The 138665-nt window shown below is 47.6% G+C and overlaps 8 protein-coding genes across 13 annotated transcripts in view; 5 read left to right on the plus strand and 3 right to left on the minus strand.

Moving 5' to 3' along the window:
* Positions 1 to 1596: 1596 nt before the first annotated feature.
* Positions 1597 to 12750, plus strand: USP30 (ubiquitin specific peptidase 30). 2 transcript variants are annotated; one of them, XM_080355212.1, is made up of 13 exons: positions 1597 to 1708; positions 1951 to 2060; positions 2886 to 3068; positions 3602 to 3705; positions 4488 to 4586; positions 5062 to 5104; positions 5371 to 5465; positions 6173 to 6232; positions 6825 to 6911; positions 7513 to 7593; positions 8649 to 8868; positions 9546 to 9654; positions 9853 to 12750. In XM_080355212.1, the coding sequence occupies exons 1-13, from the start codon at positions 1635 to 1637 to the stop codon at positions 10115 to 10117; spliced, it is 1530 nt and encodes a 509-aa protein (XP_080211338.1). In that variant the 5' UTR covers positions 1597 to 1634; the 3' UTR covers positions 10118 to 12750. The 2 variants fall into 2 exon arrangements, with proteins under 2 accessions (XP_080211338.1, XP_080211339.1); XM_080355213.1 differs by having other exon boundaries at positions 5065 to 5104.
* A 1169-nt stretch (positions 12751 to 13919) lies between these two features.
* ALKBH2 (alkB homolog 2, alpha-ketoglutarate dependent dioxygenase) lies at positions 13920 to 15415 on the minus strand (the record flags this gene model as incomplete). The annotated part of the gene is made up of 3 exons (XM_080355571.1): positions 13920 to 14229; positions 14372 to 14570; positions 15193 to 15415. The coding sequence occupies 3 exons, from the start codon at positions 15413 to 15415 to the stop codon at positions 13920 to 13922; spliced, it is 732 nt and encodes a 243-aa protein (XP_080211697.1).
* Positions 15416 to 15722: 307 nt separating this feature from the next.
* UNG (uracil DNA glycosylase) lies at positions 15723 to 19188 on the plus strand (the record flags this gene model as incomplete). The annotated part of the gene is made up of 7 exons (XM_080355051.1): positions 15723 to 15812; positions 16413 to 16613; positions 16711 to 16806; positions 17479 to 17576; positions 17999 to 18087; positions 18341 to 18519; positions 19048 to 19188. The coding sequence occupies 7 exons, from the start codon at positions 15723 to 15725 to the stop codon at positions 19186 to 19188; spliced, it is 894 nt and encodes a 297-aa protein (XP_080211177.1).
* A 2412-nt stretch (positions 19189 to 21600) lies between these two features.
* On the plus strand, positions 21601 to 45104 carry ACACB (acetyl-CoA carboxylase beta; the record flags this gene model as incomplete). The annotated part of the gene is made up of 52 exons (XM_080355638.1): positions 21601 to 21914; positions 25140 to 25272; positions 25713 to 25851; positions 26130 to 26239; positions 26418 to 26499; positions 26945 to 27043; positions 27345 to 27454; positions 27666 to 27776; positions 27960 to 28169; positions 28415 to 28585; positions 28876 to 29037; positions 29136 to 29299; positions 29745 to 29895; positions 29975 to 30078; positions 30728 to 30809; positions 31324 to 31469; positions 31546 to 31696; positions 31848 to 31982; positions 32245 to 32391; positions 32889 to 33077; positions 33430 to 33530; positions 33615 to 33703; positions 33784 to 33908; positions 34023 to 34136; positions 34215 to 34328; positions 34714 to 34803; positions 34904 to 35022; positions 35136 to 35273; positions 35598 to 35697; positions 35789 to 35896; positions 36088 to 36144; positions 36542 to 36583; positions 36661 to 36876; positions 36948 to 37103; positions 37370 to 37573; positions 38118 to 38273; positions 38652 to 38774; positions 38991 to 39260; positions 39587 to 39684; positions 39851 to 39971; positions 40059 to 40169; positions 40686 to 40829; positions 40913 to 41033; positions 41184 to 41280; positions 41470 to 41566; positions 41823 to 41958; positions 42244 to 42421; positions 42869 to 42981; positions 43519 to 43673; positions 43909 to 44079; positions 44714 to 44850; positions 44978 to 45104. Exons 1-52 carry the CDS (start codon positions 21880 to 21882, stop codon positions 45102 to 45104), a joined length of 6759 nt encoding a protein of 2252 aa, XP_080211764.1. The 5' UTR covers positions 21601 to 21879.
* A 3167-nt stretch (positions 45105 to 48271) lies between these two features.
* On the minus strand, positions 48272 to 60853 carry FOXN4 (forkhead box N4; the record flags this gene model as incomplete). The annotated part of the gene is made up of 9 exons (XM_080355516.1): positions 48272 to 48522; positions 49240 to 49629; positions 49815 to 50022; positions 50112 to 50208; positions 50572 to 50699; positions 50840 to 50953; positions 51051 to 51166; positions 52148 to 52311; positions 60771 to 60853. 9 exons carry the CDS (start codon positions 60851 to 60853, stop codon positions 48272 to 48274), a joined length of 1551 nt encoding a protein of 516 aa, XP_080211642.1.
* Positions 60854 to 91589: 30736 nt separating this feature from the next.
* Positions 91590 to 108041, plus strand: MYO1H (myosin IH; the record flags this gene model as incomplete). The annotated part of the gene is made up of 31 exons (XM_080355639.1): positions 91590 to 91742; positions 91871 to 91986; positions 92393 to 92591; positions 93112 to 93192; positions 93629 to 93808; positions 94225 to 94323; positions 94650 to 94763; positions 95122 to 95193; positions 95740 to 95859; positions 96212 to 96279; positions 96601 to 96706; positions 96880 to 96960; positions 97415 to 97506; positions 98892 to 98986; positions 99200 to 99246; positions 99477 to 99557; positions 100024 to 100129; positions 100380 to 100497; positions 100781 to 100894; positions 101150 to 101226; positions 101606 to 101674; positions 102317 to 102401; positions 102984 to 103143; positions 103672 to 103755; positions 104216 to 104309; positions 104820 to 104875; positions 105342 to 105477; positions 106177 to 106244; positions 106601 to 106698; positions 107671 to 107770; positions 108018 to 108041. Exons 1-31 carry the CDS (start codon positions 91617 to 91619, stop codon positions 108039 to 108041), a joined length of 3066 nt encoding a protein of 1021 aa, XP_080211765.1. The 5' UTR covers positions 91590 to 91616.
* On the minus strand, positions 105921 to 119836 carry KCTD10 (potassium channel tetramerization domain containing 10; the record flags this gene model as incomplete). 3 transcript variants are annotated; one of them, XM_080355517.1, is made up of 8 exons in its annotated part: positions 105921 to 106224; positions 108412 to 108496; positions 112272 to 112562; positions 113134 to 113329; positions 113785 to 113837; positions 114509 to 114598; positions 115086 to 115255; positions 119629 to 119836. In XM_080355517.1, 6 exons carry the CDS (start codon positions 119834 to 119836, stop codon positions 112344 to 112346), a joined length of 936 nt encoding a protein of 311 aa, XP_080211643.1. In that variant the 3' UTR covers positions 105921 to 106224; positions 108412 to 108496; positions 112272 to 112343. The 3 variants fall into 3 exon arrangements, with proteins under 3 accessions (XP_080211643.1, XP_080211645.1, XP_080211644.1); XM_080355519.1 differs by lacking the exon at positions 108412 to 108496 and having other exon boundaries at positions 106203 to 106224; XM_080355518.1 differs by lacking the exons at positions 105921 to 106224; positions 108412 to 108496 and adding an exon at positions 109069 to 109731.
* Positions 119837 to 121590: 1754 nt separating this feature from the next.
* The window catches only part of UBE3B (ubiquitin protein ligase E3B), a 21905-nt gene continuing 4830 nt past the window's right edge, over positions 121591 to 138665 (plus strand). For all 3 annotated transcript variants that reach the window (XR_013922977.1, XR_013922978.1, XM_080355331.1), the window contains exons 1-25: positions 121591 to 121676; positions 122357 to 122453; positions 122539 to 122621; positions 123160 to 123329; positions 123413 to 123533; positions 124209 to 124268; positions 124678 to 124782; positions 124885 to 124981; positions 125489 to 125574; positions 126251 to 126333; positions 127281 to 127386; positions 128063 to 128183; positions 128813 to 128990; positions 129380 to 129549; positions 130218 to 130385; positions 131171 to 131342; positions 131776 to 131894; positions 132545 to 132659; positions 133069 to 133168; positions 133426 to 133545; positions 133877 to 134053; positions 134143 to 134253; positions 134807 to 134944; positions 135378 to 135443; positions 137317 to 137375. Coding sequence is in view for 1 of the 3 variants with exons in the window: in XM_080355331.1 (XP_080211457.1) it covers positions 123169 to 123329; positions 123413 to 123533; positions 124209 to 124268; positions 124678 to 124782; positions 124885 to 124981; positions 125489 to 125574; positions 126251 to 126333; positions 127281 to 127386; positions 128063 to 128183; positions 128813 to 128990; positions 129380 to 129549; positions 130218 to 130385; positions 131171 to 131342; positions 131776 to 131894; positions 132545 to 132659; positions 133069 to 133168; positions 133426 to 133545; positions 133877 to 134053; positions 134143 to 134253; positions 134807 to 134944; positions 135378 to 135443; positions 137317 to 137375 (2633 nt within the window). In the remaining 2 variants the exon portion in view is untranslated. The remainder of the gene's footprint in view (positions 121677 to 122356; positions 122454 to 122538; positions 122622 to 123159; positions 123330 to 123412; positions 123534 to 124208; positions 124269 to 124677; positions 124783 to 124884; positions 124982 to 125488; positions 125575 to 126250; positions 126334 to 127280; positions 127387 to 128062; positions 128184 to 128812; positions 128991 to 129379; positions 129550 to 130217; positions 130386 to 131170; positions 131343 to 131775; positions 131895 to 132544; positions 132660 to 133068; positions 133169 to 133425; positions 133546 to 133876; positions 134054 to 134142; positions 134254 to 134806; positions 134945 to 135377; positions 135444 to 137316; positions 137376 to 138665) is intronic.

Here is a 138665-nt window from a genome sequence, read left to right on the forward strand (position 1 = left end):
TTAAAATTTAAAATACATTTGACAAATTGGAGAAATGGCCTGAAATCATCAAGACAATGTCAAATGAAGACAGGTGAAAAGTGCGACAGCGAGGAAGAAGAATTAAGTTGAACAAATTCAGGTCATAGTTCAATACTTCCGCTGATCCAAGAAGTCTGCTCTGTTTCATGGGGTAAAATACTGCAGATAAAGTCAGTACAACTGCAGGATTTACTGGCTGATACTTCCAGAGCAGATCAGTCATCATGGGCCTTTATCAGAGAGGTCCCAGCAGAGCAGCCTCTTGGAGTTCCAGGATGAGGTTTATCCACAGAACATTCACAGAGACTCTGGGTCACTTCTTCCAAAAGCCTTATAGAAAATGGCATTTTTTGAGTGGAGTTTTAGCTTATACATTAATTGCACAAGCAACAACTTTTTAGAATATTTTTTTAATAAGCAAGGTCCGATTTTCCAGTAAGTTAAGGATGTGAGATTGGGTCATCTAAGCACACTGGTTCCTTTGTCACAGGTATTTAATGCACATGAGACAGCTCTGAGAATGGTACATTGCTCCCATACACTGCAGCTGTCAGGACAAAGTTATTTCTTCACATTCTTCTGTCCATGGCTCCCCTGTCTCTCGCAGCCTCTTGCTGTCTGGTCCCTTGCTCTGCAGACTCTCCTCTTAGGTTCCAACAAGGACTCGGCCAGAAGGACACAGAGGGTGTACTTTGCTAACAAAGGTCGTTAGAATTAACGCAGGGAGGTGTGAAGGGGGAGCCCGTTACCCGCCAGGCCCGCAGACATGATCAGCAGCTGCCATCTCGAGGTGCTCTCAAAAGCTGCACGTGTCAGTCATTCTGCAAGCGCTCCCGGATGCCTCCTCTCCTGGCACTGGCATGAAATGTGTCTTGCTCTAAAGAGTCCTCAAAGTGCACCAGTTAAAAACAAAACCTAACAGCAGCAGGGGGAGAGCAGACAGAGAGGAGCCCTCAGATGGCAGGTGCAGCGGGAAGGGGTGTCGGGGCTATGGAGGAGCCTCGCGGCTCGCATGTGCCATGGGAGGAGAGCTGTTCTCTCTCCACAGGGCTTGGGTGGTTTCATAGACCATTTAGGTTGGAAAAATAACTTTAAGATCACCGGGTCCAGCCTGTTAACCTGGCGCTCCCAACTCCACCACTAACCCGTATCCCTGAGATCCTCATCTCCATGCCAGTTCAACCCCTCCAGGAGTTTCCAGAGTGCCACAAGCCCTTCCCTGGGCAGCCTGTTCTAATGCCCGACAACACTTTCCATTAAGAAATTTTCCCCAATATCCAACATTAACCCCGCCTGGTGCAAGTTGAGCTTGTGGGATTTAAGCCCCGGCCCCACCCCTCCTCCTCCGCACAGCTTTGAGCCAACCCCCCGCAAAGGTCGTCCCCTCTGGGGATCAAGGTGCTGCCAGGGGATGGGCAGCGCCGGCACCCATGTCCGCTGCACCCGCCTTTGCCCGGCCCAGGCCGCTGTCCCCGCGGCCTTAGCAACCGGCCGCCAGCGCCGCCGCCCGTCGCTAGGGGCGGTCACGCGGTAACCGGGCAACCCGCGTCACTTCCGGCGCTCCGCCGGCCGCTCCGCCGCGCCGCCCGCCCGCGGGTCCCGGTTCCGGGGGGATGGTGATGCCCGGCGGCGCCGCGGAGGCGGACGGGCCGGTGCGGCGGCTGCTGCGGGCCGGGGCGGTGGCCAGGTCAGTGGGGGCGGCCCGGGGACCAGCGCGGGCGGGAGTCCCGGCGCTGGCAGCCCGGGCGGGAGTCCCGGCGCTGGCAGCCCGGGGACAGCGGCCTCCCCTGCCCCGGGCACCGGGAATGACAGCGGGACCGGCGGGAGCCTCCTGGGCCTCCCCCCGCGTCCGATTCGCGTCCCCTCACCCGGAGGTAGCGACTCCCCGGTTGTTTGGGTTTTATTCTTATTTTCTTTCTCCCGTTTCAGGTACAAGGTGATGAAGAACTGGGGCGTTATCGGGGGGGTGGCGGCGGCCGTGGCCGCGGGGATGTACGTGCTGTGGGGACCCATGACCGAGAGGAAGCGGCGCAGGAAAGGTACGGAGGGCCCGGGGGCGGCCGGCGGGTCCCGGGCACCGAAAACACGCGAAAAGAGCCCAAAATGCGACTCCCGTGTGTTTCCGTTTCGTGTGAGCGCTCGCCTCGGGGTCAGACATGCACCCGTTTCGCTTTTGTAAATTAATTTCTCTTGCTAGAGATAAGATTTTGGTCACTGTCCTGTTCAGAAATTAAAAAGTACTGACCAAAGGATTTCTGTTACTGACGCAATGTGTTAATTACGTCAATTGACGTTTCACACTTTATTTGTTTTGCGTTCTGGATAGCAAACCAAATGTGTTCTTATTGAACCAAAGTACAAGAGAAGGGAAAGTCTCGCTGAGCAGAGTCCTACAGAAATACCTTAATTAGTCCTTGGAGGTTTTCTTAACAACGTCCTGATGAGAGCGGCAGCAAAAGCTCCATGGGGAGCCCAATGGTGCGGCCGTCACCTCAGGGGCAGCTGTGACCCTGCACAACGAGGGGCTGCTACACCATATATCGGAACCAAGAATTTTAGCGTTTATACACTGAATAATCCTGAACCTCAGTGTTACTGGTTGGAACCTCTTCCTCTCAGATAAAAAAGACAATTTAAAAAGCTTTTCCAGCACTGTAAGTCACAGAGACCACCAGGATATAAACACTTCACAATATGCTGATGCACGTACCAGGGTTTTCTAGTTTTCGATGGGTGCTAGTAGCAAATAAGCTGAAATAAGTGAAGTTTTGTGTAATTTTAATACCTAACACAACACTTGCTGCTGAAAATAGGAAAGTTTTCTTACACTTCACGCTGTAAACTCTGACACTTCTAATTCGCAGGGCTTGTACCCGGCCTTCTGAACTTGGGAAACACCTGTTTCATGAACTCTCTGCTGCAAGGTTTATCCTCCTGCCCGTCCTTCATCAAGTGGCTGGAGGAATTTACAGCCCAATACAAGACAGATCAGAACCCGTCCACTAAGCATCGCTACTTGTCAGTCACTCTGCTGCATCTCCTAAAAGGTACTTTAACATTTTCATGCTGCAATAAACTAGGAATAAAATATTAGTGTAAATGTCATCATTTCCAGCCTCCTTTCTTAAAAGGGAGCTTGTGTGGTCTTGTCTTTATTGTTCTCAGAGTGTTAACGGTTAAAACGGTATGAAAATGGACTTGGTAAAATTGAAGAAACAGAAAAATATGATCACAATTAAATGTGTGCTCAGGATATATTATAAAATGATTTAAGCTTTTTCTTCCAAGCTTGCTATCTTACCCAAAATATGTCCGATTAAGTCAGATCCTCTGTATGATGTTGGATACAAATATTAAAGCCTCTGAGCCCAGTTCAGTGACCAGTTTCAGACTTGCCTCTGTGCTAAATTCATATATCAGTTACATCCTACTTAAGCAAATAAAATGTTTAAGCAATCTGTCTTAATGAAAATAATCAATTATATGGCGCTTAATTAACATACAGTCTAAAATAAAACAGATTTGGGTTCTCACTGTTCTCTGAGGCTCCTTCTAACATTTTTCAACACGATGTCTCCAGCTCTGTCCTGTCAGGAGGTGACAGAAGACGACGTCCTGGACGCCAGCTGCCTGCTGGAAGTGTTACGGATGTACCGGTGGCAGATCTCTTCCTTCGAAGAGCAGGTGATTGCAGAATTCTGGTTACATTGCCCGGCGTACACCTCAGTGCTTAGATCTGGAAGCACAGAAAATTGAAGCTACGGTTGATGATTTGATTGATGAATAGTGTTTTCAGTTTGCTTGGATATTTGTCCTGGAAACCCTCACTGCTTCAAACCCTCATACTTAATTACCGTCAGATTTGGTACAATGGAGCCAGTAATGTTAAAATAGAGGGGATACAGCCCTAATTTTGCTCTAGATAATGGGTCTCTGCTAACGTGCCATGCTGCTTCCAGGGATGGACTCTGCTGACATATCCAGATTTAGTGATGTGGAACATACAAGATTTCTAATCTTATTTTCAGTATTTTCAGCCCCTAAGTGGAGCTGGCCCATGAACTCAACCAATTATCTCACTCAGGAAATATGGTTCTATCTTTGCTGTTTCAGAGCCAAAGCAAACAGCAGAGATTTCAATTATGCTTTTACTGAAATCAAGGAAAGCAGGCATTTATGCATTCATATTTTTTTCTCCCAGTATTTTAGTCTCTTTCGAGTTTACATGGCCCGGAATATTTTTAATAATGTGTGCTGTTACAAAGTTCAGCTTTATAGAAAAAGCTTTTTGGCAAAATGGCAGCAGATGCACAAAAAATTATTGCTAATACATAAGGTGGGCTCTAAGCAGTAATTTTTCCTTTAATTTCCTACTAAATGACATAGTCATGTGTGTATCAGTACTCCTGGCGTATGTTTTGATGTCTGTTTTCGCTTCCTCTTAGTTTTTTATCTCTATCTAATAGGATGCTCATGAACTCTTCCATGTCCTCACATCTTCATTAGAAGATGAACGAGATCGTCAGCCACGTGTGACACATCTGTTCGATGTACACTCGCTGGAGGTGACTCCTTTATTCATGTTATTTCACTATCAGAAGTTTCTGTAGCCTCCCTAGATTCCCAAGTGTGGCGAGTGTCAAGTGTCTGATGTTCACAAAGCTGTTCCTTAGTACTCTGATAGAAATGAAGCTGTAGGCCAGGCAGTCAAAAGAATAAATACATTTGTTAGCAAATGTATTTGAATTAACAGTGATCCCACTTTCATGAGCGTTTTTGCATTCCTAAATCCATGGAATATTGGGATTGGAATACTCGGACGGACACTGTTCTGTGCCAGCAGTTACTCTAATCTGTGAGAGGTGACACATGAAAGAGGTTTGAAAGCTGAACAATGGACATTTATGGAATAGTCCATTTGGAGGTGAAATTTATATAAAGAGACACTAAAACTCCCACAATTGGGATGAAATAAGAACATATTTAATACTTATTGGTTTCTAAGGTAGGGTTAATGAAATCTTTTATCTTCCTCTGTAGCAGCCAGCAATAACCCAAAAGCAAATAAGCTGCAGAACAAGAGGTATGCTTTTTTCCATTCTGAAATATGAATATTCGTAGTGTAGTCACTTTGTTTATTAAGGGGATAATATTAATTGACTGTTGTCTGTGTTGGACTGAAATACATCTATTCAACTGTAAAAAAAAAAAAAAAGTTAATTATTTGCCAGTGGGACAGAACATGGTTTAGACCAGTTACTTTTGTTACCATGATCCAAAAATGTGGGATTGTGGTGCTGAACACAAATGTCCTGAAAATAAAAGGACAATTTCAACTCTGTGTTTCAGGGTCTCTTCCCCCCGTGTCAGATCACTGGAGATCTCAGCATCCTTTTCACGGGCGGCTGACCAGCAACATGGTTTGCAAACACTGTGAACACCAGGTATAAGAATGTGTGTCTGGTGATATATGTGCATGAAAAAGGATGTTCTGAAACCGTCATCCCTTGTTGCTGACATGGTTGGTTTAAGCTCCAAAGGTTTGCAGGACTGACAGCTTAGACTGTTATTTTTTCAGGTACTTATTATTATGGTGTTGGTGATGAACGAGAATGTGTATTACTAAATATACTAAAGAAAATGAAGTGTGAGCCACTTTTGGGGGATAACAGCTGTCTTGTTATACTTAATATTCAGTACAACAGCTCTCATAGACTTGACAATCTACTCACATGGGCAGTGGTTTAGGACGAGCTATACATTCAGCACACAGTATTGAGATTGCACTTCCAAAGCCAAATTAAGTTGCAGTCCAGTTCTCCAGAGTTAGGAGATGAAGATAACCTGGGTAAAGAAAAACATACAGAAAATAAAATTTATAGATCAAACTGTAAGAGTACATTCAGTACTTTTACTTTTCAAAACTTGCAAACAAATGTAAGTGAGCAGGGGCAGCTTCCGCAGAAACACGCTCAGCAGCACCTTGTGCACCCGCCTCGGGGTTTCCTAGCGCGGCGTTTGGGAAAGTGGGTGGGTTTGACCTTCTTACCCAAATATTTGTGGACAGCAGAGGGCACCGAGAGGTTAGGCAGGGTTGTTTTGGACTGTCATCGGTTTTACCTCACTGGATATGTGAAATACTTTCTTGCAGAGTCCTGTGAGGTACGACACCTTCGACAGTCTCTCACTGAGTATTCCAGCCGCTGTCTGGGTACGTAACCCACACCAAGGCATGACCTGCCCGATGTCACGGTTTTTCCTTCACTAGAGCCTTTTTAAGATGCCACAGCCTATAGTGTAAATAAGTAGCTACCGTTTATTTTCTGCCTTTCCATAAATTAGCCTGTTGTGCTAATACAGTACCTGATGACTAACGTGTTAGTGCAAATTACCAATTAGCACAAGCATGACTTTGTTGACACCAATAGAGTTTTCTGTTTCTCCTGGTGGAATATTTGGTCCTTCCTGCGTAATTTGAACCGAGCAGGTCGTATCCCAAGGGCTGGGTGTTCCTGGCAGCCTTGGAAGGTGACCTTCGGGTGCTCTGTGCTGAGAGTACACAAGTTACCCCACATAGGATTGGAAATTGTTTCTGTTTCTTTTTGGCTGTCTGAAAAACTTCGAATGACACAGCACTGTAGATTTTTGGAGAAAAATGTACAGCACATTTTTGAACTATAACATTTGTTACTTAATGTCTGCTGGAGGTTTGTTTTTCCAGACAAGTAGAACCTACTTTTACAAAATCAAGTGGTATGCACCTGAAAATTACTGCACATGATTTTGGGCTTTTTTGTACTTAGGGTCGTCCTATGACGCTGGACCACTGTCTCCATCATTTCATCTCCTCTGAATCTGTAAAGGATGTTGTGTGTGACAACTGCACTAAAGTATGTCATTTTAATTTATGTAACCCTCTAGCTCAGTTTTAAGCCTGCTGACAAAATTATGGCTTCAGTTCTCCTTTGTGACTTCAGGAAAGCCTCTAGCCTGCCTGGGATTTCTTATATTTAAAATGGAGGTCTTATCTCACAGAATATTTGGAAGTTTTGTTTATTACTAATATTACAAAAATTACAAATATTTTATTCTATAGTTACCAGGTATTATTTAGATAATATGTGGGATATTTTTTTCTTGTTCTGGTATTTTAAACAGTATTTTACAGCTGCCTGTAATTTGATGATAGCACAGAGCTAAAGTGACTTGTTTGAAAATGAACAGAACTGGCAAATGGCTACTCATAAACCTGGAGATGGGGCTTGTTCTGGAAATGCTTGTTTCTGGTTGATTTTGGTCTAGAATTCTGATCCACTAGGACAGGCCACCAGCCTCTTAAGAAAGTTCCTAGAAAACTGTAGGTGTAATTAATTTACTGAGCAGAGTTCTGCTAGGTGATTGCTTTTGTTTCCAGTGTGCAGACCTGCACTGTTGTGTAATCTCATTCAGCCGGTAATCAAATGGCTTTATTTTTTTTCCCTTTTATTTCAGATTCAGGCAGAAGGGACTCTGAATGGACAGAATATAGAAAACCAGAGAACAACATTTGTTAAGCAATTAAAGTTAGGAAAGGTGAGGCAAGCTAACCCTGCAAATCTGATTTTAAATCCTATCACGCAGTAATTTCTTTCTCTGGTCTCTCTGCTTGATGCCCACTTCTTGCTATTAGACTACTTCAACATTTTACTGTAAAAAGCAAGCTCATTTGTCAAATACTTGTAGGCATTAAGGCCTCAATTCAGCAAAACATCAAAGTCTATAGCTTAAAGAATGTGAGAATTCTGCTCAAAACAATTCAGCAAAACACCTAAACATGAGTTTGGCTCAGCAGCAGTTTATGTCTTGCATTATTTCTCTATTTCCTTGCTAAGTGAAGTGATTCATCTATACAATGTTTGTAGGATCTCTAGCAATTGCTCACTTCAAAGAAATTTAAGTGTTCTAAAATCAGCTGGTTTAGACAAGTGAATATGTTGCTAAACATCAGGTGTAGTTTATATTAGAAGCTTTTATAATTTTTTGCTCTGTAATCACATGATGCAGAAGACATCAGAGCACTGCTCTGTAATTAAAAGCCTCAGGTACCATTAATAATAATACGTACTTATTGCTAGAGGTTAACCCTGGCACGACTTTGAATGTCAGATATTTATAACTACTTGACCTTTTTTCCCCGGTGCTCTCACTGTGCAAAGCCATTACTTACTGAGTATCAGCAAATGTCTTACAACAACTCGCTCCAACAAATTCCAGTTGTCACTTCTACCTCACAGATTGACAAGCTAAATAAGATTGACAGGTGGGCCTTTTAGGAACACAGATGTATTTTTATTGATTTTTCTTCCATTTGGAGAAAACTATTCATATTAGCTATTCTGCTGCCTCCTGAGGGAGCAGTAGTGGCATTATCGGAAATCTCAGGGGACACGTGAGTTTGTGTCATGTCCTATGGTACTATAGCCAATAACCTTATGCACAGATACAGCAGCACATAAGGGAACAGTTCGTGATGCATTTCCTTACCCACCACACTAAGCAGTTCCGTTTGTACGCTTTTCACTCAAACAGCCGTTTCTCTTCTTCTAAAATCTATTTTGATTCTCCTTTTCTATGGAACGTCGCTGAAGCTCCCTCAGTGTTTGTGCATCCACCTGCAAAGGCTGAGCTGGTCAAACCAAGGCACTCCTCTGAAACGGCACGAACACGTCCAGTTCAACGAGTTCCTCATCATGGACATCTACAAATATCGCATTCCTGTGCATAAATCAAGCCAGAATGAGCTGAACCAGAAAAACTCTGAAGAGGCAATGCCTGGAACAAAGGATGGGATGGCAGTAAAACCATCAGGTGCTTATTTTGAAAATAAGATTTATTCATCATTTCTATGTTTCAGTGATAAAACATTCTAATCACAGAATAAACATAAGAGCAGCATCTGTATGTGAATCTGCGCAAAAAAAGACGGGTAGAAACCCCTTTTGCAGGAAGCATTAGGATACCCCGGTCCAAGTTTACAGTTCAGTTTTAATAGTTGCATTTGATCCTACTAAATATTAAAAAAAAAAAAAAAAGCTTAGAAACAAGCAAAAAAGTCCCAGATAGCATAGAACTCACACATTTTACGTCCAAAGGATGCAGGAATGTTGAACTTGGGAAGTCCTGGGGATTATCTTGTTAGTGATCTCTTCTAAGGCTTCAGGGCAAGCATGAGAAGAATGTGGGAATGGTGTCTTCTTAAAAACCAGTCAGAAAAAGTAGCTGTAGTGGGTCTGTCATTTAGGCAGCTCAATATTCTATTTAGTTGGGATTTTGTAAACACAGTCCTTTTCAAATTTGTGTCATGTAAAAGCAATTACTACTGTCTTTGGATATTATACTCCTCTGCATTTCTTAAGTGATTGTGATATATAATGAATTAAAATAAGGAAAATACCTTCCAGTTCTGTGATGAAAGGTACTGCTGGAACAGAAGCTCTGTCATTAGCATTTGAGTTAAATTACTGAATGTCTGCTTTCTCTTGCAGATGCAGAACAGCCGTCTGGTCCTAAGCCACTCTTCATGAATGGTGCCTGCTCCTCTTCATTTTTAACGTCCTCGGGAACTTTTCCACTTGCTGCATTCCCTGAGTGCAGGTAAGTTAAGAGATTGTACCCTACCATGGAATTTCTGTCCCTTCAAATTATGTCTTGCTTTATTCTGTTTTTATTATGAGGCTGCATAGTAGCTGCTTTAAAAATAAATTGCAGCTGAAGATGGAGCAAGTGGGGCTGTTTGTGGGACATGTGGTCCCCAAGGGCTGCTGACCCTCTCCCTTCTCATTTGTCCCCCAGTTCCCCCGTGTACCTCTACCGTCTGATGGCAGTCGTGGTTCACCACGGAGACATGCACTCGGGACACTTTGTGACGTACCGCCGCTCGCCGCCTTCTGCGAAGCACCCGCTGGCCGTCAGCAGCCAGTGGCTGTGGATTTCGGACGACACTGTTCGCAAAGCCAGCTTGCAGGAGGTCCTTTCTTCTAGCGCTTACTTGCTTTTCTACGAGCGTGTTCACTCGAGGGCACCGCAACAAAGCGTGGAGCTGAGGGCTGAAGAGTGATGATGAGAGCAGAAGGACAAACACTGACAAAATTCCTCTAATGAAATCTACGTTGCACCTCCTGTCCATTATGCAAGTAACCCACAACAGGCCCTTTAACGCCCCCCTCCCTCTGGCAATGGCTGGCTCCTGCTGGGAGTGTTTTGTACCAAAATTACGCTGCCCAAAGTTGGTCTGCTAACGTTGTGCAGTCCGAAGTATATCTGCATTAAAGGAGCGTTCGTTCTGTTAAGTAGTAATGTTGTAAGCATCACGGCTCTGAAACAGACTTTTCACACAGACTTCCTAAGGATATTTTCCATATTCTGATGCATACGTACGTTTTCCAAGGGAGATGCTTTATACACATTTCACTGCAGACCTTTCTGAACAGGGGAGCCCTAGAAGCAGTCAATGGGAAGCTGCTGTTATCAAAGGCAATGATTTAAGAAACAAAGTGCCTTGAGCTTATTCAAAGAGCTACATCACCATTGTCTGAGTTCACCGTGTGTCCGTTACGTTCTGATAAATGCCTCAAGACGATGGGATGAACTACTAAAAGAATCGGATTTCTCTTGGTATCCCAGCTAATCAACAAATAAGGCTTCTCTACATGCACGATCCAAAAAACAACTTCCCTGTTCACATGATTTCCCTAATATTTTAGTTCTTTATACATCACAGAAGTACTTTTGCTGATTTAAAGTGATTTCCTTTTTCCAGGAGAAAAGAGAATTTTTTTAATCTATTAAGAGCCGAGACCCCAATTTATTGCTCTATATCTTTGGAATAGAGCTGAAATGAAGAGCCAGAAGCATTTGCTCCCAATCAGTATTGTCATTTCCTTTGTCACTATGAAACTGTTGAATATGGTTGCTTGTAGGATCGACTACAACTTTTAATGCTGTGATTTCAAGGCTACTGTTATTGGTGTTCTAGACTCACCCTTCCTATTTTAATGCTGAAAACTACCATTTCTCATCAGCCATTCCAACACTTGAGCTTACAGTCGAGCTTTGGAGCTTGTACCGGTCGTGATTGTGAGCTGAGCTGTACAGCAACCCCAGCATCCTCGTTACGTTGGAACACACACAGTTACGTTGGGACTAGTGGCACTTTCTTGCTGCTGAACTACTTCCCAAGACCTGAGAAGATGAGTGTCACCGCATTAGATAAACAGATTGCCAAATCAGTACAAGTAAGGTGTCCTTTGCTGCTCTAGATTGTTTTACATGTTAAGGAAAAAAAAAAAAAAATCCAAACAAAGGGAGGGAGAAGCAGCAAAAATTATCCTTTTGGCTGCTTTTAAATGACCAGGAATAAAATATATAGGCTATTTTTAGCTCTTTTCTATCCTTGCAAGCTTGGAGTGAAAGATTACTACATCAGACAAGCTTTTTCAGTGTAAAACAGCAACTAAGTTTTCATATGGTAACAACTGTCTTAATAGTTTTTTAGGGCAACTCTGTGCCTCAGACATTCACATTGCTGGCCAAAGCTCATAGGCGTTCGGAGCTCCGCTCATAACCAGCCAAAATCAGAGTGGTAATACATGTTTAGGAAAAACTATTTACACAGCTCATCATTCCAGAGTATGGGTCACAATTGCTGCTCCAAGTTATGCTTATAGCACATAAGAGGCTTTACAAATCCACTGATGTTCCTGAGAAGGAAAAACATCTTGCAAAGCATCCAGCTCCAGCAGGTCGAGCATTTGTACCTCTACAGTTCAAAACATTTCCACTGCCAGCAGTGTATATTCTGCACTACCTGTCCTCAACAGGGCCTGTTAAAAGTTTTTAACTCTGAATTTTTGTGAAGTTCATCTGAACAGGTCACTTTGTTTAGAAAGCAGTAACGCTGGAGGTTGGTCAGGCCATCCGCACGCAGTGGAATAAGTCTTAAACTCATCAGCTGGTAACAGAGACGTGAAGCCATATATTACCGCAAAATTGCTTTTTCAATATATTTTGATTTTCCTTTTGCGTAGAGCTGCTTTCCAACGGGGGCCAGTTTGAGAATGAAAGCACAGTCACTATAAGACACAGATAAACTGCTCAGTTTACTCTGAAAGCTTCCTCAAGGGCTATAAGGCTGAGGGTTGAGTAGTCAGCATTTGTTCTAGCTGTCACCGTTAGGAAGGAGGAGAAGGTCGTGGCTTAGCCCTCAGGGTGGGGAAGCAAGCAAGTATCAGCACCTTGGTCCTGGTCCTGAGCTGTTGTAGCTACTCCCAGCCTACTTGGAACATCCAAGACCTCTGCAGGTGTTGCCACCCAACGCTCGCCTGAAGTCATGGGCTTTGTGCAGGCAAATGAGACTCATCAAACTCGCAAGCTTCCACGGTGGAGAAGGTGGTAATAAAATGTAAAGGCTTTAAAAAAAATCATATAAGACCTCCAAGATGACATCTCTGTGTTTGGATTATTCTTGTCTTATTTTGTGCATTATTTAAAAAATGTATGATACTATAGTCAAACTGCTGCACCGCTGTTTGAAGTTGCATTTTCACTTCGGGGTATTTTTGTAATTGTACAGTAGCAATAAAAGAACAAACTTATTAGAAAAAGTAGCTGTCCACGTGCGGTAATGTCTTAAAAGAAAGAGCCAAGCTATAAGCCAAACAACACGCGGTATATGAAATAGAATCAGCACTTCACATTCACTGGATAAGAAGAATTTGTGCAGGAACTCTTCATGCTCTATATAGTATTTTCTGGTAGTAGCAGAGGGTGGGAAGTACCAACTCCACATTGCCTAAACAGACATTAATTCCACAGCCCTAACAGACCCACTGCTGAAGGACAGAGCCTATCACTAATTAAGATATTTGTATCCTGGTTACACAGGGATCCCGTTCTCTCACTTACCCCCGCTTGATTCCCCAAGACCCACTGGTGACTTTGGATGGTCGTTCCTCATGTCAGCATGGTTCACTGTCAGCACAGAAGGTGATGGCTTTTGGGGAGTCCAAATGGAATCCCTAGGAATAATTATTTAGAAAAACAGATACTCTCAGAAGATATAGCCTTTCACACTACATTGCCCATATCAATGAAAAAGCCCAATCTTCCCCAAAAGGTCATTTATGCTCCCAGGTTTGTGTACAAAGGACCTGAGGAAGAAGACCCTCCCCGTGCAGTAGCACCATGGGCTTCCTCCTGCCCCATCTAAAGAACATAGGCTCCTGCATCTGCAGAGGAGGTGGAGCAGCAGAGGAATGTACACAAACAAAAGTCACAGTGACTGTAAAACATGCAGCCAGACACATTGCATTCACTACATTCATATCTTAGCACCCCTCCTTTTCTTGTCCATCTCATTTGTATTTTATTTAAAACAAAACAAAACAAACAAACCATAGCTCACTGACAGAGCACAGAAGAAAAGTGTCACCTGTTGAACAGTGTCAGCTTCCAGGCTCCCCTCTAAATTATTAGATCTTGTAGTTCATAGTATTTCTAAACAATTTATGTGCTATCTCAAAGATATAAGGTATCTTGATATTTTTGGAAAACTGGATAGAGTAAGATCAGCTGGGAAGAAACTTCCTCCTGAGCAAAACAAGGATATTACTCATTAAAAATATGTATCAGTAGGACTACAGCAACAGTTCACGGAGGCAAAGTATTCCTGGCATTTAAGATCAGTAGTCACAGTCTTTATTAACAAGTTACCAAGTATACTATCTCCTCTCTTGGTTTAATTTGCTCATCTGGTACCCTGGATCATCAAAGACAGTGTTTCAATGAGAAATTGAGTTATGTCAGGGAAGAAAGCTGCTATTTTCAGAGTCAAAGGACCTGCTGCTTAATTGCTGAATACTTCACTTCTTGGCTAGAGTCATCACTTTCCGAAATGTGAGGTTGATTCTTGGGGCGAGTACTTTCTTGCGGATGGGCAGGCTGTGGTACCAGTACACATTGGTGGGGTACTTCATCATCAGCAGGCTGCCGTGGGCAAGCTGCAGCTTGATGGGCTTCATGTGGCGTGTTGCGTTCTTCCCCCTGGAATCACAGTGCCTGAAAACAAAGTCCCTGCAAGCTCCAAAGGACACGGATGCAATAGGACTGCGTGGAACCAGTTCCCTTTCATCATCTCGATGTTCACCTATGTGGTCCCCTCCATCTTTATATCTGTACACAGAACAGATTAATTAGTTCACTACTAATCCAATTAAATGCATGTAAAACAATTTGTCAGTGATCTGTCAATAATGTTGCTCAAGCAATTTTTCATTTGAACAAGCTGCTTGATGCGATTGGAAATCAGACACACCTGTTAATAAGAACAAAGTTAAAAGTATATCCTGTGTGCAAAGTGATGCGGTCTCTGATACGGCTGAGAACGGGGATCCAAGGCTTAGGCGAAAAGGTAACACCTGAGTAAGTGTATGTTAACTCAGGGTCTCCATAGGTTACTTGCTTCCTTGGAATATTGTGCCATTTGCCAAACACGTGTAATTTTGTCATTTCACCTGTTTAAACAAGAAATGAGAAGGATCAAACCCCACTCTGTATTGCCTCTGCATTTCATACATTCAACATTCTCCTTGATTTGGAGCTTCTGCAAAGCTCCAGTGGGACAACAGAAATGACAATGCTGATGACAACCCAAGAGCTGCCAACCACGTTCAAGTGCTTCTGTTCCAACAAAGTGCTAAACTCCCAAGTTTTACAGTGCTTTACTATCCCCCTTGAATGGGATGAACAGGATGAACACCCCCATCTTATTCTGTCATTGAATTAATGTGACTGGGGATATCTCTCTCACATCTACCAGCAAACCCGTCACTCTTCCAAGACTACCCCGGTTCTTTGGAAACATTAAAACACGAATGAAACCACCTGATACACACTTCAAGCTAAACCAAACTAATGCTGCAAGATCAGACCTGCGCCTGCGCTTCACTTCGCAGGGCTGGATGTTACAAACACCCGGGGCCTGCAGAAAACTCTGCACATCGGGCAGCTCTGCCCAGGCCACGGGCATCACCCTGGGGCTGCCCTGAGTGGGCCGGCAACACCCCACCGGGCCGGGCAGCAAACACCTCCCCGGGCACAGGGACGTGCGGGGCAGCCGGAGCTGGGTCCTGTTACCTTCGAAGTACTCCACCTCTTCTTCCAGCTGCTGGAAGATCTCATCAGCCTCGGCCCTGCCGAAGAGGAGCCGGTAGTCGCAGTTCAGGCCCTCAGCGCGGATCTCCTGCCAGGGGGGGTCCCCTGAGGCGGGCTCCCCTGAGGCGGGCTCCTCCGGCCGCGGTCTCTTCCCACCGCCACCTCCCGCCTCCCTGGCAGGACGTTTCACCACGTATCTGTCCATCGGAGGCCCCGAGGGCGGCAGGCGCCTCCTCCCGGCAGCGAGCCGGGGCGGGAACGGGAGCGGGAAACCCCGGCTGAGGCGGAGAGCGACGCAGTGCGCGTGCGCCTGGGCGGGGCGTGCGCCCCCTCCCTCCGCCAGGCCCCGCCCCCCACGCACGCGCGCGCTTTTGGCGCCAAGTCCGCATCCCGTGCACCGGCTCGCGCGGCGCCGCTGTCGCATCTCAGCGCTGCCTCTCGCCCGCTCCGCTGCCGCCGCCTCCTCTCACCGCCGCCTCCTCCTCTCACCGCCGCCTCCTCTCACCGCCGCCATGATCGGGCAGAAGACGCTGCACTCCTTCTTCAGCGCCGCGCCGGCGAAGAAGCGCGGCCGCTCCCCGGAGCCGGGTAGCGATGCTGAGGTAACGAGCGGGGGGCTGAAGGGCGCCGGCGGCCCCGGAGGGGATAGAGGAGGCTGGCGGGTAGGGGGGAGGCAGCTGTGTGGGGAGGTCTCGCGGCGCTGGTGGCCGTTGGGGAGACCACGCGCCGCGCGACCGCTTCCAAAAAAGCCCGCGCTCCTGTCACGCCTGACTGACCTGCCAATCGAGGCCACGCTCCGCCGCTTGCCCAATGGGCGCTGAGAGTCGCTGCGGCGTCAAGGTTGCTAGGCAGCTGGGCTCTCCGCCCGTTGCGGCAAGCCAATAGGAAGGAGCGTGATCTTTCTCGTTGTCCAATGGAAAGCAGGAGTTTAGACTCCCGTTTGTGGGCGTGACCCTCTTGGCTCTTCGGCCAATGGGGACGGAACCATTGTTGTTTTGCCGCGAAATACCCGCGTGCGGCGCGGCCGCCCCCGGAGGGCGGTGCATGGCCGGGCCATGGCGGCAGCTCGGCTCCCGCTGCTCGCCCTGAGGCTGGGCCGCGCCGGCCCCCGCCCGCTCTGCACCCCCCGCCCGCTCTGCACCCCCCGCCCGCTCTGCACCCCCCGCCCGCTCTACAGCTTCCGCTTCGCTCGCTGTTTCCAGGTCAGTGCCGCGAAGAAGGCGAAGGCAGCGGGAGATGAGGCGGGAAAGGCCTCGCCGCTCAGCGCAGAGCAGCAGGAAAGGATCCGCAAGAACAAGGAGGCGGCGCTGCAGCGGCTGGCGGAGCGGAACGTGCCCCCAGGCTTCGGGGAGAGCTGGCGGCGGCAGCTGGCCGGGGAGTTCTCTAAGCCCTACTTCATGGAGGTAAGCGAACCAAGCCTGCTCCGGGTGGTGGGGCTGCGTGGCCGCTGCTCCCCGCTGCCCCCACTCTGAACTCTCTCTCCCCTTTTCCCCCCCTCAGCTGATGGCGTTTGTGGCAGAAGAGAGGAAACGCTACACGGTCTATCCGCCCCCCGACCAAGTCTTCACCTGGACGCAGATGTGCGACATCAGGGATGTGAGTAGAGCTGCTGGTGCTGGGGAGGTCCCTCCAGCTGCTATTGCACTTAAAACGATGAAGGCGTGGAGTCGGGAGCACAAACACCATCACTGGATGTTTGATCTCTTAAGCCTCAGTCCCACATGATGTGGATGCTGTTGTTCTTCTCACCTAACTTGTAAATCCTGGCTTCTCTTTCATCTCTGATACTGAAACAGGGTTTTATTGTTTTATTACCTTTATTAGCCACAGAATTTACTTTAGAACTTGAGTTGGACGTTTGACCTTATTTCAGTGTTAACAGCTTAATGTAGTACTTGATTTTAGGATCTTGTACGTTTTTTTTTTTAATTTATCTGTAATTAACTATAATTAAAATAATGACAGTGTTTAAGGTAATTCCATTGCCAATAAGCTCTGTCAAAAATACCACAGCAAGTATGGCATAAAACTAAAATGTGGGGCAATTTACTTGGAAAAGACCTTAACAAGGTGCTTTGTTGTGGCTCTTTGAAAACTAATTAGATGCCAGTGCTATAACTTCCATTCTTGGGACTTTTGGTTTTGTGTGGTGTTTTTTAATCTGTGTGTTTGTTTTAGGATAAAGCTCATTTGTATGCCTTTATTTTTCTTTTCTCTTTTGGGAATAATACTGAGTATAACCCAGTGCTAACAGAGGTCTGCTTTCAGGTAAAGGTTGTCATTTTGGGACAAGATCCGTATCATGGACCTAATCAAGCTCATGGGCTCTGCTTCAGTGTCCAGAAACCTGTTCCACCTCCCCCCAGGTATGACTGTGCTCAATTTGCAAAATCCCTTTTGTTGACAAATGACTTACAGTTCTGTGTTACTCAGGGCTGTGAGACAGATAATAGACACAAAGTGTGTTGTGACTGTTTAAATTTGAGTTGTGCATTGCCTAGAAAAAAAAATCACTGCAGAAGTATGAATAATTCTATGTAGTTTAGTGGCATTCTGAAGAGCATGCTGGATGTAAATTTGCATTTTCAGTTGCGCTGAGACCTCATTAAACTTCCAGTCAGACACACAAAGGGGGGGTCCTTCCTGCCCTGCTACTACAAACGGCTTTATTATCTTAAATGATAAGATTAAAATCAATACTCTTGTCTAGTGTAAGAGCAGTAAGTGGTGCTGTTTGGTCTGATCTTTAAATGTGGATATTTAAAATCTTCTGATGTTTTCATTGCAGTTTAGAAAATATTTATAAAGAACTGTCTACGGATATTGAGGACTTCACTCATCCTGGTCACGGTGATCTGACTGGCTGGGCCAAGCAAGGTGAGTTAATAGGCACTCAAGTAATGTGTCCACTATAGCTTATAAAGATATCTATCTACAAAAAAGATCCATGGTTGGAAACAGTCCATCTGTAAAAGAGAAAATAAATTCTAAGTGCCTGTTGCTTAGCAGGTACCTTAGAACAATAATTTGATTTATCACTTTGTAGGGGAAGCAGGAAAAAGCAGTTAACGCTCGATTTGTTCTTTTGTTTGTCTTGTTTCACCCTCTGCGTATCCCCTTTGTTTGCTAGGAGTGCTCCTGCTCAACGCCGTCCTCACCGTGCGAGCTCACCAGGCCACCTCCCACAAGGAGAGGGGCTGGGAGCAGTTCACGGACGTGGTGGTGTCCTGGCTCAACAAGAACTTGCAGGGGGTTGTCTTCATGCTGTGGGGAGCCTACGCCCAGAAGAAAGGCAGCTCCATTGACAGGGTACAGCTTCCTCCTCATCTCTTCTCCCATCACTAATTTTTATTTCGTTTTGGTGGACACTAGAGGGCACTTCCCTTACAGAATTGGGGTTTGCTCCCTGCTTGAACTCTCCTGGCAAACTTAATTCCCTGTCTGTTCCAGCTTAGCCTTTGCCAGAATTAAGCAACAAAAGTGGAGCAAGTGTAACTTTGTGCTGTCAGAAAAGCCTCCAGTTGAGGACAGAATTGTTTTGTTTTGTTTTGTTTTTTTCTAGGAAAAAGGCTCATAAATAAGCGTAGATTTTCTGTTCAGGATTATAGCAATTGAAAACTGGCCATGGAATTACTGCTGCTTTACGTAGTCCATCCTCCTCTGCTCAGTGAGACAAAAGTCTTGGTCCTCATGGCCACTTCTTTGGGTCTCCAGGCTGGTGGCTGAGGAGGTGTAGAGGGTAAACCACCCCATCTGGGTGGGGGCAGAGCAGCCAGCCGTGTCCCCAGAGCTGAAACCATGCAAATCTAACGAGCGGTTTCCTCTAACGCTTCACAGAAACGCCACCACGTCCTGCAGACGGTGCATCCCTCGCCTCTCTCCGTCAACAGAGGGTTTTTCGGCTGTCGGCATTTCTCGAAGACGAACGAATTGCTCAAGAAATCGGGCAAGAAGCCCATTGACTGGAGCGCGCTCTGAGCTGCGCGCAGAGGCTGGTGGGGTCTGATGGTTGCAAACAGCCCCTGGTTCAGCGGTTGTCTCGTTTCTGAAAAACTTTTGCTGCCATGAGGATTAATGCTTGGATGTTGATCAAGGAACAGAAGACCAAACTTTCAGAGATGTTATATTTCTTTTTTTAAAATGCTTTTAAAGAGCAGACTGGAGGGTTGCATGGACAACTGCTCTGCTGTTTGAACAGGTCTCAACCTAGTTTGAAGCAAAGAAAAAAACCAGAGTTCTGTGTTAATTTGTGTTGTTGGAATGTATGGTCAGGCTCTTGTGAAGGGATGTCAGTTCTTAGAGGTGAAGCTGTTGTAAATACCCTGGTGTGCCTCCCCCAACTCCTTTGCTCCCTACTGTGCAAATCTGTATTTCTTACTTGCCGGTGGGGAGCTGACTCCATGGGAGAAAAGGCACATGCTTTTGTTTTTAGCTTTTTGCTACAGATTACGAGATTTATTAGAAATACAGACTGTTTGGACTGTAAAGACCGTACACTGTCAGAAGTGTTACTTGGTGTATCTGTACTCTTTGAGATTTTGGGGTTAATCCCCCCAGCAGTCGAGGGGAGACAGTGACAGAGACTCTGGTCATGCTCTGAGCTTTTTGTTGGTGTTTAGAGAGGAAAATCCTAAACTGTTAGATTCTTCCTTGCTGTGTTAATCACTTGGATGACCCATGGGCTGTGATGACCATGAACTTTGTGGTACCTGCCCATGGCAGCAGCGAAGGTTTGTTCATCAGGATCTGCCAGCGGATGAGCTGATGGTTGCAGATCGTTTAAGATCTTTTAAGGTCTTGAACCAGAGGGATATTTTTGCTTTGCCTTCATGGCAGCAAGTCCAGGTTTGTAGCCACTGTTGGGACTTCCAGGCTGAACACAAGGTTGGGTTTCGCCCTTCTGGGTTTCCAGCTCAACTTTGTAATTCCTTTAATGGAAGTGAAGTGCCTTTGGAAATTGTGTGTTTGTAGAATACCCTTGTAAAACCTCCCTTCCATGTTTACTCTGATGGGTAACACTAGTACAAGTGAAGTTTACACTTCCTCTGGCTGTGTTATATTTCTTGTTTGATTTCGTGTTGCTTTGTTTCTTTTCCACAGTTTGTTTGTTTTTTAAATAAAAATGACCTTGTTTACGTTGTGATCTGACAGTGGCAGGACCAAGGCTGGGAGGGAAGGGGGCCTGAGGTGAGGCCCTGGCTCTGTAATGGGTGCTGTCCCCTGGGTGGGGTCCCTGCTGTCCCCTGGGGGGGTTCCCCTGCCCCACCCGGGAGGCAAAGCTTCGGGTGCCAGCGTTTCTCCTTGTCCCTGTCACCGGGCGAAGCGCCAGGGCACCTTTGTCCCCCAAGGATCGCGTGTCCCCGCCGGCCATGCCAAGGCCCCCCCGCTTCCTCCACCCCCCCACGTCGCCTCCACCAGAACTTTTCCAGACGCTTTAGGGGGAAATATTTGTGCTTGACGTTACCGTCACGTGCGGAAACGCGACCGCGACGCGACCGTGAGGGTGAGGGACAGGGTGGGGGGGACAGGGGGGTCGGGGAGGCGCTGCCCCCTCGGCGCGGCCCTGGCACCGCGGCCCGGCCGGGGCGGGGGAACCGGCCGTGATCGGCGTCACCCGGAGCGGCCGCTGTTTGTCCCGGCAGCCGCCGGGGGGGACACGCAGGGCTCGGCGCCGATGGTGAGTGGCCCCTCGGGAGGGGGCTGGGGCTGGGGCTGGGGGGGCACGGCGGGGCTGCGGCGGTTCCCCCCGACCCAGCTGTTACTGCGTGTTGAGATTTGAGGTTCGGTTTAAGTCCCCCCTCTGCGAGGAGCTGGCCGTGGCCTCAGCGCCACCCTTGGGGGCCATTTCAGCCCCCTCAGGGCTGCCTGAAGGCCGAGCAGAGCTGTGCCCCTCCTGTTTTGGGGAGTAAAAGTATCAAAATAGCTCCAGCTGAGCCTGCAGTTGCCCAACGGGAGGGGTCTGGCTGGGGGGGGGGGGGGCTGTGGGGTGGGGAGCACTGCAGGAGGGTCTGGGTGTTTTGGGGGGCTGCTCCTGGCCCCCCGGACTGGTTGATGGATGGGGTTGTCCATGATGGAGCGTGTCCGTGCGTCTCCCAGGGCAGGTGAATGCTGCTGGCCACCCTGCTGCTGGTGCGGCTCATCTGGGCCAGGGTGCCCAACCTGCAGCCCAAGGAGGAGGAGAAGCCGGAGCAGAACACAGAGGAGCAGAACACGGTGGAGAAACCGGAGCAGAACCCAGAGGAGCAGAACCCGATAGAGAAGCCAGAGCAGAACACGATGGAGCAGCCAGAGCAGAACCCGGTAGAGATGCCAGAGCAGACCCCAGCAGAGAAGATGGAGCAGACCCTGGTAGAGAAGCCGGAGCAAAGCCCAGCAGAGACGATGGAGCAGACCCCGGCGGAGCAGCCGGCAGCTCCCCCCGTATCCAAGCCGTCATCACAGCCGAGCCCCCCGGCACCCAGCTCACCACCACAAGCCTGCAAGTCTGCGGTGGGGGAGCAGAAGCAGATCGCGGTGTACAACCCCGCTGCTCTCCGCCGGCCGACCCTGGCCAAATTCGTGCTGGGCTCCTTCGATGACAACTCCTTCAATGATGAGCTGGTGACTGCGGCCTTCAGGGTGGGCAGCCGGCGCAGCAGCCTCACCGGGGCAGGTGCTGAGCTCCCTGCCATGCCCGCCACAGTGGAGCCCACCACTGGCATGAGGTAGGACACGTGGGGTCAGGAGTGGTGGTGGAACAGAAATAACCTTGTTTGGGGCAGGCAGATGCTTTTTGAGAGTGTGTTTCTCAGGGACCCTGTTGTTAAAATCAGGGTGTGCATGCATGACTGGGTGCTCCTTGGAGCCCCAAATCAATGCCCCAGTCCTACCCCCTCTGACTTGGTGTTGCATGAAGAACCCTGATAATAAGATTATTGGCAGAACCCTGGGAAGAACAGACATATCCAAGCACTCTGTGTGACAGCAGTGCCATATGCACGGGTGCAGCAAGGACTGTGGCAGGGGTTGCTCTGTTACAGAAATTTTAGATGTCAAAATACAGGGTAGAAAATGTTTTTAGCATGCATGGCGATTCTTCGAATGCAATCCCCGGCACTGCAGCCAAATTGCGCAATGACTCCCGTTTTATCACATCTTCCTCTCTCATTTTTCTGCTTCTCTCTGTTCTTGCACCGTCTGCTGGTGTTGAGAAAAGCTATGCTGGTGTACCAGCCACAGCAGTGGCTGGCACGGGGTGAGGTTGCATTGGGGAGCAGAGATTTTCTTGCATGGCAAGACGAGATTGGGGTCGTTTGCAGTGGTGATGGTGCATTCAGGCAGTGGCAGGAGCTTCTGGCATTTGCCTCGTGCTCGCTGTCCTGATGGGTGAACATTTTGTGCATCAGCATCGCTGGGGACATATCCTGGGGTGTGTGTAAACCTGCGAGCTGAGCTGAGCCTTTTGACAGGGCACTTGCACGTGCATTTGCACATGAAAATATTGCCCTATGCCCCAGGGCTGGATCTCACGAGGACCCGCTCCTGCTGCTGCCTGCGCTTTGCTTCAGCTCCCAGGGGGAACACTCATGTGCTCCTGATATTGCACATGGGGAAACGCAGCGTCCCAGGGGCGTGGAGTTATGCGAGGTTCTTGTTTGCTGCTCCTGCCCTTTCTCTGCCCTTGCAACTGCTGCAGATAAATTATTAAAGGCAGAGAAGCAGCTCTTTGCTGGTTTTGCAATGAAAAGTGCATCAGCTTTGCTCCATGGGCAGTTCTGGAGAGACTTTTGCTCAGCACTGGTGCTAGTGTGGCCATAGAGCAGCTCGCTGCTGCCACTGCCTTGTACCAGGCTGTTTCCTGTGCAAACCCGGCTGACGGCCCTTATAAATAACTGGAAACAATGCGCTGCTGCCCATCTCCTCCTGCCTGCTTCGCTCCCGGTTAAAAATAAAAGACCTTTGGCTGCAGGGATGTGTTATGAAACTTGACAGCCCAATGGTGTCTTCTTCCCTAGCTGGGGTTTGGGACGGTTTCATGCATCTTGCTGCTGGTGGGGCATCGCTGCTGCTCATCTCTGTTTTAACATGAGAGGAATTTCTATATATCACCACCCGAGTCACGTTGTAGACGTGGTTGCTGCTGTTTGCAGGATTTGCAGGAGGCTTGGGGCTGCGGGAGAGAGGCTGGAGTGTGCGGGGGATGCACTGGAGTGTGAGAAACCTGACGCTGCTCAATGCAGGGCTCTTGCTACTTGGAAAGTACCGAGTACGTGGAGAGATTGGGATGTTTCCCAACCTCTCGGGGTTTTGACACATTTCCCCTTAAAATAAATGTGCCAAGTGCTATTTGTGTGAAATCTGCCCTTTCTGCGGGGGGATGGAGGGGAGAAGGCTAATCCTTCTTCCTTTGTTTATTTATAGCTCATCCATGGAATAACAATCAAGAGTTCAAAATCTGGCTGAGTTATGAGGGGGGGAAATGTGAACCTGCTAATTAAAATAGAAAGTTGCCTAAAACTCTGGGCAGGGCCATGGGAAGGCACGTGCCTGGCTGCCGGGGGGTCCCCGCCTGCCCGCGCCGGCCGTGGCCGAGCCAGGGGGCGGGAGGCGCGAGGGCACCTTATAGCGCAGCTGGGGCCACAGCCCTGCAGACAGACTGCCTGTCTGTCTGTGAGCCAGCGCAGCCCGCTCCAACCTGCCCGCTTTGGGAATGCACGATGGGCTGTGGAACAAGGGATAGACTCCGGAGGGAGTGGAAATGGCTTCAGTGGAAAACCATGGTAGGGGTGAGCCTGGGAGGGGATTTGGGGTGGTGGAGCCAGCAGCGCAGCAGGACGGGGTGTGATCTTGTGAGGAGCTGCAGCTGCTGTCCTTGGAGATTCCCAAGGCTGGGAGCAATGCAGCACAATCTTTGCAGGGTTTTTCGCAGAGCTCTGCCCTCTCTGTGCTCCCTCTTTGGTGACCTTGCTGCAGCTCAGGGTGGTCTTGTTGGGGCACCTCTGGCTGCACCCTTTGGAGATCTGATGCTTGCACCATGGGGATGGAGCCGGCAATCTTGCTCACCTTGCACAGGCACCGGGAAAGGGACGCTCTGTGCCGTCCCGTGTACCTGTTGCCTCTTCTGCCACCCTCACTCGTGGCATCCTTCAGGGCTATGAGGGACGAACACAGCTCTGCGACAGGGTTTAGTGCGAACCAGGAGCTGCAGGGCTTTGCAGCGGACCTTGGTCACTGCCAAGGGGCATTTGTGCATGTAACAATCCCAGCAGTGGGAGGGAGGGTCTGTGCTCAGTGCTGCGTTTTGGCCCCCCAGGAGTCTCTCCGTTCCTTGGCCCTCGGAGCAAAGCATGGCACGTTTCCAGCTGCAGCCAGGCTGGGCTGGCCGTGCTGCAGTGCTCCGGACACAAGTGTGCTTCCGAAAACCCTGAGCAGCTCTCTGCTCCCTGCAATGCAAACCCTGAGGCTTTTAATTGTCATGGTGGAGTCTTAGTCCTGCCCTTGTGGCTGCAAATCTGCTTATTGCGGTGTTTGAATCAATGTGGACTCACAGCTGCTGTGGAGGGGAGTGTTGTAATTGTAAAACACGCTCTGTTGACCCCAAATTGCTTGCCCCATATAACTCAGCCAAAACCAGTTTTCCTCTGTGGTGTTGCAGTGAGTGTTAAAAGTCCCTGGAAAGATCCTGGTGCACAACAGGGAGCTGGTAGCAAGGAAGGTGAATCTCAGTGTTCCCTGTGTGAGTCAGCAGGGTGATAGGTTTTTATGGCTTTCCTTGGAAGAATCCGCAGAGGGGGCACAGTCTGGTCTTCAGTGCCCGGCGCTGTGGGCTGCTGGGCTCCCTGCAGACCCGACCCTGCCAGGGAGCCCGAACCAGCGGCAGCACGTGGCTCCTGCCGAGGGTTTGCTCACCGGACTGCGGGCTCGTTGACGGCTGTCGTGTCCCACCGCAGGCCTAGCATGTCCGGACTGCACCTGGCCAAGAGGGGCCGAGAGCACAGGAAGATGGATCTGCAGCGGGACTTCACCGTCGCCTCGCCAGCAGAGTTTGTCACCCGCTTCGGGGGCACCCGAGTCATCGAGAAGGTCTGTCCCCACACACCTCTGCCTTTGCCCGGGTGGTGGCTCATTGCTTTTCACAGCAGCATCCTTGAGCATTGCTCATGTCTCCTGTGCCTGCCAGGCTCAGACTGATGACAGTCTGGGGTGACCCAGAGTTGTTTGTCCCGAGTGTCACCCATGCTTGTGGGCCAGAAGAGGGAAGCCCTCCAGACACTGCTGTTGCATGAGGACTGCTTGCAGAAGCTTTGCATGGCGGGCACAAATGAAGGCCAGAGTCCTGTCCTTTGCTACCACAGTGCTGGCCATCAAAGCTGCTATTAAGGAGCCTCCTTGTAGCACTTACAACCAGCTGCTCTGCTCTGCTCACCACCTGCACTGCCCTCCCTTGGGGCCGGGCCCCAGCCCTGAGCCGTAGCAGCAAGGAGAGGTCCCAGCCTAATACCCCACGTCCTCATCTCCCTCAGGTTCTCATTGCCAACAACGGCATCGCTGCTGTGAAGTGCATGCGCTCCATCCGCCGGTGGTCCTACGAGATGTTCCGAAATGAGCGTGCCATTCGGTTCGTGGTCATGGTGACCCCTGAAGACCTCAAGGCTAATGCGGGTAATTCCTAAAAGCATCCCAGTGAAGGGTGTTCCCCCATCATGGGGTTGAGCTGGGGCTGCCCTTTTGTTCTCCCTGTACTGCTGCCTGGGATGGGCGGCTTTGCACAGCATGGGGTCACGCATTTTCCTCCTGAGCAGCCAGATCCAGAAGTAAGTAACTTTTTCTCCCCTCCAGCCTTGAGATGGAGGGTTTGGGGAGGGGGCATGAGGCGCAGCATGTGAGTGGGGTGCGGCTCAGGGGACTGGCTCCCACCACCCCCGTGTGCTGTCTTTCAGAGTACATCAAAATGGCAGATCACTATGTGCCTGTCCCTGGGGGGACCAACAACAACAACTACGCCAACGTGGAGCTGATCGTGGACATTTCCAAACGGATCCCAGTTCAGGTAGCAGCCGCTCGCGGGCCTCCCACCCCTTTGCCGAGGGAAACGGGTGGTGCAGAAGGGACACTCAGAAATGGGGTGACATCTCTCTGTGTGGAGGAGCCGGGTGCGATGCTGTGGGCAATGGGAGGATGCCAGTGCAGGGAGGTATCAGTTTGTGCTGCTCCTTCTCTTGTGCCAGGCGGTGTGGGCTGGCTGGGGACATGCCTCAGAAAACCACAAGCTACCAGAGCTGCTGCAGAAAAACGGGATAGCTTTCCTAGGTAAGGTCTCACCACCTTCCCAGTGGGATCAGGCTGACTCCCCAGGGCCACCGCGCCAGCCAGTGCCGGTTTTGTGTGTCTGGCATGTCCACCCTGCAGTGCAGCAGCTCCTGGGCTGGTTTCCTGGAGTGTTCCCAGGAATCTTGCTGTTTTCTGGGTTTTCCCTGTAATGCTTACTCAGGCTGATGAAGCATTCACAGAGGAACATTGATTGGGTGGGAGCAGACCTCGTGTGCTGCCCAGCCAGGGGGCAGCCTCAGCTTCCCCTTGGAGAAAGGTCAAGCTCCATCCCAAACAGGGCAGTGGGTTTGGGGGGGTTTCCCATGCGCCTACTCTTTGCAGAAGGGCTGAAGGTGCCAGCTCAGTGGGGAGCAGCTTTCTGCAGCATCCGTGCAATGGGGACAGGAAGAGTGGCCCAGCTCACCCCTTCCCTTCCTCTTCCAAGGTCCCCCCAGTGATGCCATGTGGGCACTGGGGGACAAAGTTGCCTCCACCATCGTGGCTCAGACCGTCCAGATCCCCACGCTGCCATGGAGCGGGAGCGGTAAGAGCCTCCTCTGCAGCCCTACGCACCCTCCCTGGTCCCCCATTTCTTTCCTCCCTACCTCTCCTTCTCCCCAAAAGCGAATGCCAGGGTTGGGGTCCCTGGCCCAGCTGGCTGCAGGGTGGGTGCAGATATCAGGGACCCCAGTGCAGCTGAGCGGCTGCTGGCTTGGGCAGAGGGCTTTTTGGGATGGGGTGCATGGAAACGTGGGCAATGACGTGCCACCGCGGGGTCCCCAGCTCCCCATGCCATCCCAGCCGTGCCAACCTGGTGGTGACTGTAGCCCTGGCTGTGCTTGCAGGTCTGGTGGCCGAGCGGTCTGAGGAGGAGCAGAAGCACCAGCGAACAATCAGCATTCCCCTTGAGACATACGAGCAGGGCTGCATCAAGGATGTGGAAGAAGGCCTGGAGGTAAAGCTGAGCCCATGAGCAGCTCGTCTCTTGTCCACATTGTCTCTTTTCCACCATTATTCCTCTTTGGAGCCCTTTTGGGCTCCCAGTGAATGTGACAGAAGTTCCTCCTTCTGCTTGGAGCCGTCCTGCCCAGGGCTACATGGTGCTGGGGCTGGGTGAGGAGTTGGGGTCCAATGCACATCAGTCACCTCAGTCCTTGTCTCCTCAGGTGGCCAAGAGTATTGGCTACCCAGTGATGATCAAGGCAGCAGAAGGTGGCGGGGGCAAAGGCATCCGAAAAGTGGAGGCTGCGGAAGAATTTGGCACCTGTTTCCGGCAGGTGAGAGGTGCCAGAACCCCCGTTCCCATCCCCATTCTTGTCCCATCCTGTGGCACACGGTGGGGTCCTGCTCCCACCCCGGCTGTCTCATTCTTCCCACCTGGGCTCGCCGCAGGACTTGCCTCCATCCTGGGATGAATTTTGGGGGATGAAGCTGGAGCACGACCCTCTCCTTCCCCACAGGTGCAGGCAGAGGCACCCGGGTCCCCCATCTTCCTGATGCAGCTGGCACAGCATGCGCGGCACCTGGAGGTGCAGGTCCTGGCTGATGAGTACGGCAACGCCATCTCCCTCTTTGGTCGTGACTGCTCTATCCAGCGCAGGCACCAGAAGATCATCGAGGAGGCACCTGTCACCATCGCGGCTCCGTCTGTCATCGAGGTGATGGAGCAGGTGGGTTGCCCTGGTCTTTGAGCAGCACAGGGTTCTAGGGAGAAACTGGTCTGTTGCTAGATGGGTTTATTGTGGTTTTTGGCACCTGAGGTTCCTAAGGAAGGGAGGGACCCCTCGAGCTGTGTGGGGAGCCCCCGCCCTGCTTGTCTCCTTGGATCCATGCGAGGACACTTGGTGTTTCGCTCAGGACACCCTGGTTCTGCTGCGTTCATTACTCCCCGTGATGGTCTCACCCTCTCATGCAGTGTGCAGTCCGCCTGGCGCAGATGGTGGGTTACGTGAGCGCGGGCACCGTGGAGTACCTGTACAGCGAGGACGGGAGCTTCCACTTCCTCGAGCTGAACCCGCGCCTGCAGGTGGAACACCCTTGCACAGAGATGATCGTGGATGTCAACCTCCCCGCTGCCCAGCTCCAGGTACCTGGGTGCACAGGGGGACTTCGCAAGGTGTATTAGGTGAAGCAGTTTTGTAATTTAGGGAGAAGTGCTGGGCTGGGGCCTGGCAGAGGGAAGATGTTGCATATACCAGTGTGTAGGGTGTGGGTGGAAGCAAGGTAGCATCCCTCCTTTGCCTCTACCTCCCTGCCAGGAGCAGTGTGGTGCCTCTTCCCCTCGCTCTTCATTCAGACCATTTAGCAATGTCTTTCCATTGTAATGTTGATGCTAAAGCCTTGTCCTGCCAGCTAAAGTCCTTGTTTTTCGTGCAGATTGCAATGGGCATCCCCCTGCACAGGATAAAAGACATCCGGGTGCTGTACGGGGAGAGCCCCTGGGGCGATGCACCCATCTGTTTCCGCAGCCCCACCAACACCCCCGTGCCCAGAGGCCACGTCATTGCTGCCCGGATCACCAGTGAGAACCCCGAGGAGGTCAGCCGGCAGGACAGGCCCTCAGGGACCCTTCCCTGTTGACTCCACATGAGTCTCCAGCCTGGTTTCTCCATGTCTTCTGCTCTGTCTTTGCTCAGGGTTTCAAGCCCAGCTCGGGGACGGTGCAGGAGCTGAACTTCCGCAGCAGCAAGAACGTCTGGGGGTACTTCAGCGTGGCGGCAGCCGGGGGGCTGCACGAATTTGCCGATTCCCAATTTGGGCACTGCTTCTCGTGGGGAGAGAACAGGGAGGAGGCCATCTCGTGAGTGTGGAGAGGGGGTGTCCTTGGGAAGATTTGCAATGGGAACATGAGCTGGGAAAAGTGGCTTTTATCTGAGAGGACCAGAATGCTGCTGCTGTGCTGAGCAGCTTGTTCGGACTGCAGAGACTGGCTAAAGCCAAAGACTGCGGTTGTGTAACCATTCCAGTTCATCAACCTGGTTCTTAAAGACACATTGTAGTGATCTGCTAAGCACCTGCTTAGTGCCAGTGAGCAGCATTCTGTAATTGGGCAACATGTGACGAGTCTCTTGGGTGTTTAGGTGTTTTGTTCAGTCAGTGCTGACTGTGGGGCTGTTTTATCCAAGCAGGAGGGTGCCCAGGGCTCAGGAGCTCATCACCCTGGTCCCTGCAGTTGCCTGGTTTCCTCTACTGAAAGCCAAGCAATGACTCATTGGTCATTAATGGAGGGTTTTGCTCCCTAAAAGGAACATGGTGGTTGCCCTGAAAGAGCTGTCTATCCGTGGGGATTTCCGGACAACAGTGGAGTATCTGATCAAGCTGCTAGAGACAGACAGCTTCCAGAACAACGAGATAGACACTGGCTGGCTGGACCACCTGATTGCCGAGAAAGTGCAGGTGGGGGACAGTGGCCACCCCGGGGTTGCCGCTCCCCTTCTGGTGTAAGACCCAAACCCTGTTATTTCTGTCCCCCAAGGCAGAGAAGCCGGACACGATGCTGGGTGTTGTCTGCGGTGCCCTGAACGTGGCGGACGCTGCCTTCAGGACGTGCATGACCGACTTCCTGCACTCGCTGGAGAGGTGCGGAGCTGGGGCTGCCCGGTGGGGGGTTGGCTGTGCCGTGGGTGCTGGGGTCACAGGTCCTAAAGGGTGGTCCCCAGCAGCTCGTGTGGCTCCTGCAAGCCTGGAGACTTGAGTTTTTCTGTCCTTTGGCCATCTTCCTTCCCCCTTTTTCTGCAAAAGCTTTTCAGATCCAGAGGCAGCGCCCATGGCACTGCTACGGCATGGGAAACTGGTATCTGCTGTGACTGACAGCTCCAGCTTCTCGGCTGCAGCCTTATCTGGAGAAGGGAAAAAATTTCACACAGTTGGGAAAACAGCTTTCAAGGGAAAGTGGCTTGGCTGAATGCAGCTTGCTTTTGTTTTTGCACTTGAATGTCAAGGTTATTCCTCCAGCATTGGAAGACGCCGGGGCTCTCCCCTGTGCCCTTATCTGAGCGTGTTTTGCTAGTGTCTGGCCTGCCTCCGGATGTATTTTTGCAGGGCGCTCACGTGGGTCATTTAAAGCAGATGCTTGTCCCCTCCGGTCACCTTCGCGCCCTCCCACAGTCGGCTGAGAGCCCGCATGGCGCGACGCCAGCAGCTCCGCTGACATCTCGCACACTTGGCTCCCCGCCGGTGTGCAAGACGAGCGATACTTGTGCTGCCTGACCCGTCTGCTGTGTTTCAGGGGGCAGGTGCTGCCAGCAGCCTCCTTGCTGAACATCGTGGATGTGGAGCTCATCTACGAGGGTGTGAAGTACATTCTCCAGGTGAGGGCTGGGCTGCGCTCCTCCCGAACCAGGTGCAGCACTTCTCACGAGGACAGGGGCATGCGCTTCTGTCCTGAAGGAGGAAGGTGCAATAAATATGAAGTTGCCCTTTAAAAATGTGCAACATAAAAGTGAGGTTAATAACTTCATTTTAAGTAGACAGACATTTTTTCAGACATCTTGTTGCCCTGAGTTTCATGAAGGACATGCTTTTCTTACTTTCAAACTCAATTAGTTGAACTTCATGCAAAAACTCCCTACTCACAATGAAAGCAGCAGGTGAGCCGTGAGTTAAACCAGCTGCGTGTTGAACCAGCTCTTCGGGCACAGCCTGAGGTCGCTGCCTCTGTCCCTGCACAGCACAGCCCCGTCCCGTGGCAGCATGCTGCTCCTGCACTGTCCCTTGCACTGAAGATGATCCTCAACCCCTGTCCTTCCCACCAGCCCCTGGAAAAGCCATTGGACACATTTTGGGGGGGTTGCACTGAGGGTTCTCCCCTGTTGCTGCCCGCAGGTTGCCCGCCAGTCCCTGACAATGTACGTCATCATCATGAACCACACTCACATAGAGATCGACGTGCACCGGCTGAACGATGGTGGGCTGCTGCTCTCCTATGATGGCAACAGCTACACCACCTACATGAAGGAGGAGATCGACAGGTACCTCTCCAGAGGGCCCCCACCGGCCTCTCCGCTGACCTGCAGCCGGTTGGTGAGACCTTTCCCTCTCCTTGAGGTACCGGATCACCATAGGCAACAAAACCTGTGACTTTGAGAAGGAGAAGGACCCAACGGTGCTGCGCTCGCCCTCCGCGGGGAAGCTGCTGCAGTATACAGTGGACGACGGTGGCCACGTGGCCCAGGGGGACGTTTTTGCAGAAATCGAGGTGAGTTTTGCGGAAGAACCTGGTGGAACCCCGTTCCTGCAGCGCTGGTGGATGGCAAAGATGGAGCCCAGCAATACTGCTGCGGTGCTCAAGTTGCGCTGCAGCATGCGGGCGCTGCTGGCTCGGTGACCGTTTCTCTGTGCTCATGCAGGTGATGAAGATCATCATGACGCTGGTGGTGGAGGAGGCCGGGCGGGTGCACTACATCAAGCGGCCGGGCACGCTGCTGGACGCGGGCTGTGTCATAGCCCGGCTGGAGCTGGATGATCCCAGCAAAGTGAAGCCTGTGAGTCCACTGGGGGCTGGTCGTGCTGCTGTCCTGTCCCAGCTATAGCACTCTGCCTACAGCTCCAGTTTTTCTGCATTGTTTTTATGATGAGGCACTAGCAGAGTCGTGAAGCTGAGTGTTAGGTGCTTCCTCTGTGTCTGACCAAAAGCAGACACTGGAGGAGTTGTGCTGGTTTCTCAGGGACAGCTGCAGCTCTTGGGAGGCTCCGTCCCATGTCAGCAAGAACCCAGGCTAGCCCACCTCTCTCTGCTCTCTCCAGGCGGAGCCATTCATGGGAGGGCTCCCGGCCCAGCAGACCCTCCACATCACTGGTGAGAAGCAGCACCAGGTTCTCCGCAACGTACTGGAGAACCTCACCAATGTCATGAATGGGTACTGCCTGCCTGAGCCCTACTTCAGTACCAAGGTGGGTGCTGGTGTCCTGCCCTGTCACCTTGTGTTTGCTGTGATGGCAAGACAGGCAGCGCTGGAGAGTGTGGGCAGAACCAGCTTCTGGAGCACAAGTGTGATGGAAGCGGCTGAGGGACCTGGGTGGTTCAGCTGGAGAACAGGAGCTGAGGGGAGACCTTCTGATCTCTGAACTGCCTGAAAGGAGCTTGGAGCCAGGGGGGTCGGGCTCTGCTCCCCAGGAACAAGCGCCAGGAGCAGAGGAAACGGCCTCAAGTTGCACCAGAGGAGGTTGAGGTTGGATCTGGGGAACAATTTCTTCCCCAAAGGGCTGTGGGGCATTGGAACAGGCTGCCCAGGGCAGTGCTGGAGTCACCATCCCTGGAGCGGTTGGACAGACACGGAGATGAGGTTCTCAGGGATGTGGGTTAGTGCCAGGGGTGGGTTAACAGTTGGACTCGATGATCTTAAAGATCTTTTCTAGCCAAAACAATTCTATGATTCTGCTCCTCACAGGTGAAGGAGTGGGTGACACAGCTGATGAAGACCCTGCGGGACCCCTCCCTGCCACTCCTGGAGCTGCAGGAGATCATGACGAGTATTTCAGGAAGAATTCCCCTGTCCGTGGAGAAGTCGATCCGGAAGGTGATGGCGCAGTACGCCAGCAACATCACCTCTGTGCTCTGCCGCTTCCCCAGCCAGCAGGTGAGTGGTGCAGGGGCTGCGCTCCCCAGGTGGGCATTCTGTTCTTTTTTAGCTAGAGCTAGTTAGGAGTTTCTGTCTGAATTTGTCCTGCCAGGAGATGTTATAAAAAATAAAATGAGTGAGGGAAATCTATTTGGTTTTATGCTTGTGTTTTTATGCTTATGCTTTTGTATTTGTGCTTTTACATTTGCGTTTCTATATTTATAACTTTGCATTTTGCACTTGGGGAAACAAAAAACAAAGCAAAGGGCTCTGCGTGCAGCAGCATTGTCCCCAGGCCCACCAGGGAGCTGGCAGCCCTACGGCCAGACTGCCCCTGAGCTGCACCGGACCCTGTGTCCTCTCCTTGCAGATTGCCAATGTGCTGGACACCCATGCGGCCACGCTGCAGAGGAAGGCTGAGCGGGAGGTCTTCTTCATGAACACACAGAGTGTGGTGCAGCTGGTGCAGAGGTGAGACTCACGCTGTCCCTGGCCCTCCTGATTCCCCTATCGCTGCCACCTCTTCGCAGCACACTGGGCTCTCTGCTTCCCCAGGTACCGCAGTGGCATCCGGGGCTACATGAAGGCAGTGGTGCTGGACCTGCTAAGGCGCTACCTGCAAGTGGAGACACAGTTCCAGCATGGTGGGGGCACAGAGGGGTCTCCAGAGGTGTCTGTGGGGCTCTCTGGGGGTCTGCAGGGCTCACCATGCTCTGCCTCACAGCTCATTATGACAAGTGCGTCATCAGCCTGCGGGAGAAGTGCAAACCTGACATGACCCCCGTGCTGGAGAGCATCTTCTCTCATGCCCAAGTGGCCAAGAAGAACCTGCTGGTGACCATGTTAATTGTGAGTACAGCCCATCACCTGAGACACCAGAAGGAAAGGCTGGTGGTGGGGAAAAGCCCATCAGCTGAGACAAGCTCTGCAGCGTTTTTCTGCTCCTCTGTGTGTGCATTTCAGGACCAGCTCTGCGGTCGTGACCCCACACTGACGGAGGAGCTGACAGCCATCCTTCAGGAGCTGACGCAGCTCAGCAAGACCGAGCACTCCAAAGTGGCACTGAGAGCCCGGCAGGTCAGCGAGCACCATCGCTGTCCCTGTCCCCATCCCCATCCTTGTCCCTTACACTGCCAGCTGCCTCTCCCTTTGCAGGTGCTCATTGCCTCTCACCTGCCCTCCTACGAGCTGCGGTACAACCAGGTGGAGTCCATCTTGCTCTCTGCTATCGACATGTATGGACACGAGTATTGCCCTGAAAACCTGAAGGTTTGGAACTGCTCATTTTTCTGCAGAGGGGATTTTGGTGGCTTTACTGAAGAGGTCTGGCTGCAAGTGGCTTAGTCTTAAAAACAGCCAAAAAAAAATCAATTGAAGCCTTGCTGCAGGTTCAGTGCCTGCATGGAGCGTAGGAGGGGTTATGCCCCACTGCTGCCTGTACCAGTCCCCTGCTCCTCACCCCATTTGGCAAGGGACTGACGTGTGGGTCCATGTCTGGGTCTGGTGGTGTCCCTGTAGTGGGCTGGGTGTCCCATGACACTGCAATGGCCATTCCTACACAGCCCCGCGTCGAGAGAACATGGCTCCCCCATTCTGCGATGGGACAAGGGGGTCCCACTTCATCCTTGCACTAAATTTTGCTTTCTCCCCCTAGAAATTAATCCTCTCAGAAAACACCATCTTTGATGTACTTCCCGTCTTCTTCTACCACACCAACCAGGTGGTGTGCATGGCAGCGCTGGAGGTGAGGGCTGGGGGAGCTGTGGTGGGCTCGTAAGCTCTGGGGGTGGTGTGGATGTGTGTGGAGGTGCAGGGGCACAGCGGTACCTCCTGCCCACCCCCAGGTGTATGTGCGACGTGGGTACATCGCCTACGAGCTGAACAGCCTACAGCACCGGCAGCTCTCGGATGGCACCTGTGTGGTGGAGTTCCAGTTCATGCTGCCCTCCTCCCACCCAAACAGGTACGCCCCCCCCACGCCTATCCTGCTCCCCGGACATGGGCCTCTTTGCAGAGCTGTTGGGATTGTATTGTGTGTTCCATGCAAAACATGGGGACCCTCCCTCCCCCATGCAGGATGTCCATCCCCATCAGCATCTCCAACCCCGACCTGGCCCGGCACAGCACCGAGCTCTTCATGGACAGTGGCTTCTCCCCCCTCAGCCAGCGGATGGGAGCTATGGTGGCCTTCAACAGATTTGAGGACTTTGTGAGGTGGGGGTGCAGGGATGTACCTGGCCAGTCATGCACATACCTTTTGGGTGCCACTGCCGTTGTTGGAGAGCAAAAGCGGGTGGAAGAGACAAAGCTGGTGGCAGCTGGGCAGCACTCAGGGCAGTTCCTGTTCGTCCCGAAGCTGGAGGTCGGGAGTGAGGGGTGTTTTCAGTACAACAGTTACCTGGTGGGGGAATGGCATGTCATTTGGGTACATGTGGAGCCTGGGAGGAGCTTTCCTGGCAGGTCCCTGCCTTCTGTCCCCTCAGGCAGGGGGTGGGCATGATGTGCTGACTTGTCACCCCATTCCCACCATTTGGGCAGGAACTTCGACGAAGTGATCTCGTGCTTCACTGTCCCACCTTCGGAGAGTGTGATCTTCAGCGAGGCACATGCCACCATCTACGAAGAGGAGGATGCCAAGGTGGATATGATGCTATTGCTGTCCCCCCAGCGTGGTGCTGGTGTGGCAGTGGTGCTGCTGGTCAGGTTTGACTGGAGGGTTTTCTTGCCAGAATGTCCATGAGGAGCCGATCCACATCCTGAATGTCGCACTCCACTCGGCTGACCACATGGAAGATGAGAAGCTGGTGCCCATCTTCAGAACCTTTGTCCAGTCCAAGGTCTGTTGCTGGGGTCGGACCCCCTTTGTGCAGACCCTGCAAGCCAGGGCACTGTACCCCAAGGCGCTGCCTCATCTCCATGCACTGCTCCCCAAAACGCTGCACCCACAGCAGCTGCTTGGCTTTTGTTTGCTCCCTCGGTGGAGGTGTTTAAGCTCTCATGACTGGTGGAGTCTTCTGTTCCCATGTAGAAAAACATCCTCGTCAGCTGTGATCTCCGGAGAATCACGTTTCTCATTGCCCAGCAGGTGAGTGCAGACTGAGCCGCCAATGGGCAAAATGACTTTAGACACATTGTGCTTCTGCCTCCCTAAACACCTAGGAACATCTGTAAGTGCCTTGTAGAACTGGGTGATGGATGTAGCTACTGTGCATCAGGAGCTGGGAATTAATTAATGAGGGATTCAATGAGTGATTTATCTCCTGTGTTATCTTCTATGCTGCCAATGTGTCCAGTAACTCATGGTTCCTGCATGACTGCTCCATAGCTTTAAGTTGCCTTTAAAAGGCATCGATTACTCCCAGCTTTTTTCCCTTTGGGGGAGGAGGAAGCCTGCAAGGTTTCTTTTTAATGGATGAGTGGAAAATCAGAAAAATCCACTGCATGCCAGGATTATTCATGTTGTCCTCTCTGCTTTCCTCTAGAGAGAATTCCCAAAGTTTTTCACGTTCAGAGCCAGGGACGAGGTAAGAGCTGGGGTCAGAGCAGAGTCTGTCCAGCGTTGTCTGTCCGGCTGCTCGCTCACCCCCCGATGCCACACCAGTTTGCAGAGGATCGAATCTACCGGCACCTGGAGCCGGCACTGGCCTTCCAGCTGGAGCTGAGCCGCATGCGCAACTTCGACCTGACGGCCATTCCCTGCGCCAACCACAAGATGCACCTTTACCTGGGGGCTGCCAAGGTGCAGGCGGGTGCTGAGGCCACTGACTGTCGCTTCTTCATCCGCGCCATCGTGCGCCACTCGGATCTCATCACCAAGGCAAGGCGGCGCTGTGTGGGAGGAGGTGGGTGCGCTTTGAGTGCCACCCCTGACCCCCCCGGGCCCCGCAGGAGGCTTCCTTTGAGTACCTGCAGAACGAGGGCGAGCGGCTGCTCCTGGAGGCCATGGATGAGCTGGAAGTGGCCTTCAACAACACCACCGTCCGCACCGACTGCAACCACATCTTCCTCAACTTTGTCCCGACGGTTGTCATGGACCCTTCCAAGGTACGTTTCTCCGTGTCGTGCTTCCCGCTGTGTCCCACTGTTGTGTCCTTCAGGAGGACGTGAGGCACTGTCTTTCCCTCTCCTCAGTGGAGAAGCTGGATGGCAGCATCAACCCCCAGGGATGGATAGAGGGAAGGGGCTTGTCCAAAGCAAATCCAAAATGGCTTTTTAGGGTCAAGATGCAGCAGAGCTGCTCCTGCTGTGGCAATGGGGACAATGGTGTCCCCAGGGCCCACAGAGCCACCTATGTGCTGTGCCATGCCCAGATCGAGGAGTCGGTGCGGTCCATGGTGATGCGCTATGGCAGCCGCCTCTGGAAGCTGCGGGTCCTGCAAGCCGAGGTGAAGATCAACATCCGCCTGACGCCCACCACGGCCGCCATCCCCATCCGCCTCTTCCTCACCACCGAGTCCGGCTACTACCTGGACATCAGCCTCTACAAGGAGGTGAAGGACCCCGGCACCGGCAGCGTGAGTAACTGTGGGCTGCTAGCAGCTACGGCAAAGCTTTGGGGTGATTTCTGCAGAAATCCTTGTGCACCTGCAGTGCTGATCTGTCCCAAAGCCCCCAGGGCTGTGCAGCACCATTCCCAGGGCTGGCTTCATTCTCCTCTCTGCTGCATTGAGTTGGGAATCCTGGGGTGACACTTGCCACAAAATGGCGCTGAGCCCCAGGGGTGTTGCTGGTGCATAGCTGGACAGTTTTTGATCTGGGAGGTGAATCATAGAATCATTTTGGTTGGAAGAGACCCTCAAGATCATCGAGTCAAACCATTAACCCAACACTGGCACTAACCCATGTCCCTAAGAACCTCATCTATGCAAGGTTAGTGTTGGGGTGTCGCTGGTACTTGCAGCACAGCATTGTTGCACTCTGTCCCCTCAAGAGCAAAGAGCAGGGTGGAAAATCACATTGTTTGTTCTAGTAGAGCCATGGGCACAAGCACCTTGACCAGGTAAGGCTCAGCAGTGCACATACGAGGAGTGGCCGCCAATGCTCTGCCCTTCTCTCCAGATTATGTTCCAGTCCTACGGGGACAAGCAAGGGCCACAGCACGGGATGCTCATCAACACCCCCTATGTCACCAAGGACCTGCTGCAGGCCAAGCGGTTCCAGGCGCAGTCGTTGGGCACAACCTATGTGTATGACTTCCCGGAGATGATCAGGCAGGTGAGTCTGGCTGAGCAGAAAGAGGCTCCAAATTACTGCATTTGCTTTTCTTCCCCACCCTCCTCAGATATTCCTATCTGGGGAAAAGACTCTTTTCCCTTCAACTGGCAAATGAGAGAAAGAAAAGAGCCCAAGCCCTAACATTTTTAGTTATGTGAAGCATTTCTAAACTGATTCCTTGCTCTTGCAAATTGCTGTAGTTACACTCACAGAGGTTGGGAACCAGAGAGCCTCATACAGGGATGTCTGCAGTAGGATGGGGGCTCTAACGCCAGGTTTCGGTCACCCTAAGTCCCAGCCTGTGCAGGATTGTGTGTCTGTGCTCGCAATAGCCCCTGAGCTGCCCTGTGCTTTCAGCTTGTCCTGTGTCCCCTGCAGGCTCTCCTCAAGCTGTGGGGCTCCGAGGAGCTGTACCCCAAGGATGTCCTGACGTACACTGAGCTAGTGCTGGACTCGCAGGGGCATCTGGTGCAGATGAACAGGGTTCCTGGAGGAAATGAGGTAGCAGGGGATGATTTGGGAGTGGGGCAAGAGAGCGGGGTTGGGGGAAGCTGTGCTGTGGTACGTGGGAATAGCTGGTGGCTTCCCCAGTCCAGCTGTGTTTAAAGCCCAGGAAATGCTCCTCAAGCGTTTTTTCTGTTGGTTCATGCAGTCTGCAGCTCAGACCCCATTTCGCTGGAGGAGCCTACCCTGTGACCTTGTGCTGTTTTGGGGCAGGTGGGGATGGTGGCTTTTAAAATGAAGCTGAAGACTCCTGAGTATCCGAAAGGCCGGGACATTGTCCTCATCTGCAACGACATCACACACCAGATCGGCTCCTTTGGACCGGAGGAGGATCTGGTCTTCCTGCGTGCCTCAGAGCTGGCACGGGCCGAAGGCATCCCCCGCATCTACATCGCCGCCAACAGCGGCGCCCGCATCGGCTTTGCTGATGAGATAAAGCACATGTTCCAGGTGGCCTGGGTGGACCCTGCGGACCCCTACAAGGTGTGTGGGCACCTCCTGCCATCACGGAAAACAGAAAGGACTGATTTGGGGAAAGACCAGAGGTAAACTGGGAGATAAAAGTGTGGGATCAGTGCTGGGGAGTAAGTCCACACCTGCACCCAGAGCCATAGAGCCATCCATCACATTCCCCAGCAGCGTGGAGATAAAGGTGGCAGTGCTGGCTGGCTGCGCTGCCCAGCCCTGGTCCCTGAGCAGCTCCTGATGCGTGGGGGAATTTGGGTTGGGTTTGGAGAGGGGCTGTGTCCATGCACCTGAGTGTGTGCATGGGGATCTCCACAACTCATCCTCCTCCTCTTGATTTTCAGGGGTTCAAGTACCTGTACCTGACTCCCCAGGACTACACAAGGATCAGCGCCATGAACTCGGTGCACTGTGAGCACGTGGAGGAAGACGGGGAGTCCAGGTGAGTCCCACTGTCCCATGGGGTGCACAGAGCCACCCCAAGCCCTGCCCTCTGTCCCTGCCAGGACGCAGCTCCCATATCTGGCTTAGGATCCTGCCAGACACATCGTGCAAGTGAGCACATTACTCTGTCCTGTCCACATCCCCATGGCTCTGCTTTCCCTCAGGTATGTTCTCCTGGACATCATCGGGCAGGACAATGGATTTGGGGTAGAAAACCTGCAAGCTGCTGGTACCATTGCCGGAGAATCCTCTCGTGCTTACGATGAAATAGTGACCATCAGCATGGTACAACCACAGGCCTGCCCCTGCTCTGGCCTCCCCCCTCTCCTACTTGATTTTAAGGTCCCCCCTTGTGTCCCTGTGTGTGCCCAGGTGACCTGTCGTGCCATCGGTATCGGTGCGTACCTGGTGAGGCTGGGCCAGCGCGTCATCCAGGTGGAGAACTCCCACATCATCCTTACCGGTGTGACGGCTCTCAATAAGGTACCGAGCTCCGGCTGCGTGTCCTCCCTGACTCTGTCCCTCACGCCATGTGCATGGGCTCCTTCCCTGTCGCATGGGAAGAGGTGGCAGTTCCTTGTGTGTCACCTCATGGGACCTGTCTGTAGGGGACGTGGGGGAGCTGCAACTGAGAATCACCAGAATGCTCCCCCACAGCTATTCGGTGGTTTTTGAGGGGCCAGTTCGTGGTGCATCGCTCCTGGGGCTGGGTGGGATGACAGAGCTGCCATGGGGACTGTTCAGCTCTGATCCCAGGGGCAGGACCCATCTCTGGGCAGAGTTGCACTGGTCTGAGCTGATTTGAAACCTGCTTAGCTAAACCGAAGCACTTGTCTAAAGCAGCATCCCTTTCCTTTAACATCAGCCTGGTAGACAGGAGGAAATTCAGCCTCAAACCAGAGGGAACATGCCTGCACAGAGGTTGGACTTAACAAATAGGGAGGAGCAGCTCGTGTGTTGCAGAGTCTGACCTGTGTTTCTGTTAATGATTCTGCCCAGGTATTAGGACGTGAAGTTTACACATCAAATAACCAGTTGGGAGGCGTGCAGATCATGCACAACAACGGTGTTTCCCACGTCACTGTCCCGGATGACTTCGAGGGTGTCTACACCATCCTGCAGTGGCTCTCATACATCCCCAAGGTGAGAGGGGGCTGCAGAATGGTGGCCTGGGGCACTACCCCATACCTGGCTGGTGACCTGCCCTTCGTGGCTCTCCCTTGCAGGATAACCGGAGCCCAGTGCCTGTCGTGGCCATAAGCGACCCCATCGAAAGAGAAATCGATTTTGTCCCTTCCAAAGTCCCCTACGACCCCAGGTGGATGCTGGCAGGGAGACCCCATCCGAGTAAGTGAGGGCAGCCCAGACCTTTCCAGCCACGCTCTCAGACACATCTTGTGGCTGCATACCTCGCCATCCCAATGCAAAAGGTGCTTTTAGCTGTGGGTTGATGCACAGGGAGCCCTTCAGCTCTCACTTTGCCTATGTGCTCTGCAGCTCTCAAGGGGACCTGGCAGAGCGGCTTCTTTGACCAGGGCAGCTTCTTGGAGATCATGAGGCCGTGGGCTCAGACAGTCGTGGTCGGCAGAGCGAGGTACTACCGGGAGCAAGGGCTGGAGCCCTGGGGCAGTGAGCAATGCGGGGAGCCCGTGTGCGGCCAAGCGCACCTGAGCCCGGCCCATGGCACTGCTTTTGGGGTGCTGGGGGGAACAACCCTCTGGTGTGCTGGGCTGCAGCGTGGAGGGGAGCTGGGCTCTGCTGAGGCTGTCCTCTCTCACCGCAGGCTCGGAGGTCTGCCAGTGGGTGTCATCGCTGTTGAAACCCGCCCTGTGGAGGTGACAATCCCTGCGGACCCTGCCAACCCTGACTCGGAGGCACAGGTGCGTGGGGAGACCTTAGTGCGGCTCAGTGGCAGCTGGGAGGAGGCTGGAGTGGGGAGAGCAGGAAATAAGCTCAGTGCAATGCTTCGGCATGTCTTGATTTTTCTTAAAGACTGGTGAAATCAAGGCTGCTCGGGCAGTTTGTTTTCTTTCAGCTCTTTCAGCTCTTTCACACCGTGTGCTGCCAACCTACCAGTGCAGCGTGCTGGAAAGCACCCACACCAGTCTCAGCGCTGCCGCTCACTGTATTTTCCAGATAATCCAGCAGGCTGGGCAGGTCTGGTTTCCAGACTCGGCTTTTAAAACAGCCCAGGCTATTCGGGACTTCAACCGGGAGCATCTCCCGCTGATGATCTTTGCCAACTGGCGAGGTTTCTCCAGCGGCATGAAAGGTACCCACGCTCAGGGTGCCCAGGCACTCCTGTCTCCCCCCAGCTTGCAGGGTGACCCAGGTCCTGCCCATGCCGCTCCAGGATGTGGGATTGGGCTGGGGGGTGATGGGGCACTGCCAGGACCAGGGTCCCAGGGTTTGAGGGCTTCAGGCTGGGCTGGTTTTGGTGGCCTCGTTTGGTGTCTCCAATGGAGAAGGTGGCTTTGGAATTGCAGGAGGAGGAAGGGGCAATAGCCTGGCCCACAGCAGTCAGGGCACCCAGTCACTGGCTCCCATTGGTTTTCAGACATGTACAACCAAATGCTGAAGTTTGGCGCCTTCATTGTTGATAGCCTCCGGGATTTTAAGCAGCCTGTCCTGGTCTATATCCCACCGCACGCAGAGCTGCGGGGCGGCTCCTGGGTGGTCATCGACTCCACCATCAACCCCCTGTATGTGGAGCTCTACGCAGACAAGGAGAGCAGGTCAGCGTCCAAAATCAGCCCACATGCAGAGAAATGAGACCTGGTGTGTGGGGTCTGCAGAGTCACAGTCCTGCTGGTAGGGACCTCTGGGTGCTTGAGATGTGTATTTTTTACCCTTTGGTTAATCAAAGCCACCAGCTAAAAGTTTCAAGGCTCTTACGGAGCAACGTGGCAAGTGTCTCCTTGGGGATATCTGCATCCAGCAAAGTTTGTGTGCAAGTCAAATTTGCTTCTGGGGGCAGGAGGCATTTTTTCTCACCTGAATTAATGCACATTGGAACAAGCTGTAAGGAATAGGAGGACAGATGAAACTCCCAGACTGGACACAAAATCCTTTTAGGTTGTCTCTCTCCCTACCTCTTGGAAGAAAGAGTCACCTGGATGTTTTGTCCCAGGATTTATTCTCCTGTGCAGACCAGTCTCTGCTTTACCAAACTTTCCTTCCAGGGGAGGCATTTTGGAGCCTGGAGGAACGGTGGAGATCAAGTTCAGGAAGAAAGATTTGGTGAAGACCATGAGAAGGATAGATGCGATCTATGCCAGGCTCGTTGAACAGCTGGGTAAGAGAAAGGCGTTCTGTCTTGTGGTAAAACATGGGGCTCAAACACCATGGTTGCAACCAGCAGGAAATCCATTAGTGTTCCTCTGTGAAAATTCTCAATTAATTTTCCGATGGTAGAGCCTGCTGAGGGGATGCGGTGGTACTTTTACTTGCATCTCCTGGGGAAGGTGCTTGATTTTGCTCCCATGCTTTGAGATGAAGGATGGGGTTGGCCACAGTGAATCAGTGCCTAAATGAGACAACACATAATCGTTACAGAGCTGCACAGAGGCTCTTTAGTGCCCTGGATCTCCTGTTGCCTTGGGATTGCTCCTGCCTGCAGCGGCTGGTGGGCTGTCCCCAAACCACTACTCTGCTAAAACACAGTCCCCCAGCTCTGGGCTGGAGTGTGGATATACCACAGCAAAGGGACATGATAGTGGGTGACCCATTTCTTGGCTGATGTAGGAGCCCTGAGCAGAGCCCAGACCCCGGGGTGGCCTAGGGAGCCCCATCACAGGGCTGGGGGAGCTGCTCAGCACAGTGTGTCCCACAGGGACCCCCGAGCTGTCCGAGGAGCAGCGCACGGAGCTGGAGAAGCAGCTGAAGGCGCGGGAGGAGCTGCTGCTGCCCGTGTACTACCAGGTGGCCGTGCGCTTCGCTGACCTGCACGACACCCCAGGCCGCATGCAGGAGAAAGGCGTCATCACGGTGAGCGGGACACAGCACGAGGGGTTTGCACTGACAGCACAAACGTGGGAGGCAAAGTCTGCTCCCGGGGGTTGGGGCTGCAGCTCAGCATGCTGTTCCTGCCCTGGGTGCTGCTCCCTGCTCCAGCCCAGCAGAACTGCCCTCAAACCCACCAGCACAAGCTGGCAGCGAGTGCTCGCTGCACATCAGCTCCTTTCTGCCGAGAAAAACCTGGGCTCTGCTTCCACTTCTGTAGGACATCCTGGAGTGGAAGAGCGCTCGCTCCTTCCTCTACTGGCGGCTGCGCCGGCTGCTGCTGGAGGAGGAGGTGAAGGTGGAGGTACTGAAGGCCAACAGCGAGCTGAGCCACATGCACATCCAGTCCATGCTGCGCCGCTGGTTCATGGAGACAGAAGGAGCTGCCAAGGTACCCCCAGCTCCAGCTTCCTGAGGTGTCCCTGTGGCCGGGGGGTCCCGAGGACTGTCACCTCACTCTCCTGCTGCTCAGCTAGTTCTTTGGTGCCTCCCTGAGGGTTTAAACATGCGATGCGAATCACCATTCTGCAGCCTGTGCCAGGGCGGGTGACCCAGCAGCCCTGAGGCTGCAGCTCTGTCTTCAAATTGGGTGATGTCAGTTGGATGCTGATGTTCAGTGGTTGCAAGGTGACCCCCAAATAAGCATTTTCTGCCATCAGACAGGGCTCTCCAGGGCAGAAGTAAGTTTGGGGTGTTTGTATTTGAGCTGACATGCACCTCGCCAGGCGGGTGCTGTGCTTGCTGGACTGGGAAGTGAGAGCATGCAAAGGAAAAACATTTTGCCTTTTTGCGTTTTAAAAGTCCTCAAAGCTTTCCCCAGTTTCAGTTTCCAGGCTGAACCTTTTCCAGTGGCTGTTACCTGGGAGTGGGGGAGTGTGCCGTGCTGTGCCATATGAGCAGGACTGAGAGGACAAATCCCATCGTCTGGTTGTGCCATGGGAGGAAAAAACCCAAGGCCACAGCAGAACTGGGGGCTCAGGCTGCATGGGCAGCAGCACCCCCCAAAACGGTGCTGCTGTCCCCAGGGCTACCTCTGGGACAACAACCAGGTGGTGGTGGAGTGGCTGAAGAAGCACATGCAGGAGGACGAAGGCACCAAGTCAGCCATCTGGGAGAACATCAAGTACTTGAAGCGGGACTATGTGGTCAAGCACATCCGCAGGTGAGCGGCTGCGGGAGCTGAGATGGGAAGGGCGATGGTGTCCCTGGGTTGGGGATGGGAGTGGTGGAGACGAGGCGGTTTTTGCTTCGGCCCTTGGGGCAGCTGCGCTCTCCCCTCTGCCTTGCAGCTTGGTCCAAGCCAACCCCGAGGTGGCCATGGACTGCCTCATGCAGATGGCTCAGCACGTCACCAGCACACAGAAGGCCCAGCTCGCCCGGCTCCTGTCAACGGTGGACAATGACGGCCCGTCCTGAGCTGGCAGCCACGGCATGCGGTGCAGTTGCCGTGGGGCAGGAGGGACACGGGGACACGCTGCTGCTCAGAGGCCAGACCTCACCTTCCCACCCGGTTCCTCAGCCCTCAAACTGGGACTCTTACTCCTGTGCCTAAATAAAGGATGCCAGTGTTTGTATTTTAAGCCATGAAGATGGTCTTGTCATCCATGCCCTTCCCTCTGGCACTGGGGGTGCTCATCATAGGGGCAGCTTGACAGAGGAACTTGGCCCAAGAGGAGTCTGAACCTGGTGCAGAAGTTGGTTTTAACCTTTTACTGTGTTTTAGTTGTCCTGGCCTTAATCTTTGAAACAAGCACCAGTGTCAGAGATGTCTCATGAGACTGGACGGAGCTGCAGGTACAAACCGACTGGACTGGGCACTGCAGGGGAGCAGGTCCCCGTACGGCCGTGCTGAGGCCAAGCCCACACCGGCACAAGGAAATGTAAACCTTGCTTAAGAAGCAGTCTCAGACTGATACTTTAAAATAAACTCAGGGACCTGTGAAGAGCAGTTTGTCTCATCCTTCCCCTTGCTCGGGAGCGATCAGCAGAAAAGCCATTGCGAGTCATGCTGGGAGCTGTTGCAACAAGAACATCAATGGATCCACCACGGTTTGGCTGACCTGACTGTTCCTCTCTCCTGTCTCATGTTTTTTCTGGCCTTAGCTCCTTTGGGTGTTTTCAGCCTGCAGCTCCTGCGGAGGATGGAGAGGAGGGAGGACACGGCTCTGGTTGAAGCCCAGGAGCCAGGGTGAGCTCTCCATCTGCTCAGACCTGCACCTTGCTGCTTGAGTGGCCTTTGATCCGCTTGGTTCATGGAGGGGAAATTTGAACACGTGAATTTTTCCAGTGCCTCTGGCCTTGTGGCTGCCTCATTTCACCAGCACGGGTTTAGCTTTGGCTCGCAGAGGGGGAGGCACGACAAAGGTGGGACACCTGGTTCCAGCACGGTGCTGGTGTTGGCATGGTGGGGGGGGTCGGACACCTCGGTGTCCCAGGCTCTGTGGGGACGTGTCCCTGTCCTGGGGCGGGGTGGCTGAGTGGGGTTATGAGATGATTTCTGGTTTAAAAAGTGTCACTGCACATTGTCAGGGAAGGGGGTCCTGGTGGTCCCCGTGTGGGAGCCAAACCATTGCTAATAAAGCAAGCGCAGTTCTCACTGAGGTTTTTCCTGAGCCCTGTTTTTTGTCATTGTATAAACACGGTGGATCTGAGCCGGGGCTGGTGCAGCACAGAAACTGCTGCAGCACCAAGTGGCTTGTTGCATCCCCTGCCAGCACCTGTCCCTAACCCAGGGCTCTGCTGCTCATTCAGCTGCAGGGATGTTCAGGAACAGGTTGATGGGATGGAGAAGGTTGTGCAGTAATGCCTGAATCTCTTTTCTCCTGGAGGAGCCAGGCCGGGTTGGGTTTCCAGGAGCAAACGCCTCAGAATTCCCATGGAATGCTGAGCTGGAGCTCGTGGCACAGCAGCAATGCACCCAGCACCAGAGCAGTCGTCGTGCAGCACATCCAGAACAACCCAGGCTTAGTGCTAAGAAATATTTATTTAAAAAAAAAAAAATGCAGACATCATAGATGACGCCAGCCACAGCAAACAACCGTTAATCACATGTGTTCTTGGGCAATAAATTGTGCCGTGGAGCATCATGATGGAAGAGGTCGCTGTGGCACACGCTTGGGGAAGATGTGGGCACAGATGTTTTCTGGTCCTGGATCTTCACATTCAATTTTCAGCCTGGCGGCTCCAGAATCCGGCACCTTCTGGCTTTTGGGACTTGGGCTGAGGACGGTTTTCTGCCTCCAGCCCCAGCCGCTGAGACCTGGACACGATCCCGGGCGCTGTCGGATGGGAAAATGGGATTGATGCACCAGAGAGACAAAACACGAGGTATGAATGTCACTTCATGGTCACAGAGGTGTAAGTAAACTAAATGCTAAATTCCAACATACAGTTTGCTTTTTATATTTTCAGATGTTTCATCCTTTCCTTTTTTTTGCAGTGTGTGTTACCAAGTATAAACCAGGGTTTGAAAAGTTAAAAACAACATTAGAATTAATTTTACTTGGTGAATTAGGAAAGAAAGACTATTATGAATTGGTATGGTACAGTTACAATATTTGGTCTCTGAATTTTTTAAAAAAACATGAGTTTCACAGTATCAAAAGTGCTTGTTTAAAGAAATGTAGTGTAACAACAGTGATGGTTGCATTTTTGATTATGAATAATTTAGTGGATGTAAAAACAGCTTTCTGCAGCATTTTAAAAAAATTGAACAGTGCTCAGTTTACATAATTTCTCTTCATAACAATAAATATAAATAAATTTACAAATAGTAATACTGCCTAGCACAAGAACAGACAGAAGCACAATACACAAGACTATAAACAAACCTAATATTTTCTTTAAAAATCCTACAAATAGACATAATTCCTAAAACCTTCTACCCAGCAATCAGTTTAACAATTCAGTAGTATCACTTGCTTCTCAGGGTAAGGACTTGGTTTTTAAGCCTAGATATAACAGTTGTCTGCTATGGGCTTGATTTTTTCATTTTCAGTATTTTTGCTCCTTTTTTCCTACCTCACAACAATAAATTAGCAGTAGTTACATCAGAAAAGCGTTAGTGGTGCAAGTGTCTCCAGAAACTGCAGGGGGTCTTTGTTCAGTGGCAATAGTTATTTGGCAATTTAAGAAAAAACCTCTATGTGGTCCATGATCAAGCAGTTTGGACTCCAATTTGTAGCCCTGTGACTTGTGTTGGCTTCTGTAGAGATGGTGACCAAACAGCAGCTGCATATAAGCCTGGATCACAGTGTCGATTAAATGTATTTGCCTTAACTGGACTGTTTTTTAGCTCAGTTCCATTCTAGTGAAAGTTCCTGCTGCCTGATGCCTTCCAGCTCCTTCTCAAGAGCTCACTGGTCCTGCAAGACAAGTGTCTGTGTCCCTTCCTCCGTCTTGCCTTCGGTCCCAGTGGTTCTGCTAGTGACAGTTCGAGTATTTTGGCATCACATGCTGCATCCCAGGAAATGCCAAGACATCCCAGGCATTTGCAGGAGGAACCCTTATGCTGCTTTCAGGTCAGATTTTAACCGTGGGAGAAACTGGCCCCGGAGCACGATGTCGGTGGGACGGTGCGAAGCTCAGAGCAGAGCGATGGGTTTGTTGCCTTGGGGGTTCATGTACTGAGCTGCCGCCACGTTGTCCAGGGAGGTGTACGTGGTGTAAAGGCCGGTGACCTGCACGTCGGGGAAGGAGCGATCGCTGCCGCTGGAGATGGGGATGAGGCCAGGGGTGCCCAGGTCACAGTCTGAGAGGTGGAGCGGGGAGTTGCTGAAGGCGCCCAGGGTGTCGAGGCTGAAGCTCTCTTCTTTCATTTCCTCCCAGATGTTACCTTTAAAAGATTAAATTCTGGTCACAGCAACACATCCAAGTGTCACTTGCAGGTGGTACCATCTGTAGTGCAAAAGTGGTAAATGTGTCTGTTCCCCCCAAATGGACTCCTGCAGGAGTCCAGACCGTTCCAGGCCACATCTCTCCACTACATGCTAACCGGAACCCCCATGGCCACACTGGGCACAGCCACAAACCAGGGAAGATCTGCTTTCACAGAAGGGGAAAACCAAGGCAGGAGTAGAACTGTGGTTTGCCAGGGGCAGAGCGACATAGTGTCCCAGATCCAGCTCGCTGGATGTCCCTGCCTGCATCTCCTGCCATGCTGCGCTTGGCCTGAGAAGATGGTTACTGTCCCACCCAGCGCTGGGCAGAAATGTCCTGAGGAAGCCAGGGACATCACCCTGCAGCAGCCACCACCCAGCACGAGCTGTTACATCCCACCCCGGAGCACCCTGCTGAGGACCCTGCTTATGTGTTTGGTGAAGGGTTGTGAAGCACTGGAACAGGCTGCCCAGAGCAGTGGTGGAGTCATCATCCCTGGAGTGGTTTAAAAGTTGTATATATTAGGTTATTAGGGACATGTTTTAGTGCCAAGGTTGGGTTAGCAGTTGGACTTGATCTTAAGAGTCTCTTCCAACCAAAATGATTCTATGATTCTATGGCTCATAACCACATAAACCACGCCACCCCCCACCCCAGCTTCATTCTCCCATACCTTGCAATGCGAAATCCATAATGCTCGGGTCAAGAGCATCCACCTCGGTGTTCATGTCTGCCGTCACGTTGAGGAAGTCGGGCGGCGTGCGTCCCACGGGGTGGTGGCTCAGAGGGCTGTGGCTGCGGCTCATGTCGGGCAGGGTGTGCAGAGGAGGCGTTTGCGCGGGCGCTGGCGAGTCCGGGGCGATGCGCGCCTGGGTCTGGATCTGGTGGTGGAGCGGGAGGGACTGCAGCGAGAGCGTCATGATGGGCTGAGGCTGCAGCTGGGACATGGAGATTCGGCCTTGAGCCGCTGCCGCGTGGTTCAGGGTGGAGATCTCGGGCTCTGCCTGTTTGCTGGGCCGCCTGCAGCTCTCAGGTCTGTCAGTGATCAGCTTGTCCAGCTCCTCTGCACAAGCAATACCCATTCCCGGGGGAGAAGAGAGACAGTTTAATGAAATGCCATCTTCTTCCCTTCCCTTCTCCTTCATCCTTGTTGACTTCCCTCCTAACCCCTAACTCAGCTAAAGAAATGATCACATGAGACTTACATAGAGCACCCAAGACACCCCTGAAGTGTAACTTCAGCCCTACCTGGGTTAGCCATGCTCCTCTGGATAGCAGCCAAGTCCTTCCGCTTCCACTTCTGCATCTCCTCTTCCATCTTGTCGATCTTGGCAGGATTGAGAGCCCACAGGCAGCCCTTGCGAGAGGTGCCGCTCAGTTTGTTCTCCACCTTCTCAAAACACTTGTTCAGGGAAAGGTTGTGGCGCACAGAGTTCTTCCAGCCGTCAGGGGCTGTCTGAAAGAGGTACGGGGACATTAGCAAAATAAGCCACAAACAAAGTGTTTGTGATGTTCTTACTTCCACCTGCCAGGTGTTACGCGTACCTTGAAGTAGGGGAAATGCTCCTTCATGAAGCTGTAGATCTCGCTGACGGGCAGACTCCCTGTTTTGCTGTTCTTCAGCGCCATAGCGATCAGGCAGCTACAGAAACACAGGAAACAACAACAGGTTGTGTACGCTCAGCCATCGCTCCTTCTTCTGGCCTGGCAACCTTGGACCCATCTCTTGAGATACAAAGAGCTGCCTGACCATGGCATTACCTTTTGCAAGCACTTACAAGTCACCCTGTGACCCTGCAGATCTTACTTCTCTGTGCTATTACTCTGACTTCATACTGATGTCCAGGAACTAGTTTACTTGTTCATTCCCACTGCCCTTCAGAGGCAGAACTCCTGGGCAGATGATGGGATTTCTGTTCCCTTTGGAAGGAACCGAACCCTCATCCTACCACAGCTATAGTGTTACAACAGGTGTAGGCAAGACGCCCTTCTGCTCTCTACTCACCTGTACGAGTAGATGGGCTTGGGGTAATGCTTTGGGTGCAGCTCTTGGGCGGCGTGAGGAGCCAGGCGCGGCTGAGTGTAGTGCGGCTGTGTCCCGTAGGACGGGTTGTAGATCGCTGCTGGGTTACACTGGGTGCGGGAGGCAAAGAAGGAAAATGTCAAATGCAAGATGTAGGTTTAGGGATATTTTAATGTTTTTATTTTAAGAAAGTTCTAGAGATCATCTTGGTAGGTACTTCAAGACACAGACCACGAGCAAATAGCAGTACCTGTTGTGTGTTCTGTGCTAGCGTGAACACCTGCTGTGAATGAGGAGGAGGAAAGAGCTGTTGCTGTGTTTGTAAACCAGGAGATGGCTGCCCACCTACAGCATACTGGCTCATCTGCCGAGATGAAGACAACAGACGTGTCAGTCTTGAAATTATCGATATTTTTTCCTAAGAAGTGGTGCAATAATAAGCCATGGAGGCTTGCTCTTACATTTGCTCCATGTGTTGAAATAGAATTCAGTCCCAGGATCCCCTGTGGCAAGCTGGCCTGGACATGAATCATGGCTCCAGGGGCTCCTGTCGAGTGCATATTGCTTGCCACAGGCCCTGTTTGGAGAAAGTAAAGATAACGTTCACATGCAAGTACACTCAAGAAAAGACCGCTAACATTTATTTTATATAGATGCAGTTGAACACAGCTAAGCTCTGGAGTGGATAATCACACCTCTCGGTGCCTTTCCATCCCAAAAGAACCCAGAGCATTGCACAGATTGCAAAGGTGACATCAGCTGTTTTGAAAACCTGTTATGCAGGGAATGAAAGATGACAGCTGTTTAACAGTCCACAGTGGTGTTACACACACAGTATCTTACAAAAGAAAAAAAAACACATTCAGCACTATCTGTACTGCAGAAGGATCTGTACGCCTTCAGGAATAAGTGTGTTTACCTAAAGGATGTTCAGAAAGGAAAGAAAGGCATTCAGTGAGTCTATGCTGTAAGTCTGTACGAAGGGTAAGGGGTAAATCACAGAATCACACAATGTCAGGGATTGGAAGGGACCTTGAAAGCTCATCCAGTGCAATCCCCCCATGGAGCAGGAACACCCAGATGAGGTTACACAGGAAGGTGTCCAGATGGGTTTTGAATATTTCTAGAGAAGGAGACTCCACCACCTCCCTGCAGCCTGGTCCAGGCTCTGGCACCCTCACCATGAAGAAGTTTCCTCTCATATTTAAGTGGAACCTCCTGTGTTTGTACCCATTACCCTTTGTCCTACCATTGGTGTCACCAAAATAAGGTGCTCTTAATTTTACCAATGTTGAAACAAACAAGAAAGACTCATTACCTAATTTCAAAGCTGTTGAAAACCTCTGAAATGCAAGTCTAAAGCACCTTGGCCCACGTTCACATAAGGCACCAGCAATTATGGTGCCAGAGCTGAAATGCCAGCGGGATCCTAAGACCTCATCCCCGCTCAGGCACTGCCTCTCGAAACAAAGGAAACGGATCAGCAAGGAGACAACAGGCTCCAGGTCGGCAGGCTGTGTCGCTTAAAGAGCAGTTATTTCACATCCTGACGCTTTACCTGGCTGATGTAGCATCGCGTTCTGGGCACCAAGGCTAAAATCCATCCTTCCACTGGCCATCTGCTGCAACCGAGGGACATCAACAGATGTCAGCCAGGACAGGGACTGCAGGTCACTGGGGAGGTCATCGTCACTCAGCTGGGACGGGTCGGAAGCCAAGAGTCTGCAAAAGAGCAGGAAGGGTCAGCAGGGAGCGGAGGTGCTGCTGCACTGTCCCCGGGAGAGGGGGCAGGACTGGGATGCCAAAGCTCATGTAGGTCAGTGGGGAAGATACGTCAGGCTGGGATTCAGTTTGCAGAACTCATGTGCAACCTCTGGTTTCACAGCTGGTTACCGCCGCCCTTTACCTAATGATGATTTGAAACACTTGGTTAAGAAAACTTCTTGTGCAGTACTTGTGGGGGAAGAAGGTGTAAGAACCCAGAGGAGAAACTGCCTAGAAAAAAAAAGCAACGCTGATTCATTATTTTCACATTTGTTGGAAATTGGCCCTTGTTTGGCCTTGCTGCAGAAGGAACCTGTCAGACCGCCTGCTTGTACCAACAAAGCCCCGGCAGAGCCACGACAGGCTGCTTTTGCTGGAAAGCTCCGTTTTTGACACATTTTGCATGCTCCATCCCACCTGCTTTGTTTGGCTTTGGGGGTGCACATGGTACCAAACAGAACTATTGAAATATCTGCACAGTACTCAGTGGTCAAAACTCCAATTAAGTCAATAAACGAACTATTACAAATGAAGGATTAAACTACTTTTACTTCTGTTAAGCAGTGTTACCTTGAGGAGTAAAGCAGGAATTAGAACATGTCAGGAGGTTATCATTAGATACCCAGGGTAAACCCAAAGGGATTCACGTTCAGGAAAACATCTTTCTCTATCAGAACAACAAAGTTTATTTGGATCTAGTTGATTTTGCTTTCAAAACAAAGGCTTTAAAAAGCTCTCTCATGGATGTGTTAAAGCCAGCTGTGTGGTACTAATGTGTGTTTGTTGCCAAATGAAGATGCAGAAGACTTAAATAAATCTGATCTCTTGCTGAAGCATCTTTTATGTTTTACACGTTTCTAAATCAGCTTAAAAGAACAAGGCAGGGCTCTAGTGCCCAGCTGCCCAGGAGCTTTCAGCTCCTCTATTCATGATTTCCAGAAACACGTATCAAAGTTCCCTAAACTATTATCTGGGAGATCTTTAAAACAGAATGTAATTTATTTGTTTGTAAAAAGATTTTGAAAAGAAGAAAAGGAAAAAAAAAAAAACCAAAAGAAAACAAAACCCAAACAACAAACACCACATACCAGGAGCCAAAAGCTCAAATCCTGGCCAAAAACCATCTTCAAGTCCCTCTTGCAGCCTACCCTGTTTTCTTTCTCCTACTGTAGTTATAGTGCAATAATTAGCATTGCCATGGTTACCGCTGTTCAGTTATTTTGTGAAGCCGGGGACTTAAATACATAAAAAGACTATCAGGTGACAGCTCTCCTGGCCTGGAGATTGGCTGGATTGGAAGTAAACAAGAGCATTAAATGATTTGAAAAATGGGCAGGCTCATGTCGTTTGCAACAGTTGGACCCATTCATGGGAAGCCGATAACCCATTGTGCATCCAACGACCGCTGGCACGTGGCCTCGATTGTTTTTGGGATTCTTGCTTAATTGTTTTTTGGGTTTTGTTTTTTTTTTCACTCCTCCCTCCTCCTTTTTACAAACCTCACATTAATCTGGCTGAATGACAGGCGACACACAACACACATCCACATGCCATCTGGCACCCCGGTCCCTGCCAGTCCTCCCAGACAAGTCAGTTCCTCCAACAAATAACGGGGTCAGATGGGCGGCGAGGGTCAGCACCCACCGCACACGCCTCCTGTCAGCGACGGATCCCGCTCCTGCCCCCCTGTCCCCGTCACTGCACCAGCCGCTCCGCACTGCGGGCACCGCCGCAGCCATCCCACCCGGAGAAAGAAATGTTTGGGGGAAATAAAGGCTTGTGCTCCATGGTCGGCCCAGGCACGCTCGTCCTGGGGATCTCTCCATCCGTGGACACCAGCACAACCTGCGAGTCCCTCGCTGGGCACAGTGTGTCCCCCGGAGCATCGTCGGGATGCGGAGCCACGCGCTCCCTCCCTCTGCGGGTCCAGACCGGGCAAGGGAGGTGACTGAGCTGCTAAGTTGATATAACAGCCACTAGGCTCTATTTTAAATACAGTAACTAGACAAGTGTGTGCGACAGCTCTTTTTACAAGATGAAGCTGTTTCCTCCCCTTCCCTATCCTAGCATGGCACAACAGTTTGAATTTGAGTTACATTTCTTTTAAAATCGCCTGTTCACGTATACATTTTTTTTTAAATGGAGTTATTAGCTCTCAAAATAACTGTTTTCATTAATAATGGGTTAGAAAGTATATTTAATCAGAATACAGTATTTCACATTTAAGGCTTATTCTTCAGGTTGTCTTAAAAACCAATGTTAAATTTTATGTGTCTCAAGGAAGGTGAAACTGCTTAAAGTATGCCCATCACTGTCTGAGGTGTTTTAAACACCGAGATACATTCTGCAGGATGAAACCACCTTATCTGACGGTACGCAGGCTCGGTGTGTGTCTGCTGTTGGTGAAGAAATGCTGATCTAACCACCCCTGTGCACAGTAACAGCTTTAATCTCACAGGGTTCAATCTTTCTGACCTGAAAAATCACCTGTGCCAAGCCAGCTACGACTATATAAGTACGTATTATAATATCATGTGTACTTGGATTCTGTTCCCCTCAGCCACCCTTCTCATCTCACGTTTGAGGGCAAACCTCAGGAGTCGGAGATCCTCGGCTGGGCGTTCGCGGCCCTGGCACAATGGGGCACTGTGGTAAAAGCAGCCACTGCCTTTCACTGCATGTAAATGAGATAAATAGTGATACGCTGTAATTAATGCACACTACGGAAAATGTCCCCCGCTGCACATTCCCCAGGGCTGTCTGGGACATACGCTGAGCTACTCAACCCCTGCAAAGAAAAGGTTACAGTCACACCCAATGTGTGGCAAACATGACATTATTTTTAAAGGTGTGTTGAAATTACGCGACTCCGTTTTCACCCTTCTCCTTTCACAGCTGGGCGGGAAAACACCCTCCTGTTTCTGTGTGTTTGTGTCCTAGAAAGGCACCTGCATCAGTAAGAATCCGCACACTGCTGAGGATTTGAGCCCCAGTTCTCCTCTTTGTATCAGAGGATGCTGGGATCCTGAGAAAAGTGCCCTGAGAGCTACGGCAGATGACACAGAAATACTCAGAGGTAGCATTAGTCTTTGCTATCTGCTCCATTATGCACGGCCCAAAATATTCATCTAATCAGGGCAATAGATCTCGGCCACCAGCCAGCCTGTGCAAAGTTTAGTTTTCTGGAAACAGGAAAAATATCCCTTGGAATGAGACCCCTTTCCAGATTTCCCAGTATTGAGCTCCAGATCTTCCTGTCTGCAGTCACACAGAAGCTGGGAGCACATCAGCTGGTGGTGCCTAGAGCCGGTCAGCCTTGCTGGAAGGGAGAGCAGAAATGAGGCAGCTTTCCAGGGACAACCAGCAAGTCCCTCCTCAGCTACAGCTCAAGAAGTTTTGGATTATGGGAACCAAAGCTAGTGAGGAAAAAGTAAATAATATGATTACCCTGTCAGGTGTTGCTGTTCTCCTTTTCTTACACCACGGTTCAGAAGAGAAGAGGATTCTCCCAAAACCTTCTGCAGAGGTACTTAGTGCTATCAGAACAACATATAGATGTGCTCCTGGAGACTTTTATATATTTCAGCTCTGAGTTTCATAACCCTTCATTACATCATTTTTGGTATGGGATAAAGGGAAAGTGAATCACAAGTGACCTACGTGATTAGTTTAAGCCTAAGAGGAAGCAAGGAGCGATGTCAGCGCTGAGCTCCCAGCCGCTTGCTCCTGCTCTGTGTTATCCACAAAACCATCCTGAGGTTCGGATTTGCCGAGTGCAGCTGTTATCTGACTCCACAATCTGTTTTGCTACAAAAACCAAACAAAACACTAAACCTGCGACTAATGTCAAAATGAGCTTTTCCTTGATGCGAAGAGGTGTAGAATTACCAGGCACTACAGGAATGTTTTCTATTAAAACCAGGAGCATTGTCTATCCGGGAAGCTATTTTTTCCTTTAACATCATTTCAGCTGCTGTTCATTAGCACTGAGCTGACTTGTCTGCATGGGACTTTGTGTAGTTATTTACTCCAGCGTAAAGGGAATATAAAATATACTACCCTTTGATTTGCAGTGTTGTAAGAACCCATCTCAAGTGTATTACTTGCTGCGGCCAAGCAGCAATGCTGCTTTCTGCACATTTGAGATATTTTAAATGGGTAAAATTAGAGTGGTGTGCCCTGAGCGTCTGAGATCTCACAGCAGTGCTGAAAATGTCCAAATTCCTTCTCTGTTTCCTCGTTCTGAACGGAAGGTCAGGCACGGGATGTGAGGTAGGGCATGAACCTTGTTCTGGTGTCACCTGAGACAGATGAGCACGAGAAGCCACCAGGACATCGCCGGGGTACAAACCAGTCCCCACAAACCAGCCTGTAACTGCAAGAGCATTTGACAAGCAAGGGCCACAAATTTTTATTAATACCGATTAGCACATTTCAGGAACTGCATAGGAAACAGTTGAGCTAATCCACTTAAATCAATCCACAGCAGCCCGAGTTTGACTGATTCCTAGGAGGTTTCTCACATTTTTTTGAAAGAATGAAGCAACTACTGTGATGAAATTCCTCCGACACATCGAGTCATTATCTCACTCCCTGTCAGACACACATGGTGTCAAGGGAATGGACACTGACATTTTCTTCAGGAACAATTACGGTTTCGTTAGTTCTGCATTTGGAACCTTTTGTCCGCAGAAATTTCCTCCGTGCAAACTCCCAGGCTCCGTCCATCCCCGGGGTGACAGTCGGGTCCTGAGCTGCCGCTCGCTCTCCAGAAACCCAAGTGCCAAACCAGAGCTGAGAGCACCACTTGGGACACCTAAAATGTACCGTGTGTCGGCAAAATAAAGACTTTTCACCTTTTTCACCACTATAATGCAGTCACGCCCAGGATGTAGGGAATGTGGCAGTTGCGTGTTTATGTGACTCTGCTTCTTAATATGATTTTAAGCTAAGCTATGATAGCATAAAGTGATTATTACAAGAAAAATGTAATCAGACTGTCTAATGAGCTAACAAATACAGATTTTTAAAAACCAAAGGGACAATGAAGTAGGGTGAAGGAGGATATAGCCTAATAATATGTTGAATGATTAACGACAGAGTCACAACTTTTGATCAGAGTTAACTATTTAAAACTAAATTCCTGTGTAACATGTATAGAAATTCATTTCAATGCCTTCAAAATACTACATAAGACTTCTATCAACTGGAAATGCAAAGTAATATTAAAAAATAGAAATCTGGTCACAAAATATTGAGTTGCAAAACACAAAGTTATAGTTTATCTTGTTGATCTAGATTTAGCATTACATCTTAAGTAATACTATTTCCTCAAATAAAATGATACACTTTAGTTATTTATTTCAAGATATAGATGCCACATTGTTACCTAGAGTGATGATTTGATTCCTTAATTTTGGATTTTGACATACTCCAAATAATCCATTGCAAGTTATGCTTTGCCTCTCTTCTAATGGCCTGTTTTTCATGTCATGATTTTTTCTTTGATATGTAATAAACCACATGTAACTGTCCCTAGTTTGGGAATGGGAGAGTCCCTGAGAAAAACAAGCACGCTGCTGCATTCGAAAACCAAGAACGTTGAATTAGGATAACACTGAACCTTCACCAGGAGAGAACTTACAGGTCTGTAAGTGTTTTTGCAGCCTTAGTCCAGGCCCGCCTGAGCCTCCCGTCTGCCTCCCTGGGGCTCCTGTTGCTCATGCTCAGCACATGAAATCTCAGTCTGTGCTTCACAGCAGATCTTTTACTTCTCCTGTGCTGTTGTGTATGTTAAATCAAATTAGGCTGGGGGAGGATAGCTTGCACGTTTCAATTAAAAATATTGCTTGAAGACCACAGCGTTCATGAGTTCGTTTCTCAGAGACCAGCTCCACTGAAGACCATAGGAGCTCCCCTCTAATTTAGTCGCCTTTCAGTTGGCTCCTATAATTTACGTAACTCTCTACTGAATAACCACAAGCGCACCACTGAATAGTAAACTTGTAGTCTGATTATTGCTTTGATTTAAACATCAAAATATTTACAACTGAGACATAGCATTAGATTATTAATTATATTTAACAAGAATGAAGTGTTAAGGTTTAAAAAAAATCCCATTGTGCTACAATTATCTACTTTTATGAAATGTAAAATGAAGTCTTTAGAAATATTTGTCACTCCTACAGTTATGAAAATATTGAAGGTAGTGGTATTTTCTCTGAGAGAGTAAGAAAGGCAACTGCTAATATGAAGTATTACTTTGCATTGGTAGCCAGGCGGTGACAGCACCATAAAAACATAATCATCAGAGAAGAGATGATGGCCCTTAATCATTCCTGAACAGCAGGATGTTTTATATCCCACAGCTGCATCAGTGCAAGAGATATTTGTCTGAAATCATTTTACTGTGGAGCAACTAGTCCCTGGACTTTGCATAGCAGCCTAATCCTCATCACTACCCTATTGCCACATCAAATCTACTATAGATGCTTTGGATGCACAGAATTAAAAGACCTGCTGCAATCAGAGGTTTTTATTTCCTGGTCCACTAAGAAAAAAATATATATTAAAAAAAATCCTGTAGTTTCATCTTTAAAGTGTAAAAACTCATTGGTGTTTGCCGATTTGGTCCCTGCTCGCACACCCACGCGCTCCCCTCCCTTTCGGCGTTTCCTCCCGCACGCCCACAGGAAAGGCCGGTCCCCTCCACGTCCAACTGCCCCATTGAAAGTTTCCAAGTGAGACAGAAGAGTGTTCTCAGCACAGCCCCAGCCTCCCGCTCACTAATTGGAGGCCATTCCCCGTTTTGCGGAGCCTTGATGCTCCCCCATGGCGCACTCGGGACTGTGGGTTCCAGTCTTGGACTGTGGTGACAGCAGGAGAGTAAACAGAGCTGATAGAATTTGACAGGTCTATTCTTTTCTTAAAATCATTCAGTCTAAAAGATTTTCTTTTACATAATCCAAAGTGTTTTCTCATGAAGTAGGACAAATACTGCTCTGCATTTATAGTGCAGTTCAGATTTTATACATTTTTATCAGAATTTGCCACTATTAAATGAGGTCAAATAATTCATTTTAAAGCTGCATTAAAGAAACCACAAGTGGGTTAAAAACTTTAGAGAACTTCAAGTTCAAAACGCTTAACAGAGAACTGAAAGTAGTTTTTAAAAGCAGCTGACTTCTGAATAAAAGAAGAAACTCTTACAATTCCCTTACTGGCAATAAGATAAACCCTATCTTTCTCCTCAAAAATAGCGTTTATTTCTGCAGCTATGAGTTAAAGAATAGTTCTCTCCATAAAAAGGGTCTTTGTTAAGGTGGTATGTTCTTCAGGGCACTGAAGATACAGACTCAAATATAAGTACCCAGAAGTCTCTCTCATACGTACCCTTCATTAAAAACTGAACAATTTCTTTACAAATACTTACATAGCCAACGAAAATGCCTAGAGCAAACCGTGCTTTAATAAACAGCAAAAGAGAGTTCCACAAACCTTTTTCCACAGTGGTTTCAGAGAGTATAACAAATCACTTGTTGAGCTGCAAGAGGCTGCAGTGCAGCGTTTGCATTTTGAATAGAGGCTGATAGAAGAATACCTGCGGCTGGCCACTTTCACCCAGAGAAATGGGGGAAAACACCCTCAGGCTGGGAGGAAGGCGGTGGCCTCTCGCTCCTCATTTTAAAACAATATATATATATATTTTATTTTACTGTGAGAATCAGATCACATTCTGCTATTCCATGTTTCTTGGAACTTTGCATCATGTGATGAAATGCAACCTAACTTAACCCAGCACACTGTAATTCATGCAGAACTATCCCGTCACTTCTAACAATGCTTTGAAGTGATAAATGGATGCATAGTGGTACAGGTAAGTTATCAAAGTCTGTTGACAGATCTAGGTTTGTTCCCATTGATATTAGAAGAACTTTGACAGAAAGCAGTGCTCTGGAGTACTACATAAGTACCTGTTGTAACGAAAAACTTTCCTAGCGTCTATTGCACTTCATTTAGTGTCTCTGTGACTGCTTTGAAACAATGCAAAATGTGATCTGAAAGGGAACTTCTGAATAATTACTCTTTAACAAGAACAGCATTCTCTGGCAACACTCATACAGTAGAGAGAGCTTACTGGAAGGTCAGCCCAGGGCTTTGAAGGTGTATTTATCAAGCATACATTAGTATAAAAGTACTTTAAACAGGAATGCTTCTAAATAAGCAATACATTGTAAGCAGTGACCAGCTTAGAAATCTAATTTAGAGCGGAAAAATGATAATGATATAGTTAGCTTTAAAATATATATATATATATCTATATGCTCAGGGTATTTTTAGGACATAATGAGAAAATAACATCAGTTAGCAGGCTGTGAGAGCGCAGCGCGTATTTTTGAAATGGATAAAAGCCTCACCTGTACTCCTGTGACGGGTGGTGGTTTTGCCCTGCATTCCTAATGATTCCTGACATTATGGACGGGATATCACTTTCTATCATCTCCTTGGCAAAAGACAAGAACAGAGAAGCAGCGGGTGAGGCAGCAGCCGCTATCCAGCACTTCAGGAGGCACAAAACCCCGGCTCAGACCCAGGACTAGAGTAAAGCCCGACTGTATCACCTTTACCTCCGTTTGCATTGGTTTATTTGGGACAGGCAATGCAGGAAAATGTTTTACGGGGGAAACAAACAAACAAAAAAAGGCTCAGAACGGGAACGTAGCTCCTGATGGAGGGAGCATTAATGGACTGCGGGCTCGGCGGGCGGCTGGGATGTCGGTACTGGGAGCACCGGAGTCAGCTGGGGAGCGCTCCCGCCGCGGGGCTGCTCTGAAACTCCCACAGAAGCAGCCGGTAGCGTTAAGGAGAAGCAAGCGATGGTCTGAGTGCGCCCAGGGGAACCGGGGAACCGAGCCCGCTGCCCGCCGAGCCGCCCCGGGCAGCGCCGCGTCCCGCCGCCCCGACCCCCCGCACCTCCCGGCCCGGCCCTGCCGGCTCCTTCCACAAACCTGGCGGGCCGGGGCCCGGGGGCCCGGCCGGAGCTCCGCGGCTGCGGCGCGGCGGGGTCTCCCTCTGAGGGGCGGGGTTCGGGGGGGCCGGAGCTGCCCCGAGGGGGATGGAGCCGGCGGCTCGGAGCCGCGACGAGTCGCGGTGGGGCCGGGCTCCGGCGCGTTTTTAAATTTCCCTCTCAGGAGCTGTCCAGCCTGGAGCATGCGCGGCCGGGGCCGCCCGCAGGGTCAGGGCCGGGGCAGGGCCGGGGGAGCGCGGCGTTTCCCGGCAGCCGCCGCAGCGCCGAGCGACCCCCGCGGCCCCCCGGGCCCGCCCCGCCAGCGCCCCGGGACCCAGCCGGGGGAGGGCGGGTAAACAAAAAAGGGGAAAAAAACCCCAAAACCACAGCCCAACTTTTTGCAACTTTCCAGAGAGTGGAAGGGGGAGGGGCACCCACCCAGCTAGTTCAAACGGGCACCGGCGGTTTGAGCGGGGGGGGATAAATGTGTGAGGAGGAGGGAGGCGGGGGCTGCCCTGCGGACCGGCCCCTGCGGAGCCACCCGCCCCGGAGGGCGCTTGCGCCGGTGCCCGCGGAGAGCGGGTCAGACCCCGCTCGGCCGCGGCGGGAAGCGGGGTGGCAGTCCGCGCCTGGGGCCGCCGCTCCCCGCCCGCCCGCCGCCGGGCCCGCCGTGCCTGGCCCGGCCTCCACCCCCTGCGCCTCCGCGGGAAGGTGCCCGGGAACGCCCGGCCGCTCTCAGGCGGGCCCGGCGGCGGGCAGCGCCCGGGGGAGGCGCCGTGTCCCCCCGTCCCGCTGCCGCCTCAGCGGTGAGGGGCCGCAGCGCTGGGCTGCGAGAAACCCCGGGGGGACAAAGTGGCTTCTGGAGGGGTTAGAGAGGAAGCGGGTCCCTGCCCCAGGGAGCGGGCTCTCGCCCCATGGGCCTGTAGGGAGGCGAGAGGGGCTGTTCCGTTGTGGGGTGGGCAGGGGAAGGTGCCCATGGTAGCCCCCGGGGACGGGGGTGGTGAGGCTGGGGGTACCGGGAGGGCACTGGGTGGGCCGGAGAGCAGGGTGTCTGTGGGTGTGAGCACCTTTGTTTACCTAGGCGAACGCATTAAAAAAAGGAAATGGAAGAGTTCAGTCTGATAGCCATAGGGGTAGTTCATCTTTCACCAAATGGTTTTGAAGTGCAGTGCACGCATCAGATAGTGAAGTCTGACAGTAAAGGCGTGAGGTTGGGATGGTGTTACCTCCACGTACCAGAGAGATGGGGTGAAACAGCTGAGCCAAGGCCAAACCCCATCCCAGCGGAGAGACAGCCCCAGAAACTATCAGCCTGGACTTGCGGGGTCTTTTATTAATACCAGAGTTTTCATCCCAAAAGTCCATTGTCAAAACAGGGACCAACCATACTTGTCCTGAAACGGACCTTTATGTAGAAGCAGTTTGAAATTGGTGACGAGACAAGGAGATTTGGACTCTGCATAAAACAAACGTGGAAATACTGCAAATATACTTGCAGAATGAACCCCCCCCCCCAAAAAAAATCTCATGAGAAATTTATTTCCTTGTGCTTGACGGTTTACTGCACGGCACAGAGGGAATGAAATGCGAAGATGGGAGATCTTTTCTTCTGCTCTGAACGACAATCTGTTCACTTTGATGAGCATCAAATCTCTGTTAATTACTGTCAATAGAAACGGGCAGTAATCAATACTTCTCAGCATCAAGGCCTATACCAGGCACATCTGGAGAACCAAAACAGAAGAAAGGGAAAAGTTATGATACTGCCAGAGCCCAAGACATGGAGTTTACACAGCTGCAAGCGTTCCCTTACTTACAGTGACATGTTGCTCTGTTTTGTAACTGATTACAAAGTGAACTTAGTTGTTGTATACTTACCTTGTGACTTAATACTTATCTTTTTTTAAAAAAATGCATTCCTCTAGCTTAATATTTGCAGGAGGGGTAAAGATAAAACATTATTTCTTTTAGGCTTTCTTGGAATCCACTTGAGCTGTTGTGCTGAACTTTCAATCGGCTGGTTTCCTTGCAGCGATGCGTTTGGTGCAGATACGTTTCTCTCGTTCAGGTGATTGGCAAACTCCTGCTCCAAAGGGCCAGATTGTGGCAGGTAAGGAGGACAAGGGTGGCTCATACCCATCTTGTTCACTAGGGGAGCTTAAACTGAAATGTGAAGGGATAAAGAGCTTAGTTCTCCAAACACTGAGGAGAGTACATAGCAAGTTGCAACAAGAAAAGTTCTAGTTAAATATTACGAAGGAAATTTTCACAATGAGGGCAGTCCAATGTTACAACGGTGAGTTTCTGCCCTTGGAGATGCTCAGAATGTGACTGGCCAGAGCTCTGAGCAAAATCAGTCTGCTCTGGCACCGCTTTGAGCAGAGATTTGGAGCAGAGACCTCCGGAGCTTGTTTCCAGCCTCAATTACTGTGTGACACATAGTGCTCCTTGGGAAACACGCACATGAATTTTTGCAGGCTGAGGTTTTGACAACTGTTAAGCAGAGCAGGTGGTGGAGTCCACCAGTTAGCAGCTAAAACACTGTTAAAATTATCAAACAGATTGAAAAGCAGAATCTCTGCAGTAAGCACCTGACCTTAGAAGTTACCATTAATGTTTTTGCTGTTACTTACATAGATGTTTTCAGAAGTTCTTTGACTGCTCTATGTTATGTCAGCATAAAGTTTGAGTGCAGGTGAGCTACAAGTTGATGATTGGATTCAGAGAGATGGACCGTAACCATTTTCTCTTTGTTTTAGGTATTTCTCACCCAGTTAACGTTACATTGGAGATGTTATGCTGTCCAAGAGAATGGCATGAAAACAGCGTGAAAAGGAATATCGGTGAGTATTGTTTTCTTACATACACTAGCTGGGTTCCTTTACATGATTTAAAATGAGACAATGCAAAATACGGCCAACTGTTTTAATTTATAGTCTTGTGTAAGTTAAAGAATAGGACAAGTTCACCTGACACGAGTGAAGCTATTATTGCTGTGAATATTAGCAAAGAAATGAGCATTAGGTGTTTCTATTTATCCAATTTCTATCTAATTTATTTTGGCAGCATGTAAAATCACATGTAGCCTTTCAAATAATATAATGTTCAGCATTAAAATTCTTCCTTTCTTTGGAGGAACTAGTTTGTAGCAAAGAAATAATACAATAAAACAACAGAGCCAAAGGAAGGATTTACTTTGTAAAGGCATTGGCTTCCTTGTGTGTGAATTCCTCCTAAAATCAGCTCAAATTTCTATAGACTATCATTCAAGCTGTAGTACCTTTCTTTGGGTGTTGGACTGAATTCATTTTGCTACCAGCTGAGGTCATCAGAAAACAACTTTGTTTTTTTTTTCCCTGCTCTCAAGTGTGCTTTAAAATAAAATAAGAGAGAGTTGAGGAACCCACAAAGCCAGAGATTTATGAGAGCTCGTGTAAAATGAAAGTATTTCCCCCACCTCAGACCAAGCTGCACTGGGACTCAGGTTTCTGTGTTGAACCCAGCATGGCTGAAAAGCAGCTTCATGTTTACTCAGCATCTTTTTTTTGTAAAAGGACATCAGTGTGTCCTGACCCTTCTTACTCCTCATTTGGCATGTTTTCTGATTTTAATTTTCATCCTTCTTCAGCTGGGTGCCTAAAATGTGTGGAGGAAATAACGATGTGAATTGAGATTGGTGCCCTCTGTTTAGTGAAACAGGTGCTTCTAAAAAGTGGTTAGTGCTGCTTAAAAGGAAATAATTTCCCTGCACATTTCAAGCCAGCTTTGTTTTATGTGAAAGAGTGGGTTCTTTAGCTCCTCCTTTATTTACCCCATGCTTTTACAATTCATCTTTCCGTTCCTCTCAGTACAAAAGTGAAATATTCTATTTACATTTTCAACTGCAGTTTCATCACACACGTTCTCAGTCCCTGAAGAAAATGGGAAGGACGTTACACTTCATCACCCTGCCAGTGCACGGACTCTCAGTTTGTGTTTGTATTCATTCCCTCAGAAATAAAAAGCAACTGTTTCAATTACCCAAAGGTTCTTTTCGCAAGATGTGTGCATTCATATTTGAATTAAACTAATATGCAAGTGGATTCCACACAACCCATTTTAAATACAGGAAATTTTAAAAGCTTCCTCCTTTTTTTACAATGCAAAAGCAATGACCCTTTTTTTTTGTTTGGTTTTTTTTGGTTGGTTTTTTTTTTTTTAGAATACTGTATTGTAACAAATTGTACTTAAAAATCATTTAGTGTGAAATTGCAGATTAATCCCATAGGGATGGGGTTTTAGCGCTTGTCTGGCCACTTGGGAGCATACAGATGGTGGATCTGGGTTTTACAAAAGGCACAATCACTGATTACATGCATGGATGTAACGGACAAAAAGGCCTTCCTCACGGCTAAGGTAAGGAAAACCCACTGGAGGTCCTAGCGCCTGGCTTGTTCAGAAAAAGCTACATTTTAAAATGCCTTTGCTGTGGAAAAGGTTCATGATATCTATCACAAACAAAGGGATACATTTTACACCCTTAAGGATCCCATTTTTACTTTCTAAGCCTATTGCTACTTTTCTTATTCCTTTTTTTGGTGTGTGTGTGTTGCAACAAACAAACCGTGATTCCTTTAGTAGGAGTTTGGCAGCTTCCAGCTATCGCTGTTGCTAAAACTCCTGCCTGCTGTTCCCTGTTGAGCAGAAGCCGTTGTGCTCTGTGTGAGGTGCTGCTAGTCTGCTCTGTGAGAAATTCATCTTCATCCTCATGAAGATGGTATTGCTGCCCTGTATAGCCATGAAGTTCAAACCACCATCTGACCTACTCCCTGATTTTAATGTTAAATTGTTAATACTTAGGAAGAAAATCATCATACGGTGTAATCCACCACAGTATGTCCGGGTTCATAAGGGTAAGGTATATCATCAGAAGGAGAAGCTGCTTTGCTGGTATCCCAACTTAATTTTAGAATACTGAATAATTCTGAAGTTCAGAAAAAAAATTAGTTGGAGGTAGTTGTTCTTTTTACCTCAACTTTTCTCATTGTATGTGTCTTAGAATTCCTCTAAAATATGAAACAGAACTATCCATTTGATATATAATTTCCTCTGAGGCTGAAACCAACTCACTACTGTACATTTGCTGAGTGCCTAGAAAATTGGGCCTGGGGCTTCTAAATGCCCCTGTAACAGAAATAATGCGGAGCCATTATTGCACGTGCTATAAGAGCTGGCAGAACCGCAAAAACAGACCCGCTAGGACACACAAAGCCTGACAATCTGTTTATAATTTAGCCACTTAAACCTAAGCATAGCACAATTTTATCTTTGGGTGGTCTACAAGAATATTTTGCTTTGATACACGTCTATTTTGGGGCAAAACATTGTTTATAGACAGTGTAATTATGCAGTGCGATGGTTATTACATACAATATTATGAAGCAAGTATTGTGACAAGAGAATTCTGGTTGGCTGGCATGTTTTCCACCACTTCAAATGTCCAACATAATTGCTCTTATCACAGGCTGTTAGCAGATTTTAACCCTCAACATTTTATTAATGAGAAAGGGATCCCCGAGAAATGTAGTTTTAGTGTATTTTTACTTAGCCTCCAGTGAAATAGTTACTTTCAGAAGTACAATGCTTAATAAAATATTGTAGAAATGAGGAAAAATTGGGAATGAAGCTAAAATTATTTCCTTGAACCGTTCCGTCAGAGATATTGTCGTATATGACAATTAGTGTCAGCATGTGTGGAAGGCAGCATCCCCTTTGTCAAACATGTAGGTATAAAAGCTTGGAATAAACTCTTACTGCCACGCTGAATTTTTAATGTCCTGAATTTATGCATTGAAGTTAGAACAAATCCTTGTACTATGTAAGAATAGCGCTAATGCTTTTATTTAGCCTTTGCGGGATAAAATGTATACCTTTATTTTTATTATTTTTTTTCAAATACAGAGGAAATCAATATGCTGCTGGCTGATGGGTATAATTTGCAATGTAGTTTGTCATTAAAAGGGACTATTTCAGCAACAGAGAGTGCTGCAAACAGAGTCATCAGTTTCAATCTCTTCATTGCTCTTTTGCAGACTGTGGTGTATGTAGAGCTTACAACACTGCAGAGAATCATGTGTAGGTCTCACCTATTTCTTTGCCATAGTACTGAGCATTTCCTAAAATAATCTTCCTGATTGTTTTCAGCAAATCTCCATGGATTGTGCTGAGCAGATAATGACAATGAACACTTTTATCTATACCTGTGCTCACGTACAGATTTTTCTCTTTGTAGATGAAATGTTAAGCAAGAAGCAAAAAGGAAAACTTTACAGCTACCTGCATTCAGCTTTGGCTAAATTCACAACTTTTCTTCGTAGAAGCAATGAACGTTGACTACGTAAGTACTCAGAGAAATTTGTCTTGGAGGGGTTATTTGTTGCCTTAGCTGAATCTTCAGCCCTTGAAGAGGAAGGCAGGTGTTTTGCACAGGGCTGGACACCTGCAGCACACCTGGTTAGCATCAGAGAGCCCAGGCTGCTCCACCTTGTGTCCCAGCAAGGCGGCTGTAGCGTCTCCCCTTGACAGACTGGAATTAAGTTTGCCCAGTATGTTACTTGCTGAGCTGCAGAGAGGGGCAGGTGTCATCTGACCAATACAACCTGGCCACATTTACACTAATACTTCTTACATGGAAATACAGTGACAAGACAGCAGCTAGAGAAAGGCCAAAGTCTAGCTTGGGATTTAAAATTTTGCAGAACTCAAGTTATCTTGATCATGTTAAGCTTATTAACCCTGACTAGAAATACTCAAGTATTCTTCAAGGTTTCTGGAGAAAAACATTAATAACAAATTTACCTTTTTTTTCTTTTTCTGTGTTTCTATTTCTTCAATATTTTTGCCATATACAATGACACATTTTGTATGAAAACCAAAATAACACCGATAGGATGTCAGGGCAATACTCTAAATATGTAAAGCCCAAACACAGCTTGATAAGGGACTTTCATAATCTGTGATAGAGAGATTGATTTCCATTTTCATCCTAGCATCTGTAAATCTTGCTCATAAAAGCAAATCTACTTTCCTGCCAGCTGTTCAAGAATGCTGGGTGTTTTCTGGGAGTCCTGGTTCTGAGTACATGAGTATTTGCAGAGGTTTAACTTTAGAGGTGGGAGTATCCTGCAGAAACCAACATTGTGATAATTCCTTTGAAGTCAGTGAGACTATCCACATGAGCACAGACAAGCATGTACATATTTTTCTAAGAATCTAAGACTGAAAATTTAAGATCTCTTAATAAGGCCATCATCAAATTAGCATAATCAAGAAGTAGCTCTGTTATGAACAGCTTCTCTAGCAGGTATCCTTCTACCTCAGCATCTCTGTTCTAAACAAAATCACAATTTAGATGCGCGTTGTTTCACTTTTATGTGACACAGAAATCTAATTAAACAATTTCTGCACCTTCCCTGACCAAAATTCTTCATTTCAGTAATTAGAAGACACCATGGTACAGACACGCTGTTTCATCAGATTTTAGGCTACGAGACTTAAAACTAACATTTTCAAAAGCATTTCATGGTTTGAAAGAATGGTCAATTAACCTTCGGTTTCCTGTGGGGAACCCTGCAAAGACCTGTCAACAGTTCAGTTTAGAGAGATTTGTCCAGTGACCTACAAGGCCACGAAGTTCACGAATGCATGTAACAGTGTCATCATAGATTTGTTTCCTGGGTTACTATCACAAGAGAATAAACCACTTGTTTGGCAGTTTCTGCTACAGTACGTAGGTGACCAACTGACTGATGGGCAGCGCCCTGGTGCTACGATGCACTCCAGCGTAACCTGTTCAAAACTAGAACCGCTCAACAGGAAAAAAGAAAATCTCCGGTATCTTCAGGATGAATTATGTGTTTCTCTTCCTTCCATAAGGTTATCTTTTCTTTTTAAGATGGGGCCAGGGGGAATTCATTGACTGCCTGCTGAGTTTCTTTGTATTTGGAATTCTCTTCAAATGGCAGTGTAAGATAAACATCTGATTATTCTAACAGTGACAGTCTTCAGATTTAAGTGATAGCAACATCTCACTTTTTATTCCAAATCAAGGGCATTCTGTGGAGCGGTAGAAATAGATTCAGGGGATGCACCTGCTGAAGAAAGTCAGGCGTACCCATTCGGAGCACTTTAAGAAAGATTCCACCGTCAAGCTACTGTGAGCTGATTTTCTTGTGAAATTGCAAAGAAACCAAGTGTCTAATCCTCAAAAGAATATCTGGTTTCATGAAGGAGGCAGAACTAGCCATTAATAAAATAACCTTCTACGTAGGCTTTGATACATGGAAATTGGCATTTGGCTTTGCTTTTACTTCAGTGCTGTATAAATGCAGAACGGTAGCACCATTTTGCAAGCTGCATGAAGAAGTGATTTTTCTTTTCTTCTACTCAGCATCAGAATGTTATGCCTGGTGCACCTGGCATAACCTAAAAGACAATAGCCTGGTCTTTTGGTGTGTAATACTAGGGTTTCATTACCTTCCTTTCAAGTTACAATTTAAATAAAGAAGTCTAGTTCAAGCGCCTTTTCTCATAATCTTTTTCTTTTTTTCATTGTTCCCTTTGAATATTGAGAACTGATGCCAGAGGTTCTTAGTGCTTCTGTTTTCCCACGTGCTGCATGACATGAGCTGGATATGCTTCAGTCTTGAGGTAACATTGACATTTTTATATTAGTTTTTTAAGACTGTATGATTTCTAAGGGCTGTGATTGAAATCTGTGCTCCATTCTTCTGAGTGTTGCACAGATGCAGAGATCGTCACAGCTCAGGCTTCGAAGATTTTCCTGGCCATGGTGATTCCCATTGCAGCAGAGTCACAACGTGGGGACCAGCATGTGGGGCAGGTCAGGCAGCTTGTCACCCAGAGCCTGGGTGACCGTCCCTCATTGCTTTCCAGCAAGAGAAGACACTGGAGGAAGGTGATAATGTTGGTCCTTTGTATTGCCAGTAACCTTACATTGTATTTTAGCAACTCTGTGTTTTTGTTCTTCTAATGTGGCCATGGAGATTCTCCTCGTGAGGTTCTTAGGAGGGAAGTGTGAAGAAAACCCATGTCTCAAATTATAAATGCGCACATTCTGTCAGAATAAGTCACACGGGAGAAAAGCTCAACTGCTCTTTCTTTCCTCACAGGTCACAGAGAACAGATTTAAAATGCAAAGCCTGACTTTGCAGGCCCGTACGTGTACGGGGGGAGGGGGAGCAGAGGATAAAATGCCATTGGCGGCACGTTGCACGATTGTCATTAGACATTGAGAAAGATATCATTAGATTAAAAAAAAAGTGTCTTCACAGAGAAACAAAAGGCGAGCCGAGGCACGGCGCGTCAGGATTGCCCAACGCAAACTTCAGAGTCATTGCCGATGACAAGAGATGCGTGGGGAAGCCGTGCCCGGGAGAGCTTCCCAATTCCAGGCGGGGTCCGAGCGGTGCGAACAGACACTGGCTGTCATCCTAGCCGAATAAACAGTCAACAGGGCTCCACGTCTCCCTCTCCCTTCAAGATTAATTACTCATCTACAATGACAGCTACTGTCTAGTGCCTAAAAGTTGTCAGGAGCTACATTGCCCATTCACGTTTCTGCAAGGACAAATGGTTTCGTTTCTCTCAAGCACGTTTCTGAATTTGTCTGGTTACGTCCTTGGAAGTGCTTAGCAAAAGCTGACAATTTTTGCCTATTTTTATTGCTATTTTCTCTTCATTGTTTGTAATGGCTATCCATACAGCTGCGTTTAATGAAACATTCCAATTATTTTTTAAAATTTATTTTTATAACACATGTAAAATAAAAGCTCAGTGGTTTTGCTACAGTCTTTGGAGCATTACCTAAGAAAAATATTGATCTTACTAAATTCCTGAAAACTGGCACTGGAATATGAAGTTGGGCACTTATTTTTCTAGTTTTTCTTTTGTCTTGTGAAATGGATTTAATCTCTATGCATTATATTTTGTTGGTTTAGAATGGGCAGTTTAATGGTTAGGTGAATTGCAATATATGGATATGTAACAGAAAAAAAGAATCTGTTGGGGTTATTCATGTGCTTTTGGATTTGATTTACTTCCTACTTCCTTATTTAATAACTAGGTTCCTTAAGACTCCTTAAGCTTGAATGACCCATGTTTTGTTGCCGGGTCTATTCCAATGACCCCTGCCAAGACCCCTGCCCCAGTTCGTCTATCAGACAAAAATGAATCTATTCCAGGAGCTATCACTTCCCATTATCTCTAATTGAGCCTGACAGTTGGAGACAGGCCTCATTATTTTTAATTGGGCCCTATAGTTCTAGAGTTAAATTAAACACAATTTAATGCAGATAGCTCATATACATTGGTATGACAGAGTCAAATTGTATTTTAAGTTTAATGAAACAACCAGTTTTGTTTCCAGGCTTTGCTTTTACGTAGTTTTACTGCTTTGAGCTCTGCATTATTTAAAACTTGCCTATTGCATGATGACACGTACATTAATTAGAATCTGACCTGATCATGCACCTGTTGAACCTTTTAGCTACATACACTTTTATACTGAAAATCAGAATGTAGGCAGAAGGTGGTGATGAACAACTCTTTATTCTCTGATAAGCTCAGACTGTCTCTGATAGATTCATAGGCAATGGTTAAGATAGTTTTAAACACATTTGCAGTCATTAGTCATGCAGATATAAGAAACTCCTGGAAGTTCTCCCAAAACTCCTGAGTGGAAGTTTTATTCAGAATTTTTAAATACAGATACCTCTGTATACCTCAAGAGGGGTGTTTTTACTGCCTCCTAACAGCACATCTGGCCTTTTTCTGTCATGAAGCAAACATTTTTGTCACTCAAGTGGTGCTTTTCTGTAGATACACCCCTGAATAAAGAAGGAATTGAACTGTCCTGTTGCCCAGGTGCATGTTGCTCTGAATATTATAAATGCTCATGTACTGAAGTTTCACTGGGAACGGACATGGTGATGAAGGAGCCCATCTCACCATCCTTGCTCTAGTTGTCTTCAGCCATACAAGTGTTTGTAAAATCATTATCTGTGTTCTTTCTTTGCAGCATGTGGTGAGTCAGCAGTGGGCTGCAAGACAAAGTCAATTTTTATTGAATCTTCAGCTTTGCCAGAGTTGTTGAAGCAGGTAATCAATCATCGATACTCCTCTTTGGATTTAAGATCGTGGAACCAAGTTTCCTCATTAGAGAAGGCTTTGATTAAACATTGGATGTTCAGATGCAAGTTTCCCTTTACACAGGTAAGGTTAACAGATACTTCCTTTAAAAGACAGTTCCTTTAATATATTTGCATTTGCTGTAGCTCCCTCTTCAGCTTTGCCTGAAGGTCAAATAAATAAACTGCACCAATTCTCTAATGGGATGTGACACACATAATCAAACTGGATATTTTTTCACAAATGTGTTTAGGAATCCAAGACAAGTGCCCTGTTCAGACTGGCAGGAACTCTAGCCTGCTTAAGAGCTCAAAGAACTTGCATTTAGTAATTATATATTGTGTCTTTAATTAACAGATACTTAGTCATGGAAATGACATCATCAAGCCCGTAGGCCAGGATTGTCCTGGAGAAAAAGAACGAGGATTACCCAATGTTGATGCAGTCCCTGTGCCTTTCTAACTGCTTTCCCTGGCCTGTGTGTCGACATCCTTTCCAGACCAAAAGTCAGTTATGCCTTAAGTCCTCCTGGCTGCCTCTGTGGTTTCTTCTGAAGAGTGTTTCACCTGCAGCATAGAGTAACAGCAGGACGAGTACTTTGTTTTCTGTTACATTGGACTGAACCTCTGGCTTTTTCTCTCTGCATTGCTTGTTTTGAACGAAGGTGCCAGCACAGATGAAAGTTCTGCTCCACCTTCGTTCTTCCTATGGGGAGTGACTGTCACTTTCGGCTGGTAGATGTCATTTGACATTTCAGTTTTCATTCAATTTATTAATTTGCGGGGATGCATTCTATATTTTTAGAGCAACAGTAGGGAATACTTTTGTTGCTGAAAGTCTAATAGGAACCTCAGGTAATGTTGTTGTGACACAGTGTCACACACATCTCCCATGTGCAGCTCCTCCACTCCAGTGCCACACTCTGCATTCCCAAACCCCAGCGTATGGTGTGTCCGAATGTCCATATTTCCAGCCTGTTGAGTTCCTCCTCTCCCAGGACAGGGCTTCTCTAACTCCCTGTGTCCTTCTCCGGAGGTGTAGCCGCAGTGCACCGAGCTCCTGAAACCCCCCATCTTCCTGCCCCATGGATTCAGTGGGGTCAGTGCTGGGAAGCTGGAGGGGGAGCAGCTCAGAGGGGTGGGAAATCGTGGTTTTGGGCAGGCCCTGCAGGTCAGCAGGGAGAGAAACCAGCGCTAGAGAGAAGGGAAGAGCCAGACCAGAAGCTCACAGGATGCAGTTCACTGGCAGCATTCAGGCTGTAGGACTGAACTTCCATTCCTCTTTTAGGGAGAAAATGACCATGTGGAGGAATGGTATCATTTCTCCCCCAAATATTTTTAATTGAAGTAAAAATACTTACTAAAAACAGTATTTCTTTTTAGTCCAACCAGTCGCTTGAAGGTATATCTGATAGCATCTCTGCAATTAATTTTTCATGGTGCACACATTCAGTGTGCACACGCTACTTTAGACGTAGCTAAATGCATGAGCTTCTCAGCTCCTCTACTCATTAGGTATTTTTGTTAGCTTTAGCTTGGCCAGCAGAAAAACCCTCTTTTCCTGGCACTGCAGGAGGTCCCTGCTGTGACAGGCTAAAATACCAAAAGATACAAGGGGTCTGTCATATGCTGTTGTCCTTTTGATTGAACTTGGAGAGAAAAGGCTTTTGTATAGCTTGTGGCCAGTTAGCCAGCACACTCCTAATATTATAGGCACAGATTTAGTGAGCTGTATGAGAAGTGAGATTGAAATAGATTTATTACAGCTTTCCATGCCCCTAGAAACCATGTATCTATGTTTGAGATTTGTAATAGCTTTCTTGTGCGTTAGCGTTTGGGCACGGCAGAGCGATTCTTGCCTGAATATTCACAGCGACCGTGCAAGGGCGAGGAAGGATTGCTAGTTGTATTTTACAGATGCGGAACTGAGGCTTTGAGGGTGTATTTTTGTAACAGAGTACAATGGTCTGGAAAGATTGAGATCAGGTGGATTTAAGTGGCTTGGATCCTGGAAAGCAGGCTAGTTTCTCTGGGTTTTTATACACCTGCTTGCTTTGTACAGTGTTATCCTGTGTGCAGTAAGCATTTTTTGGGTAAATTCACACCAGAGGCTTGTGGCCAAGCAAAGAGCTGCATCCAAGTGCCACAAATTCTGACCTACTGTATCAGTCCTTTCTGTTCAGACACATGCTCCCTGATGGGTAAGTTATAGATTCCTTTATTAAATTGTAATAAATGGATTTATCATTCCCAGTTGTTATCAATACATATTTAAAAATAAAATCTTGCTGGTCTGTCTAAGCCACCTGGTTTTGTTTCTGTCATCACCAAACTACGTCTCTGCGGATGCTGGGGGGGAATTGTGCCCAGTGGGTCAGAGCAGAGCTGCAGGCTCCCGAGCCGACGTGCGGCAAAAAGCTTCCAGGGACTCTCTGGGAGTGCAATGACCCCTTGCAGCTACGGAGCTGAAACGCTTCGCGTGTCACCCCCTCTATTGTTGGCAGAAGAACAAAGTTAACAGAAATATTACTTCCATATTTGTTGTACTAATTAACTTCTGTGCGTTCCAGTACTTCCGCCAAGTCACGACGTTACTTGTTCTGTGAACTTTTGTCTGAATGTTGTCCAGTTTAGGGTGGAACTTTAAATCCTTGTTTTATGAAATTCCTCACAATTTCAGGTGCAAACAAACAGATCTTTTCATTTTAAAAGAAGTGAGAAGAGCAATGGTTTATAGTGTGCCATGGCACAATGAAAAAGGTAGAGACAACATTTTGTCAGGCATGATTTTTTCTGTTGTGTTTTGGTTTGTTTTTTTCCAGGAATGCCAAATCCATGAGAAGGGACCCAGGCCATGGGAAGGTGGATTTTCCTGTTCCAAATACCATTCTGAGCGCTGCCAATAAAAATTCAAATGTAAACCAAGCCCCATTTTACAAGTAGGAAAACTGAGGCATTCCGTGAGTTGTTCAGTAGGATGGATCACGTTTGCATGATTCCTCGTTTGCCTTGTGAAGATGAACTTTTTCATGGGGTGCATCCACAATTCCATGGCTTGCGCAGCACCGCCTTGTTGCTACATAAGGTTGATGGATTATCGTGGCCACTCTGCATTGATATTAAAGAACTGGGAGAAAAAAAGGCTCCTGTTTGTAGCAGTCTCTTTTCAGCAGGGTTTTAAAGCTTGAGGCGTGCTGGCTGTCAGAGGGACTGCCCCGCCTCTGTCAATGTTTTTGTGTGTATAGGTGGCACATCTCCTGTTCAGCACTGCTGAGATTGCTGTCTGGGCCTTAGATGGAAGGTGAAAATAATGTATTCTAATCTTAAAGTGACAGAGGAAGAGCCTTTGCATCTTGAAATATTTGGTCTTGTGTGACTGTGCTGTTACTGAGTGCAGCGTGGTTTGGAAAGCCTCACAGAGAGCAGGTTGTACCAGGATCAAATTATCTCCAGTTCCCTCTGTGGGTTTTTTTCTTTTGTCTGCTTTGTTTGTTTCCTCTCAACTGGCTTGAGAAAGAATGTAGGTTATAAACAAAAGATGTCGAGGGTTTAATTTAGCTAGTAAAAAAGTTATTCTTTTCAAATGGTAAAACTGCGGCTGAAAGAGTCTGATCTGCGGGTTTGAAAGGAGGGGACTTTTTTCGGTGCTGTTCAGCCGCCACCAGCCCCAGCAGTGACAGGGAGACGGGTCCTAAGCTGATGAATCTGTCCTGTGCTACCTTCTGACACAGCTCTGCTGTCATATCTTGTCTGCCAGCCTGCTTGCTTCTTTAAATAATAGATACAGCAAAGCCCCATATAATTCACTGGCTAGCTTGCAGTTACAGGGAGAACAGAGTAAAAAGGAAAACAAAAGTATTTTGGAATTTTTAACAGAGCAGTCCTACTTATTCTGTGGGACGTTTGGAATTAATGAGTTCAGGAGTGAATAATTGATAACCATTTTGACACAAGCAAGAATTCAATTAAATATGAACAAGAGGAGGCTGGGCATGAGGTAAAGAATTTCTCTTTTGACTGCAAACAATCCTTTCGGATCTGGTCACTGAAGACAACTGACAATGAAATGGGTGTGTGAAAGAGGAGGAAACCAGATATTATGTTACTTAAAAGTCATTCATCATGTCACAGGAAGGCAGGAATCTGAACTCCTGAAATAAATAATCGCTAAAGGTGATCTCTCTACACAAAGGTACTGCAGCATGAAGTCACTTCCACCGCTGAAATATCCCTTCTGTAATGAGGCCAGGTACCCAGCTGCTGTGCTTGCAGAATGGCCGGGGAAGAACAGGACGCATTAAAATGATTTCCTGGGTGAGACAACTCTGTGAGCTGTCTGTAGAAATGAACTTAATGCTCCGTTGTGCAGATGGGAATGAAATGCAGCATTCTCATCTGTGTTTTCACCAGCGTGGGCGCTGGAGTAAAGCAGGATTCTGGGCTGAATTCTCAAGCCTGAGTTGCAAAGACTGTTTGAGGAGCCCCATTCATATCTGCCCATTGTAACACCTTGACTCCAAGTACAAAATCATTTGTCATTTTGCATTTGGCAGCACAGAATATTGTTTCCTTCTGTCTTTTAATTCTGTGCTTGTTTTTTCCTGCTCTATGCAAAACAATTCCTCAGCATTCCCTACTGAGAATGGATGGCATGAAAAGATCTATTTGGTATTTTATCTAGTGGCAACTTCAAAGTTATAAGTTTTGGTGGTGGTCAAGTTAACAACACCGTAGGGCATCAAACAGTCCAGGCCAGTTTCCTGACAATATGCTGCCTTGTCTGCATAAAAAGACAGTGACTTTGGGATGAGGATGAGCAAAAAAGCTTCTGGTTGCAAGGGATCAATATAGTGCTTACTTCTGAGAGCTTGAGTGGGCACGGGCATGCTTTGGTTTTCCATCTCTTGCAGCACTCAGTGATACACTTGGCTCCACCCTGATGGCTGTTCCTACAGAAACTAGTGGATTTTCCTCAGTGTTTCTGCCCTGAAGTCAATAATACAGGCTCATATGCTTTGCGTCTATGTGTTATACTGTGTCAGATCATATTATTTTTTTATTTTCCTCTCCCTTTCCTGGAAGGCACCTAAAGATCTAAACTGAGTGGCTCTGCAGGGTTTGTCAGCGTTTCCTGTGATGCAAGTGTACACAGCAGCTACAGAAATTAGTCTGTGGGACTGTTGGCCTGAACCTCTGCTGCTGCTGCTCGTTTTTCTGCTGTTAGTACTCACAGCTCTTCATTCTGCGTAGCCGTTCACTCTGCTGCTTTGCTGTTGTTCGTAGACACCTACGTAAATATACACACGCACTTTAGATGCACCACACGATATGTAATGGGGAATTAATTGCTAGATAAACCTGGAAGAATTTAATACAGGTTCTCTCTGTCTTTATTTAAGCAGCTGTAGAAATCGCTTGAAGCTCGAGGTCTAATTTTTAACCAGCTAATGTGTGTGGGACCAAGCATGAGGACGGTGCACAAGGATGCCAGCAGAGGTAGGACTGCCTCTCCTTAGATCTGGTTACAACACGTCAGGACCCTGCAGAAGAAAAAGGCTGAATACAATATGTGAATCTCAGAGTTGGGTGCTCATTGGTTACCACACGTTTTTGAGGCTGTTTTCTCTAGGGTAAGTCTCTCTCCACCCCGTGCTCTAACACAGCGAGTGGCACGTTGCACAGTGGGGTGAAGAGATCGTGGAGGTGGCAACAGTGCAGGGAGGTTGGTAAAATTTAGTGTGTGAGTTGGAATCACATTAAAGATTAATGCATAGTCTTAGCATCTGTTCCTCCTTTGTAGGATATCTGCACTTTTAATTTTTAAGCACGTCTTAGCCTCAGCCTGGGAAGAGAGATACTATAACCAAGAGAATATACATTATTAACCTTAAAGCTTCCAGCTCATTTCAGCTCCTGCAGCCTCGAACATTCCAGTTTCTGAAGGAGCAGCTGAGCACTCACCACCAGGTCTGCGACACTGGTGCAGTCCTGTGTTGGGCTGACTGCAGGGGCAGTTTTAGAACAGCAGATGGATGTGCTGACTTATTTTGGTAGTTTGTAATTAACATATAATGCTAATAGCGACTCATCAAAGATCACTGGTGCCTGCAATGTAATCTCAAGGAAGATACAGTTTCTAGTTCTTATCTTGGAAAAGCAGCCACTAAGTGTATGCAAGTGCCATAGGACAAAGTCCCTGACTCACCCAGTAAATTATTAATGGTACTCTATTCGGGTGAGAACGTAGCCTCCTCGCTAGCTGCACAGTGTTACGAAGGACCTTAAACAAGTTCAAAGCACCTTTTGAATGGTTTAGCTGGAATAATTGTTAACAGCTGACTTTAAGCGCATTCGAGATGGATACTCAGGTAACTTTAATTATTAGTGACTGTAGTGATAGATGTATTGCAGCTAGCTAGAGATGTAGTTCCATATGACATTTCTCTTAATTGCATTAGTAAATATTTAGGTAGTGCATTTCCGTAGGCTAGATGATGGTATAATGATTTTGAAAAAGTATTTTTGTAAAGCACACAACTGATATAATTCAGTCACAAATACCTAGACTCATTTTGAAAACTTCATGGTGCAAAAGCATGTGTTGTGTTTATCTTGGACAATATGCTTTCAGCAGCGAGAACCACTTTTATCCTAATACCTGTTTTTCCATAAATGTTCACTTGCTGTCTCTGCTGGCTAATTTAATTTACTGGACTTCGACAAAGAGATTCCTTGGAAGCTGTGACTGGGGTGACATCTCACATGCTAACAAGGTCTTGACAGAGGAGATGACAGATGGAATTCCAGGATCAAACCAGCTACATGTTTCCAATGAGATATTAAAATTCAAAGGTTTATAACAGCTCTTGCAGTTAAGATGCAGGTTTCTCAGTGTCTGCTGATGACTTTCTCTTGCCATAGGCTGTAGCAAAACTTCCAGGGACAGTTCTGTAAGACCTCTGTAGTGGTGCTGTGCCACTAACAGACTGTTTTCATAAAAGTCCAGTTTAGTCCTTCTAAATGCTTTGGAAGTTCAGAAGCTGGCCTGTTTGGACAGCGGTCACAGGCTTGGGGTGGCACTCTGCCTCCAGTGATCTCCGTCAAGTCTCACCACGAACCCTGGTGATGATTTTTGATGGACATTCAGGTAACCTTGACATTCTCGTTCCAGAACTGACTCGTAGGCAAATGAATGACATGGTGGAATTCTGTGATTTACCTGGCAAACATTCCACTTGCCGCAAATGACTTGGCTAATCCTCTATTTATTTGTTGAGCATTGGTGTGTTGAGACCTGCTCAACGGAAGGGTGATTCCTTTGAACCTCCTTGTCTCCCCTCCCCTGCAGAAAATTGTTGTCTGTGTCTGGCAGGGACAACAGAGTTCATGCAATGTGTTTCGTGAAGGTCAGTGGTGCAGCAGAGATGGTGTCCTGGGAGGAGAACAGCTGAGAAGCTTCGCAGAGAGCCGCTCAATCGAGCGATTGGGCTGGAGAGAGGCAGCTCGGCACACGAGCAGAGGGAGGCCCTTGGGGCTGGGGGGGCTGGAGGTGCTGGAGCGAAGGTGCTCAGCTGCGAGCAGCAGCCGCCACACAGAGCAGAGGGGACAGTAGCTCTGCCGCTGGCACTGCCGGGACCAGATGACAGAGCTCGATGCCGAAGCCAAGGAGAAGTAAGCAAATTATTCCCAAATAAAAGGTGACAAAGGGAGGATGTAACTGAGCACTTGAGCTGCATATTCTGAGTCAGAGAAATACACTGACCAAAGGCAAGACGCAGGATTTAATTTTTAATTAGCTGTAATTAATTCCTTCCATGTGTTGTGTCTGGTGAGAAAACAGAGAGAAAGGAAGTAATAGTGGTTTTGCTTTGATGTGTCGTAATACCAGAGAGGGAGATAAAGGGATGTATTTTAGTGAGTTGAAGTCCTGACTGCTGAATAGGAGAGGATGTGGGTGTCTGGCTGTGCAATAATCCTGTTTATTGGAGTTTTGCTTATTGCAACACAGAATATTTTTTTACTTTGCATGTGGTTTTCAGTGTCGCTACTCGATAGTGTCTGGTCTGGCTGAATCAGAGACAGTGGTGTCCTCTGTTCAGTGATCCAAACTTAAGTATAAATATAAGAATAGTGCATGGGATGTGGTAGGCACCTTGCTGTTGAGGCTTTAAACTGATACAGGAATGAGGGAATTTCTTTTTAATAATAGCTGTAGAAGGCATGAAAATAATTCCTCCTTAGGAAAAAAAAAAAGAGTATTTTATCCATTTAAACACAAAAATCTTATGTTTCCCTTTTAATGTCTCTTTTTTTGACAGATCCAGACTTATTAACAGCTTTTAGTAGCTGGGGGTTTCTGCAACTTTGCTGTGAAAGCTTTCAAGCTTTCCTTCCCACTGTTATACTACATGACTGATATTTGATGTAAATTGCAGTTATCAGACAAAAAAACCCAAAACAAAACAAATACTTGAAGGAAAACTCCTTTTCTCCTGTCAGGTAGTGCTGTGCATCTTCTTTGGCCCTACTGATGTTAAACCTGCTCTTTCTTTATTCATCATCCCAGGAAAAACCAGCCAGGACCCGCATTTGCCATTTCACAAAACCCAAAGCAGTATTACCCTGCTCCTTCTTCTCAATTTGTCCTTTTGAAGGTCAGCTTTAAAGACCATAAAATCAGCATGATAATCCTAATAGGATCCGTGAGTAATTCCTCAGGCAATAGCTTTTGTGTCTCCTCACCCCGCGTTTCACCAACGCTGGGGCCCTGGTGTTGTGACAGTGCTCGAGTGTCCCCAGCCCTCTTGGCACGTCACCCGCTCCTCGGTCCCAGAACAGTTTATTAACTGGCTGTAATCCGCTGGGGACAGGAGCAACATCTTCCTATTTGCTAAACACTGAATTCTGGGTTTGCAAAAGAGCTGCAAGGCGCAGAGGAATTTCTCCTATTTAAAATCAAAGTTTCTTTCCTCCCCGCCTGGTACTGGCAAACATGGGGCTGTTTGGGGAGCAGTGGGGGGGACATAGCCACCTGCTGTGGAAATGGAGATTTTGCAAACATAATGAAAGGCAAAACAAAGCAAACATTATCTATATCATGAGCTGCCGAGAGGCAAACAGCAACTTACATATGGTTCGGGTTTGGCACGGCCTTTCTTCTCACCCTCGGACAGGGCTCCCTATCTAGTTATTTACTGTATTAGTGACACGATACAGAATTGCAGCAAATGGGCCGAGTGCATTCATTACTGTGATAATTGTCAGTGTTTCCTCCGAGGAGCCCTGAATGCGAACAGGCTGATGGCTGCAGGCAGAACACAAGAGCGGTTCGGGCTTCGTTCTCCCCACGTACGCAGCTTTTCTTCCATCTCCTCTCTCTGCTCCCCACCTGGCAGAAAGGAAATACTCAGGGTGATTGCCAGGGTAATTTTCATTCACTGCAGATAGTCCTGTGTGAGCAGAGCAGTTCTTACAGGAAAGACTTACAGGTTCATAAAGGCAACATGTTCTTTTCCTCCAACCCCCCCCCCCCCGTTTTATTTTTTATATGCAAAGCATTTACATCTAAATCACTGTAGTTACTTCTACTTCCTCAAATAACATTCAACTCTAAGTATAAAGAATAAGGTAAATAATGTACAAAGCTACTTATGCCCTTGGATGAAACTCTTTAAAAGAAAGTTGTTAATTTCAGACAGACTTAATTTTCAAGATGAGGAATGTACACTTTAATAGTAGCACTTTCTGACTCAAACATGCACCTAAATCCAAGAATTTCATATCATTTCCTAATAGGCGATATAGGAAAACACAAAAGCATCTGCTGATAAATTGGTGTTACATTTGTTGGCTTACAATTATGTTGTCAGTTAACTTTTGACAGTAGTTGCATGTACTCTGTGGTGAGGCTTTATTTTTTAAAAATTCAAGCATTATATACAAAAATTTGCTTGTAGCAAAAAATACATTTCTGTGTGTTCTTTTTTTCTTTTATACTTGTTAGGCACAAATAACTTCATATAGAAAACATAATGCTTTATTCTTAAATACTGTTAGGACCAAATGTTCCCTTCTTCTTTCCCATGGGAGGCAAGAGGTTTTACAGCAGCTGCACCACCATGGTCATTTTGTTAAGGTTTAAGGCCAAAAAGTGATTAACGCTTTGTTGCTCCATTAAAACATGCCTCTTCACTTATCTATTTCACCTGTTTTAGCAGATTTTCTCTGTTTCAGATGATCAGATGAGTTTCCCTGTGTCAGCCTTTTAACCGTAAGAGTGAACAGCTGAGTCACCTCTGCCTCCAGCCTCCTCTGCTCTACCAATAAATCATATACTCCGAGTGGGTAGTTTTGTGTTTCAGAAGGTGGAGGGAATGCTATTTTTTGCTCTTTCCTGCTTGGCTTGCTTTAGGCTACATTTTTGTAGCAATATGGAAGAAGTGGGTGTAAGCTTGGAGCTCCTTGTAAGGTTTTTATGTTTATGTGTGCTTTAAAATGAGAATTTTTGGTTAAACGAGGAAGGATGTTTTGGAGAGAACAGTGAGACCAAGGGAGGAGGAACTGACTTTCACCTGCTTGGAGAGGAAAAGGATGATTTTTTCTGATCGGTGTAGAAGGGGGTTGCAACATGCACCCCAGAATGCCTAGTAACTTATATAGGACGGCTTGAGGAGCCTTGAACATCATTAAAAAACCAAAACAAGAAAACTGTGCTTTGGTGACCCTGATAGATGGGTCCTGGTGAACCCAGAATGCTGGAGATCCCACCACCACCTTTGGTATTGCTGTGGAGTAAAAATGAAGCAATTATGAGACCTGTTGACAATGTCTTCGTGCTCGACTTCTGAATTTAAATGCTTTTTAGTGAAGTGCTTTGTGTGCAAGGGGCTACAGGACAACTAAAACAACAAGGAAGGTCTGATAAAGACATTTTCTGGATCAATTTGAAGGAGGTTTGCTATTTATTCACAAGAATATTCCCCACTCCATTGTGGCTGCCTCTCCAGGCTCTGTTGAAATATTACACTTGCCAGTAAATTTGCTCCTGGGTGATGGGTCTGTGCTCGCAGCCTCTTCAGATGCACCCGCCGAGTTCTTCCCACCTGCCCGCAAAACTGCAGCCGTGGCAGCCAATGCTGCTTCAAGCCTGACGGAGCAAGCCCAGAGCAAGTGCTTGCTCTAAATTAGAGTGTTTGGCTGACCTTTGCTGTAATTCACGTGAATTAGACCTTGCGTTGCAACCTCTGCAAGTGACTGGTTTGTAATTTTTATCAAAGCAGCCCCTGACTTTTTGGGGGCTCTGATATAGGGATAAAGACTGACTTTTGCTATGGGAACTTGAGTTGTAATCTTGTTTTGACAGCAGTGTGTTGTCTCGGGTGTTATTCATCTTGTCTGCTTTCAGTTTGGACACTGACTTGTCGCCTCCCTCGAGGGAAGTGATTGCACAGACCAGCTTCTTTGCTTTTTGGTGCTCAAAGGATTTTGTCATCAGGGTTTGTGTTGGAACATTTCTATGGGAGATGCGACACCAATACTTATTTTATCTGTGGCCTTCTTGCTGCGTCCAGAACTGCGTGTTTAGGTGCAATTTTCCTCTACTTCTCTTCTAACTGTTCTTGAACTCACTGTTGTTTAATGCTACCCGCCCCCTCCCCGTAATGTATGGATGGTCAGGTACTCAGTGTCTTTTTCTTAGGAGCTGAATAAATCTACTCTCTCTTCTTTCCAGAAGCTTTAACTCTGAGCATTAGCTTTCCAGTTGGAAATCCTGCCCTCTCTTAGCTAGGGAATGCACATTATGGAGCTCATCTGCAATTTATGCTTTCTAATAAGATCTCCTGCTCTGCAATTAATAAAGATTCAGGATTCATTAAGGAACTGCCTCTGGTCCAGGAGCGGTAAATCTGAGCATGTCAGTGCTGAAAAAACCTCTGGCTTTTATATCTAAAAGCAATGACTGAGAGCGAGAGCACTTAGTGTCTGTGTTCTGGCCTGATGGGATTTGTAGCTTGATTTTAGAGCCTTAAATTTCCTGAGCGAGGTGCGATTGCTGTTGTTTTCCTCACTCATCAAGGCAGCGTGTCTGGGCTGCAGGGGCTAATCGGGGTTTCAGGTGGCATCTCCGAGTGCAAAACAAACTGATAAAACAAAAGGATCTTTCCTAGCAGTTGTGGTTTTATGATTTATAAGGTTATAAGGAAGTGTTTTATGCTTTAGGTCAGATGCCGACAGCGCCATAACCTGGGAGCACTGGTGCAAACTGGAATCCTGGACGTGAACTGGGAATTTTGTGCTGGGAAGGGCTGTTTTTACTAACCTGGCCCAGAACGACTGGCACGAAACCAAAATGTGAGCTGCTCGTATTAACCTGACAGGCGATTGTTTTATTAAAGCTGACGTGCTGAATGGGACTCTTTTTAATGATATTCTTTACCTGTCTCGTTGTGTTAAAGTGCAGAGCGGGGGGAGAGGAGCGAGCAGGGCGAGCGCTGGCAGGTGGAACCGAACATCAGCACCGGTTCCATGCCCTGAACCGCCCGGCGCAGCCCGTGTAGACCCTGCGTAACAAGAAAGAGTTGCTAAGAACAAATCTCTATTGTTCCCCGTCATCTTTAAATGAGTGTCAAAGTAGGCAGGGGGGCTTTGACCGTTAACCGCACAATTTAGCCTGCCCGTTGTGTCCGGCAGCCCCCACCGCCTTGGAGTTTCTCGGATGAGAAAAGGCGGCCTCAGCCCCTTATAAATGGGCCAACTCTTCTCCTTTGTGTGCAGACTGCCCAGTGTGAAATCTGCAGTGACGTTAAATGTTTTCTAATGAATAATTACTGAAAGGAAATGGAGGAATATATGTGTAATGGATTGTAGCGCATTAAAATGTTTTATTTTGGGCACAAAAATGTTGTCCTTCACCAGTGCCGCGATTGTTTCAGGAAGCCTTTTGTGGGGGTTTGATTCTCAATGGATTATCTGTGAGCGCTCGCATTTCAAATAGAAATCAAAAGGGTCCTTTGGCAAACTAATGTTTTTCAAAATGGCAGCCATGAAGCCCATTTAGTATTTAAAGTTTGGGTTTTAAAGAAATGTTTGAACTCTGGAGATTTTCTCACTTTTTTTCTTTCTTTTGATTTATGAAAGTGAAGTGGTTCACCTCGACCTCTCCTCTATTGAGCAAGACAGACAGTCACCCTTTAACAAGTCTATAGCAGACTATGCCCTGGAGACAGACAAGAGGCCTTAAGAAGTGTTGGCGTTTCCCTAGGCTCTTGATTAACCTTAAAACCCTCTAATTCTGTATTCTTTTGAAAAGAAATTAGGTTACAATGTGTAAATTTTTCCACGTTATAATTGTATTTATGAATTCTGTTGCCTTGAAAAGTGCGTACAGTAGTGCAAGATGGCCCAAGTTCCTCGTCACAGACCCAAGACATCACTTTTCCACAGTGCTGCTGCTACATTTCCAAGCACATTCAATATATAGTATTTTAATTTCATTCTAGCATGGAGGAAGTTGCCAGAGGTACAGGGTCCAGTCTTCCTGAAATGGCCAAAAATCTTCTCATGTTTTTGTCGGCTTTGCTGCAATCAGATGACCATAACTGGGTCACTCGGTGGAGATCTGCGCTGCTTTAATCTCTTATGTGTGGCTCTAGATTATCTGAAAATTACCCTGAACAGATTAATTCTTATGAGCCAAGCCAAAGTTTCCACAGTAGGAGGCAAGTATTTCCCAGTCACCCTGGGCTTGCTGTTATTCCTGGGGGGTGATGTATCACTCCAAGTCCTATTGCCAAGCGTACAGGTCTGTGATGGTCCAAATTCTCTTTGGGGAGGATGGGACCGTGTCCTGGCTCCTGCTGGAGCAGGCACCATGCTGGCAGCTCCCCGTGGCCCCGTCCGCACTGTCACCTCGACCTTGAGGTCACTGCCGGAGTTGCTGGGACCTGGCCGTGCTCCCTTGCTGACCTTGCCAAGCAGCCTCCTGCAGAACATCTTTCTTTGCCGCTTTTTGTGGTCAAGGTCTGTCAGAACATCTTTCTTTACCGCTTTTTGTGATCAAGGTCTGTCACTGCCCTTTTTGGCAACTTTCTTGGAGAGCCTCGGGCGGAGGATGGTGGAGCTGAGCCCGGGGGGTTTCCTGGCTTTAATATTTGCAGCACTTCCATCCAGTTTTCAGGGCTCTTAATGAGCAAATTCCTGTTGCGCACGAGGGGTGCAGGGCTGGGTCAAGGAGCGCTGCCTCTTGCAGTAAATGACTATTTCCAAAACAGAGCTCTGACATTTCGAAAAGAATCGATATTAGCAGTGTTGCTCCAAGCTCATCTGTCCTGAGCAAGCGCGCGATTCCCCTGTCTTCCCATGTTTTAAATCTCGTGTCTATTTTAAATCGGATAGTTCCAGAGATGTCCACGTACTGCGCTGCATTCCTGTGGCACAAGTTTCATTTGCTTACATCTCAGGGGTGTAACAGCAGAAGAACAGCCAAAAAGGTCATAAATGTTTTATCATAGCAGATTTCCTAGTTTGGCAGCTGGAGACTGAGCTGAGCAAATAGACTGACCTGTGCTTTAGGATTGCTGTGTCCACGTTAGATAAAGCTTTGAGTTTTGGAGGGGGTGGGAATGAGAAGGTTTTTGAAGAGATCATCACTCAGGTGTGCTCTTGTTGGTAAGAATTATCTTTCCATTATCAAAAACTGATGCTGTTGGGAAACGGATGGTTCTAAATAAACTGTTAAACAAGTGTTTCTTTCCTCTTCTCTACGGAATTATAAATTATTGAGTTATTTTAATTTTTGAATGTGCTTGTTCATAATCAGTATTTATCAGCTAAGTTGGAAATGCCTTTGCCCGAATTGGCTTCCTGGATCGTACTGTTTGCCCGTTTTCCTCGATGACTCTGAGCTGCGAGGTAGGATATCTCAACTTCCTAATGCTGCTGTGAGACCAGGCAAGGATGTTTTGTGGTGCAGGAAGGGCTCTTCACTTCTGTACACCCTGATCTCGCTATGGGTCCCTTTGGGAGGACACCTTTGTTATTCAGTGAAGCTGTCTTGGGCATGAAGTGCCTTAAATATGGAGCTATTGACAGGATTGAATGCATCATCTGGAGGGTGGTTGAACAGAACCAAGGCTTTTGCTGCTACTCATGGGTCACAGACTACCCGAATGGAGAGGTTTTATTCTGTTGGCGATTGCTTATGCAGAGCAGCAATCATGGGAAAATACGTTGTTGTCTTTGGCATCATCTAGGGGTTGGCAGCAGCCCGAGTTCAACCTGAAAAGTCATTTTCCTGGGGAGAAACTGGCTGTTGCATGTGGAAAAAGGGATAAACCGGGGAAACTTCAAATTGTAAATTAAAATGGGTTTTGCAGTGACCTCTAGTGGGGAGCCAAACCAGGAGCTGCGGGAAGGGGCTGAGGAGCCCGTTCATGGGTGATGTATTTTGTGCCTGGATTTGCTCAAATTCCCCATCCAAAAGGCTGGAGGCCATCGCTTCATCCTCAGGCTTCAGCCTTTTGGTGAGATCTTAAAATCTCACCAAGCAGCGCTGTCGGCATAAACCTCATCGCAGCTGGAGTGCTGACAGCGTGTTAGATAATTCATTACAGGAGGATGTAAGCATCCCTGCCCAAGGAGGGAGGCAGCAAACCGGACACATGATACTTGGTGTCACTGGGCCTTCACTTCAGCCCCGTTAACTCTTGCTGGGGAAGCGTGGGTTGGAGAAGGAGGTGACGGGACATGGCACGCGGCGGCCGGGGATGCAGGTAAAGCAGGAGCCGTGTGCGAAATGCAAGCATTTCTGAGCTGGTAGGGCGGTGGTAAGCAAATCCAGCACCTCTGGCAGGTTGGGATGGTTTGGGGGGTGTGGAGGATCCATGAGAAGGTTTTTCTGCTGTTATGGTGGGAATTGGTGGCCCCAGTAAACCCAGAGTCTGGGGCTTGCGTGGTGTTTTACTGCGGATAAGGGTGTCTGACCAGTTGGGTAAGAGGCTGCTTGACAGATATGTTGGGTGGGGTTGTGCCCACCTGGGGCTCTCACCTCTCTGTATTGGTACACCTAGCATGGCTTGGTTTGGGTTTTTCTGGTGTTTCCAAAATAGCAGTGGCATTATAACTGATCTTCCTCTTCCACTGTACATTAATCTCTTCTGTTCTATGGCGTCAAACCAAAGAAACGGCAACAATTAACTTTGGAGCCTGTTGAAAAATGAAGTTCTGAGCCTCTGCCAAAGATAAGTAATAATTTTGCAAAGTGTTTTGTTTTGTTTTTAAAGTTATTTTCTAACTGTTCCTTGCCAGGTCTTGTTTGTTTGTTACAGACTGGTACAAACGTTGCCTGTTGCTCCTGACCTTGTGTTAGCCCTTTTTCAGGTCTCATGAATTTGTGTTGTGAGCCGACATAGCTCCTTGTAGTTTCAGTGTTGACAGACAAATCCCTGTGGGAAAAGAAAAAGCCCTCATTGTAGCAAGGGAGAGATTTTCTGGTAGAGCTTGCGTCTCAGTAGGCAAGAAAGAAATCTCCTGACTCTTAAATGATGGGGAAAGGAAAATAATCCTTTAAAAAGAGCAGTGTCTTGCTGGGGTAATGTACACTGGGAGTGCTGGGAGGGCATCTCGTGCTGGTGCTGATACCAGGTAAGCACAAAACTTGTACTAAACTTCCAGAAACTGGGTGGGGAACAGGGCAATAAATGGTATTGTGATAAAAAACAATTGCTGCACCTCAGCAATAGCAAAATACTGAGAAAATCTGAGCACAAAGTAGCCCGGAAAAGAGTTTGGGATTTTTGTCTAGCAGAGAGCAGTGTCGCTTACCAATTAACATACCAGTGAGAAAATTAGGTTAAGGAAACCTGATCAGGTAGGTGGCCACTGTGGTTTCAGGCTTATCCTTTCATGCCTCAAGGCTTGGAGAGAAAGGAAAGGTCTCTTGCCCAGCTTGTCCTCAGTGCTTTCTCAGAAAGACAAATCCACCTGAAGCTGTTTATCATAAAATGACAAACTCAAACCTTCTCAGGTCACCTTGGGGTGACCAAACTGGGGTGGAAAAAACGAATATCGACTGTTTGAGGGAAAAATAAGGGGAAATGGTTTAGACTGTGTTATAGTTTGAGTTCTACGCTGCCTTAGGTCAATATCAAAGCTTTCAGTTTAAATTCTTTGTTTGGCCTGGCCCAGGGTATCTGTAGAAGAAGGTAGGTTTCAGAGTGTTATTATTCTGATTAATACTGTGTGTACATTTTGAAAGTGAAGCTATTGATGTGTTCTCTTTGATTGTAGTAATTCTGACAAAAAACCCTTCTTTACTCTGGGAGAAAAATCAGGTGATTTGTTACTCAGACTCTCAGAAATAGCTTGAAATAACTGACAGTGAAAGAAAACAGTAGTCGAGAAAGACTCTGGTACTGAGGTTGCGGACTCTGAGCAGCTGCCCTGTGAGCCAGGTCAGTATCCTGATGGTTGTTCCTGCAGCCAGGCCAAAGCCTCCACTTTAAAAATGGATTTGCAATTCAGTTCAAAGACCTCTGTTACCTGGTAAGGCACAGTCAAGTTTGAGAACAGCTCTGGCTTCATAAGCTTGATTGGTTTTAATTCTCTGTCACTGGAGCAGGCCTTCAGAGTCAGGGTTTGCCATAGCTTGGTAGAAGCGCTTTACATTGTGCTAACTTACAAAAAGAAAAAGAAAAAAAAAAAAAAGAGATAAAAAGTGATGTAGCATTGCATAAACAGACCATCACTGTCCTTTTAATGCTTGCTCAAAACCTTACACGCAATATTCTTGAGCAGTGGAGCAGCACAATGTAAAAACCCTGATGTCGTGCGGGGCGGTGTGGGAATAGTGAAGGTGCTGAGCTGAGTGCACGTCCCTGGGGCTGAGGAGCTGCCCGTGTGTTCAGCTGGTGGCTGCTCAGCCAGGTTCTCTCCCTTCATTTGCAGAGTCCTGGGGCCTTAACAAGGTAAGCTGCTCAAAATGCATTGATTTTGCTTCTGTCATGAGGGTTTTATCCATTAGGGTAGGAATTTTTATCTGAACTATGTAAACAGAAACCCTGAAAACACCACTATGGCACGCTTATTACTGTAGAATAAAGAATATCCTGTTTGTCTCTTTGGTAGCATTAAATTATCAGCTTGATTTAATGAAATAAAAAGCATACAGTTTATTCTTATAGTCTGGGAAACAAGAGCTTGATCCTCTGTAGTATTTTCAGTATAAGGTCGACTTCCATTATAAAAAATGGGAAGTGGAGTGTGCAAAATAATTACGTTTTGTCAGTGACATCCTCTTTGCATCTTTCAGCCTCTGGAGAAGAGGTGGCGTGTGTGCACTGGGCAAAGTTTAACTGTTTCTCTAGATCGATGTTTGTTTGATTACTCATCTCGGCGGCCTCCCTGGCTGGGTCTGTCACTGCCGAGTGGGGACATCTGCTGCCCAGCCCCGACAGCCGCCTTGGGTCCGCTCCGGAGGGCACTGGGAATGATGAAGCAGCCTTGTGCAGAGTAGTACTGTAGGATTAATATATTTTTCCCTAAAGGTCGAGTCAAATGCAGCCTTTTCTCCATTTTTGTAGTTTGATCTGTATAAAGTATTTGCAGTGGGGTTAGTTTCTAACAATTTGCCTGGTGTCTTCTACTGTTAACTCCTAACTTTGTGCTTGCAACTGCTTTGTCTAGACAGAGTTGATGAAGTGTCCCAGATCACAACGACATCTTTGGAGTTAGGTTTGTCTCAAACTACTATTATGTTAGTGAGGGCAGCCTGCAAGCCTTGATCTTCCTTTCTGATCACAGGAATGAGTCTTGGGTATCTCGACTGAAACAAAAAAATAAAAAGTTGGACTGCAAACTTGCATGGTATGAAATTGCCATCGTTGGGGAAGGTGTTAATAACAACTGGGATAATAAATAATCTTCTGGCACTACACATGCAAGGCTGATTTGGCCCTGGGGTGTGGGGAAGGACCTAGGTCACCCTGAGGGTCCCTATCTGCTCTCTCCTAAATCTGTTTGATTAAACCTTTGTGTTGTAGAAAGAAGAAGTGGAAGAGAACACTGATGCAAACATGGAAGGGGCTCTGATAGCCCGGGACAGGGTCGGGGTGCAGGACTTTGTGCTTCTGGATTCCCACACCAGTGAGGCTGCTTTCCTGAACAACCTTCGCAAGCGATACCAAGAGAATCTCATCTATGTGAGTGCTTGTTGTGTGGATTCATGTAGCCTGTGACAGACGGAATGTCTCCGAATGTGCTGCATATACATATATGTGTGTGTATCATTGTAGTGATGGAGCAGGTTTCCCATTCTTTCTCCCTGCAGACATATATTGGTACTCTTCTTGTGTCTGTCAACCCTTACAAAGAGCTGGACATCTACACAGTGACACAGATGCAGCTTTATCGAGGGGTCAACTTTTTTGAACTGCCACCACATCTGTAAGTAGAACCCTTTCAGTTCATGTCAATAAACTGGGTTTTTTCTGTAATGCTATGTAGCAACGACGATGTGTATCCGCAGTCACTAGGTCTGGTGAATGCTGATGTTCTTATCTTCCAGTAGGAAAGGATGTATTTGTCTTCTAGTTGACTGTAAGAACAAAAAGGAAACAAAATAATTGCCGAAGTCACGTTGGGAAACTGTAGGGGTAGAGTTATCTTGAAGATAACTGTCCAGACTAGTACTCAGTGTGTTCTCCTAATTTCTATGATTCTGTGATCGTGTACAATATTTATAAAGTTAGACAAGGAATAAGTAATTCTGAAAAACCTTTGATGTTCTGCCTCATGTTGCTACTTCTAATGGATGCTTCTCCTCTGAACGCTTCTTGTGATCCTCGTTCAGATATGCCATAGCTGACAATGCCTACCGGGTGATGTGCAGCGAGTACAACAACCATTTCATCCTCATCTCTGGGGAGAGCGGCGCTGGGAAGACTGAAGCATCCAAGAAGATCTTGCAGTATTACGCAGTGACCTGTCCAACTACAGAGCAGCTGCAGATCGTCCGCGATCGTTTGTTACTTTCCAATCCTGTTCTGGAGGTAAAAACTTCATAATGGTACAAAATGCAGAAGAGTTGGCATTGATGGCCTCCCTGCACAAAACTTTTCTCCAAGTCTACACATCTGCACCTAGGAATGGCCTGTTTTACATGATTTTGTGCCTGCATATGCAACATAAATAATAACATACATTTGGCCTCTTGGCACCACAACCTCTGAAAGAATGCTTGCGATTCAATATTTACTTAATGTTTAGAAATTTAAACTTGGGTTTTATGGTGGAGGATAGCTGAAACCCGACAGTACAAGGTAACTGTGCACCAGACAACAGTTCCATGTGGCTTCAGTTATAGGTCATATAAGAAAGAGCGATAATTTGTTTAGCTGAATTCCACATTAAACTAGGGAAATACATTAATTTGTTTTTCTTTAGTCCCACTAAATTCAGTAAGAGGACTCAGCTGATGCAGCAAGTCTTAGTTACTGGAACTTTGCCCCATCATGGGTGTCAGGTTCTCGGTAAGATGACAAGTGACTTAATCCACCTCTTTACCCATAGGCTTTTGGAAATGCAAAAACTCTGCGGAATGACAACTCGAGTAGATTTGGGAAATACATGGATATTCAATTTGATTTTAAGGTGAGAACAAACTTAATGGACCGCTATTAAAACAAGCCGTATCAGTGAACCTCTTGGACACTTACCAGGCAGCACAGGATTTATTAAGACTTACACTGCTGATTTCTGACCCTATTTTTACAGGCATTGCATTTTGCGAGTAAAGTGACTGGTTATGCATCCTGAAAGCTTCCTGTATTACTGGCGATACTGCCAGCGCTCAGTAGAAAGCTAATATAGATTGTTGTAAAGCACAAGTTACACTAGAAGGACAACAAACTCTTCAGCTACAGCTTGTACTCTTGTTGGATGTGAACTTTTAAACACAAGATGGCAGATGAGTAACAGCAGAAATGTGCTTCTGGCACTGCTCCTTGTTCCTAGATGCGGAGGAACAGCCATCACAGTGATGTTATTTTTATCTGTTGGTGTTGATCTGGTTGCTTTGTTCTGCCAGGGAGCTCCAGTGGGAGGCCACATCCTTAGCTACCTAATTGAGAAATCCAGAGTTGTCCACCAAAATCATGGAGAAAGGAATTTCCATATCTTCTACCAGTTATTAGAGGGTGGAGACAAGGATCTTCTTTGCTGGCTTGGGCTGGAGCGCAACCCCCAGAAGTACGCATATCTCATCCAGGTCGGTGAGAGCTTGTCCCTCTCTCTGTATCTTATATCTCAAACTGTAAGGACTGCAAATGCAGCTTTCCTTGCACACTAAGGATACTCAGGTAGAAGGTATTATTACCATAAAAATGGAAGATGGCTGCAAGCTCAGGCTCTTCACAAAACTTGGCCGTTTTATGGCAGTCGTTATCCAAGCTCAAAGCTTTAAGTTGCCTGAATCTTTAAGTATAAGCTTAAAGATCTGATCAAACAAGCCACTTTCAGGATTAGCAGAAGCGAAATAAACTTGCTCGTTGCAGACTGCACCTGTGCAGGCTGAGGAAACTGGGAATGAAAAGCAGTATGCCCAGTAGTATGCTATGTTTGTTGCTGATAAGAAAAGTGCTTTGCCAACGAATTGTACTAATTCATCTTTCTTTTACTGTGTAGGGTCGATGTGCCAAAGTGTTTTCTATTAATGACAAGAATGACTGGAAAATAGTCCGCAAAGCTTTTTCTATCATTGACTTTACTGAAAAAGATCTGGAGGTATGCATGTTGAAAGGAACTGAGCCTAACAAAGGGAATGTACTTAAGGAGTGTGCTGCTCTCTTTCCTTAGAAGTGCTGGAAGCAGTCTTGCTTGGGAGAGGTGTTAAGGATGGAATAGGACATAATTTCAGGGGGATTGAGGGAGCGAGTGGGTGAAGAGCTCTGTCACTGGGTACAGCGTGATGGCAACTGGTGGCAGTGTATCTCTGAAGCAGGTTGTCTGACTTGCCTCCTTCAGTGTGGCCAATATTCTGTAGGAAAGATTAGTGCTGTCCCATGGAGCCGTGGGAACCTGTTTTCTAATGGTATATCTCTTGTTATTAGCATCTCTTTGGAATTGTTGCTAGTGTCCTGCACCTCGGGAACATTCAGTTTGAAGAAGACAGCAATGGCCATGCCATCATTCGCGATGGCACGCAGATCAAATGGATTTCAAAGGTATCTCAGCACCGGGAATACTGACACTATGAAGGAAGCCTTAACCTTGCTGGGTTTTCCTCTTAAAGACAAAAACATCTGTTCCTAAAAGCAGAAGGATTGCTGTATAAATACCCAGCTCTTGTTATAAACCATCTTGAATTGTAGGGTCCCTTTTCTCTGTAGAATATCTCTTTGAAACTTCCTTTCTTATTTTTGCTTAAAGATAAATATAACTGAGATCTACCAAGGCTGGTGTCTCCCTGGAATTAATGGGAATGGACTGGTGGGGGTTATGCCCTACTGATTGCATAACATTGCTTATTTAAACAATCTCCTGCTGGCCATATTCTGAGTGCAAGTATTTCTTTTTCTGCAGCTCCTGGGTGTGCACTTGTCCATTCTGCAGGAAGCTCTGACCCATCGCAAGATTGAAGCCAGATCTGAAGAGGTATCGAGTAGTCCTGAGTAACCCCAGGCAGCCAAGAGCCACCCCAGCTGCTGGTGGTGACAGATGAGGAGCTCTGTTCCCAGCAGTGTTACAGTAAAAACAGACAGCTCTCACTGGCTCTCTCCTCCTCTGTATCACCTTTGTCTTCTAGCCTGAGAAATTAAGCTAAAACATATTCCTAGTGTTAGAGTTTTACTGCTGAACAAGGTGGTAACTGTTAAGAAGCCAGAAAGAGGCATTTGCAGGCAGTCCTGTATTTGAGCCAAACCATTCCCTTTTGTTCAGTCCCTAGAGTGCTTCTTGGGTATCTGGGCTGCATAAACAGAGAAAAGCACTGGTAAAAACTGTTCTTTGAGCATTTTGTACCAGCTTTAGTAAAATAAAACTAAAAGGAAGTCAGGATACTTCTCCCCATTTGTCTAAATTGGCACTTTCCAAAACATAGTATCACAATCCTGCTGGCTTGTGGCTGAAGAAGTTTGCAGAGGTTTGTTCTGATCTTCTGTGTTATTTATCATTTCTGGTATACCTTTATGTATTTTTTAGGTCCTGAGCCCACTGAACGTGGATCTGGCATTCTGTGCTCGGGATGCAGTAGCAAAGGCAATTTACGGACGAACTTTCACTTGGCTAGTCAACAAAATTAACGGCTCTCTAGCCAACAAGGTTGGTTTCTTGTCTAGTGTCCTCCTAGATACTGTGTGCTCCTGACATGTTGAGCAGAGTTCCTCCAGTGGTGCCCTACAGCTCTCATCACCAAATAGTTTGGATGCTTGATAATTGATGTAGGGGAATCTCACAGCACTGAGCTGGAAACTGTTCAGTTAGATGTGGAAGGTGGTTCATTAAATAGTTTTACAAGTTCATTACCTGCTTTAAAGTGGCTACTCTGTTGGCATGTGACGTGAAGCTCTCAAAGAGAAAGTTTAAAATTTAGGTGGAAGAAACAACATGAATTGTGCAGGGAAGAAAAGCATGAGCTACAGCAGAAGTTACAGGGCAACCGTGTCTTTAACAGGATTCAACTCGGAAAACAGTTATTGGCCTGCTGGATATCTATGGTTTTGAAGTGCTGGACACAAATAGGTAACAGCAGCTCCTGAGGCGTGGGGTGGTCTGTCCTTAGGCTGGTGTGGGCATGTCCTGTGTGGCTTCTTGAGTGTAGTCTTATCCCGGCAAAGCAAACTGTGGGCGACTGCAATGTCCGAGTGCCCAGGGTCCGCAGAACTCCTGGGGGGAAGCTTTAGCTTGGTCTGGAGCCACTGATAAAACAGTGTGGGAGGAATCCATGGGCTGGGTGTGCACAACAGCGGGCTGGTTGGCTGGAAAGTGGTTGGTAGTGGTGGGAGAAGTAAAACTGTCCATGAAATAAATAAAAAAACTAATGCTTATTTAACCACTCTGAAGCTTTGAGCAGTTCTGCATTAATTACTGCAATGAGAAGCTCCAGCAGCTGTTGATTGAGATGACCTTGAAAGCAGAGCAGGAGGAATATGAACTGGAAGGAATAGAGGTAACTTATTATTTTTCCCCCACCCTTTTGTCTTTGAACTACTATGACACTGAACGCTTTTGATCATCAATGAAGAAGGCATCCTGCTTTTTTGTTCTTTGAGCTTGCGTTTTTCATGTGGGCAAAGAAAAGAACTTCCTCTAAAATTGGTCATCTTTTTTTTCCTCTTCCAGTGGGAACCAATTCCATATTTTAACAACAAGATCATCTGTGACTTGGTTGAGCAGAAGCATAAAGGAATAATCTCCATTCTGGTAAGAACAGAGCTTGTGCTACTTAAAATGCCTACCTGTGCCTTACTGCGATGGTCCATAATCATAATTTTTTCCTTTAATTATGTGCTGGGTGTGCATTATTCAGAATGTAGACAAATAGACATTGTAATCAAAGACCCAGAAGATTAAGGTAGATGATCTGCTTGCTGGAGTTGTGGGTTTTAAAGGCAGCGTGCTGCTGCTAGAGCTTGAGAAGGCAGATCTGGGCCATTCTCTCCCCTTTTTGCCTGGAGATGCTGAGGTGTAGAAAGAAGCTGCACACAGTGACCAGCAACAGGGTCTCGGGATCCTTCTGAGAAGAAGCAGGGAGACAGCAGAACACCAGGAGTGCTTCTTCACAGCCACCCAAAGCCAGACGTCCATTGCACTAAGTATCAGCAAGGAGGGAGCTGTCTGTTCAGGGCAATGTTTGATCCGGTGTCTGCTGTTCCAGGATGAAGAATGCTTACGACCTGGTGAAGCAACCGATTTGAGCTTCTTGGAAAAGCTGGAAGAGAAAGTAGGAGATCATGCCCACTTCGTGACGTATGCATTTATGCTCTGTATCCTATCACAGAGGAAACTATTTCCATCTCTTACCCATAACAGAGTATTGGGGAGGGAGCAATTTTTACTTTGTACCAATGAAAATCAAGCAGCCCATCCACTGTCTAACACAGTGATGTGCTACGCTGGTAGGGTATGACCTGGTATACTGGGGAAGGAGGGGATTTCTGTCTCTTTACTAGTGTGGTGCTGCTCTTTGAGTCTGGTTTCGTTCTACACTACAATTGGGGACTAAAGATTAGGTGGCTTTGGCTCATGATTTTGGTTTATGAAGGTTCAATGGCTTTGGCTGTTGGTGGCTTTGTCCCCCACTGACTCTGGGGAAAGCTGAAAATATTGTGAAGAGGAGCCTGGTGCCCCAGGCTGGGAGGGGTACATGGATATTTTTCAAGAGTCTGTTTTGATATGTGTGAGGTTTGGGTATGAAGAGGGAAGAAACATGCTCCTGCTCAGACGAGTGGCATTGTGGTCAGTACTCTCTTGTCTTTTCGGGTTCGGTTTTGGTGGCAGATGAGCACGTTGGTGCGGGGCTGTTCTGGCAGTTCCCCACAGGAGCTACTGAAGGGCTTTGACAAGCCATTAATTCAGAGTCACGCTGCTGAATTGTCACCGTTTCTACATCTCTGAAGTTCGTCACAGCCAAGTGGAAGATTTGTAGCCAAGTTCCTTGTCACCACAATGTGCCTTAATGTTCTACCTGATTAAAAGCTTTAAATAGAAGTGCTAGAGCTGCTTAAATTGGATCTATGCTTGGCAATACTCTTGGAAGGAAATTTTGATGTACTAATGTGCTGTTGTGACACACAACTCTGCTGTCAGTGACTGCTTATAAAGCTGAAAGTTAAACTGTTAAGTTGCTCTTCCCCCCCGCCAGGAGTCCTTGCTTTCTAAATTTACCTGCTATTCTTGAAGATTTTGGTTTCTGCTTTGTATTTAGGTTCTTGTTCTAGAGCAAAATATTCCAAAAAATCCTCCCCCCTTGGTTTCACGTTGAAATGGAGGAAGCTGGTGATCTTATGTAGGCAGCGAGAATGTATTTAAATAGATGTTACAGGAGGAAATCTTGATACATCTGGGAAAGGTGATCATTGCCAAATGGCAATGGATAGGTCACGGATATTCTGAGGAGTTTCTGGTTGCTGACTGCCATTCTCTGCTGCCAGCTGTTCACAATGGACAGAGATGATAACTTGATGATGGGCCATGACTGTATAATGTGCCACATCGATAGGAACAAACATTAGATTTCCAGCTGTCCTACAGCTGCGTTTTGCACAGGTGACTTTCTACAAGGCGAGAAAGTCTGTTTGCTGCTTTTTCTCTTGGTATGTTGTGTTTTGTTTTGTTTTTTTTTTCCCCTCCAGTCGCAAGCTTGCGGACCAGAAAACACGGAAATCCATCGACTGGGTGGATTTCCGCCTCCTTCACTATGCAGGAGAAGTCACTTACTGTGCTGTTGGTGAGTGCGTGTGGAAGTTGCCTGAGCTTTTAAGCCATTGTGGTAGATAATAACTTAATGTGAAGATAATTACAAAATACCTGCCCTCTGAAGGTACTGTTACTTGGAAGTCTTAAAAGTGAATGCAGTGAGAATTTCTGGGATTTAAGTGTCCAGATTTTGTGCTAAAGTGTGTAGGCTCCAAAAGAATTAAGCCCTCTCTTTTTCCTCCAGGATTTCTAGAGAAGAATAATGATCTACTGTACAGAAACTTGAAAGAGGTAAGAGCAAAAAAGGGATGCTGTTCTCTTAATATACCTTGCTTGAAGCAGAAATGTTTTGCAGAAGATGTATTCAATCTCTAGCAAACAAGAACAAATATTTCTCCTTAGCAATGTTCTTTAGGCATCTATATGCATGTCCTTATAGCTGTGCTGCTCAAGTTTAGAAGCACCACAGTAGGAATGGCCTGGCTGCTAAATATGGCAGCTTTTCACTTACTCTGTTTCAGGTGCTGTGCAACTCTAAAAATGGCATCATTAGAGACTGCTTTTTACTATCGGAACTCGACAACAGGAGGAGACCAGAGACTGTGAGTTTCATCTTTACTCTTAACTTTGAATATAAACTCAGCTTCCCACATCTTGATTTAACCACCACTCCTGTCCTTAGTCCTGAATTCAGTGGATTTTTTTGCTGGTGTGACACCCTTGCAAGGTTCCTGGTAGTTGAACAGTGATGTTGCTGAGACTGCAGCTAGCAGTGACAGACCTTAATGTTGTAATTAATGTGTCCTATTGAAATGAGCCCTGTGCCATGCATCCAGCAGTAGTTTGTTTCTGAAGGGCTGCCTTGCGCGTCCAGCTGCATGGCAGGGGTTCAAATATCCCAGCTGAGCGCTCTGTCCAGGTAACTGGTGACTGACGGTGCTTCAAAAGCTCAGTGGTACTAACACGAACGTGTGCCTTTCACTTCAGATGGGTGCAAGGAATGAGTTGGTTTCAGTTACTGCAGTGATGAGTTCCAAAGTTAAGAAGGTTCTTTCAATGTCATCTTAGGTTGCAACTCAGTTCAAAAACAGCCTGACGAGCCTGATAGAAATCCTGATGTCCAAGGAGCCTTCGTATGTCCGGTGCATTAAACCGAACGAGAACAAGGAGCCTGGTAAGACGTGGGGCTGAAGACACAGTTGAGATTAAGTGCAAGAGACTTTAGCTTGTAGCTACGTACAGCATATATATATATATGCTGTATATATATTTTTTTATATATATATAAATCTTAGTTAAGCTAGCAGCAGTTGTCACCTTGAGTAACTCGGGGGTTTATTCCTTCCTTATTTGTCCCAATACATGGACAAGTGAGGGAGCTTATATGGACACTATTTACCAGTGAATGTGTGTGCTTGCAACAGGGAAGTTTGATGATTATCTGATCCGACATCAGGTGAAATACCTGGGCCTGATGGAGCACTTGCGAGTGAGACGAGCCGGCTTTGCGTACCGGCGGAAATATGAGCTCTTCTTGCAAAGGTAGGTGGAACTGTTTTGCCCTTTAGCCAGGTAAATCTGCCCTCCCACGAGGGCTTGAGAACAAGGGTTGTGTAAATGTCAGGTCCCAGCGACAGATGTGGAAGTGTCAGCAGACACTCTTCTGCCTCACAGATAACCGTTGTGTGTCTTTTATCTGTATCCATTTTGATCTGCTGTGGCATCTTTTGCCTTGAATAAAGCAGTAGGAATTGGGGGGGAGAAGTTTCAGAAGCGGTTCCTCAAGCATCAAGTCATTTGTGTTGCTGTCTTGTTGATGTTTCAGGTACAAATCGCTCTGTCCAGCTACCTGGCCACACTGGCATGGGCCAGCAGCTGAAGGTGTGGAGAGGCTCATCAAGCACATTGGTTACAAGCCTGAGGAATACAAATTGGGAAGGTAAATTTCCTTTCTCTGACTGTGATCTCAGCTGGACAGTGCTTGCTGTGTTTGATCCTCTGTCCTGTCTGTGACTGCAAGGCACTGTGTGGCCCTTCCTGCAGAGCTGCAAGATGTGGTGGTGTGAATAGATCCCTTTAGCTTGGCTCTTGCTCGACCATGTGAACTGAGTGGTCTCTGGAGGACTCTGAGCCTGGTTAGTGCAGCTGAAACAAAGGCTCGCTGTGAATAAGCTGTTCATGGTCTCTTTTTCAGAACCAAAATATTCATTCGGTTCCCAAAGACTCTGTTCGCTACTGAAGATGCATTTGAATACAGAAAGCACCTGTTGGGTATGGAACCAGTTCCCTTTCGCTGTATATAAACTGGGTGAATGGTGTTTCTGGGCTCCAGGTTCATGTAGCAGATGCACCATGGTGAGAGCTGAGACCCCTGGTCTGCACAGCTCTGCAGAGTCCAAGGAAAACCTGGGAATCTTTTTCTAGGATGAGGAGAAATCACTAGCTATATTGTTTGAGTTTTGGATAAGCATCTCCTTCAGAGCTCCCCAGTCCTGCCAGTAACTGTTAGTGGGTGTCTGGATGCACTAAGTACCTTTCCCTTGGGACTCGGATTCCTCCGTCTGGTCCTAGTGTGTCTGATTGCTGGGGGCACAGCTCCTGAATGCTGCCATCCTATAGATACGAGCAATATCTCTGCTTTTTTTGCCAGTTTCAAGACTACAGGCCAAATATAAAGGATGCCTTGGGAAGAGAGCATACCAGAAGAAGAGAAAAGCAGGTACAGGCTCTGGAATCAAGGATTCTTTTCTTAGGACTGTGCTTTCCGGCTTTGGGAGGTCAGGAATCCATGTTGCTGCAGGTAGCACTGGCAGCTTCCCTGTGGAGCTGTGGGTGTTTGGCTCAGATGCAGGTGACAGTGGCACAAAGGGCATTCGCAGAGGTGCCTTTGGCACGGTTTAGCTCCTCACAGCTTGTGCTGCTCTTGGCCCCACTCGGGCGTGCGCTGTGCCAGCCGCTCTGCGCGGCGGCAGCACCCTCTGCTGTGCGTGTCGCCTGCGCTGCTGAGGAATCGCTCGTTAACCGCTGGGGAAACGAACCCTCTTCTTATCATGGTGGACGGGCTGATAAATAATGCTGTGTACTCAAAGGCCAGCGCCTAAGATGTGCTGCTTGCGGCATGCAGGGGACAGTGCGCGGCTGAATGGTGACAAGGGCTGCTGCTGCCTTGATGTTGAGCAGTGCAGGTGGTGCCAGATCTCAACCACAGACAGAGAAGAAAATGTTCTAAGCTTCTTACTGTAAAGATCTCAGGTGGGAAGAGCTGCAGAAGAGACAGTTCTAACCTCTGCAATGTGAATTTAAAGGACAGTGTGGCACAGCACCTCCGATACTAACACAAGGACCCGATGAACTCTTGCAGCTATCAAGCTGGAGGCGTGTTGGCGAGGAGCGCTGGCGCGGAAGGAGGCCAAGAAGAGGACGTGGGCGGTTCAGATCATCAGGAAGTAACTATGGCTGGGTGGTGGTCCTGGGGAGCGGGGGCGTCCAGCCTGGTGGTGGCCTCTGGACAAGTCAGAGGGCTGACAGTACAGCGAGTCAAAACTGTCTCCTTCACACCCATTTCAAAGTTGTCACTGTAGTTAGGAGGGCAGTGGCTGGCTGAGATTGATCAGAAATGTCTGTCACCTCTTTAGGAGTTCTCTGAGTTTCTCCAGTTTCTGTTGCTCTGCTGGTTTATATCAGTACAAGGGATCTCCAAACGAATTCTTTGTGAGCCTGACCATCCTCTTCATACGTGATCTTTCTCCACACTCTTAAACACAGCTCCTGAATGCTGCATCAGAAGTAGAGCTGGTCTTCCTTTTTAACTCCAAAACACTGTATTTTGGTCAAAAGAACTTGGAAAAAAGTGTTAATGTTTGGAATATTATAAAGCTTAAGCTTTCCATACCTGTAACATAGGTGACAATATACCTGAGTTAACATCAGTGATCTGTCAGCCTGTTGCGTGCTTTCTGTGACTTATTTTGTTTCTGTTGATTTCTGAACATATAACGTGCCAGTTCTGGTTTGAACATGTCCTATAGATTTATAAAAGGCTTCATCAATCGGAAGAGACCCCTTTGCGCAGAGAACATTGAATTTGTGCGGCTTGTGCAGTACAACTACCTCATGAAGCTCAGAGACCACGTTCCAAAAAACGTCTTGGACAAGAGCTGGCTCCAGCCTCCTTCCATCCTGGAAGAGGTGAGGGTGGCCGCAGTGACAGCGGCCTCTGTCCTGTGCCACTTGTGTGCACACTTTGTGCAGGAAAGGCACGGTGATCTGCCGGCTTGTCCTGTGTTTGGCTGCGATGGCAGAGCCTTCGGGAGACCCCGAGATCCTCTGCAATGCCCTTAACAATGTGATTTGGCTTTTGGCCGGTCTGGAATCGGTCAGACAGTTGGACTAGATGATTGTTTTAGGTCCTTCCCGCTGAAATAGTCTGTTCTGATCCTGGACCCTGGTTTCTGTGTATTTGGGCAAGGGTGGGAGTGGGAATAATGGCACTGTTGCTGAAGTTTCCAAGGGAAAGGAGGGAGCTCTGTGCTTTTCATTTTAGCAGAAAGGAAGATGCACTGACAAGAAAAATAATAAACTAATGAGTTCTATTAAAAAGAAAATTAATCCCATGACACTTTGAACCCAAACAGAACTGTGATGTGAAAAACAGTGTATTTGTTAGAACTGCAGCAGGAGCTGTTTGCACAACTTTTTTCCCTTTCTTTTATGTAGACATCTGAGATGCTACAGAAAATCTGCATTAGGAACCTAGTAAGGAAATACTGCCGAGGTGTTACTGCTGAGAGGAGAGTGCAGGTAACTAATATATGGAAGGCGAATGTGCGAGTTAAAACGTGCTGTGCACGTGCAATATCTGCTCTCTGAAGTGCCCAAAACACAGGCTGCAGCTTCTGAGAGGCCAGCGCCCCCCCCGCAGAGCAAATGCTCCTGAGCCCGGAGTCCAGTGTGTGTTTGGTGGCCCTTGTGATGTCAGTTCTGCAGACACGCAGGTCTTCATCTTATGGCACTAAAACTGCACTCCATATAATTAGAAAATATCCATAAATAAGAAAAATCTGCAGGACTTTTTAGTCCCTACTACCCCTTTATTTGGTGTAGTACAGGAATAACGTAAAGATGTTGGAAGAAATGCAGTGTGAGTTGGGTAGATCCTGAATGAGGGAAAGGATGATGTTGTGCAGGGCCAATGTTTTATCTGCTGATGTGACTGATGGAGAAACTCTAAGACAGTAAAGACTCTTTCTTCTCCAAACAGTTAGAGCAAAAAGTGGTAGCAAGTGCTGTTTTCCGAGGGAAGAAGGAGGGCTACGTGCAGAGCATAAACCAGCCTTTTCTGGACACGCGGCTCAGTGAGTACACAACAAACCCCTGACGGACCCAGCCACGTGCTCCTCACTCAGGAAAACTCTGACAAAACAGTTGATAAGACAAACTCCCATCTGACAAGGGCAGCGTCACCTGCTGCATTTGGGCCCCACCGTTTGAGTTCTCACCCTGTCATGTCTAGTGACGCTGAACGTGGTGACTGATCTGCCGGACTTTGCTCTCAGACTGGGGGTACTGGGAATCCCTTTTGGGGCAGAGTGCTGGAAACCTGAGCAAAGTTCCCTGTGGGCTGGGAGGGGTCAGGACCCCCCAGCCATACTGGGAGCGGGGGTGTTGCAGCGCAGCATCGCCGGCTGCAGGGACTGGAGCTGCTGGGAAGGAGAGCTGTGAACCTTGGGGACAGCCTCGGCTTAGAAGAGGGCGCACCAGGGGGATGAGGACTAATGGGATGAAGATAATTCATGCATCTTACTGGTGGGAGCGGTGGCTGGCTGTCACTTACACTCAGTGTATCTCTCTGGTTTGCTCCTCAGAAGAGAACGATATAAACCCCAAAGTGCTGCAGCTTATCCACGGTGAGAAGATCAAGGTAAGGGGAGGACAGCGGGAGCTCAGCAGCACTCAGACCAGTTCCACTGGAGTCCTGGGGCTGGTCAGTCACAAAGGGCAGGATACTGAATAGCTGCGTAGCGAGTATTTCCTCGCTTTTAAATTGGAAATAAGTTTCAAAATGCACCTAGGCAAAAATTATTTAAGAATCATTTTATTAAAAGCTTAAAAAACATCACTAACCCTATTTGGGCTGTAATGGGTGGAAGTGTAGGTATTGGCGCTGCCCTTCCCTTGGTTATATGGCATGGAGGGCACAGGTAAAATGTCTTTCTCAAAGTGTGATTCCGTCAGCTGAACTTCTGAGTATAAAAAGAACAAGCAGATGATGATAAGCAGAGGTTGCAGCAGGTGTTGTGAGCTGGGATCTGCTGCTCCTGCTGAGCGGCTCCCAGCACAGGACCCTGCACGAGCAAGAAACGCTGATACCAACTCGTTGTTTTCAGTATGTGACCCCTGTGATAAAATACGACAGGAACGGGTTCAAAGCACGAGACCGGCTGCTCGTTCTGACCCAATCCTCAGCGTATGTGGTGGAAATGGCCAAGATCAAGCAGAAAATAGACTACGCCACGCTGAAAGGTAATGGTGGGACTTCCCTTTCTGCCAGTGACCCTGGAGGTGGGAAGATGAACTTCTGAAACCTGGTCTTTCAAAGCTGCTTGAGGCGATGATCTGCCTGAGAACACTTTTTCCTGGGGGATGGATAAAGGGTCTGTGTGTCGAAGCATAAATTATGAGTGAGAGCACACAGTTGTTTGCAATGCTTAAATGCAGGAGGATATCACATTCTGCTGAAATTGAGGGGAGAAAACAAACAAACAAACCCAAACAACTTTCTACCCCATTTTTTAGGTATTTTTTTTATTCCTGCCATTGTCTGAACTACAGTCCAGGGGTGGGATATAGACTTTCTCCCTCCTCCCTTACCAAAAGTAAGGTAGTGTGGAAAGGCATAGAGCAAACAACTAATGCACCGTGTTTAAATAACCCCTGTTGGAAATGCATTACGGAGAAGTGGATGCACATAAAGTGATCTTCAGAAGGTATTTTGAAAGCTTAGATTAATTCTTCAAAGTGGTAGCTTTGATGCATTTTGTTCTAAGCAGGAAAATACCCTTTCCTCACACTTGTGAGGTACAGAGCCCCCCTGCAGGAACGAGACTTTTCTGTAGAACAAATCAGGGCTGGAGAACAGCACCCGAGTGCTGGGAAGGTGGTAACGGTGCTGTGGGACTGGCTGTGGGAGTTTTTCCTCTAATTCTTGGATTTCTTTTGAAGGTATTTCCACCAGTAACTTGAGTGATGGGATTGTTGTCATTCATGTTCCTGAGGACAACAAACAGAAGGTAGGAAATAGTAATGTAGCTACTGTGAGCTGGTGGTTAGAAGGTAGGTGATGATTCTAATATTTTCCTATAAAATAGTGGGATTACACAAGTACTGATGTTTACTAATTCTGTAATTGGCTAGACTTCTTCCTGTCTTACCAGGAAAGCTTGTACTTTCTGGGTTTTAGGGACAAAGCTGCTATAAATTGTAAATAGTCCCTAGAAAGGATGCTTAACAATCCAAACTTGCACATGACTGCTGTGTAGCTCTCGGTCCCTTCTGCACAGCAGTCGCTGCTCTGAATGCACAACTGCCGCGTGGTTTATGTGCCGGGGCGATGCCAGGTGACTGTTCCTCTTTGTTTTATTTCCAGGGAGATGTGATACTTCAGTGTGAGCACGTCTTTGAGACGGTCACTAAACTCTGCGTGCTGGCCAACAAGCAAAACCTCGTGAAGGTTGTGCAGGGAAGGTGAGGAAGGAAGCTGGATGGGTGGGATCGTGCAGGCTGCGTTTCAGGGAAGAACCCGCTTCAAAAGCTTTTAGGCCTGGACTACCTAGGTCAACATTATTAACATCACCCCGTCAGACAGTGCCCTAAGCTGCTTAGGTCTGGTGCAGTAGTGCAGTTTTCACGGCTTCATTGGCACAGGGGAAACAAGGTGCGATGCACTGGAACAAGAAAATATATCAAAAATCATTCCAGCCTATTTCCCAGGCTAAAGAGACCTGCTTCCTTGTGCTTGCACCTTGCTGGGTGTGCTGCTCGGCTCTAAAGGCCTGTGACCCAGCTGCCTAAAACCCAAGCTTAATTATAGGGGACTGTACATTTAAAACCACTCTTTTTTTAGGCTTCTGCCAATGTGACCTGGGTGTGAGGTTGTGGGTTTAGTAGTTTCACAGCAGATCTCGCTAGCACCAGCTCTGAGGAAAGCTGGGCTGAGCCTGGGGTCACTTCAGGATAAACATTCCTCTCCCTAAAGACTGAGCAGGCCCCGAAATGTGATTGCTGAGCAGAGGAACCTTCCCAGTCACACCACCAAGCTAATGGCAGGTGGATGCAGTCTGTCTCTCAAATCTCTGCGTGAATTGAAACTGGCACATGAAACCTGTGCTTCTGCTCCAGCTTTTCTCTCTGGCCTTTGCGTTTCAGTTGTAATTAGATTCTGTGTGTTCAGTGGTTTTCTCCAGATCAGATCTGCTTATCTTCTAATGCTTAATTGCACCAGGAAAATTCAAATGCCTGGATGAGGCAGGCCTGCTCCATTCATCAAACCTTCTGGGCTGGGTGCTATAATGCAATTGTTTAGGAAATTTACCTAAGCTGGAGGGCTTTGACCTTCTAATCTAACAAGATTTGCTAAGGGAACAGAAATAAAGGGGGCTTAGAGTAAAGCCTATTGCGAGGAAAGCACCGAATGAGTAATTGTGTCTGTATTTGCAGCCTTCAGTTTCGCATTGGCTCTGGGAAGGAAGGGACGATGGTGTTTGCCGTCGGGCAGGAGCCTCAGGTCTTTAAAGCCAAAAACGGACAACTGACAGTGGTAAGGCCTCAGCTCAGCCCCAGGAACGTGATTTGCACTTTCTCCTCATGCTCAGCTCCCGTGGAGAGCACAGATGTGTTCTAGCGAGGGCCCTTGCTGTGAGCTCAGAAGTTCCTGTATCTTCAGACCAGAGAGGTGCAGGATGTAACTACCCAGTGACAACACAACCTCTCTTCCCACAGACAGGACACCTCGAGGACAGAACATTTGTGCTCCGTTTAATGACTCCTTCCTTTTCTCATCCCAGGTGTCAACACAAGCAAAGTCTTGATGAGAAACTGTTTCTGTTCCTGGTCACAGTCCTCCAGAATGGAGCCTGCAGGATGAAACCAGCGCTCACACCTCCCTGAATCTCTGCTGCCACAGGGCTGCTGTGGTTTGAGTTTGCTTGCATCTTTTAGGCTCTTTTTTATCGCTTTAAACCACTTAACTATAGCTAAATGAATTCCATTACATTGCTATAACATTCCAGCGAACATAAATGCTCATTACACACTGTCACAAGGACACTTTTTAAACCAAAAGTTGCAGTTCTACACAGAAAATGTCCATCTCTGTGTACTCAGAGCCAAGAGCTCTGATCAGTCAGGAAGGATTCAGAAGCAAAAGGACTTTCAGGTATATGTGGAGTCACTACTCACCCGGAGACCTGCAGCAAGAGTGGATCACTGAGGTTCACTCTGGTCTGAAGGCAGACAGGCAAAGCCGTGACAACCAGCAGCTCATCTGTGGGAATGCGTGGAGCTGGTGAAATGCAGCAGCAGGGCTGGTGCTGAGCTCTTTGCAGGTGCACCAGCATCTGAAGCTGCTCACCTGGAAGTCCCAGGAAGCTGCTTTCTTGTCCACTCTGACAGGGAAGATCTTTCCTCTCAGAGCAGCGCTGCCTTGGGTCTCTCTGGACAGCCCAGGAGACTGAGGCAGCACAATCAAAACCATAAAGGTGACCCAAACGCCTCCTCTTTAAGAGGGCTGTGCTGGTTTGGGGCAAGCCAGGGCAGAAGAAACAAGTCTCCTGCTGCCAAGGAACCTTCCTGGGGTCCCTGGAGCTGGACGCTGCTCCCAGAGCGGGAGAAGCAGGAATTGCCTCTCTGTTCATCCTGCTCACCCGCTGCTTCACGTTGAGGCAAACTTGAGTAGCTCCAGGTTGCGTGGGCTGGGCTGAAACTGGAGCCTGAAGATCCTGAATGTCCTGCTTTGAAAGCCTGGGCCCTGCAGAGCCACTGGTGACTCTGCCAGGAGGTAAAGCTAACAATGGCAGGAATCTGATGTCTGGTATTTCTTCCTGGACCACGAGGGCAGCATGCTTCAAACAACTAATAAAGCAACTCGCATGTAAATATGAAATATCTTCTAATTTATTGTGTTACACTTATAAAGAAAATAGATATTGCAAACATCAACCATACACTGAAATCCAGCTTAAGCTTTTTTGTGCATAAGTATAAAGTGGGAGGGAATGATTGTACAGAACAGCTGAATGTGCTGCTGTTGTCCATGAAAGGAACATCTCCATTAAGACCGAACGGTTTTGCCTCAGCTTTGCTGCAGGGTTGGGCTGGAGCCAGGTGGGGCTCAGGCTGGGACCCAAAAACCTGCCTGATGGAAACACAGGAGCAGCTGCTTTGGTGCTACAGATATTATTCCAACTCTCCTGCATTATCCTGATGGTCAAAATCACTTTGACAAGCGAGCTCTGAGTCAGCTCTGCTGCTGCCATTGCTGGGGCGGGGGGTGCTGGGGCACCCCAGCTGCCAGGTCTGTGCCCCCTGCTCACCCCATTGACACCTGACAGCTGCAGAGGCAAAACCATTAACAGTAAAAAGGCTCAGGAGCTGAGAGCATTTGTGCAAGGGGGTTAACAAAGTCTCTGCACAGCCCGAGGACGAGCGGCTGGTAGGTGACGGACGGACTGACACGACCGCAGGACATTGTCACTGCACGTGGAGGGGACAAGTCAAAGTCTGCCCAGAAGTACAACAACAAAACGGAAACTCACACTCTCCAAGTGACTCACTAAACCAGTAACTACATAAACCGCTGTACAAAGAGTAAAAAGAATCAGCCCCTGTTTTTTAAGAACTTGGTTTGCAAAACCCGAAAGAAGAAAGCCCAAAGCCAGTTAAGAATCTATTTACAGAGGAGTTAATCACATAGATGTGATCAGTCAGGTGCTTAGCACTGGTGTCACCACATGTCACCTCCTGGAGCTGAACCTCCTGTGACGGGTTTTTGGCTGAACAGCCAGTGCCGGAGTGAGGAAAGGGGGTGGTTCAGCACAGCCGAGGATGAGGAGGGTCTGTCCCTCCTCGCTCACCGCCCAGCGCAGCAAGCAGGGTTTGCTCAGGACTGTTGGCGTGTTCTACAGCCATGGGCCGGTGTTTCTGGAGCACAGCATGACCGCCGCTGCGGTGGCAGCACAGAGCCCAGACCCCAAGGGCTGTTACAGACGCTCAGAAACCAACAAACAGCCCAGTAACGCCACTAAGTGTCAAAGTACAGAGCGCTGGAGAAGCGGAGCAATGCAAGGAGTTTCCTTCCACGCTCCCCGGCTTATCACACACGGAAGGTAGAAAGGGAGAGGCACTGGGTCCTTCACAACAACCTGCACTGTGGACTCCTGCAGACCCAAAGCATGTTGCAAACATGTAAGTACAGCTTAAAACAGAAGCCTGTAACTGTCAGGACACAGCTAAAGCTGCCAAACTACAATATAACTGATGCAGCTGCTTACTGGTGAGCTCTTATAAATCAGTAGCTGAAGACAAAAAGAGTAGAGCCAGGAACAAGAACCATATCTGCCACAGACAGCAGTTGTCTGTAACTTAGAAAAGTCTTTGGTTACTAAAAGGATGACCTCAGCCTAACTTTGAAATCACCTTAGCTTTACTTGATGATCCAAAACTGTACCACTGAGCAAACACTTTACTTCAGCCTCTACAAGCAGGATGTAGTTTGAGACATAACCGCTATTTGAAATAGAACCACTGGAGTAACGTCGCTGGTGATGCTGACAACACCTTTGGTTTTTAAAACGTTAACGTACATTAACAGCCCTGAGCCGGGAGCAGGAATCCAAAAACTACCACCCACCTCACTAACAGGAATATGGAGCTGCTGCTCTGGAGGAGAGGTCTGGCCATCAGGGCCAGGGCTTGACGTTCCAGAAGATGGGTCCAAAAAACTCCAGAATAGGCCAAAGTACTCAGGTGCTGCCAAGCTGCCAGCCTGACTGCAAGTTTAAGACTTCTACACGGGGTTTCTCTCCCACTCAAGTTTTGTTACGCTAGATATTAGAGCTGTGGCTCTGCTCATTATCCTCCAGCACACAGTCCTATTGAATAACACACTACCTGCCACTAGAATTGTTACTTGACTCCACGATAGGCAATAAGAGACGAGGAGGTAGACAAAAATATTCATTTATAATAGCAAAGTACTCTCAGAAAACCAGACTACACAGGCCTTCTCCACGCAACACTGTAGCTCTGCCCTTTCACACACAGCTGCCATTTCTGAAAAGACTTGGAATATGCTCCGGATAAAGTCAAACAAGGAGTAGCTGCCTCAGGGCCACGCTTTGCTCCTCTTCCTCACAGTGCTGGCGCTGCCCTCAAAGCAAGACAAAGCTCCTGTATCAGTTACCGAACCGAATGAGAGCGGCTGACCTCCCACCTGCGCTGGTTGAACCTGCGGTGACAACTGCTCTACCTGGTGACAAACTCGCAGCTTCTGACCGGCCATCTAACGGAAACAAACTCCTGCTGAGATCCAGCAGCAGGCAGTTCTAGGCGCTAACTGGTAGCAACTGGTAGCAACACCGCCCTATGGAAACACAATCACAGACTATTTGCTCCTGATCTTCCTTGGGGAGGAGTTTTAACACTTTCCACCCCTGGACTGGGTGGATGAAGCAGAGGGGGCTCCACAGCTTGTTGCTGTAGAAGCTCCAATGAAGTGGAACAGGTCCTGAGAGCTGTGGGGAGCCGGGACCAGGTACTGCCAGCAGAGCCCACCCAGCCCCCCCGGTCCCCCTGTCCCCAGTGCTAGAGACACTGAGTCAGCACATGGCATTTGTCCCATCGGCAGGGAGGCACCAGCCCCATTGCCTGCGGCCTGGGAGAAAGGGAGCTCTGCAGTGGCTCTGCTGCATCCCCATCGCTGTGTCGCTCCCACGACGGGACACTTAGGAGGAGACAGGGTCAGCGAGTGCCCAGAGGGAAGGTAGATGGCTAACAGACCTTTTTTTGTTTTGTTTTTAAAGTGCAGGATAACTCCTAAAGTCCAAGGAAGCCAGCCCTCTTCCTCTCCAGCAATGAAACAGCAAAGACAAGAGTGCTAAAAACTCAGGGCATTTCTCCAGATGCTCCATCTTACAGTGTCTATCGAATGCCCAGTAACCTTACTTATTCCTGTCCTAGAACTACTGCATTTAAATACCCCAAATAATCTAGTTTGTTACAAAACATAATTTACAGACTTTACTGAACAGAAGTTAAACCACCTGGTCCTCTGCTGCAGATCACCGGTCAGACGCAGGGCAGCACCGCTGCGCAGTCTGCAGCCGTCGCTCGGCTCACTGATGGAGATGGGCCCTGTCATCCGGACGTTTGATGTGAATCCTCCGCACGCGTTCGATGCGCTCTCGCTCCTCATCTTCCTCTAAGTGGTGGGACCGGCCGGCTGCCCCTCCTGTGGCCTCCAAGAGCGCGTTGTCGGGTCCCCTCCCGTCCTGGGACTCGTACAGCAGAATGTTCAGCGTCTCCTCGTATATGCGGGCCTCTGGGAACTCCACCTGCCAGCCAGAGCATCCAGGTCACTCTCAGCTACTGCCTGGCACTGCAGACACCAGGTTACCTCAGTGTTAATTCCTGATACCTTTCTGGTTTTAAAATCTTTTAATGGCATTCTGGCCACAGAAATCCTCTCTAATGCAATAGTTTCTGTTCTATTATTTCCTTTAAGCTTTTGAGACCCATCACCCACCCTTTTTTTTTTTCCAGAACTGGCCTGCCCCCAAACTCAGAGAGATTTCTCCTGGAAAAGGAGAAATCTGCACACAGGACCTGTCTTTATATAGGAATGTAAACCAAACTTGGTTAAATGAGAATAATGACGAACTGGACTGAATCCACACTAGGGAATATCTGGAATGTCACAACTGCCCTGGGTTAAACACCACAGCCAAGCAACCCCCACAAGGAACCCACAGGACGAGCTCCACCGTGCTGCTCCCACTTTGAATAGCATTGATTATTCTACAGAGATGCTAAACAACGAAAGGAGTGTTAAAATAGACTAGATGTCAGGATGCCAGTCTGATAGCAGCACAGCCCCTGCTGGAAGCATTCAGGGTTTACTCCTACCTTGGTCTGTTTTTTCTCAGTAGCATAAACAATGGAAGTGCAACAGACTTCTGCAATCTTCCGCCCCTGCCCGTAAAAGGACCAGCAGCAGATCTCGTCTCCAATCACATCTTTTATAAACAGCACTCTCCCGTTAAACCTCAAGGACAGCTTATCAAACAGCTCGATGTTCTTCAGCATGTTGTCGTCAGAATTGCTGTGAAAGATGAAGGAAGGCAGCGTCACGTTGGAGTAATTAAGAGCAAACAGAACAGAAGGGGGTTTGGGCAGTGAGTATTTACAGGCCTGTACATCCAGCTTCCTTTGACTTACTGTCTCGCTACCAAGGCAGTGTTTACAGACTGCAGCAGGTAATGCATTTGACTAGTACAAGCAGGAAAACCTGCTTCTGAAGAAGCAGCAATACAACATCAACAGTACCATAATAATACTGTCCCAGGCCATTCCACTTGTGTACAAAATTCTGTCACCCAAATTAAACCACTCCTAAGCTCAAGTTCAGCTGGATGGAAACAGTGCTATGTCAAAGAACATATACAGACAGAAGGAAAAGGCAATAAGGTCCCAGACTTGAAGTGAAGAAAAAGCAAATGCTTATAATGGATTTTAGTCTATGAAAAGCTTCAAAAAAGTCCCACTGATGTAATTTACCTGGTGTAGGAATATTTGTTGTTGCTTCTGTTATAGAGCAACTTCACCGCTGGCTGTAAAACACAAACCACAGATCAGTTACAGGAGGAGCAGCAAGAGCTGGAATCTCAGCTCAGTCCAACACCCCCCAGCAGAGCAGCTGCAACACGACGTGACACCACCCGGCCCCAGCCCAGCGGGATTTGGTTGATGTTGCTGCAAAACTGTCACCCGCAGGTTGGCAATAGGCTGCGACCCCTTCTGACCCCTTTGTGAGCAGATCATCACCCCTTCTCACCTGCCCTCTGCCGTACTACCAGGACTAATCATTGTCACCAGCATCCGCCCCTCCACCTGCCGCAGTGAGCTGGCTTCCCAAAACAGGAGCCATGGACTCCCTTTAGCTGAAGAAAGTGTCTGTCATTAATAACCAGTGTGGACAGATAAGTGGAACACCTGACTGCCCTGTGGATCTGCTCCATCAGCCTGCTACTGCCTACGTCCTCTGTTTTAACACATTACGTGGAGAAATAAGCGGCCAGGCTCAGCCTGAGCAATGTTTGACTTTTAATTCAGAAGAAATGTTTAGTCTGCTCCAGATTTTCAGAGCTTTGCAGCCCAGCAGTTGAAGTGCATGTATTTTCGGGTAAGCGGTTGTTGAAAATGGCTAACATATCTTAAAGATCCTGAAGGCCAGGGCAGCAGGCCAGCCCCCCAAGCCATGGCACAGCCGGGCCCCTCTTACCTTGTTAGAAGTGGCTATAAGCTTTTGCTCTTCTTTGGAAGACGTGATGACTGGTACCTTGCAGAACGGTTCATACGCATCTTTGTTCTGCTGAAACAAGAATCAAACAGCAGCTGAATGTAAATGGGGCACACTCACAGTCCTGCATTTGCTGTGCTGAAGAGTTCAGGGTTGGCCCTGCCCTGCACTGTGCAGCCAGTCGCAGTTCAGGCTCTGATCACAATCATTTCACCGTGTAAGACCCTGACAGCAGCAGAGAACACGGCAGAGGAGCCAGGCTGCTCCCTGCACGCTCCCAGGAGTCAGCAGGGGAAACCAAGGAATTATTTATGCCCCACTGTAACAGGGCAGCAGGACAAATTGAGAACAACTCAGTATGTTTTTTTGGATGTGACCAGACTCCAGCAGATGAACGACATGAAGTGTTTCGATTTCATCCCAGGCTCAAAAAGGCACCAAGTGGAGACCAGGAGATCAGTAGAAAATCTTGTTCTACCCAAACGCTGTTTCCCACCCAGCACAGCCTCCTCGTCCCTGCAGCCAGAGGAACTGACTTCTCCACGGTTCTGTGACCTACCTGCAAGGCTGCCTGGCACTCATCCACCAGCCCCTGCACCAGGTAGTACTTTGCTTCAGCCAACAACTCTTCTATCTCCCTGCGGCTCTCGGGGAGCGGCACAGCCCCATCGCGCAGGTAGTTCAGTATTGTCCCAAAATGTTTTCCACAGCGGTCAATCAGGATCCAGCCTAGGGACAGAAAAAGACCACAGTACAGAAGAGGCAAACATGGCAAAAGGCCTTGGCAGTGTCCTGGGACTACTGGGCCAAGCAGGTTCCTGCCAAGAGGAACTAGTTCCAGGGCCTTGCTAGAGTAGGGGAGCAGAAAGCACGGGGAATTCATTGTCTCCTCCTGCATGTCAAGTGCAGAGAATGTGGGAGTAAGGGAGGAAGATCACTTGTTTCTCATAGTTCTCCAGTTATTTCCATAGAGGAATGAACCCTTCTCATTTTCAAACTAACCAGCTCTGTTCTTCCTCTACACCTAACACATTATTATTTTCTCTCCTTCTATCTTAGGGCCCTGTTACACCTACGTGTGGCTGTTTCTTGCAGACGGCTTACTAGAGCCAAGCAGATGTGACCCTCTGAAGGCTGTTGCACCTGAACACAACACGGGGATCCGCCATGATCCACCACCTCCAGGAGATGTGCAAAAAGCTCAGCATGAGAAAAAGAGCACAGACTTGGCAACGTCACAGCAAACACTGTTTCAGTCTCTATATTCCCAAAGTGCGTTAATTTGTTAGAACGAAGTGCTATTAGCACAACGTCTTAAACTGCTGGAAGATCTGATGCAACAGCATGCGTAAGCAGAATGTCCTGGTGCTCACCAGCACCGCTATGTACTGACAATGGTCTGAAGAAGAGAAAACAGAGCTACAACTCAAATGCTTTCCAGTGCTCTGGCGATGGAAGGGGCTGCACGTCACCCCCGGTTGCACGTCTGACGCCTGAATCAGGCTGGACCCTGAGAATCATCAGGCAATGTTGAGACTGGAGTTTCCATAAATGAACAGATGGCCACTCGCACGGGCTGCGGCTCAGGAATGCAGCGAGGAAACGCTTGTGGGGAAGGACTCATATTTTGGACAAATAAGGAAAGTAGGTTAAAGCAGACTCTGTATGTTCTGCATGAATGGAATTACTAGTAAAGTCTGAACATTTGGTTCAGTTTGGAAAGCGAGCACAGCCCCTCTGTGCTGTTCTGTGGCAAACGGAGATGCTCTCCAGCAGTTTACTACAGGTGTTCACCTCCCTCCTTGCCCTGCTGTCTGCATGAAACACAACATGCGCTCACAGTTGTGATTTTACAGACTGTGATAACAAACGAGAAAGCTGGAAGCAGGAGAACTAAAGACAGAGAATCAAAGGACAAAAGACTGATCCAGGCTAATGAATACAATACACACCGGAGCAACCAGAGCACAAAAGCTCATTTGACAATGCAGGGGTATGGAAAGCAACACCTCCCATTTTAAAGAGAAGGGGGAGCACAAGACATGGTAATAACCAAGGACATCCATATTCCACAAATGCAGCTGTTGACAGTTTACTAGAGGGAGGTTCAGGGCAGAATCGGGATCCTCCAAATTTTTTGTTATCAGCTCTGCTGTGATTCCCTCCATAGGCTGTAAAAATCTGCTATAACTTTGTGTTTACAGATGGCGAAAGCAAAGCAGAATTACTCACTTTCACATGGAGGGGGGCTGAGAAAATATTTCAAGCAGCATTGCAAAATACAAGTGACGGCGGCTAAACCAGCTTTCAAAAAACCTTCTGTTTCAGCCAAACAGCCCGTGTGCAGCCAAGGCGACATGACTCACAGGAAAAGGACCCTGCTGCCACCCAGTCGCGCTGTGCACAGCCCAAGAACAGGGTTCAGCTACAGTCATTTAAAGCCATTTTTAATTGCGGTGTTACAAAAACATCCCCTGATCCTTTCACAGAGGTAGGAATATGGAATCTATGAACTGTATGTACACACATTAGACTTGTAGGAAATTAATCTTTTGTTTTACAAGAAATCTCAGGGATGGCATCCAAACACTCAAACTAAACCAAATTCCTTTTCTGACGAAGCTTTGACCGATGAAACAGCAGCCTGAGCCTGCAGACTGCTGGATGCTCAACAGCCTTGCTGGCAGCTGAAGGAAACGCAAGCATCTCGACTAACTGGTGAACAGCAGCAAGGAGGGAGGAGCAAAAAAGTACCAACTCACTGCAAAAAAGAAAATGGGAAACAGATGGATGCACCTGGAAAACTCACATCCTTCTATCTGCTCGTTACCATAAAATTTTCAAAATATGCCGATTTGCTACAGTTTGTGAACAATTTCTAAGCTGAAAATAATCATCTGCCACCCACTGCCAGAGAACTCCAGACTCTTCTCCTACGGCTCAACTCGCAGCGTGTTGTAATTGTTCAGCTTTGAGAAGGAGCTGGGGAGATGGTGCTGGGGTCAGAAAAATGTGTCTGAACAAAGAGGAGGACCCGAGTGGCACATTCCATGGACTGTTTAAAAACTTCACTCCGTCCAGTTTCTCCGCAAGTCTGGCTTCTTTTCCTAGGAAACACTTTGTTTTGTGCCAGGTTTGGGGTGTGACCAATCAGCACTATTTTGAAGAATTTCAGATAAAAAGAGTTTCCTCCAGCAGCTCTAATGCTATTGTCCCAGTTTCCAGGAGCATGTCAGGCAAGGGGAGATAAAGCAAGAAGCTCTGTGACTGGAGTGTCTCAGTTACAACACACAGGAAGTATCAAATTCCTATTAAAACACAAACTGGCTAAAGGGAACAATCCCACACAGACACTGTGAGACCCACAGCAAAATAAACCTGTGATTCTATGTCTCAAGCGTGATATTTTAATCAGATTAAACTCCAGTTACCTCAGTATCAGCAGTAATACCATCAGCTGCTCTCCAGCAAAATGTACCCACGCTTGTGCGGAGCCTCAGGAACGCAACGTGTGGGCACCCAGCCGTACCTGCCCCGAGGAAGTACTGAGACTGCGCCTGGGTGGGCTCTCTAAACTAACTTGGAATTTCCAATCCATTTCCCAACGGAAGGACTTGAGAAATCTCGAATTATCAAACGTTGTGAAACACGGAGCAGCTTTAGGGAGGGATGGGAGGATACTTCTGGAGTTGCCTGAAGTCTCCCAGTGAGGGGGGAGGTCTTCAATGAACTGGTCCACCACCTTTCCACCAGAACACCCCTCCGGGCTTCCCAAAGCGCCGCTTCTTATTTGACATGCAGCTTTTTTTTAGTTTCACCCACAGACTGGGGTTTTTATGGAACCTGCACAGACCCATGAGAAGCAGCTGAGACACCCTTTGATCTGAAGCCCACAAACCATAGCACCAGTGTTGCTGCTTTCCTTGCAAAATCCAGGGTATAACACCCAGAACAATGCAGATTTTTATTTTTCCCCAACTTAAATATAAGGACTTCTAGCTAAAACAGGAATATTCAGAATTAGGCTGTATTTTTTATATTTTTATCCTCCAAATCCACTTCCTCTTGTCTCAAGAAAGCTCACGACAAGAGCCCTACTAAATCCATCTCTTGTTCCACATGACCTCTAAATACAGACTGAAGCGCTCAAAACTCAGTGCCATTCATCTAACCACATACTACGTTTTCTATACTTTCAGCAAGTTCCAACAAAATTCTCAAATAATTAACTTGCCACAAAAAGGTGTTTTGAACCTTTAGGTTCAGCAATGCGGTAGTTGTTGTTAAAGACAAGGTAACCAAGTCCATCAACAGTTCTGGGCAAAGGTCAGCGCACAACCAGAAAGCTGTGCTTGCAATTAAACTCCGTGACACTTCCATGATGTGAGAATATAAAATTATGCTACCAGTTGCGGGAATCACGAACACATTTTAACTGTAGTATTCATTTAAATGTAAATGTTTTATGGAAACTCGGCAGAAGATAAAATCAACATCTCTGGTAAAGAAGTGAAGTATTTGAGCACTGCACCTTCAGAAAACTGTAGTTTGACATACTGCACATTCCTTCTTTCCAGACATTTAACATGGAGACCTATTTGCCAGCTCTCTCCTTTTATCGTCAGTAATGATACAGCAAACTTTCCTAAAAATTTCGCAACTGGTTTTAACAGCACTCTCACAAGAAAACAGTTTCATTTAAAAAAAATCAGCTTTCAGCTCATAACACTCCCCCAGACTTCAGAGCAAATTTTATACTTGTATTTGAGGGAAGGGAACCAGATGAAGGAACTGCCTTCTGAGCTTCAAAGTAAACACAGAAGTCCTGACTCACAGTGTCTTAATTACTCTCTCCCACATTTTCCACACGCTTAAGAGCTTTAGAGTTAGTATTTTGAAAGAAAAAGACATCCCATGCTATGTGGGCCTGACAGGAGCCTCAGGACTTCTTCCTGCCCCTTTGTTCTATTCAACTCTTACATGTGTTCTGTTCCACATCTTTTCTCAGTCATATAAGCTACAAGTTTTAACACTAATAAAATGTAGAAATATCTGGGCCTATGACTCAATGCTCCTCTCTGTTTCCAGGGTCAGCCCCTTACCTTCGCTGTCTGTCAGAACTTCCATCCTCCCACTGAACATGGCCTTGAGCATGGTGTCCTGCTTGGTCAGGGTCTGCATGGTGGTGTAGTAGAGCGCTCCGCCGATGTTCAGCTTGACGTACTTGGAGCTGGGACTCGTCCCTTTGAAGGAGGTGGTGCGAGTGGCAGCCGCCGGCACTGCTGAGCTCACCACGCTTTCTCCTGACATCTCTTCCTGCAAGCAAGTGGTTACCTGTTAGACCCTCAGCTCCACCGATGGACTCCCAACTCTGTGTTATTTCACACAGAAGTAGTCACAGATGTGCTGGGCACCATCGGCCCTGGCTCCTCTGCGCCTCTTTGTAAAGTTTTCAAATGTTTTAGACATTTAATCTCATCTTTCTGACAGTGACATAAACCAGCTAAAGAAAGTAAATCAATTCAGCCAGTGACAAATACTGGGTAAGCTGAGCAGCATTTTACACTGCGAAAGCCAGTGCCTCCCCACAAAAACTGCCTTCATTTCTTTCACAACTTTTAAAGCTTAAGCTCTTACTTCATGAATAATCTGGCATGTAACTGGGCAATTCCCAACACACGGAGCCCGAGCAGATGATTCCCGTGTGTTAAAATGCAGATTATCCACATTTGCTGGATACTTTTTTTCTTTAAAGCGCTTGTGGCTGTACAGAGGGAACACACACAAGCCTCCCACTCTCCTCCCTGCGCCCCCACAGCTCAGCCCAGCAAAACCCAACATCCAGCTCCCCAGTACCTCTGCCTGCCGTCCCCAGACACAGCAGACTCCAATCAGCTAACGAGGTCACATGTTGTAACAGCAACACATTAGCTTAGCGTTGCAAATGCTCTGAGAGCTGCTAATGATAAATCCTTAATCAAGCTACATCTCTGTTGGTCACTGTTTTGCCTCACAAGGTGACAGGAGGGGATGATTATTGTCCCATTATTGTCCTGCCATCTCAGACAGACCCAGGTCCTACAACTTCCCAAGCGCGCTGGATTACGACTGCGCTGAATGATTTTTGATCCACTGTCATCAAAAGCAGAACCATCAGACGGCGAATCTTGAACGGAACCGTAGTTACGTGTCCACGTTGTGTTTCATGAGGTGAGGAAGCGGGATGGGCAGAGATGGGCACAGGGAACCGTTCCCTGTCACAGACCCAGCCCAGGGCTCTCTGCGTGTGGAGGCCCCAACCGCAGCCCCACACACACCGTGCCCGGGCTCCCGGAGTGGGACCATTCGCCACAGCACGGCCCGGCCACCCCCAGAGCCCCCCAGCTTGCCCGCCCCAAACCGCACCAGGAAATCAGCCGGCGGGCACCCCAGATTCTGGGAGCCGGATCCCACCCCCGACCCGTGGACCTGCTCCCTCGGCGGCTGGAGCAGCCCCACACCCCCGAGGAACGAAACCACCCGCGCCGGGGGCCGGACCCCCAAATCCCGCCTCACCCCAACCCCTCAGGCCGGGGCCGGACCCCCAAATCCCGCCTCACCCCAACCCCTCAGGCCGGGGCCGGACCCCCAAATCCCGCCTCACCCCAACCCCTCAGGCCGGGGCCGGACCCCCAAATCCCGCCTCACCCCAACCCCTCAGAGCGGGACCGGGCCCCCCGCGCACCCCGGCCGCCTCACCATGAACGGCGCAGCGCGGCCCCACAGACCGAGCGAGCGGGAGCGCCGGGGCGGGGGAACTTCCGCCCCTCGCCGTCACTTCCGCCACGGCCCGGGTGCTCCGCCAAACCCTTCCGATGTCCCGCGCGGCTGCCCTGGCGGTGCCGCCTCCCGGGACCGGCCCGGCCCGACCTACCGGCAGCAGCGAGACCAGCGCCAGCTGCCCTCTGTGCGTCGAGCCCAGCGGAGCCGCTGGGCGGGCCAGTGGGTGGGCGGAACGGCAGCGGCGGGGCGGGTTGTCCGCCGGAGCGGGGACACGGGGGACGAGGCGGGGGGCTGCCGGGCAACGGGGTCGCGGGCCTGGGCCGCGAAGGAGCTGCCGGGCCCCATCACCGGCGGACCGGGAGGAGGCGGCGGCGGAGCGAGGGGGAGGGTGAGGCCCCGGGCTGTGGGGCGGGGGCCGGGGCCCGGCGGGTTGGGCCGCGCCGCGCGGGCTCCGGCATGGGCCTTTGGGGCTGTGGAGGTGCTGAGGGGTCTGGAGTTTCTGATGGGGAAAGGCTGAGAGAGCCGGGCCTGTTGAGCTGGAGAAGAGAAGCTGAGAGAGGATCTTATCAATGTGGTAAATATCTCAGGGAGGGTGTCAAGAGGATGGACCAGACCCTTTTCAGTGGTGCCCAACAACCGGGGGAGGGACAACAGGCACAGGCTGGAGCACAGGAGGTTCCATCTGAACATGAGGAGAAACTTCTTTCCCTTGAGGTGCCAGAGCCTGGCCCAGGCTGCCCAGAGCGGGTGTGGAGTCTCCTTCTCTGAGACATTCAAACCTGCCTGGACGTGTCCCTGTGTGATGTTCTCTGGTGACCCTGCGTTAGGGGTTGGGCTGGGAGATCTCCAGAGGTCCCTTCAACCCCAACTAGGTTGGAGGTCAGTGGTGAAGTGGTGGGTGTGGGGGACGTGGGGTCTCTGCTGATAGCGGTGTGGGCAAGTCCTGAGGTGGGTCCTGCCCCCGTGGACCAGGAAACACTCACTGTGGGGCAGCTGCTGCTCAGGGCCCCAGCGTGCCTAGGGCCGGTCTTCGCTTTTATCACACACTGGGTTGTGTTCTCCCCACAGGAGCTATGTGTGCCAGCGATCACAACTGAGCAGGGGTGCTGCTTCTCCTCTCTTGAAGCTTTTCTGACTTCACATATTCTCGAGGATGTAGTAAAAGGTCAGTTTGGTCAAAAGGACTTAGAACTGCAAAGGTAGAGAGGAAATCCCCAAATCATCTCCAGATAATGTGCTTTTCTGTGCAGGAGCTGCCTGAACCCAGTGGATGGGGATCATATTTGCGTATAAATGATTATCATACACATCTTTTGGAGAAGTAAGCCCTCAGGTGGGTTCATTGTTAAGTATTTATAAAGCTGTTGTTGACTCTCTGCATTTTGTGTTGTTGAGTAGCAATAAATGAGCTTTCAAGTGTCGCTTGTGCTCTTTCTGTTGTGTCTGTGCCTATAGAAGTGTTCTTTTATGTTATCTGTAAAGAAGAAAATGAAAACAACAAAGACCAGGAAGGGAAGTTGGAGTACAGGGGGTGGAACACAATGACAGCGCAATAATTGGAGTTTTTTGCTCTTAGAATCTACTTGCTTGCATTAGATTACGGGCTTTGTTGGAATGATTGGATATCAATGTGTTGCCTTATTTCAGCCCCACTGACAAGTAACTTTGGCTTTCTTAGGCTGCTTTTTGCACTAATTTCTTTTTGTGCTGTTGGGTGCTCTCCTTCCCCTACTGAAATGTCGGGTGCAGGGAGTTAGTTCAGAAGTGATGTAAAGAATTACCCTTGTCTGTGCATTGTGTTCACTCTGCCTCTAGTTCTCCAGGCGTTTTCTGCAGTGATTCTTATATTTCCTTAAATTTACGTTTGGTAGGTTACAAACATGTTCAGTGCAAGCCAATCCTCCAAAGCCCAGTTCCTGGACAAAGCGCGGCAGGCTCGGGAGGAGCGGCGGGAGCTGAAGGAGAGGGAACGAGCTGCCATCCAGATCCAGGCTTTGATCAGGAGATTTCTCTGTCGATGTCATTTGCAGAGGGAGATAAGGTGTGTGAAATTCTACCTTCCACGCTTTGCTCTTGTCTGGAGAGATGTGCTTGATTTTTAACTCATTTTTCCCACTTTGGTAGGAGAGAAGTGGATGATTTCTTTGGGGCAAGTGAATCTGGCTCAAATAAAAGAAGTGCTCTTTCTGTCTTCAAAATTGCTAGGAAACTGCTGTTTGTATTTAATCCTAAAGAGGACAAAGAGGTAAGATGGCTACTCTGACACACTTTTCTTCTTTAGAGGATGTTTTAACATGTTAAATATGTTTAATTAGTTATCTGGTGATCATGTACATTCCCTTGTTATATCTTTGCCTCAGAAATGTGATCTCTGTCTCCTCGTCCTTTTTGGAGATATCTACCTGTAGGAATGAAATAGAAGAACCCTTGAATTTTTTAGTAGCTGTTCCATATTCAGGGCATAGTTTAACAACTGTTGTTCCTGATGACCACGCCAAGTTCAGTAACTGAGCAGTGCCCTCGGATTTTGTCAGCTGCACCAGCTCCCCAGGCAGCTGCGTTGTGACGAGCTCACACAGTGTCCTGGCGGAGTCTGGTGTGCAGACGGTTTGTGTTGCAACCGCTTTTCTCACCCTACCTTGCATTTGTGGTATCAGAGTGAAGCCCTTTGCTGTACTGTCTATGAAATGATGATATTTGCCCCAGGAAACTGAGAGCTAATTATGAGGAAAACAATTGGAAAATAAAAGGCTGTATGTAAGGAACCATTGGTACTGGCTGTAGAGGATGTGTTTGGAACATTTGGTTTGTTATGGAGGTGTCTTGCTCCCTCTGCTGAGCTGTTCCTAGTGCTTTTCTGCAATAGCCCTTCCTGTTGTTGGAGCTAATGCCACCCTTTTCTTTTTGTTTTTCCTCCCAGAGATTTGAAAAGCTCTGCCGGTGTATTCTTAATAGTATGGATGTTGAGAATGAGCCCAAGGTCAGCAGCATGGTTTTTCTGGTTTGAGGCTGGGAGGGTTGTTTGTGTTTTGGGTTTTTTTTCATTTGTTTTTAATTCCATGTGTGGGGATTTAGGTTGGTGATACTTTAATTTTTAGCTTTCAAAACCCCCAAACACTGCTGAGATTCTATGGTGAAATGTTGGACAAGTTCTGTAGTATTCCCCTGATATTTTTACTCTCTATACAGCCGTAGGAGTTAAAGAGCGATTTCTTTCTGTGCTGGCTGGTGTGTTTTGACCAGTGAATTGTGGGGAGAGAAATATCTTTGTTCCACCGCTGGGTTGAGCAGGGCACTGGGTTACAAAGCTCCCTGGTAATACGTTCTGGTGATCAGCACCACAAATACTGATTGCTGCTCCCATTTGTTTTGTATCCGGCCTGTCTCAGGTGTGGTACGTGTCGCTGGCGCTCTCCAAGGATCTTACACTCTTATGGATCAAACAGATCAAAGACATTTTGTGGTTTTGCTGTGAATTTCTCAAGCAGCTTAAGGTGAGAAATGTTTTCTTTGTGTTTTGTCTCCCTGCATTTAACAGTTCTGTCGTTTGGCACAAAACTGATTTGTTGTGTTAATATTGGTGTTTGCTATCGCAGCCTGACATCTTGCAAGACTCCAGACTGGTCAACTTGCACCTCACAATGCTCATCACCTTCACGGACACTTCTACGTGGAAAATTCTTCGGGGAAAAGGTGGTGCATCCAATTCAATATTTTAAGCCGCTTATCTGGGATTTGCTATTAAAATCTACTGAGTGTTTTTTTCTGAACATTTTATTCTCCCTGTGCTTACCACAAAGATTCATTATGCTGCTGTACCTGCACAAAGCATGGAACAGGCAACGAGGGTTCCCTTGAGGTTAGATAGGCTATTTCCCTTAGAACAGCAACAGTTACGATGTTTTTGTAACGCTCCAAAATCTCACACACAAGAAGTGTTCAGGGGATAATGGAACGTGGTTTTAGCTCTGAGGTTTTGTAGGAAATTCACATAGAAAAGGTAAATAAGTATTTGGAGGAAATGAGACTCATGCCTTCAACAAGACTTGATGTGAAATGCTGCTAAAACTGTGTTTTTGCATATAAGGGCAAGGATGTTGTGCAAAAAGAGCTCATGAATTGACAAATGTTTCTAGTGTGTAAGGAGTTAACGAGTGGAGCCATAATGCTGTTTGAGTAAAACTGTGTTTAACTCGGCAGGTGAAACCCTGAGGCCGGCCATGAACCACATCTGTGCAAACATCATGGGACACCTGAATCAGAAGGGATTTTATTCTGTGCTGCAGGTCAGTTTCCAGCTGATATGGTTCTGTCTTCTCTTTATTCTAAACAAGCCCCACTCCTGTGCTGGCTTCTTGTTCTGAGGAAACTTTTATGCTCTCTGTGTGTTAGGGAGAAGCTGGTTGTGGAACACCGATGATTTGTGTGTGGTCGTATTTTTCTTCAAAGCAGTAAAGCAGAGTCTCCCCACTTGAGACCAAATACACCATCTCCTTTTTGTCACTGAATTTAAATCACACTTAATACCCTTGTGGTGAGATGAACAGGGGGAGTCTCGAATATTTTTCCAAACTTTGCTGCTGCCATGTTGTATGGGTTGGGTTTGGTTTATTGTTCTGTTGGGGAAAGGAACTGGGGTAGTTTTTATTAATCTTTTAAATGAGAATTATACTACCAGGCAACTGTGAGCCTTGCCTGGCAATTGTAAAAGGCCTGGGAAACCTCTGAGTACAGGTGCTAGAGAAATAAGTCTGTAGAGTGTCTGATTTGATTGCAGTTTTTCTGTTATGCCTTTATTAACCTGAAGCCCTTCTAGTTGTGCCAAATGACTTGTGGTAACAGGTGTTTAGGTTTCTCTGGTGGTGTTCTTTTTCTCTGCTCTGAAAATAAACATAATGTCTTTCAGGAGTAGTCATCATCGCTTTCTGATTACTGCAGTTTGTTTGTTTGTTTTTATTCCAGATTTTGCTAACTAATGGCTTGGCAAGATCCAGACCTTCCTTGTCCAAAGGCTCTTTAACTGCCGTCTTCTCCCTGGCATTGCGGTAAGGCAGCCAGAGCTGCTTGGGGTGACGTGCAGTTAAAGTTGTCTTTATTGTGTTTTGGAAGACTTCTCTACCAGTCTCTTTGTGCCACCGAGAATATCGTCCTGATGAAAGAAGCTGCTTTAGGCAAATAGCTCACTTTCCTGTCATCGTTTTTCAGATCAGAATGCTCTGAAGTCAGTAGTGTTAGTATGAGCCTGGACTTTGGAGTTCAATTCCAGTTTAGACCACAGTGTCTGTATGTCTTTCTGTTGAACCATCAGAAGGGGTGGGAGGTCTCTAGATAACTACGGTGGTTCACAAAGAATGATGAGCTGCTGATGCAGATCTACCTGTTACTCAATTGCAAAGTTTGTCCCTGAAACAAGAGCTTTTTGCAGGTCTGTCTAATGATTCAGTCTATTTTCTTTAAAAAAAGGAAAGTATGCTGTTACGCTGACCTCATGTCGCTTCACTTTGGAAATCTGCAGCCACTAATGAGCATTCTTTTAATGACTTCAGTGGTTAATTGTGTGCCACTTCCCTTCTGTAGCTGTCACTGCTGGGATGATGAGGTTGTGATGTTCAGTAGGGTAGTAGTGGATGTCCTTGAATATGTCACAACATCTTCCTAAGGAAAACAACTACTTAATTACTGACTTTGTGGTAGTGGGGAGAAGAGGAATTTAGGAAATGAACCACAAAGCACTTACAGTGCTATGGGTGGTGGTGTTGATGTGCTGGGTAAAAATACATTACGCTGTGAACTGTTTGGCTGATATTCCTTTGAGTCATAAGCAATTTTGTGAATTTGCTTTGATAACAGGAGTGTAAGTGAATGTTCTTTTTTCCAGTGATGCCTCTTGGTGGGGATAGAACCAGCAGCTGTTTCTGAATGGCTGGGTTACAGACTATGTCTGACTTCGTTAGATTGGGCTTCTTGCACTGAAGTATTTTTCTCTCTGTAGCCCTGTGGTTGCTGCGCAGTTTTCAGACAATCTGTTGAGGTCGTTTCTGATCCATATAATGTCTGTGCCTGCTATAATGACTCATCTTGCTACTCTAACACCTGAGGTAAGTGGGTGATGTAATAGTGCCAAAAATCCACTGAATATCACATAAGACCACTTGTTATTCTGTTTTATCAACTCATGGAACAAAGCATTGGCATTTCTCTCTCTGCCAGTTTCAACTTTCTGTTACCAAAGTGCTTGTTCCTTACACCCTACAGATACTCTGGGTTTGCAATACCGCAGAAGTGGGATGATGGGCTGAGCTGCCCTAAAATAAATAAATAAGAATAAAAATAAAGGCATGCATGAGAAACAGCTTGAATATTTTTGCGTGTCCTTATTCTTCCATTTCTGTAAGCATAGGCAGAGCCATAGCAAGAATTGGTCTGTTTGTGTGGCAGAGAATCTGTGATGGTAATTAGTAGGTTGTCCACTAATATAATTCAACGTGGCTACTCCTCTGTGTGGCTTGGTGTGGACAGGCACATGGATGGACATGCCAAATGGGCATTCTGTGTTCTGACAGACAGACACTTGCAGAGGTCTGTCTACACCTAGAACATGGCCTATTCACCCGCAAGGTTTTTTATTTCCTAGCCCAGCTTCCTGTCACGCTCTCTTCAGCGCAAGTCTCAACTTGCCGCTTTATTTGGAAAGGAAAGACAATCCGAATTGCTGACGGCAGATCAGGTGTGGTGACTTCTCAGCCTCACTGGCTCTTAAATTCTGTCTTTCAGCGTCTGGGAGTGATAGAATCTCATGATCTTTTCCGCAAGTTCATCCTATTTTTAAGTCGTGAAGCACAATGCCGAGATGTCTGTGTGTGCCTGGAAGGAAGTCACACTCTTTGTTTGTTGGGTAAGCACCTGTAAGACTTCTTTTTTTTTCCACTGTGCTTGAAAGAGAATTTTGAGTCAAATTGTCGTTCTCCATGGGTCAGAGCTGCATCCAACTTACGATTTTTTTTATCCTTATTTTTAAGATTTTAAATAATAATTGAGATTTATCTAGTGATATTGCAGACATGTTTTAAGGCCCTTGCAAACGGAGGAAGGGTCAGAAGATTCTTGTTTACATGTCATCATCCCTAAACCATGAAGTAGTATCTCTGCTAGCTTTTCACTTGGACTCTGAGAAAGCCTCACAGCGTAGCAGACTTGAATGTAACTTCCCTAAAGGGATGTGCTACTGAAATATTTTAAATTCACATGTCTGTAAAAGTAACAAGAGGAACAGTTGAAACTCGGGAATAACCATGGATCATCTGTAGGTTACAGTACTTGGTAGCAGGTGTTGGTGGGATTCAGGTGAGAAGGGGCTGATGTGTGCTGGACATGGCGCGCTGCAGGGTGGCCTCTTATTCTTCACAGAAATCCTCACTGGGGCTTGCAAAGGGTTGTGAGTTCATTCCTTCTATTATGTCTGTAGCCACTGTCCTGCAGCATCTGTTGCTCTTTTAAATCTTGCTGTGCTGGTCATTCCACCAGGTAATCTCGTGTACCTGGGCTCCTTGAATGACAGAGTTCTGGAGGAGGAGACGGCTCACTTTGTGGATGTGCTTGTTCACATGCTTTCCTACTGCCAGAAGTATGTTTCACAAAAGAAATCCAACCTCACCCACTGGCATCCTGTTCTGGGCTGGTTTTCACAGACTGTGGATTACGGGTGAGTGAGGAGAACCTTATGGTGATAGATGATTAAGCCTCTCTTTTTTTGTTTTAATGCTGCAATGTGTTTTATGTTTTGAAATGAGCAGTGTGACCCTATTCAGGATAACTTCTCAGATATTTCAGGATATATCTGCACGATATAAACTGGTGCATTCATATACAGGCTATTACATGAGGAAATTTGTTTAGTATAATCAGACTGGTAAACAGTGGCCATACTGGTACACTCAGCACAGGACCTGTATTTCAGCTCTTCCTATGAGAACCATCTGTAGGGTGGGTGCAAACTCCATTTTGATGATGAGCTAAATGTATCACAGTCTCACTGTCTGGTGTTTTATTCCAGCCTGCCTTCTAACGTGTCTCTTCTGGCTTGTCTTTCAGCCTGAACGAGTCCATGCCTCTGCTGACAAAGCAACTGCAGCATCTCTGGGGAGTCCACCTGATCCGCATCCTCTTCAGCGACGTCCTCAGCAAGAAATTACTGGAGAATCAGGAAACAGCTCAGCTGCCAACACAGCCCATTTCCCCTCAGAACAGCCTTCCAATGAAGAGTCAGTTCGAGAGGGTTGCTTTGGTTTTGTGCGTGTATGTGTGTGTGTACACGTTGTCTTTGACTCTCCCAAACACAGAGGGCTTTGACTTTGCCACTTATGCTAAAAGGTTTGAGTAATTACTTGCTGCTGCAGCTTAAGTGGGGATATGATCTCTCCTACTTGTAATTCCTGCTCAGAATGCCTCTGTGACCCGGGGCAAGCTTCTTACTTTGGTGCTGTGAAAAATATTTGCTTATTTTAGCAGGATTTGTGATTATTTCTCAAGTAGCTGAAGTGCTTACTGCATAACTTAGTACTTCCCAAGGCAAGATGAGAGGGCAGCTTCACAAGTGGAAAGCACGGGGAAGCTGACTTGTGGACCTGCAATGCATGGTCATTCTGCAGAGTATTTGGAATAAAACAGTTGTATTCTAACTATTTTCTAGCTGCTGCTCATAGCACTAGATCCCATGGTCGTTAGTTACTGTGGTTCTGTAGAGTAGTGCCCACTGAAATATTCTGTAGGGTATCTGCCAGAAAAATCCACCCAAACCTGTCTGTGGAATGACTTAGTCTGCTTAAAATCCTCTTTATTGCATGGCTGCCAAGCGGCTGAGAATAAGAAATAGTTCAGAACAGCACTTCTGTCTCCTGAACCCAGGTCTCATGTGCTTCTCTGTGCACAGATCTTTTCAAGAGGGCTTTCCAGAAATCTGCATCTGTCCGCAACATTCTCAAGCCTGTTGGGGGCAAGCGAGTGGACTCGGCAGAAGTGCAGAAGGTGTGCAGCATCTGTGTCCTGTACCAAACCACGCTCACAACACTGACACAGATCCGGCTGCAGATACTCACAGGTCAGAGTGCTTCTGTGCTTTTCAAATCACTTAAAAATGTGTGGAAAAAATAGATTTTTCTTATTAAATTCTGTTGACTTGTTGGTAGCTTTATTACTGACAACAGTTTATTGACTGGCTGGGTAGAAGGCTTGTTCCATCCTGAATCATACATCTGATCAATAACAATCATCACTTCTTTATCAAGCATTAACTCTCCAGAATACAAATTGAAGCAAGTTTTCCTATAATGAAACCTTGCTTACTCCATATCAAACTTAAAACTGAGTCAGTGTTTTTGAAAACCTGGCAATATTAATCTTTATGTGGTGGAAACACTGAATGCTTTCATACATCTTTAGAACAAATTACCTGTCTTGGGAATGGATGGAGGAGGAGATAAGGCTGGTTTTGGAGCAGAGGAATGACTCCAGAACCTTTGTTTGTGGCTGTAGTGGTGCCCACAGACACGGCCCTGTTCTTTGTGTTCTCATCTCTGAGATGGCTGTAATGCTGATTGGGTCGCAGGAATTAATTATTTTCTAAAATTGCAAAATAATTAGTGAGAGAAGGCTTCAGATGTGCATACAGTTAATGCCTCATTAAAAGGCTTTTTTCCTGCTTTCCTGGTACATCTCCTGTTAATGCAGACAGGCTTGGGAGCCAAATGTGATGTTTATGTTCCCTTCAAGTAATGTGTTGCTTTACAAAAAGATTTTTTAGCTCCAAGTCCTGTTTGTTTGAGCCTGCATGAGCAAGGAGGCAGATCAAGCTTTACTGAGTGTGCTTTATTTTTCTGTTGCCAGGCCTCACTTACCTGGATGATCTGTTGCCGAAATTATGGGCTTTTATCTGTGAGCTGGGACCACAGGGAGGGTTAAAGCTCTTCTTGGAGTGCTTGAATAATGATACGGAGGAATCCAAGAGGCTCCTGGCCATGTTGATGCTCTTCTGCGACTGCTCCCGCCACCTTATCACGTAGGTAGCAAGCAGAGGGTGCTCTCTAGATTTGTAATGCAAAGCTGTTGCATTTCTTAGGTTTCAAGAGGAACAGTTAAGGTATTTCTGCCTTTCCATAACAATAACTAGACAGACTAAAAAAAAAATGATGTTTCTGGTCAGTAGAGACAGTTTTCATAGCATGAATAATGAAAAGGTTCTCTTGGGGACTAATGTATAGCTGTATGAAATACTGTCTTTGCTGTATCTCGGACCTTTCATGCTGTCTTCTATTAGGATCAGATATCGATCAAAATCAATAAATAACATTTAGTTGTTTATGACTGAAGTCCTCATGGGTGTCAGTTGTCATAGAAATAAGAGCTGCTCCTAAAGGATAATGTGCCTTTATGAAAATTTCAAAAGGGAATTAAATTGGCACTTGTGCATTTGCATTTGTTTTCTCCAATAGGATTCTTGATGACATAGAAGTCTATGAAGAGCAGATTTCATTCAAACTGGAAGAGCTTGTTACTATCTCATCTTTTCTGAATTCCTTTGTATTTAAGATGATCTGGGATGGAATTGTAGGTAAGTGCTTTTATTAGCATGAGTTGAGGTTACTGTTAGAACAGCAATTGCCATTAATTTTGGAATCTGAAGCTTCTGTGAATTATTTATTTGCACAGAAAAACATTACATTGTGTGGCATGAGAATATGTCCCAGTCTTTTGGTGTCCGGATGCACTATTGTGCTTGGCACCAAATAGGGTGCACTTTTCTATTTCCAACCAAAATTTGTGTAACAGACTTGATATGCACGTTGCTTTTTGCCAGAGTGTAGTGTGACTGGGCCGTGCATTGGACAAGAATGTAATGTGGTGCTTTGACAAAGCAGAGCAAACTTGCTGGGGTCTCTGTAGATATCTAGTGTTGATCTGTATGCTGGTATAATTTTGGTAGAGCTCAGTTCCAGCAGTTAGATGAGATACTCCATTTCTGCTGTGATGGCTCAGCTGGAGCTGCTTGAGATGGCTTTGATGTGCCCAAGAGTTTTTTCACTTGGTTCAAAGAGGAGACTGTGTCTTCTGCAAAGCATGAAATCTCTCCCCTCTGCAAGCAGTGGAGTTTAGGACAAATACATCTGTCCTTAGTGTGGGGCAGAGGATCAACATGTTGCTCTTGGGTGCTCCAGTTCCCTGAAGTGCCTGGACATTGCTGCTTTGTTTCTTTTTGTTCAGAGAATGCCCGAGGGGAGACCCTGGAGCTTTTTCATTCTGTCCATGGCTGGCTCATGGTCTTGTATGAACGGGATTGCCGCAGGCGCTTTGCTCCAGAGGATCACTGGTTACGCAAGTGAGTGTGCAGCGCAAGGCAGGGATGATGTGGAGCCGTGTGCTTGTCCCAGTGCAGCAACTTCCCTGTGGGTGACCAGTTTGGGGTCCCTTACTTTAAACTGAGTACCCCTTGTCCTACCTGTGAGATCCAGGTGAAAACTGCTCCCTGGGTTTGCATTTGAGGCTGCCCCTCCTGTTGTGCTTCTCTTCTGTGGTGTAAGGATTAGCTGCTGCTCGTGAAGGGTGAGGCTTTGCAAACTGCCTCGACACCTAACAGCTCAAGTGTCTCTGGCCATCTTAGCGCTGTACACCTGAGCACTTGCATTGTCTTTGAAATCATTACAGGTTTCCTCTCTCTCCTACCCCTGGCTATTCCCCACACCTGGGCATTTCTCAGGCATCTCTGAATCTGTGCCTTTCTTTGTAAGGGACCTCAAACCCAGCGTGCTCTTCCAGGAGCTGGACAAGGACAAGAAACGAGCCCAGCTGCTCCTGCAGTACATCCCACACGTCATTCCCCACAAGAACGTGAGTAGGACAGAGACAGAGGGTGCAGGCTGAAAAGCCGGTGCCCTGGGATGGAAGGGACATGCGTGTTGAGCATTTTGTGACATGGAGCTTGTGACTGAAATGCCAGTTAAACAAAAGTCTTCTCCTTCCCCCAAACTCTCCCCAACATATTTCCTCTAAACTGTCTTCATTGAGAGGGAGCTGATGTGTGTGGACAGCTGCACAGAGTCAGCCCACAGTGCCTGATGAAAACTTACATTTCTTTTCTTTTTAAGAGAGTGCTGCTTTTCCGAAACATGGTTACAAAGGAGAAGGAGAAGCTTGGCCTGGTTGAAACCAGCTCTGCATCGCCTCATGTCACACATATCACGATCCGCCGCTCACGGATGCTGGAGGTGAGTGACCTGGCTTGGCTTGCAGAAGCCAACCAAGAAGGCAGTGACTTGGTTTGACGAGAACGTGGGGTGTAAATGTGCTTTGACCTTCTCTGTGGGCACTGAGGGACCCAGTGCCAGTTCTGTCGCTTTTGTATGAAGTGATGTTACAGGAAAATGCTGGACCTTAGTTCACCTCAGGCTGCTACAAACCTGGAGTTTTGACTAGGAAAAATGCTGGTCTTTTTGAACACAAGATTCAATGACAAATGCAGGTTTCTGGGGTGTATTTGCATGGGTGTTTCGTGTGTCTCCCTGCGTGATTGTTCTCTGCTTTTTCTGCTCTGTGTAGGATGGATATGAACAGCTATGGCAGCTTTCCCAGAACGCCATGAAGGGAGTGATCAGAGTGAAGTTTGTGAATGATCTGGGTGTCGATGAGGCTGGTATTGACCAAGATGGTGTCTTCAAAGAGTTTCTGGAAGAGATAATAAAGAAGGTGTTTGACCCTGCACTCAACTTGTTCAAGGTATGATGCAGAACTGCAGATGCGACCATGACGACCCATTGCAGAGAGAAACAGCCTGGCTTACTGCGCTGTTACCTGTTTGTGTGCAGACAACCAGCGGTGACGAGAGGCTGTATCCATCCCCGACATCTTACATTCATGAGAACTACCTCCAGCTCTTTGAGTTTGTGGGGAAGATGCTTGGGAAGGCTGTCTATGAGGTGAGCCACAAGTACCACGTTAGGATATTGTCACTGTTGGCATCTGCCAAATGCTTGGGGAGGTGTTGTTGAAGAGGTGAGTTTGAAAAAATGACTTGAATAGAGATATTGATGATGGAGCAGTCTGGCACTTCTTCAGGCAGGTATTAAAAATAGTTTTGGAAGTAAAACCTGAGACCTATCTTGATTATTCTTCCTGGTGCTGGGGACACTGGAATAGTCTGTTATTTCGGTGTTACACCTTACAAGCATCCATTTGTTGATAACTTACTTAAAGGGACATGTGTTGAAAAGGAGGATGAGTTGATAGAATGACCCTCTCCATGCAAGATAGTTCTTTTAAAGAAAACATGAAGTTGCCCTGTTGCCTTTTTGTAGCTGCTCGGCTAATTAACGGATTTTAGAAGGGTATGGGTTTCTTAGCTGATTTCAGTGTCTTACATCTTTGCACTTTTTCTACAACACATGATCTGCCTATGAGCCTCATAGCCAAAGATGTTGCACAGGACAGGTGTGCAGCAGGACCTTACCTGTGTGTTCTCCTTGTCTGCAGGGAATAGTTGTGGATGTACCATTCGCTTCCTTCTTCTTGAGCCAGCTGCTTGGGCACCACCACAGCATCTTCTACAGCTCTGTAGATGAACTTCCCTCCTTGGACTCAGAGTTCTATAAAAATCTCACTTCAATTAAGGTTTGAGCATTCATTTTCCTGTCGTTTAACTCTCTTAGGGCTGCTGCTAGAAATACTAGGATTGCAAATTCTTTTGGGGTACTGATCATCTTTAAAAACACACTGGAAGTACTTGGTGATGCTGAGGCAGGTTGGCAGGTGGCTGTCCTGTGTTTTTACTGGGGCATGCAGAAGTGAGAAAGGAGTGTGAAGGTGTAAACCTGGAACTGGCAGTCGGAAAATCCTGAGTTTTATCCTCAGTTCTTGTGCAGTGTCCCCATAACCTAGAGCAACTCAGATTGATTCTATAATCCTATGGTTCTATGTATTTGTTATGCTTTGGTGCCTCGTATCTACTGGGGATCACTTAGTGGGAGAGTAATAGAAAAATGCAGAGCTGCTGTTCCTGCTGCTAAACACTGAGCATCTTTCCCTTTCTCTGTTGTTCCTCTAGCGCTATGATGGCGATATCAGTGACTTGGGCTTAACGCTATCCTACGATGAAGATGTGATGGGTCAGGTAGGTTTTTATTCAATGACTGATAGTCCAAGTCCACAACCCTGGCTCAGGTAGTCCCTATTCCCCCTGGTTAGATCCCAGCTGCTCCACACAGGAGCATCTCCCTCACTTGTCTGGCTGGTGCCACCAGGAAGAGCCTTTGAAGCACTGAGAGGGATCCTGAGAGATCCCACAGCCTGTGGTGCCAGAAGTGGCAGATTGGGGCATTTGGCAGCAGAACTGGGTTTGACTCCTGAGCAGAGGTGTCCCAGCTTTTATTAGTGTCCTCAGAGCAGAGAAATACACCTGCAGCCTGACTTGCCAGCAGAAGACAGCTATTATTCTCTGCTGAGCTTTCTGAGAGCTGGTCCTGAGCATCTCAAAGTCAGGCACTGTCCACACTCACAATACAAAGTGCTTTTTACTCTGGTACTTGCAGTTCCGAGCATTTTGGTTGGATGCTCCATGTGGCCCATCTGAACAAGGATCCTGAGGGGACTGACTGTAAATGACCTTGTGTTTGATTGTGGTTAGGGCTGAGCTCTGTCTCTTTTTATAAAAACCACCTGTGCTGACAGGTTGGCTCAGCATCAGAGGATCTCTGAACTCCCCTGTAGGATTCTGTGGCTTCATTGAGTATTTAGCTGTGGGCAGAGAATAGCTTTTTCCACAAAAAAGTTTGCCCTCTGACCCTTACTTTTTCTAGTGCCAGGATTTTGTATTTTCTAGGTGAAAAACATTGTTTTGTGCTTTCTCTGCATAACAGGTTTTCCTGTCTTTTAAAAGAAGAATCTGTGTGAGCAGGGAGGAATTCCTTTTCTTTCAACGTAGCCATTTCCATCAGAGAAACCTGACGTCTGTCAGGAGGTCTCATGGCCTTGAGAAGCAAAGTCTGTTTGTCAGTCCCTTATAAAGGCTTCAAGGTTCTTGGTTGTACTTGTGCCTTGGGTTCCGTGCTGCTGCGTGTGCACGGCTGGAAAATACAGATAAGACATCAGTGGATGCTGTTGTTGCTGCAGGTTCTGTGAGGAGAGCCCGGCTAGCGCAAAGCCTGAACGGTTAGCAGTGCAGATCCGGTGGCACAGGGCTCAGAGACCAGTCATGGAGCATTTATCTGGGGCAGCTTGTCCTTGAGAGCTTTCCATGCTGCATTTTTTTTATTCCTAAGTTGCCTAGTTTGGACCTAGCTTGCATTACAGCACACAAAGCTTCTAAATCAAGCAGGGCACCCCGTTTTCCTTGTGCTTTGGCCACACTGAAGCATCCAGCTGGGGTAACCTTGTGGTTCCTGGTTGAACTCGTGTGTCTCCCGCTGGGTCCAGCTTTGTGTTGGGCACAGGGGAGCTGAGCTTCTCCCCGTGCTGCGCTCCCTTCTGACCTTGGAAGTCACCTGGAACTGAAGCCCAGAGGCCACTGTGACATGTGAATAATGACTTTCCTGAGTGCCCAGCTTGAGGGACAGGGAGCTGTGTCACTCGAGTGGCCCCAGAATGAGACCTGTGGAGCAGACAGCCGAGGATTGTGCTGACAGACTGAGCTATGCAAAGGCTCTGAGCTCGTTCAGCCTCTGAATTCGGGGATTATGACAGTCCCCCGGGGCTGTTTGAGTTGATTTGTGTGCGGTTCAGCAGTGATGGATCGGACGAGAGAGGAGGTTTCCTTGAAGAAGCGCTGGCTCCACTGGTGGGAGCAGTGGAGTTCCCCACTGTTCAATTAGTATGTTAATAGTTAAGTGAAACTGGTTCAAGGCAGAAGCAGGATTATTACTTAAATTTTAAATCCTACTGTTTTATTGTAAAAATAAATGTTTTATGGGGAGGTAACAGCTTAGCATGGCATTTCTTTCCATTGTGGTTCCAGGCAGTAATTAGCAATACAATCATTTCTTCCTCAGCTTGTTTGCCATGAACTTGTTCCTGGAGGGAAGACCATTCCCGTTACCAATGAAAATAAGTAAGTACAGCAATTAGATTTTTAAGGTCACCACTGCAAAATACTTTATTCTAGTTCCTTGGGCTTGCATCTGGAATGAATTGAGATAGATTGGAGTAGAAGGAGCACATAAATATCTTAATAGAATTTACTGGTTACAGTTCATCGGCAGAAATTGTATTAAATTCGATTTGCAAAATAAAAATTGACAATTTGCTTCTTGAAACAGCGCTTCTGAGGTCAAAGGCACACAGTCTGTGAGATTCTGCAGAATTTAATGACGGTGATAGATACAGACAGATGGATTCAAAGCAATTCAGGCACACAGTCGTGAACATAGAGGGCACAGATGCTCAAAGACACCTTGGAGCAGACAGATCTTCTCAGAATGATAACATGTGGCAGTTGTATAAAGCGCTGTTCTTCAGAGGAGACAGTGGTGAATTCAAATGTAGTCGACAGTCGTACTTTAGACACAGGAAATCGGAGGAGACATGGAGCCCTGTAGCTATTTTCACAGATAACCGGCTTTTAGATAGTTATCGTAAATGTCAACTCCAGAGCCTGAAAACCAAACCCACCTTTTTGTTCCCTTCATTTTTTTTCTTTCTCTGTACCCTTCAGTGATCATAAAAGCAGGGTAAAATATCTATTAAGCAGATGTGTGTTTGAACTGGTAATCTGGGGGTTGTTCTCTTTAATGGCAAGTGAAAGCTGGATCCTACCTGAGGATTTGTCTTTGTTAGTCGTGCTTCGCAACCTGATGTTCCCAGAAGTCTCTTCCCTTCTCGAGCTCTGACCAGGGAGTTTGCATTTGAAAGGATCATTCTCTGGCTTGTCTGAAGTCAGCTCAGGGAGAAAGTTGAAAGTCCTGTATGTTGCTCTGATCGCTTACAGCAGAAACTTTGAAGCTTTTGTGCAGCTGTGCACACAGATTGGTAGTTGGGAGGGAACAGAAGCAGCATTAGATGTGGAAGCAATCTTGAAACAGTTCTGTCTGCTAATGCAGACAGAGGTCTCCTGGCTGAAAACCCAGTGCAGAGGATTGTGGTGGTGTCTGCCCAGGAGCTGGTGAAGAAGAATCCACCAGCTTGGTTGTTTTGATTGTTGGTGAGAAGAGAAAGCCTGATGGTGCGTCCCCCTGATAAACAATGCACCTCTTCATACCGCTGGGGTGAAGGTGGAACTCCTCAGTGGTTTTTGGTGTGTTGATTCTCCAGCCATGGATTCCAGTGCAGCGTCAGAGCCCAGACATTTGTTTTCCAAACCTAGAAAAGCGACCGTGACTGGGATCTGATCCTTTAAAGAGGA

The sequence above is a fragment of the Nesoenas mayeri genome (genome assembly GCF_963082525.1).
Source record: "Nesoenas mayeri genome assembly, chromosome: 17".
Taxonomy (NCBI): domain Eukaryota; kingdom Metazoa; phylum Chordata; class Aves; order Columbiformes; family Columbidae; genus Nesoenas; species Nesoenas mayeri.

Bases quoted from the DNA above. Each gene is read 5' to 3' on its own strand.
- USP30 (XM_080355212.1), top strand. From the start codon at position 1,635: ATGGTGATGCCCGGCGGCGCCGCGGAGGCGGACGGGCCGGTGCGGCGG. The intron at 2,061-2,885 runs GTACGGAGGGCC...TCTAATTCGCAG, and splicing joins GAGGAAGCGGCGCAGGAAAG to GGCTTGTACCCGGCCTTCTG. The intron at 3,706-4,487 runs GTGATTGCAGAA...TCTATCTAATAG, and splicing joins TCTCTTCCTTCGAAGAGCAG to GATGCTCATGAACTCTTCCA.